The sequence below is a fragment of the Schistocerca nitens genome, chromosome 7 (assembly GCF_023898315.1).
Source record: "Schistocerca nitens isolate TAMUIC-IGC-003100 chromosome 7, iqSchNite1.1, whole genome shotgun sequence".
Taxonomy (NCBI): Eukaryota; Metazoa; Arthropoda; class Insecta; order Orthoptera; family Acrididae; genus Schistocerca; species Schistocerca nitens.
In genome coordinates, this window is record NC_064620.1 from 284,367,373 (window position 1) to 284,511,551 (window position 144,179).

Here is a 144,179-nt window from a genome sequence, read left to right on the forward strand (position 1 = left end):
CATCACATATCCATGCCCGAGGCAGGATTCAAACCTGCGACCCTAGCAGCAGTATGGTTCCGGACTGAATGGCCTAGAACCGCTCGGCCACAACGGATGGCGAACAGTACATAATGACCAACCATACACTGAAATTCAAGGCCTTCAGGATTTCCAGAAAATACGTTCTAAGAAGAAAAAAACAAAGGCGTACGACGAAGGAATTATCCGAACGGGGCGTAAATCGGTATATGTGATGTACATGTGCAGACAAACAAAAGAATACCATTTCAGAAAAATGTAATGATTCATTCAAGAGAAAGAGCTTCACAAATTGAGCAAGTCAGTAACGCGTTGGTCCACCTCTGGCCCTTATGTAAACAGTTATCCGGCTTGGCATTGATTGACAGAGTTGTTGGATGTCTTGAGGCATGCTGTGCCAATTATGTCTCGTTGGCGCATTAGATCATCAAAATCAGGAGATGTTTGGAGGATCCTGCCCATAATGCTCCTAATACGTCTCCACTGATCATTGGGGCTCAGTTCGAAGTGAGACTCATCGCTGAATAGAATTACACTTCAGTCAGTGAGGTTCCGGGCATGTCTGGAGACGCCCTGGACAGCGTGGGATACCAACCTGATTGTCGCCCGCCATAGGGCCCGATAAGCGGGAATGGTGATCTGGGGTGCCATTTCGTTTCATAGAAGGACCCTTTTGGTTGTCATAAGAGCACGCTTACAGCCCTGCGATACTTCGACGATATTCTACGCCCCGTTTCGTTATCCTTCATGACAAGCCATCCTGGGTTTACATTTCAGCAAGATAGCGCCCGCCCGCACACAGCGAGAGTTTTTACTGCCACGTCCCACTTTGGTCAGCAATATCGCCGGATCTCTCCCTAGCTGAGAACGTTTGGAGCGTTATGGGCAGCATCCTCCACCGACTTCCAGATTTTGACGATTTATCGGATCAATTGGATAGTATCTGACGCCATATCCCGTATGAGGACATAACAACAACTGTATGAATCTGTGCCAAGCCGAGTAACTGCTTGCATAAGGGGCAGAAGTGGACAACCGCGTTATTGACTTGCTCAGTTTTTCACGCCCGGGTTCCCGGGTTCGATTCCCGGCGGAGTCAGGGATTTTCTCTGCCTCGTGATGACTGGGTGTTGTGTGATGGCCTTAGGTTAGTTAGGTTTAAGTAGTTCTAAGTTCTAGAGGACTGATGACCATAGCTGTTAAGTCCCATAGTGCTCAGAGCCATTTGAACCATTTTGCTCAATATTTGAATCACTTCCTGTTGAACAAATCACTAATTTTTTTGAAAGTATCGTCATTTGTTTGTATGTACATGTACATCACATGCACCGATTGCCGTCCCATTCAGATAATTTCTTTGTGGTGCGTCGTTTCTTTTTATTTAAAGTGTATACCTGGGACTGAATAAAATCTACCCGGCCTTACGGCCACGTGACACATTTACACATTTACACAACACTTGGCTCGGCTGGAAGTCCTAGAAGATTCATTCAGTCATACCTCTGCAAGACGCACCAGCCGTACATAATGGCTATTGATTTAAAAAGAAAAATAATTGATAACTGAAATTCATCGTGAGTGAGATTTTCTCGGCAATGGAGCCTCGTCTAATGCGAGTACTTTCGAAAAGTAACCACCTAACGTGGTAGAAAGTCCGAAAAGATATTATTCAGTCATATCGCCGCGAGACCATTCAGTCGTATGTAACTGAAGCTCCTTTGAGAAGAAAACAGTAATTAATAACGCGCCTTCTCGCTCGAAAGACTTTTCCAAAAATCTTTTTCTAACTTTTACTACAATATTTTAACAGAATCAGGTCTTAAACTAAACATAAACGGGTTCTTATTTTGAGAGAAGCTTGTCTACATAGGCAATGAAGAAGATACGGAGAAATGCCGAAAAGTCTAAAAGGAGAGCAGGTTTTTGTGTAAGGTTTCGGAAAATGTTAACATTGGCAACATCCTATCTTTCCTGTCTTTCATTGTGAAAGTAAAAGTATAACGAACTGAAACAGGGGTCACTGAATTAAATTGCAGTTACAATTAAGTACTGAAAAACATATTGGAAGAACCATATGCCTCTATATAGTTCCTAAGTCCTCTAACTCAAAACGAAATTATTTCTTTGATGGCAAGAAAAGTCACATACAAAATCTACATCTACATCTACATCCATACTCCGCAAGCCACCTGACGGTGTGTGGCGGAGGGTACTTTGAGTACCTCTATCGGTTCTCCCTTCTATTCCAATCTCGTATTGTTCGTGGAAAGAAAGATTGTCGGTATGCATCTGTGTGGGTTCTAATCTCTCTCATTTTATCCTCATGGTCTCTTCGCGAGATATACGTAGGAGGGAGCAATATACTGCTTGACTCCTCGGTGAAGGTATGTTCTCGAAACTTCCTTTGTTTTCGGATTGCATTTTCTTAGGATTCTTCCAATGAATCTCAGTCTGGCATCTGCTTTACCGACGATTAATTTTATATGGTCACTCCATTTTATATCACTCCTAATACCTACTCCCAGATAATTTATGGAATTAACTGCTTCCAGTTGCTGGCCTGCTATATTGTAGCTAAATGATGAAGGATCTTTCTTTCTATGTATTCGCAGCATATTACACTTGTCTTCATTGAGATTCAATTGCCATTCCCTGCACCATACGTCAATTCGTTGCAGATCGTCCTGCAATTCAGTACAATTTTCCATTGTTACAACCTCTCGATATACAACAGTATCACCCGCAAAAAGCCTCAGTGAACTTCCGATGTTATCCACAAGGTCATTTATGTATATTGTGAATAGCAACGGTCCTACGGCACTCCCCTGCGGCACACCTGTAATCACTCTTACTTCGGAAGACTTCTCTCAATTGAGAATAACATGCTGCATTCTGTTATCTAGGAACTCTTCAGACCAATCACACAAGTAGTCTGATAGTCCATATGCTCTTACTTTGTTCATTAAACGAGTGTGGGGAACTGTATCAAACGCCGTGCAGAAGTCAAGATACGCGGCATCTACCTGGGAAGCCGTGTCTATGGCCCTCTGAGTCTCGTGGACGAATAGCGCGAGCTGGGTTTCACACGATCGTCTTTTTGGAAACCCATGCTGATTCCTACAGAGTAGACTTCTAGTCTCCAGAAAAGTCATTATACTCGAACATAATACGTGTTCCAAAATTCTACAAGTGATCGACGTAGAGATATAGGTCTATAGTTCTGCACATCTGTTCGACGTCCCTTCTTGAAAACAGGGTTGACCTGTGCCCTTTTCCAGTCCTTTGGAACTCTACACTCTTCTAGAGACAAAATAATAAAACATATTCAAAATTTTTTCGGTTTTGTTTTTCATGATTCGTGAATCATTTAACTTGTTTACCCTGGCCGAAGATCTACATCTACATCCACATACATACTCCGCAATCCACCATACGGTGCGTGGCGGAGGGTACCTCGTACCACAACTAGCATCTTCTCTCCCTGTTCCACTCCCAAACAGAACGAGGGAAAAATGACTGCCTATGTGCTTCTGTACGAGCCCTAATCTCTCTTATCTTATCTTTGTAGTCTCTCCGCGAAATGTAAGTTGCCGGCAGTAAAACTCTACTGCAGTCAGCCGCAAATGCTGGTTCTCTAAATTTCCTCAGTAGCGATTCACGAAAAGAACGCCTCCTTTCCTCTAGAGCCTCCCAGCCGAGTTCCTGAAGCATTTCGGTAACACTCGCGTGATAATCAAACCTACCAGTAACAAATCTAGCAGCCCGCCTCTGAATTGCTTCTATGTCCTCCCTCAATCCGACCTGATAGGGATCCCAAACGCTCGAGCAGTACTCAAGAATAGGTCGTATTAGTGTTTTATAAGCGGTCTCCTTTACAGATGAACCACATCTTCCCAAAATTCTACCAATGAAACGAAGACGACTATCCGCCTTCCCCACAACTGCCATTACATGCTTGTCCCACTTTATATCCCCCTGCAGTGTTACGCCCAAATATTTAATCGACGTGACTGTGTCAAGCGCTACAATACTAATGGAGAATTCAGACATTACATGATTCTTTTTCCTATTCATCTGCATTAATTTACATTTATCTACATTTAGAGTTAGCTGTCATTCTTTACATCAATCACAAATCCTGTCCAAATCATCTTGTATCGTCCTACAGTCACTCAACGACGACACCTTCCCGTACACCACAACATCATCAGCAAACAGCCGCACATTGCTATCCACCCTATCCAAAAGATCATTTATGTAGATAGAAAACAACAGCGGACCTACCAAACTTCCCTAGGGCACTCCAGATGATACCCTCACCTCCGATGAACACTCACCATCGAGGACAACGTACTGGGTTCTATTACTTAAGAAGTCTTCGAGCCACTCACATACTTGGGAACCAATCCCATATGCTCGTACCTTAGTTAGGAGTCTACAGTGGGGCAACGAGTCAAACGCTTTCCGGAAGTCAAGGAATATGGCACCTGTCTGATGCCCTTCATCCATGGTTCGCAAGATACCATGTGAAGAAAGGGCGAGTTGCGTTTCGCAGGAGCGATACTTTCTAAACCCGTGCTGATGCATGGACAGCAACTTCTCTCTCTCAAGGAAATTCATTATATTCTGTGAATATGTTCGAGAATCCTGCAACAAACCGATGTTAAGGATATTTGTCTGTAATTTTCAGGATCCGTCCTTCTACCCTTCTTATATACAGGCGTCACCTGCGCTTTTTTCCAGTCGCTCGGGACTTTACGTTGGGCAAGAGATTCGCGATAAATGCAAGCTAAGTAAGGAGCCAATGCTGTAGAGTACTCTCTGTAAAACCGAATTGGAATCCCATCAGGACCTGGCGATTTATTTATTTTCAACCTATTCAGCTGCTTCACAACCCCAGGGATGTCTATCACTATGTCCTCCACACGGGAATCTGTATGAGACTCAAACGGCAGTATGTTTGAATGATCCACCTGCGTGAAAGATTTCTCAAATGCTAAATTTAAAATTTCAGCTTTCGTTTTGCTGTCTTCCGTTGCCAGGCCAGACTGATCAGTGAGTGACTGGATGGAAGCCTTCGACCCGCTTACCGATTTTACGTAAGACCAGAATTTCCTTGGGTTTTCAGCAAGATCTTTCGGTAAGGTGGCAGTGGTTGAATGCTTCGCGCATCGCTCTTTTTACAGCAGCACGAATCTCTACTAACTTTTGCCTGTCCTCATTCTCCCGATTTTTCTTGTACCGCGAGTGCAGCTGCCTTTGCTTCCTGAGCATTCTCCGAATTGCGCTGTTATACCACGGTGGGTCTTTTCCGTCCGTAACCCACTTTTTCGGCAGATACTTGTCCAATGCGTGATTTACAATGTGTTTAAAATTTGCCCATAATTCTGCCACGTCCATCGTACCGTAAGTAAATGAAGTCGTTTCATTTACTAAGTGGGATGCTAATAATTGCTTATCTGCTCTTTCTAGTAAGAATACTCTCCTAGCCTTCTTGACTGACTTTTTAACTTTTAACCATAGTCGTAATGACAAAATCATGATCACTAATCCCTGTCTCAACACTGACACCGTCGATGAGGTCTGGTCTGTTCGTGGTTACCAGATCTAAAATATTTCCATTACGCGTTGGCTGTAGATTTAGCTGCTCAAGACAGTTTTGGGATAATGTGTTCATAAGTAATTCATACGATGGCTTGTCTGTACCACCTCTAATGAATCCATAGACATCCCAGTCTATACTAGGTAGGTTGAAGTCGCCTCCGACTAATGTAGCATGATCCGGGTACTTCTGCGATACAGAATGTAGACTCCCTCTGAATGATTCTAGAACTGTCACGGTGGAACCTGGTGGCCGGTAATACCACCCCACAATTAACTTTATTTCCCCTAGCCCTGTTAAACGTGTCCAGATAACTTCACAATCACACTCTACTTCGACCTCAGTAGACACAATATTTTTGTCAACTGCAATGAAGACACTACCCCCTACGTTGTCTAATCTGTCTTTCCGATACACGTTCCAACCCTCACTAAATATTTCAGAACTTCCTATCTCAGGGTTGAGCCAGGTCTCAGTCCCCAGAATAATTTGCATGCCAGATGCTTCCTGGAGGGCAGTAAATTCAGGAACTTTATTCCGAAAATTTACTGCTAATATCTTGATAGCTGAAGTGTCTTTACACTGAGCGCGTCCTGATTTCCCTGCCTGCACGTCGACGGGTGAGTGTTCATCAGGACATCTCACACTCCTGCCTAGCCTAAAAAACTCCCATGTGCACGCCACACGTACTCTGCTACCCGAGTAGGCGCTTCCTTTGTGTAGTGCACCCCTGACCTATCTAGGGGCGTCCTACAATTCCCCACCCAATAACGCAAGTCTAGAAATCTGCAGCCAAGACCGTCACAGAGTCGACGAAGCCTCTGGTTGAGACCCTTTACTCGGCTCCAAACCAAAGGACCCCGATCCACTCTGGGAACGATGCTGCAAATAGAGAGCTCTGCTTGCACCCCGCGTGCGAGAACAGCGATCTTCACCAAATCCGCCAGCCGCCTGTACGAACTGAGGATCGCCTCAGAACCCAAGCGACAGGCATCATTGGTGCCAACGTGAGCAACTACTTGCAGACGACTGCACCCCGTACGCTCTATAGCCGCAGGCAAGGCCGCCTCCACATCTTGGATGAGGCCCCCCGGCAGACAAACCGAGTGCACGTTGGATTTCTTTCCAGCCCTGTACGCTATTTGCCTAAGGGGCTCCATCAGCCGCCTAACGTTGGAGCCCCCAATAACCAGCAATCCTTTGCCCCGTGGTGTGCCTGCTCGGGCCCTGCTGAAGGAGCGGCCACCTGCCCACTGACAGAATGAATGGGTGAGGCCAGCCGGCCAGCCTCCACATCGGCCCTCTGCCTCGAGGTGAGGGTGGCCCCAACGCGCCGCGTACACTAGAAGGTGACTCGGCGGCTGAGTCAGCGGGGTGTCTCATGCGGGGTGTCTCAAGCGACGCGCCAGACCATCCGCCGTCGCTGCACCTCGAGGCAGCAGCCTGAAGGCGGCTGACCGTGGCCAACAGCACGCTCAGCTGCTCGCGAACCGCGACCAGTTCCTCCTGCGCCCGCACACAGCACGCACACACTCTATCCATCCTACTGATAATATCTAACGACTCCGCGAATTTATACTCTACGGCTATCAATAAGCAATATTACTCCTCTCAAATACGAGAATACGCAAGGACTTTATGTAATTAAATATGAAAGCGCACAAACACTCGGAAAGAAATTAAGAATCAAACTACAAAACAAATATGAAAGCTAAATATGCGACTCGCTACTGCACTGATACTTCACCAGCGGCTGCTCGAGGCTCACAAACCCCATTACGATTATGACGCTACTACAAGGTAATGAATCTGATTGAGTATGCGAAATATGTGACATAAATGGCTGTATCGTTTGATTGCATTAACCTAGAAGCTAGCGTTTATTATTCCGCCAAGGGACCATACACATTAACACGTGACATAAATTTAAACTTCATACGTCTACTCTTCATGAGAAAAAGAGGTCTTAACAGACAGACGGACAGACAGCCTGATAACAAATGACAACAAATATTTTTCGTGTGATATAATTACATACCAACAATTTTCAGATTTTAAATTTTGGTTTTAGTGCAAATTTCATGGTTCTAGGTCTACGGGAAATACCCTGTAGGTTTTGATGAGTGAGTTTGCGAGTCACGTAAATGACCGTATCTTCTGATTGCATTGACTTAGAAGCTTCCCCCTTTTACTTCGCCGAGAGACCGTAGGCCTTAAAATGTGACAAATTTCAGCTTTATACGTCTATCCGTTCCTGAGGCAGAAAGACAGGCAACAAAGTGAGCCTATAAGGGTTCCATTTTTACTGATAGAGGTACGGAAACCTAAAAAGCAAGTTTCAAAAGTAATTTTCATAACTATAAATACATGTGAGACAAGACGGTCAATGTCTTAATCTAAAAATATTTGCGATTACCTATGAAACGACGACTGTGCCGAGGAGTGACCTCTTATTCCGGAGCAAATCGACGGCCACGAATTCCTCTCTTCAGGGCTCCAAAAATATGGAAATTACACGGGGAGAGATCGGGACTCCACGGAGAAAACGCGAGGGCTTCCCAACGAAACTTCTGCACCACAGTCGAAACAACTTTGGCAACATATGTGTCCAGCTTATTTCTTGCTACCACTAAATAGTTGTTCTTTTGTGGTCTTCATTCCCAAGACTGGCTTGATGCAGTTCTCCACACTACTCTTTTCTGTACGGGCCTCTTCATCTCAGAACAACTTCTGCAACCTGCATCCATTTTAAACTTCATTTCTTCGTCTCCCTCTACAATTCTCTCCTCCTCCTCCTCCTCCTCCTCCTCCTCCTGTTCCCTCAAATACGAAATTTGTGATTACCAGCTGTCTCAGAATGTGTCCGACATTTTTACACTTTTCGTAACATTTGAGTTTTCGGCTCCAGTCCCATATATTTTTAATCCCGAAAGTAATTCTCAGCTAATCACCAAAACAAATCTTACTAGTTTACAAAAGTTAGTGTCTTGGTCACATGCTATTTTTTTAAAGTTGTTAACAGGTATCGACTTTGCAGCCAGCATCTGCCAAAAAATAAACAAAAACAAATCATTATGTTTATAAAACAAAGAAAACTGACATTAAATGTGTGAATAATGGTAAACAAGTCACCTACAAATTACAGCAGAATATGTCTGAGAATGCGTTCAAGTTGTTCAACAAGTTTACTTTCTTCCTATGTTTATTCAGCCGCTCCTCATTAGTTGCCATATCTATTCATCTAATCTTCAACATTCTTCTGTACTACGACATTTCTAAAACTTCTATTCTCTTCTTGCCTGATCTGCTTATCTTTTACGTTTCGCTTCTGTAAAAGCCTACGTTCCAAATGCCTTCAGAAAAGTCTTCCTGATGCTTAAACTTATATTCGATGTTAACAAATTTCCCTTCATCCGAAACGCTTTTTTGGCAGTTGTCAGTCTACATTTTACTTATATCCTCTCTGCTTCGGCCGTCAGCTGTTACTTTGCTGCTCTAGTAGCGAATCATCTGCTGTTCTTAGTGTCCCATTTCCTACTCAAATTCCCTCAGCATCGCTTGATTCAGTCAATTAAATTTCAAGATCCTTGTTTTGATCTTGCTGATGTTCATCTTACATCCTTCTTTCAAGACACTGTCCATTCTTTTTAGCTGCTCTTCGATTTACTTCTCTACAATGTCAGTGGAAAACTTCAAAGCTTTTACTTCTTCTGAATGAACTTCTGATCGAAATTTTTCTTTAGTTTCCTTTGCTGCTTGCTCAACGTACAGACTGAATAACAACGGGAATAGGCTACAACCCTTTATCACTCCCTTTTCAACCACTGCTTCCTTTTCATGACCCTCGACTCTGCCGTATGGTTTGTGTACCCTCATCTAAGCACACATCCTATCACCCTTCTTCTTGTCAGTGATTTCATATGTTCCTTTGGTCGTCTTTTCTGCTTAGAACCTCCTCATTCCTTACCTTGTCAGTCCATACAATTTTCAATTTTCTTCTGTAGCACCATATCTCGAACGCTTTGATTATCTTCTGTTACCGTTTTCCTACATTTCATGATTCACTAACATATAATGCTGTACTCCGAAAGTGCATTCTCGGGAATTTCTTCCCCAAATTAAGACCTATGTTTGATAGTAATATACATATTTATGCCAGGAACACCTTCTTTGCCTGTGCTAACCTGCTTTTAATGTCCTCCTTGATTATTCATCCGTCATGCGTTATTTTCCTTCAATGTATCAGAATTCCTTAACTTCATCTACTTCCGGATCACAAATTTTGGTTTTAGGCCCTCTCGCTATTCCCATTGCTGCTACTTCTCATTACTTTTGTCTTTCTTCTGTTTACTCTCAGTCCATATTTCTTACTCATTAAACTGTTCAGTCCATTCACTAGATTCTATAACTCTTCTTCACCTCCAGCGAATGTCACAAGCGAATCGTTTTAATGATATACTATCACCCAGAATTTTAATCCCACTCTTGAATCTTTCTTTGATTTCCGTTATTGTTTTTAGATTTGTAGGTTCAACAGCAGGGACGAAAAACTACATCCCTGTCTTACATCGTTTCTAATCCGAGCACTTCATTCTTGGTCTACCACCCTTTTGTTCCCTCTTGGTTTGTGTAGATATTACATATTACGCGTCTTTCTCTGTAGCCTACCTAAGCTTATCTCAGAATTTCAAAATCTTGTATCAGTTTACATTGTCGGTCGATTTTCCATGTCAACTAATCCTATGAATATGTCTTGACTTTTCATCACTCAAGCATCCACTATCAAGCGCAACATCAGTACTGCCTCTCTGCTGCCCTTATCTTTCCTAGAGCCAAACTGATTGTCATGTAACACCTCCTCAATTTTCTTTTCTATTCTTCTGTATATTATTCTTGTCAGCTACGTGGATGCATGTTAAACTGTGCGATAGTTCTCGCACTTATCTGTCCTTGCTATCCTTGAAACTGTGTGGATGATGTTTTTTCCGAGATTCTGATAGTATGTCACCTGTCTCATAGGTTCTACAAACTAACGTGAATAGTCGTCGGTTGCGACTTCTCCCAGCGATTTCAGAAATTCCGATGGGATGTTATCCATCCCTTCTACCTTCTTTGATTTCAAGTCTCCCAGAACGCTTTTAAATCATGACTGAAACTGGATCCCCTATCTCTTCTATATTAACTACAATTTCTCCTTCTATTACATCATCAAATGCTATAAACGCAGATTTGTCTTTCTTCAGCCTGTCTCCTAAGATAAGTACATCACTGTTTAAGATAATTCTCTTTTATTGTTAAGTATCAGCTACACAGTTTTCATTATATCACATGCTTCGGTCACTCAGGATCATCACAGATTTAAGTAGTTGTGTTCTTAGATCTTAAGTTGGTCCTGGATGATCTCAACATGTAATCTAATAACAATGTGCAACTGAGACGGAACAATAAATGGGAATTATCTTAAATATCAGAACAGCTGCTGTTACGGACTAGACGAATACACTGTTACAGAAGTCATGGGATACCTCCTAAAATCGCGTCGGACCTCCTTCTGACCGGCATAGTGCAGCAACTCGTCGTGGGATGGACTCAAAAAGTCGTTGGAGCTCCCCTGCAGAAATACTGACTCATGCTAAATCTATAGCCTTCTGTAACTGCGAAAGTGCTGCCAGTGCAGGATTTTGTACACAAACTAACCTCTCGATTATGTCTCATAAATGTCCGATGGGTTTTATGTCGGACGATCTGGGTGGCTAAATCGTTCGCTACAAATGACCAGAATGTTCTTCAAACCAATCGGGAACGATTGTGCCCACTTGACATACTGCACTCTCATCCAAAAAATGGATGGCTGGAAATGGTCTCCAAGTAGCTGAAGAAAACCATTTCCAGTCAAAGATCGGTTCACTTGAACCAGAGACCCAATCCGTTCCCACGTAAACACGGCCCACACCATTATGGAGACACGACCAGCTTGCACAATGGCTTGTCGACAACTGGAGCCCATGGCCTCATGTGGTCTGCCCCACACTCAGCGCATACCAACAGAGATCGACACTCATCTGACAATGCCACGATTTTCCAGTCGTCTAGGGTCCAACCGATACGGTCTCTGGCGCAGGAGAGGCCCTGCAGGCGATGTCGCGCTGTTAGCGAAGGCATTCGCGCCTGTCGTCCCCTGCCGTAGCCCATTAACGCCAAATTTCGTCGCATTGACTTACTTTCGTGGAACGTTCCACATTGATGTCTGCGATTATTTCACGTAGTGTTGCCCGTCTGTTATCACTGACAACTCTACGCAAACACCGCTGCCTTCGATCGTTAAGTGAAGGCCGTAGGCTGCTGCGTTGTCCGTGGTGAGAGGTAATGTCGGAAATTTGGTATTCTCGGCACACTCTTGACACTGAGAATCTCGGTATATTGGATTGGTTCAAAAATGGTTCAAATGGCTCTGAGCACTATGGGACTTACATCGGAGGTCATCAGTCCTCTAGAACTTAGAACTACTTAAACCGAACTAACCTAAGGACATAACACATATCCATTCTCGAGGCAGGATTCGAACCTGCGACGGTAGCAGTCGCGCGGTTCCGGACTGAAGCTCCTAGAAGCGCTAGGCCACCGCGGCCTGCGGAATACTGGATTCCGAAATGATTTCTGAAATGGAATGTTCGTGGCGTGTATCTCCAAGTACCATTCCGGCTTTAAAGGCTGTTCATTCCCATCGTGCGGCCGTAATCACTCCGAATTTTTTTCAAATGGAACACCGGAGTACAAATGACAGCTCCGGCAATGCAGTGCTCTCATACCTTGTGTGCGCCGTACTACCGCCATATGTATATACGCATATCAGTATCCCATGACTTTTTTTCACCTCAGTGTTCAGGGGATAGGCGAAATAATGTGGACTCCTGTACTCATTGGGAATGGTTTATTAATAAGCGGTTGGGCCCCCATTTGCCCGTAATACAGCTGCGATTCTTCTTGGAATGGAAAAAAATGGAAATGAAGTCCCATACTTCTTTACAGAGCGTAGGGGAACGATGCGGGAGACCCGCACCGCTTTACTAGGCAAGGTCCTAGTGGAGGTGGTTTGCCATTGCCTTCCTCCGACCGTGATGGGGACGAATGATGATGATGAAGACGACACAACAACACCCAGTCATCTCGAGGCAGGAAAAATCCCTGACCCCGCCGGGAATCGAACCCGGGACCCCGTGCTCCGGAAGCGAGAACGCTACCGCGAGACCATGGCATATAATTCCAGTGGAATGTTATGTTACTCTTTGCTCGGAATCTGTTCTAACTCATGTGCCCCGGAGGCTGCGCTCCAATACCGCCCACAAGGATTCGATAATGTTCAAGTCCGAGGACTGTGATGTACAGGGAAGACGCTGCAGTTTAGTTGCATGCTTCTAATACCACGATTGTACTGCCCTGGCTGTATGAATGGGTGCATTATCGTCCTGAAATATGGCATCATTGTTGGGGAACAACATTTGAATCATGGGGTGCACCTGATGGCCTAAAATGTTCACATAATCGCTGGCTGTAAAACGGCTTTTGAGAGTAATGACGTGACCAGAGTATACCATGGTAAGGCTGCCCACACCATCACACTTCCAACTCCTTGTTTAACCGTGGGAATCAAGCAATCATGACTGTAGGCTTCTCTCGGCGCTCTCCAGATGCCCGATGTCGGAAATAACGAAACCGTTGACTTGCCAGACCGTATGACTTGTTTCCACTGATCAGCCGTCCAGGATTTATGCTCCTGACACCATGTTTTACGCTTCTTTGCGTTGGTTGCCGTTACTGATGGTTTAAGTATAGCATCTCGACCACGAATATTCGCTTTATGGCGTTCTCAGCGGACAGTGTCGCTAGATACGGGGTCTCGAAGATGGCTATTCAGCTCTGCAGTCTGTTTAGCCGCCGTAGTTTTGTGTTGTTTTGACATAATTCTTGTTAGCGTACGACTATCTCTGTCATTTAGTTTTCATTTGCGCCCGCTATTACGTTTACACGATGATGTCTTTCCATGTTTTGTGTAGAGTATCACCACTGATGAAACAGCTACTCTTGGAACATTCAATAAGTTGGCTGTCTTGGTTACAGATGCTCCCGCTAATCGACCCCCACAATCTGCCCTCTTTAGGACTTCCATTGCACGTCGACCTCGGCCTCTGACTGCAAATACGAAGTGTGCACTGCTCTTAGACACCCTGCACCGGTGCCTAGTCCGTACTGAACACGTACAGTCCAGCGCGACACGTGTCTTACCTGCGTGTTTGACCGTCAAACACGTTGTTGTTGTGGTCTTCAATCATGAGGCTGGTTTGATGCAGCTCTCCATGTTACTCTATCCTGTGCAAGCTTCTTCATCTCCCAGTACTTACTGCAACCTACATCCTTTTGAATCTGCTTAGTGTATTCATCTCTCGGTCTCCCTCTACGATTTTTATCCTCCACCTACCCTCCAATGCTAAATTTGTGATCCCCTGATTCCTCAGAACATGTCCTACCAACCGGTCCCTTCTTCTTGTCAAGTTGTGCCACAAACTCCTCTTCTCCCCAATTCTATTCAATACCTCCTCATTAATTATGTGATCTACCCATCTAATCTTCAGCATTCTTCTGTAGCACCATATTTCGAAAGCTACTATTCTCTTCTTGTCCAAACTATTTATCGTCCATGTTTCACTTCCATGCATAACTACACTTCATACAAATACTTTCAGAAACGACTTCCTGACACTTAAATCTATACTCGATGTTAACAAATTTCTCTTCTTCAGAAACGCTTTCCTTGCCATTGCCAATCTGCATTTTATATCCTCTCTACTTCGATCATCATCAGTTATTTTGCTCCCCAAATAGCAAAACTTCTTTACTACTTTAAGTGTCTCATTTCCTAATCTAATTCCCTCTGCATCACGTGATTTAATTCGACTACATTCCATTATCCTCGTTTTGCTTTTGTTGATGTTCATCTTATACCCTCCTTTCAAGACACTGTCCATTCCGTTCAACTGCTCTTCCAAGTCCTTTGCTGTCTCTGACAGAATTACAATGTCATCGGCGAACCTCAAAGTTTTTACTTCTTCTCCGTGAATTTTAATACCTACTCCGAATTTTTGTTTTGTTTCCTTTACTGCTTGCTCAATATAAAGATTGAATAACATCGGGGAGGGGCTACAACCCTGTCTCACACCCTTCCCAACCACTGCTCCCCTTTCGTGCCGCTCGACTCTTATAACTGCCATCTGGCTTCCGTACAAATTGTAAATAGCTTTTCTCTAATTGCTACCACTGTTCACATTATTTTGCCTATCCCTGTAGGTCGGCTACAGTGAACATCGCCATTTGTTCGATCTGCGTCCAATTTTTGGAACTGCAGGGTGACGAAGAAGCCCTCTTGCCACCTCCTTGCTGTCCGCCGTCCACAGGTTCGCCGGCCGGGCTGACCTCGGCGCGCGTGTCTCCCCCGAGGTATCCGTCGCTGGGCCACTCAATAGCTAATGATGGTCCGCCACGTTAAACAGCTGCGCAGCGCGCGGCCGCCCGCGGCTGTGTGCGCGGCCGGGACGACCCCGTCAGTATGCAGATGAAGGCTCTAAGCAGGCCGGCCGGGCTGAGCTCAGAAGCTGATTGTGCCGCCACTTGACATTTGGCGCTGCCTGCCCAGACACGGCCGCCGAACAAAGCCCGCCCCTCGCCTCTCAAGTATTCATGCGCGCCGCCGGTGCGGCCTCATAATGGAATTTGAGAGGCGGGCCGGCCAACTATTAACGCCGCGCGCTGCCTCCCAATCACCGACCGCCACGTCACCGCACGTCACCTGCAGCGACAGCCAACAAGCTGGAGCATAATACCGGAGTAGGGATAGATGAGATACACAGGGTGTGTCAAAAAGAATCATCAGATTTGGGACGTCTATACTTCTGAAACTAAACACATATACAATGAATTATGTTTTTTGACGAACGGGAAACTTAAAAAGGTTTTTTTTTTCATACCTTTTCGTAGCGAGCATGTCTAGAGTTACAGCTTCCACAGCCGCTGTTATGCGATTTCTAAAAATGGCTCTGAGCACTATGCGACTTAAATTCTGAGGTCATCAGTCGCCTAGAACATAGAACTAATTAAACCTAACTAACCTAAGGCCATCACACACATCCATGCCCGAGGCAGGATTCGAACCTGCGACCGTAGCGGTGGCTCGGTTCCAGACTGTAGCGCCTAGAACCACACGGCCACTCCGGCCGGCTCCGATTTCTCAGTTCATTCATTTGTTGGTAACGGAGGCACATAAACAGAGTCTTTTGTAGACCCCTACAAGAAATAATCACATGCAGTCTGGTGAACTTGGAGGCCAGTAAAATAAGGCTGAATCATTTGGCCCTGTGCGACCGATCCATCGTTCAGTAATCCCTTGATTTAAAAATTCCCGAAATACCAGTGGCGGTGCCCCACCCGGTTGGTAAATGAAGTCGTTCGAATCTCAAATTGTGGGAAAAGAAAGTTCTCAAGCATATCGAGATATGTGCTTCCTGTAACAGTGTTCTCGGCAAAGAAAAATGGACCATACGCCTTTTCTCGAGAAACTGCACAAAATAAATTAAATTTCGGAGAGTCCCTCTCATGTTGCACAACTTCATGTGTTTGTTCCGTACTCCATATTCTCACATTTGACGGTTCACTTTTCCATTTAAATGGAATGTTACCTCGTCACTAAACACTAAGCGTCTAAGAAAACTGTCATCCTCCGTCTTGCCAAGAATGAAATTACAGAATTCCACACTTTGTAGTTTGTCACCTTCAAGAAGAGCTTGCAGTAGCTGAATTTTTATGGTTTGCTGTGTAAACGTCGACGCAACATACGCCAGATGAACATAGGGGGCATGTTGAGCTGTTGATCTGCTCGGGGAAGAGATTCCTGCAGACTCCTTGTGAAGCTACGGCGGATGCGTTCGATGTCTGTCAGACAATCGTGAACGGCCAGGCGAGTTGCCTTTACACAAACAACTTGTTTCTCGGAATTGTTCATGCTATCGTCTAATGCTTTGTGATGTAGGAGGATCCACACCGTAGCTAGTACGAAATTTTCGCTGAATAGTTACTACTGACCCGCACTGCTCTAAATGTAAAACACAAAACGCTTTCTGTTGTCCCGACACCATTTTTACTACAACTGAAGTGGGCGCACAGTGCTGCAACCTAAAAAAAAATGGTTCAAATGGCTCTGAGCACTATGCGACTTAACTTCCGAGGTCATCAGTCGCCTAGAACTTAGAACTAATTAAACCTAACTAACCTAAGGACATCACACACATCCATGCCCGAGGCAGGATTCGAACCTGCGACCGTAGCGATCGCTCGGTTCCAGACTGTAGCGCCTAGAACCGCACGATCACTTCGCTGCAACCTAGCGGGAACCATGTAAAACTAGAGAGTTTACTCTACCCAACAGTACGTTGCTCACGCACATATCTTAAAAAAAATAATATTTATGATTTTTTTTTAAATCGGATGTTTCTTTTCATACACCGTGTACTTTTCAAATAATAGATCCATAATGAGGAGATCAGCAAGGATGTAGAATATGTCATAAAAATAAGAATACATAATAAATATTAAAAATAAGAGACCTGCATTATACTCCCCAAGCCACCTAATGGTGTGCTCACGCACATATCGCAAAAAAATAATAGTTATGATTTTTTTTAAATCGGATGTTTCTTTTCATACACCGTGTACTGTGCAAATAATAGATCCATAATGAGGAGATCAGCAAGGATGTAGAATATGTCATAAAAATAAGAATACATAATAAATATTAAAAATAAGAGACCTGCATTATACTCCCCAAGCCACCTAATGGTGTGTGGCGGAAGGTGCTTTTTGTACCACTAACTGAGCCCTCCAACCCTGTTCCACTCGCGAATAACGCTTGGGAAGAATGATCATGGTTAAGCATCTTTTTTGTCTCTAATTTCTCGAATTTCCTTCTCATGCTCATTATGCAAGGTGTATGTGCGCGAGGGTTGGGGGTGGCGGGGGGGGGGGGGAGGGAGGAGGAGGAGTAATAAATTGTCCGATTCTTACTGGGGAAAGTACTCTCTCGAAATTTCAGTTGTATATCTCTCCGTGATGCACAGCGCCTCTCTTGTAACGTCTGCCAATGGAGTTTGTAGAGCATCTCCGTAACGCTCTCGTGCCGACTAAACGATCCCGTGACGAAACGTGCCGCATTTCGTTGTATCTTCTCTGTCTCTTCTATCAGTCCTACCTCGTAGGGATCTCAGACAGAAGAACAATACTCAAGAATTGGTCAAACAAGCGTCTTATAAGCTTCTTCCTCCAGGGACGAGTTACTTTTCCATAACACTCTTGTTGTGAATTTGGGTCCGACATCTGTTTTACCCACTATTTGTTTCATGCTGTCATCCCACTTAAGATCTCTCTGGACAGTTACCCTTAGATACACGAGGACACGAGGACGAGGACAGTAGCGGCTTTCTTTTCCTGTGTATGCGCAATATGTTACATTTATTTACGTTCAGGGTCAACTGTCAGAGCCTGCATCATTAATCAATTCTCTGGAGATTATTCTTCAAATCGTTACCATCTTCTTGCGTTGCTACTTCGTTATTGATAACCGCATCATCTACGAATAGCCTTAGAGGGCATCAGCCACTTTCTACTAGATTTATATACACTATGTGATCAAAAGTATCAGGACACTTGGCTGAAAATAACTTACAAGTTCGTGGCGCCCTCCATCGGTAATGCTGGAATTCGATACGTTGTTGGTCCATCCTTAGCCTTGATGACAGCTTCCACTCTCGCAGGGATACGTACAATCAGGTGCTGGAAGGTTTCTTGGGGAATGGCAGCTCATTCTCCACGGAGTGCTGCACTGAGGAGAGGTATCGATGTCGGTCGGTGAGGCCTGGCACGAAGACATACCAAAGGCGTTCTGTAGGGTTCAGGTCAGGAATTGCGCATGCCAGTCCATTACAGGGATGTTATTATCGTGTAACCACTCCGCCACAGGTCGTGCATTATAAACAGGTGCTCTATCGTGTTGAAAGATGCAGTCGCCATTCCCGAACTGCGCTTCAACAGTGGGAAGCAAGAAGGTGCTTAAAGCATCATTGTAGGTCTGTGCTGTGATAGTGCCACCGAAGACCACAAGGGGTGCAAGCCCCCTGCATGAAAGACACGACCACACCATAACACCACCGCCTCCGAATTTTACTGTTGGTGCTACACACGTTGGCAGACGACGTTCACCGGGCATTCGGATGAACCTCACGCTGCCATCGGATCACGACATTGTGTACCGTAGTTCGTTACACCACACAACGTTTTTCCACTGTTCAATCGTACAATGTTTAGGCTCCTAACACCAAGCGAGGCGTCGTTTGGCATTTACCGGCATTATGTGTGGCTTATGAGCAGCCGCTCAACCATGAAACCCAAGTTTTCTCACCTCCCGCCTAACTGGCATAGTACTTGCAGTGGATCCTGATGCAGTTTGGAATTCTTGTGTGGCGGTCTGGATAGATGTCTGCCTATTATACTTCACGATCCTCTTCAACAGACGAGGTCGGCCAGTACGCGTTTGTGGTGTACGTGTCCCTTCACGTTTCCACTTCACTATCACATCAGAAACAGTGGACCTAGGGATGTTTAGGAGTGTGGAAATCTCGCGTATAGACTTATGACGCAAGTGACACCCAATTACCTGAGCACGTTCGAAGTCCGTGAGTTCCGCGGAGCGCCCCATTCTGTTCTGCCACGATGTCTAATAACTACTGAGGTCGCTGACGTGGAGTACCTGGCAGTAGGTGGCAGCACAATGCACCTAATATGAAAAACGTATGTTTTTGGGGGTGTCCGGATACTTTTGATCATATAGCGTACATTGTAATCAGTAACAAGAGAAATGCTGATGTCCCTTCCACAGACCATAAGTGAATTTATCCTCATTGTTGTGAATAATTCAGATAATCTTAAAAGATTCTTCATTTAAGAGGTAGTTATAAATTAATCGTAAAACCTGTGAATGTACTCGGAGCGTTCAAACATGTAATGCAACACAGTTTTTTTTCTGAAAGCAGGTTTCTTTTTTTTTTTTTTTTTTTTTTTTTTTTATTCGGGGTTCCAATACAACATATTAGTCCCCACTCTTCCACTCTTCTAGCTGCAAAACCCTACCTCTCAGCACTATCTCCGTTTAGGGCAACGTCATTTCCCAACCTGCATGCCCGCATCTACATCTACATCTACATCCATACTCCGCAAGCCACCTGACGGTGTGGCGGAGGGTACCTTGAATACCTCTATCGGTTCTCCCTTCTATTCCAGTCTCGTATTGTTCGTGGAAAGAAAGATTGTCGGTATGCCTCTGCGTGGGCTCCATCTCTCTGATTTTATCCTCATAGTCTCTTCGCGAGATATAGGTAGAAGGGAGCAATATACTGCTTGACTCCTCGATCAAGGTATGTTCTCGAAACTTCAACAAAAGCCCGTACCGAGCTACCGAGCGTCTCTCTTGCAGAGTCTTCCACTGGAGTTTATCTATCATCTCCGTAACGCTTTCGCGATTACTAAATGATCCTGTAACGAAGCGCGCTGCTCTCCGTTGAATCTTCTCTATCTCTTCTATCAACCCTATCTGATACGGATCCCATACCGATGAGCAGTATTCAAGCAGTGGGCGAACAAGTGTACTGTAACCTACTTCCTTTGTTTTGGGACTGCATTTCCTTAGGATTCTTCCAATGAATCGCAGTCTGGCATCCGCTTTACCGACGGTTAATTTTATATGGTCACTCCATTTTAAATCACTCTTAATGCCTACTCCCAGATAATTTATGGAATTAATTGCTTCCAGTTGATGACCTGCTATATTGTAGCTAAATGATAAAGAATGGTACCACTCTACTGGTCAACGTCGGAGCCAACATCTTACTGCACCAAAACCTTACTGTCATCGCTACGCTGGTTTCCCTGGACTGCATCCTTCATTGTCCTACACGATGGAAGTCGATAGGCGTGAGATCCAGGCTGCAGGGTGGAAAAGGAAGAACAGCCCAAAAAGGTTTTATGAGCTCTTCTCGGGTGTGCCGTCTCGTGTGAGGCATTGAGTTGTCATAGAGAAGGGGAAGTTCGTTTGCATTTTTGTGGCGACAAACACTTTCTTCAGGTTGCTGTAGGTAGCACAGTACACTTCAAATTTAATCGTTGCACCATAAGGCAGGACTTCAGAATAACGCCTCCAAAATCCGAGAAGATCGTCTCCATGGCTTTACCAGCTGAGGTTCCGGCTTTGAACTTTTTCTTCGGGGGAGAGGTGGTGAGGTGGTAATAATAATAATAATAATAATAATAATAATAATAATAATAATAATACTCCATGGGTTGCCGCTTTGTTTGTGGTTCGAAGTGATGAACCCATGTTTCATCGTTTGTGACAATATTCGACAAAAAATTGTCACGATGAGCTTCGTTACACGCAAGCAATTCCGCACAGTTGCTCCTCCGTCGCTCTTTATGGTGTTCTGTTAGCGAGGAACCCAGCGTGCACACACCTCTGAGTATCCCAGCTGGTGGTGAGCGTATCAGCACTTCAGACAGAAATGTCCAGTTGAGCAGCGAGATGTTTGTGATCCGTTGGTCGTCTCAAATGAGCGCGTCCACACTTTCCTACATAGCAGTGTGCGGCCCGCCGTCATGTGGGAGATTGGATGGGTTAGCGCGACCTAGTTGCAATGAGGACAGGCGCCTCACCCAACGACTCACGGTGCTTTTGTTCACTGCCGGGTGTCAGTAGACGTTCTGAAAGCGTCTACGAATATCTGCGATGCTATGGTTTTCCACCAAGAGTAACTCAATGATAGCTCGCTACCTGGAATGTACCCCCGTTACAGACGCCGTTTTAAAGACTACGTCGGAACTTCAAAAAACGATAGGGGCTGAAGCGGAAATACTCCACGATATCCCGCAACAAGTTTAATACTTTTTCAACCGAAACTGGCGAGAAAAAAAAACAAATGTTGCATTACTTATTGAGGTGCATATGAAAACCCTTAGCAGCCGGCCGTTGTGGCCGAGCGGTTCTAGGCGCTTCAGTCCGGAACCGCGCTGCTGTTACGGTCGCAGGTTCGAATCCTGCCTCGGGCATTGATCTGTGTGATGTCCTTAGATTAGTTAGGTTTAAGTACATCTAAGTCTAGGGGACTTATGACTTCAGATGTCCAGGCCCGTAGTGCTTACAGGCATTTGAACCGTTTTTGAAAACCCTTAGCCTATTGTCACTATGCAAAACAGCATTATTTTTGTGTTGTGACGTGACTGTCGCATGTCACTGCGCGTTATTGCTTCATTTTATGACTGTGCTTGTTTTATTGGGCATACTGTACATGTGTGGCTGTGAGGAAGGCAGTGAGTTTTTCTCTCTAGGAAAGTGCGCACGCAATGTGGTTTCAGTTCCTCGTGGAGCTTCAGGGAATTACGTAGACTTCGTAGAAGTTGGGTTCCTGCTTTCTCTAGTACTTAGTTCGTAGAACTGGCGCCTGCCTTCATTCAGAACAGAGGACGTTGTGCTACTACTTCCGTCCACAGAGAATAATTGAGCACGATATTTTTACCTTTTCTGTACGTACATCAAAGTGTAGGATACAAAGGCGCTGGGCCAAAACAGTAAGAAAGCAGGTTACTTTCGCTCCAAAATTTTGGTTTGTCCAATCGAATGAGTGGATCCAACAAAAGAGAACATCGCACAAAAGCAAGAATAATGTGTGGGCAAGAATCATGTGTGGCGTTCCCCCACGGACATCATATAGGTACCTATTGAAGGAGTAGGCGTTTTAACTTCGCCATCAGGGTACCTATATTAACTAATGAAATGCGTCACAAGTAATCCATCGCAGTTTGAGAAGAAGACTGATGTCCGTACCCACAACACTAGAAGGAAAAGTGACCTCCACTGCCCATTATTATTATAGCTGTCATAGAATCTGAAAGAAATTAAATGTGCAGGAACAAAAATCTTTGATCATTTGACCAATATCGTGAAATGTCTGACAGGTATCAAAGAATTAAATCGTTTCTTCTGGACAACTCTTTCCATTCCATTGGCAAAGAAAGAACTTGTTTTTGGTACAGTTGCATGAGTAGCACTAAAATAATAATTTGTTCATTAATACTAACACTAGCCGGCAGCTGTGGCCGAGCTGTTCTGGGCGCTTCAGTCCGGAACCGCTCTGCTGCTACGGTCGCAAATTCGAATCCTGCCCCGGGATTGGAAGTGTGTGATGACCTTAGGTTACTTAGGTTTAAGTAGTTCTAAGTGTAGGGGACTCATGAGTGATGACCTCAGATGTTAAGTCCCATAGTGCTTAGAGCCATTTGAACCATTTTTTTGAACTAACACTAATCATATATTGATATCGTGTAAACTGACTCACTTGACATCATTTCGATAAAAGAATCGTTCAAATGGTCTATGGAATATGATACGAAGGTGAGGGGGGATGGGTTCGGGATGGTGAAGGCAAATGGAATTACTTTTGATCTACCGACCCTTTCAAAACCTTTAGATTGTGATAGCTTGGATACAGTGTGCCTTGAGTGAAAAGCCATTGGACGACAGGCTTACAAAACATTTATTAACATCATTTAAGGAACATAGATTTGTACTTACAAGGGAACCTCCCCATCGCACCCCCCTCAGATTTAGTTATAAGTTGGCACAGTGGATAGGCCTTGAAAAACTGAACACAGATCAATCGAGGAAACAGGAAGAAGTTGTGTGGAACTATGAAAAAATAAGCAAAATACACAAACTGAGTAGTCCATGCGCAACATAGGCAACAACAAGGAAAGAGCACGCTCAGGAGCGCCGTGGTCCCGTGGTTAGCATTTGCAGCTGCGGAACGAGAGGTCCTTGGTTCAAACTTCCCCTCGGATAAAAAGTTTAACTTTTTATTTTCAGTTTATGTGACAAACGGTTATATTTTCATCACTTTTTTGGGAGTGATTATCACATCCACAAGGAAACCTAAATCGGGCAAGGTAGAAGAATCTTTTTACCCATTCGCCAAGTATACAAGTTAGGTGGGTCGACAACATATTCCTGTCATGTGACGCACATGCCGTCACCAGTGTCGTATAGAATATATCAGACGTGTTTTCCTGTGGAGGAATCGGTTGGCCTATGACCTTGCGATCAAATGTTTTCGGTTCCCATTGGTGAGACACGTCCTTTCGTCTACTAATCGCACGGTTTTGCGGTGTGGTCGCAGAACACAGGCACTAAACTTATTACAGTGAACAGAGACGTCAATGAACGAACGGACAGATCATAACTTTGCGAAAATAAAGAAAGTAAGCTTTTCTCCCGAGGGAAGACTTGAAGCAATGACCTCTCATTCCGCAGCTGCTCACGCTAACCACGAGACCACGGCGCTCCTGAGCTCATATTATCCTTGATGTTGCGTATCTTGCACATGGACTACTCAGTTTGTATATTTTGCTTATTTTTTCATAGTTCCACACAACTTCTTCCTGTTTTCTGGATTGATCTGTGTTTAGTTTTTCAAGGCCTATGCACTGTGCCAACTTATAACTAAATCTGAGGGGGGTGCGATGGGGAGGTTCCCTTGTTAGAGCCTTCAACAGGATTACTTATATCGTGATTCCACATCGTGAACCGTCTTACCTAAGCAGATAAAAACAGTTAATATTACTGACTGGTAGCACTAAGCCACATATAATGTTCTTCACAAAACTGGCAAGATTTTCTTAATTACTTCGATGCACTGGCCACACATATTCAAAAAAAAGAAAACATGGTAGTAACAACACACAATGCCATCTTGAGTGAAGCCAATGGGTACAGCTTCAGACTTACGAAGTGGCCACCCGCTGTTTACCTTTAACCAAAGACAAAACGAACTTCCATTAGTGCACGCGACTAGATAACAAGTATGCACTATAGTGGTTGCACACCACACAGTAGCACTTTTAAAATGAATAATTTAACTGAGCAAAATCTGTGGACTACAAAACACGGGCACTAGCCTCTTCAGAAAAGCATAGGACATTTAAAGACAATTTTCTTACGGCAGACAAAATTTTTACGCCAAAATTGCATTTACACGAACACTAGTCCTTTGGAATTAACGACGTAAAATTTAAATCTGAAATTTAGTAACTTTTCCAAAATTACCTGGGAGCTAACCCTTTTAATATTACAAGACACATGACCAATACTGAACAAACACAAACTGCAACATACTTTTTCATACGGACTGTAAACGACTTACTAGAGATTAATAGGTCAATTTTCCTTAAGCGCTTTTTTGTACTTAAGTCAGATCATCAACTACACTGAGCAACACTACAACTGTCGTTTCCCTTAAAATTTAACACCTAAATTGACACTTTGAGTTTTTGTCATTAACGAGAACCAACTGTTTGTTCCTTTTAAAATTTGACGACTTACGTCTGAGCTTTACGTACTTACCATCAAAGAGAGTAACCCACAACTTTTCCTGGAAATGATGAAACAAGAATACTGATCACTCATAATACCTTGAGCCGACAGCTACCTTTCAGCACTTGGGAATCAATATTATACTACCGTTTCTGTCACCACAGAAACCGCCCGTCGGTAAACACAAGCCATCAGCTCATAACTATAAAGATACAGGACAAGTTAGACAAAATTTCCAGTTGGTTTGATGAGTGGCAGCTAGCTCTATAAGTGGAAAAACGTAAGTTAATGCGGATGAGTAGGGAGATGAAACCTGTAATGTTCGGATGCAGTATTACTGGTGTACTGCTTGACACAGTCATGTCGTTTAAATATCTGGGCGTGACGTTTCAAAGCGACATGAGGTGGAACGAGCACGTGAGAACTGTGTTAATGAAGGCGAATGGTCGATTTCAGTTTGACAGAATTTTAAGAGAGAGAGGTTCACCTGAAAGGATGCCGCATATAGTGTTGTGGATTGGCAGGAGCCAACCCACGGAGATTGGAGGAAGCCGAAAGGCACGCGTTTAAGCTCACGCAGGCTGGAGTGAGGTCTGGAACAGGACAAGGAATTTAGACTTCACAAAAAAGGTGGTACTTGGTGGAATACTTAACTTTAATCCATTAATGTTGAACGTAGCTCTGGTCTGCACATTATTTACAATATCAATAGCAACTGATAATGGCGCCTTGCTAGGTCGTAGCAAATGACGTAGCTGAAGGCTATGCTAACTATCGTCTCGGCAAATGAGAACGTATTTTGTCAGTGAACCATCGCTAGCAAAGTCGGTTGTACAACTGGGCGAGTGCTAGGAAGTCTCTCTAGACCTGCCGTGTGGCGGCGCTCGGTCTGCAATCACTGACAGTGGCGACACGCGGGTCCGACGTATACTAACGGACCGCGGCCGATTTAAAGGCTACCACCCAGCAAGTGTGGTGTCTGGCGGTGACATCACATTCCTCCCCCGCAAATCGGCGTATGGTGGTGTTATAAGGCTTCCGCCCGCCGTGGGGAGGACCCCATGTTGACGTATGCGACGAGGTGGGGAGCCTAACAACAGGCGAGGCTGTGCCACCCGCACCCTGCCATTCGGTCCGAGGGGAGCTAGGAAACGCCTGAAAACCTGCTCCAGGGTGCACGCCAACATGCGGTGTATGCGCCCATAGAGAGACACGAGGAGCCGAAGGGTCGACCTCCATCGGGCCGGGGCACCCGAAGGGGCGAAGACGCCATATGGTCCGGAGCGGGCAAGAGGTCCATGTCGGAGGACAACTGGTCACGGGAAGCGACCGGCGGCGCGTGACCCAGGGAGGCGCCCGGCGGTTGCAGCGAAGCGTCCACTGCGGGCGTCGCCGGCGGGAGAACAGGCGGCGGCGGCGGCACGTCGCCATGGGGCAAAATGGAAGGCAGCGTCGGTAACACCTGGGGCTGAGGCGAGCCAGTAGATGTGTCCCCAGGGCGCTGACCGGACGGCACCGTCGCTGAAAGCAGACTGCGAGCGGCAGATTCCATGCGACGACAGATGCGCAGCTGGTTGAGATGCTGGCGCACCTCATCAGAGGCCCCCAAAACCAGATACATAGCGCGGCCAAGGAAGCGAAGAATGCGCCCTTCGAGTCAACGCCGTGAACCTCGATAGTGACGATAGTAGACATCGTCGCCTGGAGCAAAAGTAGGCGTCTGCCGCTGCACAGGAACCTGATGCGGCGGATGTAGCAAAGACATCAAGGTTCGATGAGGATGACCGTGGAGCAACTCAGCCGGCAAGCGACCATCTCGGGGCTGAGAGCGATACGAGGACAAAAAGAGCAATAACGCGTCCTCCCGAGAATGCGACTCTTTTAACTTCAACATCTGTGACTTGAAAGTCCTGACCAATCGTTCAGCGGCACCGTTTGAGTGTGGCGAAAACGGCGCGGTTGTCAGATGTTGAATACCATTGGCCTTGCAGAATGACTGAAATTCTGCGGACCTGAATTGTGGGTCATTGTCGGAAACAACAGTCTGCGGAAGACCTTCAATACAAAAGATAGCAGATAACGCTTGGATGGTGGCAGATGACGTCGTGGAAGACACCCGGACAACGAAAGGAAAATTACTGAATGAATCCACCACAACCAACTATCGAGCATTCCAGAATGGACCAGCAAAAACGATGTGTAAGCGTTGCCAAGGGGAAGTGGCTGTTGGCCATGCAAAGAATTTCCGCGGTGGTGCGGATTGTTGTTCGGCACACGCCATGCAAGAAGAGCACGTAGTCGTAATCGCAGCATCGATTCCGAACCAAGTACAGTGCTGACGAGCAAGTTGTTTCGTTCTCACTATACCCCAATGTTCGTGGTGGAGAAGCTGTAGGCCGGCCGCGGTGGCCGTGCGGTTCTAGGCGCTGCAGTCCGGAACCGCGGGACTGCTACGGTCACAGGTTCGAATCCTGCCTCGGGCATGGATGTGTGTGATGTCCTTAGGTTAGTTAGGTTTAAGTAGTTCTAAGTTCTAGGGGACTGATGACCTAAGATGTTAAGTCCCATAGTGCTCAGAGCCATTTGAACCATTTTTTTGAGAAGCTGTAAGACAGAGGACTGTAACGAACGTGGAACCACGACCCTGGACTGATCATTATCAGAACGCAACAGCAAAACACCACGTCGTACAAAAAGTCTCTCCTTGTGAGCAAAAAATCGGCGAACCAACGGATCCTCGATCCGTAACTTTGACAAGGGCCATTGCGTGGCAACAAAACGCAGAACGGTAGCAAGGACAGGGTCGGCAGCTGTGGCTGTAGCTACACGACGAAAATCAATCGGAAACGATTCGACCACGTCATCGGTTTCCGCATCAATGAACATGCAAGCAAGTTCGGAGGAATCGAATGCTCTATCCTCAGCAACAGGCAAACGGGTCAACGCATCGGCGTTTCCGTGTTAGCAGTGGACCGATACAAGATATCGTAGCGGTACTGCGAGAGGAAAATAGACCAGCGAATGAATTTCTGCGCTGTACGTGGAGGTACAGGCTTGTTCGGATGAAAAAGCGATGTCAAAGGTTTGTGGACTGTGATGATGGTAAAGTGACGACCATACAAGAAATCATGAAACTTAGTAACACCAAATACGAGAGCCAGTGCTTCTTTCTCGATCTGTGAATACTTTCTTTGCGCAGACGAGAGCAATTTGGACGCTAAGGCAATAGGGCGATCGTGCGATCCATCTTTGTGCGCAAGCACAGCACCTATCCCATCCTCGTCGCCAAAATGTTGTGGATTGGCAGGAGCCAACCCACGGAGTTTGGAGGAAGCCGAAAGGCACGCGTTTAAGCTCACGCAGGCTGGCGTGAGGTCTGGAACAGGACAAGGAATTTAGACTTCACAAAAAAGGTGGTACTTGGTGGAATACTTAACTTTAATCCATTAATGTTGAACGTAGCTCTGGTCTGCTCATTATTTACAATATCTATAGCAACTGATAATAGCGCCTTGCTAGGTCGTAGCAAATGACGTAGCTGAAGGCTGTGCTAACTATCGTCTCGGCAAATGAGAACGTATTTTGTCAGTGAACCATCGCTAGCAAAGTCGGTTGTACAACTGGGCGAGTGCTAGGAAGTCTCCCTAGACCTGCCGTGTGGCGGCGCTCGGTCTGCAATCACTGATAGTGGCGACACGGGGGTCCGACGTATACTAACGGACCGCGGCCGATTTAAAGGCTACCACCTAGCAAGTGTGGTGTCTGGCGTTGACACCACATATAGGACGCTGGTGCGACCTATTCTTGAGTACTGCTCGAATGTTTGAGATCCGTAGCAAGTCGGACTGAAGGAGAAAATCGAAGCAATTCAGAGGCGGCCTACTAGATTTGTTAACGGTGGATTCGAACGACACGTTAGTGTCACGCAGATGCTTCGAGAACTCAAATGGGAATCCCTGGAGGGACGGCGACGTTCTTTTCGAGAAACACTATTGAGAAATCATACGATGTAGGCTTTCACGGTGGAGCGCTGCAGACTGCCAGTAAAAAGCCAGCTAAATGGTACCGCTATGTTGATGACACATTTGTAGTGTGGACTCATGGTGAGGAAGAGCTGGATGTCTTCTTCGTGCATCTGAACAGCATTAACCCGAAGATACAGTTTACGATGGAGAAAGAGAGCAACGGTCAACTCCATTTCCTGGATGTGTCGGTAATTAAACGGGTAGATGGGACGCTGGGCCACAAGGTGTATAGAAAGAACTCTCACACAGATCGATACTCCCACAAGGAATCAAACCATCATCCTAGGCACCTTGGTGGACAGAGCCAACAAAATCTACGAGCCGGCTTACTTGCAAGATGAATTAAATCACTTATGGTCAGCCGTCATGAAAAACGGATATACCAGCAGGGAAATTGATCGAGCCCTCCATCAAAGAAGAAAAGAAGCCAGAAGTCAAGAAAACAACGGTCACCTACTGGAAAAGTTTTCCTACCGTTCACTAATAAAGTCACGGACCGTATCAGTCACGGACCGTATCGGGAATGTTCTGGCCAGGTATGGGATCGAAACATCTTCAGACCCGCCAAGAAGATTATGGAATATTTAAGAACTGCAAAAGACGCCCGATACCCCCTAGCAACATCTGGGGTATACAAAATTCCATGCAGTTGTATATATATATATGAACAACGAAAAGAAGTGTAAACACCCGCTTAACCGAACATAAAAGAAACTGTCGCTTAGGACACATCAAAAAATCGGCCGTAGCTGAGCATGTTTTCCGAGATGGGAACCACGAAATTAAATTTAATGAAACAAGCGTTCTAGCACGAACATCCCATTATCATGCGCGCATGTATAGAGAAGCAATAGAGAATCACAAACACCTTAATAATTTTCATAGAAAAGAGGAAGTTTTAAAGTTGGACAAAATATGGATGCCGACGTTGCGCCAGCAGAATGACGATCGATTACTCTTAATCGAGAATGATGACGCCTTCCAAAGATAGTCATACCGTCGGCATCACGTGACGAATGGTGGTGCCCTCTATGCGCCCTACAAATGCGAGAGTAGCTGGAGCCTCAGTGGCAGTAGTCGGACGACCTCAGTAGATGTCTCCTGCAGATGGAGACGAAACTTTATGTCGAAATTTTATACATCGACCACGGCCTCTGAGACCGGAAGTTTCAACTGAAGACTATTGAGAAAATTTAGAGAACCGGCATTTGAAGTTGACTGCCAAATGATTCTACTGCCGCCAACATAAATTGCGGTGTGAGGACCACGAAGATAAGATGAGAGATATGGAGGCATACAGGCAGTCGTTTTTCCCTTGCTCTGTTTACGAGTGGAACAGGAAAAGAAATGGGAAGTAGTGGTACAGGGTACCCTCAGCCACGCACCGTACGGTGACTTGTGGAGTATCTCTGCAGAAGTAGATGCACAACGTTACGCAAGCACCACACCCAGGCCTCTTCGTTGCTTACACAGAAACCTTCCCGATTCTACAACAGATAACAAAAATAAACGTTATTCCACACTGGAGCGTGAAAGACAGCACCCGCCACACTTCTCAAGGCAATGAGCACACCAAATTTTCAACGCGCAGTTTATGTAGTGGATGAAGTAGAACACGGCAACAACTCAAACACTCGCGGTGCATTCCCAGTCAAACACAGGCACCTTAATGGTCGGCTTCCGCCGCACTCCGGGGCATCAAAACAACTGCGTAACACCGACTGCCGAGGCGCGGCCGTGTCCACCGCACGTGATTCCGTCACACCTCCTTACAGGGAACCTCTCCCGTTGGCGACCCGCAGCTCATTGTTCAAGTGCACAGGCACAAGGCTTTTACTATGCTCGGAACGAGTACGACCTCTCACTTTAGCTGCATCGACACAACTACACGGCGATTTGCAGGTCCAGTCGATACGAACGTATCAGAACCTAATCAACTAGCTAACTAACAACCATTGTGCTTGGCACGAAGAGCCTGACCAATCGTTGAGACACTGCTCTAGAGGAGTGAAAACCTCGTTTTCGCTATCGTATGTGTTGTACAGCAATAGTGATAAGTTCCTGCAGCGTTTTCAGTTTTTTTTCTTCCTAAAATATGCTAAATTATCATTTGCCACATTGGCAACAACATCTATATTGAGACTGATACTCTGCAAATCACATTTAAGTGTCTGGAAGAGGGTTCATCGAGCAACCTTTACAATGATTCTGTATTATTCCAATGTCGAAAAGCGCTCCCAAAAAACCATCACCTATATCTTTCCGTCCGAGCACTGACTTTATTGTGATAATCGTTTCTCCCTATGTATATCGGCGTCAACAAAATATTTTCGCATTCAGAGGAGCCAGTTGGTGATTGACATTTCGTGAGAAGATTCCGCCGCAACGAAAAACGCCTTTCTTTTAATGATGTTCACCTGAAATCCAGTATCGTGTCAGTGACATTCTCTCCCCTATTTCGCGATAGCATAAAACGTGCTGCTCTTCTTTGAATTTTCTTGATGTACTCCGTTAATGTTGTCTGGTAAAGATCCCACACGGTGCAGCAGTATTCTAAAAGAGGACGGACAAGCGTAGTGTAGGCAGTCTCCTTAGTAGATCTGTCACATTTTCTAAGTGTTCTGCAGACTTAGGTTTGCCTTCCCCAAAACATTTTCTGTGTACTCTTTCCAATTAAAGTTGTTCGTAAATGCAATTCCTAGGTATTTAGTTCAATTTACGGCCTCATTTATCGTGTAACCGAAGTTTAACGAATTTCTTTCAGCATTTATGTGGACGACCTCACACTTTTTGTTATTTAGGGTCAATAGCCAATTTTCGCAGCATATAGATATCTTTTCTAAATCATATCGCAATTTGTTTTGCTCTTATGATGACTTTACTAAACGATAAACGACAGCATCATCTGCAAACAACCTAAGACGGCTGCTGGGATTGTCTCTTAAATCGTTTATATAGATAAAGAACAGCAAAGGGCCTATAACACTTCACTGGCGAAAGCCAGAAATCACTTCTGTTTTTCTCGATGACTTTCCGTCAGTGAAGGTGACTGACGACCTCAGATGTTAAGTCTCATAGTGCTCAGAGCCATTTCCGTCAGTTACTGTGGACTGTGACCTCTCTGACAGGAAATCACGAATCCATTTGCGTAACTGAGACGACACTTAATAAACACGCAGTTTCACTGCAAGCCACGTGTGTGGCATAGTGTCAATAGCCTTCTGGGAACCTAGAAGTACGGAATCAGTTTGAGACTCCTTGTTAACAGCACTCAACACTTCGTGTGTCTAAAGAGCTAGTTGTGTTTCACAAGGAAGATGTTTTCTAAATCCTTGATGATTGTGTGTTAATGGACAACACAAGTTTTCCTTGATTAGACGACCCACAAATAATAAATGGAACGTATTGTATTCCAAAATTACTGACATCATTGTGGCCGGTTTTTCGCTGATGCACAGGGGCCAGACTCAATGCTCAGTTACTTAAAAATTCAGAGAAGCGAAAGAAGAGTGCACTCGCTTGTCTTGTACGATTATAGACGACTGTTTATTGTTCAGAGAGAGTGGTTTCGATTTCCCCTCGTGACGCTGTGTTGTTTCATGGTGCTACGGCTAACGAACTTTAAAACAGAGACCACAAATTTCAGTGTGAAGCTTCCATGTCTGGAGTACACATGACTTCTCACAGTAGCAGGTGAAGTGAAAAACTAGTTGTATTTCATCTCTTGCAGATGATAAGACTGTGTTTCCCTTTTTTCAAAACCAGTACTGTTAATGTTGAAAACATGAATTAAAGACTGATATTATTAGGTAAGAAATATACTGCATACATTGTTCGCTTTCTTGCTAATGCACTTTTAATAACATTTTTTGCAGTGAATGGAGTCCTATAAAATAATCTTTTCTTTGACCTGTAAATGTTTTCCAGTAGAATTATCCTGCGAAACGAATATAGGAGTATTTGAGAGGGACTTAAAATTTAGCATTGGTTTTTGAGGTCATTGAGATGTGCTTTCGTCCTCTTCTTCCTCCTCACTCTGCGCTTTCGGACGAGAAGGGTAGGCAGACGTTTCTCAGGTACAAGGTAATGCTTATGGTTGTAATTTCTATTACAAGATACACTGTGATTGACACGTTCAGATCAGAAACAATGAGCTGAACACTGATTCGTTCCTTATTATGCAAATGTTTGACCAATTACAACATTCATATAGTTTTTTCTGCGAAATAGGTCGTTTCGTTCAACCCTTTCACCCACTTTCAAAAATAAAAGAAAGTCTTAACTTGCACACCTTAACGTAGCTGTGAAGTAACCATAGAGCAGTCACAACTTTAGTATTGTTTAATACTTCAGTTTCCTTCCTATGAGACAATAATTCTGTGGGAAGTGTATCAATTACTAACAAACATTGCTCTGAGACATGCATGTTCAATGTAACTGTTATGGCAAATTAACGTTAATTCTGTAAATTCAAGCCACCATTCCAAGTAACAGCACCACTGTTGTAATTTCTGGTTGGTTTTCTGTCTTTATGAAAATTCGAGTTGCACCAACATCCTACACTGAAACCAATAGAATTACAAAAATGCTAGAAAACGGAAGCTCATATGGTATTGATGGAATTTCCGGCAGAACTCTGAAAACTTGTTCGAACTTAGTGAGAAATGTCGTCAGCGATATATGGAATACATCAGTGGCAGAAGGAATTTTCCCAGGCAGAGTAAAATATGCACTTGTTAAACCGCTTTATAAGATATCTGACAAGAAAGACTTAATTATCGTCCAGTTTCCTTACTAACACCATTTTCCAAAAGTGCTAAAAAGTAATGTGTTCAAGAGTACTGTCACATTTAAGTAGAAATAATTTACTTGGCATATCACAGTTTAGGGATTCAGATAGGTCGCTGCAACAAGATTGCTATTTATTCATTAAACTATCAAATATTACAAGCCTTAAATAAAAAAATGTCCCCAGCTGGTATTTTTTGTGATGTTTTCAAGGCGTTTGATTGTGTAGATGATGTTATTCTCTTAGAAAAACTTAAGGTTTATGGAGCTGATGGCTTTACGAACGTTTGGTTTGAATCATACTTAGCAAACAGAATGCAGAACGTTGTGCTGAACAATTCAGACAATGTAGGAAATGTACAAAATTTTATTGACTGTCGAGAAATCACAAAGGGAGTCCTACAGGTTTCAATTTTTGGTTCACTCCTATTCCTTACATATACACCTGCACCATCACAATACATATACTCGCTGATGAAACTCAGAGCAAATAGTCCATCAATTTTAAAAGAATAATGATGTCTAAAGCTACTCCACTAGAGGAAAAATTAAACTTTATTGTTTATGATTAAAGCTGCCAATGGCTCAGAAAAGAGTTCAGTATGTAGCAACAAATATTTTCGATCAGTTGCCGAATAACATAAGGAGTCTGACAGATATAAAAGGAAGTTTTAAATATAACCTTAAATCATTTCTCTTGGACGAATTTCTGTTTAAAATCTGGTAGTCAATATTAAAAAAATAAAAATAAAGTATTTGTTTTTAAGTTCAGTTGCACAGGTAGGACCAAAACATATGCTCTAAACTAGCTAGTTGAACATTATCTCGATAAATAATCATTCAAATGATATGTGGAACACGCAACTAACCAACCAACTAAGTAATCTACGTAGAAACCTGCCTTTATGGAAAGCAGCCATTAAACTAACTTGATGTTATAGAAACCTTTTTAGCTATTTACAGCTTGCCTCATTTATACATATGTCGAGTTGCCTTTATTGTAACCTGGCATCATACGATTGCCAGTTTGCTTTTCAGAAACCTTCCGTTATAGAAATCAGTCTTTCTTTAGAAATTTCCAGTCCGTGTTTATAGCAGCCTGAATTTTTAAAAGTCTGTATACCTGCAAATTCATGATATGCCTCTATACAGATCTCTAATATATGTACTAAAGTGTCGTTTTGTTAAATCCAGACTGTATTTATAGAACCTCCTTTCTATAGCAATCTGCTGAGGTGATTAATGCGTCTGGGAGAGTTTCTTTGATAACATACCGTGATACTGATAGAGAGGTAAACAATGTGAGATCTTAACTTTTCCCGGCAAATTGAATGTTCAATGTATCGTTGCTTGCGGAGGTTGGATAAACTTCGCAGAAGTAGAGTAAGGTTGAAATGTGCATTATCGTTTTTATTGAAGTGTGATTCCAACGTTTGCAAAGGTAGTGCATCATATCAATTCTCCTGCCGCCAATCGCATCAAGCAACGTGCTGGTTTAGCTCTTGTTCGTGAACGGATCCACTATACTCGCCGTCAATTAGATTTTGTTTCTAAGGAATTATTTCAGCTTCATTTAATGATGGTGTCTAATGTTTCTGAATTTTCTTGGGATTGGGTGGACGGTGCCTCTTGGTCGCAGTCTGACTAGGAATTTCAATCTGTAACTGCTCGTCATTCGGTGAAGTTTGAACGTTTCCTTGGCTCAGTGTCTAGTTATAATTTTAATTCTCAACGTTGTGTGATCAATCTCACGGAGAAATCGTTTCACGATGCAGCTTTTTCTGTGCTGGTGAAAGTTTTGATTTTCGCACCGACGCCTAAGAGTTTGTCAGTCGTTGATTTTATTAGTTCTATTGAACAGGCTCTTTATAAACTACCTTCCGAGCTGCGGAAGAGGTTAGGAGGGAAGCTTGTCGTGTGTTGACTGGGGCCCGTCCACCCAAGTGTAAAATTACAGCAGCTTAGGCGGCTGCTTTAAGTTCACTCAGAATGGACCCTGATATTGTTATTTTACATGCGGACAAGGGAAATGCCACGGTTTTGTTGAACAAGCACGATTACATTCAAAAGATGCAGTGTCTACTTTCTGACACGGCGTATCGCAAAATTGGTGCTGACCCTACTAAGAGTGTTGTGAGAAAGACTAATAGCCTCCTGAAGAAAAGTTCTTTGCACAGGAGACTATCAAGAGTCTTAATTCTTACTGAGATGTACCACCCAGATTATATGGCCTCCCTAAGGTCCATAAAGAGGCTGTCCCGTTGAGGCCTATTGTTTCTAATATTTGTGCTCCAACATATCGTGTAGCTAAACATCTAGCTAGTTTGTTGAGCCCACTAGTAGGTAGGTGTGAACACCACATTAAGAACTCTGCAGATTTCTGACGTCGATTGCAGGGATTGCGTTTGAAAGACTCTGATATTTTAGTCAGTTTTGATGTGGTTTATCTTTTCACTCGCGTTCCTCTCTCTGATTCGTTGCAGCTAATTAAGGTTAAGTTTCGTGTCGAGTTAACAAATTTGTTTCGACATGTGCTGACTTCTACTTACTTTTTATTCAATGGTCAGTGCTACGAACAGACTGATGGAGTTGCAATGGGTAGTCCGTTGTCACCTATTATGGCCAATTTGTTTATGGAGGACTTTGAGGAACGTGCATTGGAGTCAGCGACCTTGAAACCTGCGTGTTTTTCAGAAATGTAGAGGATACTGTCGTTGTTTGGCCTCATGGTAGTGAGAATTTAAACCGGTTTTGGAACACCTGAATTCAGTCCACCCGAATATGGTTCACTGTGGAGGTGGAAAAGAATGGATGCCTTCCCTTCCTTGATGTGTTGGTCAGAAGGGAGACTGATGGTACGTTGGGACATTCTGTTTATAGGAAGCCTACTCACACTGACTTGTATCTGCGAGCTGATAGTTGTCACCATCTAGCGTGAAGGAGTACTTCGTACCTTGGTTCACAGGGCCCACGTTATCTCAGACTCTGAAAGTTTGGCAGCTGAGCTGTCACATCTGGAAGTCACCTTTAGTCAGAATGGTTATAGTGAGAGGCAGATCAAACGTGAGTTGCGCTATCAGCCTTCTGTGCAACGGGTGAGTGACAATAGCAACGAAGTGGCACCTACGTCTACGGCCTTTTTGCCTTGCGCAGGAAGCATTTCCAACAGGATTGGCCGTATTTTGCGGAAATATGTTGTGAAATGTGTTTTTCGACCACCTTCGAAAGATTAAGGCACTGTTGGCGTTCGTAAAAGATGATCTTGGTTTGCGTAAGGCTGGTGTCTATCGTATTCCTTGCAGTTGCGGCATGTCATATATTGGTCAGACAATCAGGACTGTGGAAGACCGGTGTATTGAACGTAAGCGTCAGACGCGTACAACAGCCGAGCAAATCCGCTATATTGCAGAACATTGCCTTGACACCGGTCATCCTATGGAATACAACAACGCGCAGATTCTGGCTTGCACGTCCAGCTATTGTGATAGTCTCATTAAGCAAGCTGTTGAAATCAAATTATAAAGCAACCTTATAAACAGAGATGGTGGATTTTGTCTAAATGCTGCTTGGAATCCGGCTCTGTCTCTCATCAAAAAACAGAGGGACAGAATTAGGGCTACCTAATCGATATTTCTGATGTTGGCTATCTTTGGTTGTATGTTGACTTTGCGGTTACTTGTTCTGTGTGTGGTATCTTCCTTGTTTCTCCTCTGTGAACCGAGGTATTAAATTTCCTTGCACATTGCTTCCTCCTTGCAGTTGTGCCTTGAGAATGGCAGGATGTGCTCCTGCCGAAATATCGGCGGTGGTCGACGACGTCGCCCGGCAGCAAACCCATAAATTATTTGAACATTTGACATCTGCTAAACAATATTGGCTGATGGCTTGAGCACAACACATACTTGCCAGTCATTCAGAAACTGAAAGGAGGAATATATGTAGGAACAGAGAGGAAGACCATGATGAGAAGACTACGACTGACTGAAACTGAACGTATGATAGTATAGGACTAGCAGCAGTGTCGAAAAGAATTTCCTTTAGAAAATAACCGGGTAAATATTAAAGCGAAACTTTGCCGCAGAATGCCTACGGAGAGCCGTCGTCGTCACTTGTATGTCGTAATAAAATTTTCTGACTCATTTTTTCGTTAATCACGCCGTTTACTATGCCAAAAATTTCGAATGAACGGCTATCGGGCTGATTCTGGATAGGACTAACTTACTTTCACAGGCACCGTTACTCAACAGAAAGTTATCCCATTGTGGAAGGGGGGTGGGGGGAGTACCGGCGACAAGACTCTTAACATCGTCACGGAATGAAAATATGTACAGCAATTGCTAAAGCCGTAGTATCGTCTAGCTGCGATCAGCCACATAATGCTACAATCTGCAAAAGGAAGATGTAGTGGAAGCACATGAAACCGCGTCTGGTATATAAGAGACTTACATGATGAATAGAAAATCCATATTTCAGTTTACATAGGGGGATTGGAGGGGGGGGGGGGGCAAGTGCTACCTCTTGTCCCATACCCCTCAATATATGCACGTTGAAAGGAGTCTGCTTTGGCTCGAAACAGTTTTCGTGCTGCGTTTTAGTATTTGCTCTAGTAGCCACTTGTCAGCCTCAAACAGTTGCAGTCACTTAATTGTCTGGCACTGGAGATGGATGTTAACTTCAAGGTGTGTCTCAGAGGGTCGTGAGGGCTTTGACTGGAGCCGTCCATGGGAACGCTAGGTGGCGCAATTCGTTTTGGGAAGCCTCGTGGTCCACACACAAGGGATTCTTCCTTCCTGTTGCCGCAATGACTGGAGCACCGACGTGCCTTGTAGTTCAGGAGCTTTGTCTTGCGATAGTGAAATGAGCACTTTCATCCAACTGCGTTCTGAATGCTGGTGAGACTAACTGGCTTTCTACTCTTTCACCGAATTTCCGTGATTATAAATTACATGTTATTTCAGATCATGGTGAATTAGATTTCTGTCCACGATATATTCTGCAGTCGTACCTGCTTGTGAAATGTTAGATCTTTTTTCATTCCTCCACCCAAGGTTTCAAGTGACTTATCTCAGTACCCTTCCACTCGTAAGACAATATTTCAGGGATTAATAATAATTATAATAATTTATGAAAAAGCATATGGTCCCCCGAATTATACTTGTACGTGAACTACGTTATTTTGTACGTGAATATTGAGCATTATATTACGGAGTGTAGTTGAGATCTTACGAGTTTATTATCATCCTCCCTGGTCTTTGTTTAATGAATCTTTCGTTTTCCATGCCTTCACACGTGTTCATTCTTGAAATGTACCCCATCCATACTCCAGTGCTTTAAGTAGCGATTGGAAAAGGGATAATTTCTGATACCACAGATGCTCAGAGTCCTTCTGATTTTTAGGTAATGTAGGGCACAGATAGAAAAAAAATTGCATTTCACAAATTTTATCAATAAGGTACAGTTCACTGACATACAAAATTAGTAGATCCGTGGTGCCTATAGTGAGGGTTCTAATTCCCTCCCCTGTTTTTTATTCCTTTGTGCCTTGCAAACGCCCTGTTCGCTCCGAAACTTAAATAATGTCATATGTCATTGAAAGGTCTCTGTTGGATTCCTTTCATGTTAATTTCTTAAATCTGTTGTCATTTACGGCGCAAATTCCTCTTCTAAATTTACTGTGGCGTTTCTGACTATATGGGAGGAGACTGAGTAGTGGAACGTGTTACTTTTACACATAAACAAGAACGATCTGTCACACTAATACACTTTAAAACACAGTTTATATGTAATTCATGTCACACAGTCTCATACGGAACCTACATCCGCTTTCTTTTATATACTGTATATGATAAGATACTGTCATTCCCCTTCCCTTCTGTGTGAGAGGATGAATGAGCAAATGTATTTCTAGTTGCATGCCTGAGGGTAGCAGACAAGCCTGTCTGCTAGAGAACAGTAGGACCAACGTCGGAACAGCTAGCTACGCTTTCTAAAAGCAGAGAGGTTTCTATTCTTAGTGTGGTCCTGTCCGTCCCTTGTCATGTTGGTATAGGAAGCTGTCTCTCTGGCCACTTCCGTTTGCATTTGTGAGCCACCCTCAGGAAGGGACCACGGCAGTCGGTCCGCGGCGAGTGTCTGAAGTGGTAAGATCTCCGGCTAAGCGCGTGTCCGCTAAGTCCGTAGGACAATGGATTTCTTAAGTTCAGCCTAACTGAAAATTTAATCACCTTTATTTCAGGTTTAGCTCTAAAATATCTAATGTTATCTTAAATTGCAACGCAGTGTAATTCGCGTGTGAAGTAGTTCAGAATATCTTCCGGTAGTTGGTTTGTCACTACTTTGTGAGTAAAGTGGAACCACGTGTTGATCAGTAACTCTAACTAAGATCATCAATCTTAAATGCGAATGCTCGTGTGATTATAACGTCTCGTCTTGACAATATTTTTCATTATAGCAACTTTTCTTTATGTTCAACCCACGTGGGGTGTACTTTGTGAGACCAGTACCACGTGCTTATACAATTGTTTGACCCATCAGGTTAATAGTAAGATGATAGTAACCAGTTCGAGGTTTTTCTTTAGTAAATTGCGTTTCGATGTAATTTATTTTAATTATAAAAATTATTGTGGAGTTACACTCTTTGTGTAAACCAAGTTGACCATGTGAAGCATGTGGTGAAAGCATCAAAGTAACCCTCAGCTATTCTATTCGGAATGATTTCACAGAGAGTTAGTATGAGTTTAGTATACCAGTGTGTGGTAATTTCATGACGGACAGGATTGCGCTACGAACGTAACTTCTTTGGGTGAAAATTGAATCGGTTGGTTGTGGTTAATTTCCTCTTGCATATGTTTCAACGTTCTTCGTGTGTTATTTTATGAATGCAGTGTTGTATGCAGTCTCCCAATCTTGACTCCATATTTAATGTGTTCCGTAAGATTACAAACTCACATTTTCACAGTCCTAAATAAGGCACCAGCTGAGTTATGATTCAAGTTTAATATGCTGAAATTTCAATGATCAATGTTAAAATAAATTTCTAAATGTAAACTGATTTATTTCTTTTTATTTAAATTCTCTTTTATATAGATATATAGATATCACCGGTTGTCATATGACTATTAAAAGATTATAATTAATGTTAGTCTGGTTGAGAATTTGGTAAGCTAGACTGGATACTTGGTGAAACAGTTGCTCAGTAATGCAAGGTTAACTTCCTCATATAGCTCACAGGTTTTAACCCACTTTTATGGTATTGAATAGCAGCACCGCTTTCAGAGCAAATTAAAGCAACAACGTTACACATGGCGACCCTGTTCTGTGATTCCGCTAGACTCTGGAATCTCTGAAACGTTAGATTGCGAGCGTTCTATAATCTTAATTTTTTTTCCCCCTGCAGCGCTCAAACAACTTCCCCGTTGTTTCTGAGTAGACTTTCAAATTATTCACGGCGTTGTGTTGTTTGTCTTGTTGTTTTGTTTTCTATATTTGTGTGTTTTATATGTGTGTGTGTTTTTTTTCCTCGCTTGTAGATTGCACTGCTTCGATCAAAGATAAAAATTTGTTTTGCGTGTGAAAAAGTGCGTACTAGGTTGGGTACCTTTCGTGTAACTGTCGTAATTTTTGGGGGATATATTTATTGTGATTAGTGTGTTGCGTACCGGGTGAAAATGAACTAATGCAAACACGTAACCAAGCTAAAAGTAGGCGGCCCAACAACTTAAGCAATATGGACCAAGGGGATAATTTGATTTCGAATATTAACGCGTCGGTCGGTTCCGAAAATGCAATGGGGAATACTTCAGACGAAATGCAAAACAGGACGAACGGGCTTACACCAGAGCCAGAAATTAATTTGCCTCCTACTAACCAAATTGATTTGGCAGAACTCACGAAAGCCTTATTGCAACAAAATAAAGAAAACGCAGAGAAATCAGAAAAATCGTTCCGAGAACAAAAAGAATCATCTGAAAAATCGATCCGAGAGGTAGGCGAACAAATGACGCAGAAATCTCAAAAATCGATCTGTGAGCTAGGCGAACAAATGATGCAGAAATCTGAAAAATCGATCCGCGAGCTAGGCGAACAAATGACAGAGAAATCTGAAAAATCGATCCTTGAGCTAGGCGAACAAATGACGCAGAAATCTGAAAAATCGATCCGCGATCTAGGCCAACAAATAGACGAAAAACTAATCCAGCAGACAAATAAAGTCGACAAGTCGATGCAGAGAGTGTCCGATGATATCTCACAAAGAATAAACAATCTGGCAAGTGAAATAAAAAGTGATATTATGAAAGAATTTGGCCGTACATTTGAACAAATCGATGACCGTCTGCAGGCCTTAGAACAGGGCAAGCGGAGTCGCGATGCGGAATCTAAAGAGAGCGAAGAACAGCTACTTAGGAATTTTCTAGTGCTGAGAGAAGAATGCCAAAGAGAACACCAGCAGGTACTCTCGAGGGTCCAAGAGGCGGAAACGCATTGTCCCACGTCCGTTAGCAACACAGTAGTGGGCAACAGTCAAGCGATTCATGCACTGGAACAGCAGACTGGGCCGGAGGACAACAGACAAATACATGATAAGATTACGGCATTAGTGGACATCGTAGGCACGATGAAGGTGACGATGAGCGATAACAATACTACACCGGTAGCGGCCGCAGAGACCGAAGAAGTGCGTTCGCTTCTTAGATTTCAGAAGGGAACATTCGAAGTGAATAGACAGCACAAAGCTGTAACAGGCGAATTACAAGAACGCGTGGCGCATCTGGAAAACCGCATGGCGTGTGATTCCGAACTCGCCAATAGCACTAAAAATAGCCGTACGAACAGTGCAGAGAGGGACTCCGGCCACGAGGGAGATAATGACGACAGGGAAGAATGTATTTTAAGGGGCAGACATGAGAAAAATAGAAGTATTCAAGGGCCTCGCCGGGAGGAAATGCGGGGATTTGATTTCAAACATTTCCTTATGGTGAGAAAGTTTGAGATATTTCGAAATTCGCAAAAAGGAATACATCCACGAGCATGGCTCAAGCAATTTGAATTCTGTCTTCCCCCCGACTGGGCATGTTCACATAAGATAGAATATATGTGTGGCTATTTGGAAAGCGAACCGGCGATTCGCATGAGGTCGGCAGCGCGTCACTGCAACTCCACTCGGGAGTTTCGGCAAGCCTTTCTGTCCGCCTATTGGTCGGAAGCGGCACAAGATAGGGTCAAGCATGGCATAATTATGCTGCCAAATTTGAACCAGTCTGGTTTCGGCAGCCCAGCACGCCTATTCGACCACATGCTGCAGGCAAATCACTTTTTATACGACCCATACAGGCCTGCGGAACTAATTAGGATATGCATCACCAAATTGCCGATGCACTTGTGCCACGTCATTCTTGCGGGACGATGCAAAGAGGACGTGGACACGTTTAAGACACTTCTCCAAGAGTTGGAATATAATACAGCAGAATGCCCGCCTAATCAGGCACAAAGTTACTACGGGGCACGGTACTAATCAACGGCGTGACTGGTCGTCGCGACGCGAACGGAACAATAATCGGGACTGGCCGTATAGAAACTGGGGTAATAGTCGGGAACACAGGTGGACAGGATCGTGAACGCAACAGTTACGGCAACCAGAATCGATACTACGGTGAACACGGTGGGAATAGGACTGTAGGCGGAGCACCTCATGATGTTGAAATTCGGCCGGCTAACCCTAGACATAATCCAGCAAATGGAAATGAACAAAACCGGCAATGACAAATGATCAGTGCAGAAGGCGCCCAATCGGAACAATGGCAAATGAGTAGAAAGGACAGTGAGAAGTAGAGAGGATGGTGAGGAGAAAGAATTGATTAGTTTAAATTTGTGACGTATACAGTTTTGAATAATATGTTGGTAAAAATAATGATAAAGATGTTTCTATGTGATTGATTAAAGTGATGTTTTTAGTTTTTTCTCTTTCCTTGTGCAATTAGGATTTAGGTTGGTTCAAATGTGAAGATAAAAGGTTTCTTTGTGAACGAGTAAAATGCTGTTTATGGTTTTTTTGTGTAAATTGAAAAGAGTGGCTCCTGAGAGAAGCAAGTGTTGAATTAATGCAAAACTCAGAGGAATATCCGATCTGTGGGTATTATGGGTCTGGCAAAGCCAGGTTTCCAGCTGTTAGTAGCCTTGTTTCCGATTTTCTGCTTTCAGTGCTACTATCTATCTATTACTATTCTATATATGTCAGTATAAATGAGGATCTCTTACTATAGTATGCGTGCTGTATGAATATTTTAAGATAGGAGAACTCTGAGAATGGAAAGAGTAAGTTTGGAATTTTGAAAACAGGATGCGATAATACGATTGTTTAACCAATGGCTTCCCAATATGCGCTAATATGTTAATATTGATTATATATGTCTTTTTTGTTCTTTATAGCTGAGTATGTAAAGTGTTGTCTGTGGATTTCGTCAGTATATTGATTCCCTTCAAGGTGAAAGAAGAGTTGTGGTTTGTGTAATTTACGTGGCCCTGAAATAGTATTATGGCAGTCAAATGACGAGCAATTTTCCAGCAAATGGAGAATGGAACGGAAATATGGATCCTTTTTGTAGTCTTGACTGATGTTGAGCCAGAGCCTGATAAATTATTCTGCTTTAATACTTGTCCTAGAAAAGCGACGTTTATGTGTTTTGCTGATGCTGTAAGCATTACAGCTTACTGTTTTCGCTGGTGCGGGATGCACTGCAGCCTTTATGATTTGTACTGAGGAAATTTCCCTCTTGAAGGTAGAGGAAGATTAAATAATTTTGATTATGAGACCGAAGGAAAGCTTGGTTTAAGGTAATAAGGATGAAGCAAAACATTTGTCATTTAAACTACAGGAGGATTCTGATCTTTTGTGTCTGTTGTAAGTTCAATATGTTAAGATGAAACTGTTTTACAGAATAGAGGAGACCACAATTTTGCCATTCATGAGAAATGAATCCAGAATAACCACCATAGGCGAAATAACTGATTTGGAAGCGAAAGGTAACTTAAAGAAGGAACGAAATCTCAGCAAAATGGGTAATAAAATGTAGTATAACCTGTATGATGAAGATATTTTTACCGTTCTCAGAGTCATCTGCGTGATTAATTCTTGTGATAACGTAATTTTAGATGAAATTGTCTTACTGTTTTATGTATAAACATATGAGTATGATAGATGTATAATTGCGAGTCTCTTATCAGGTGTGTCAACTGGTATAAATGTTTTTGCGTGTAAATAACCATTGTTCTTTTTGCTATGTATGTTTAGGGAAAGTTTCTCCATATTTATCATGCGACAAGACATATGCCGTGAGCGTCAAGAAGAGGACGAATTAGAACAATGTTGTAGTGGTATAAACACTGTGTTGAAGTAGCGTTGAAGTAGCTTGTTGGATTAACGAGTAGAGGATTGAAGTAGAATTTTGAGTAATACATGTTTATGGGTAGTTAGTTTGTAGTATAGACAACAGATGTGCATGTGTGTGTGTGTAAATAACATGTGAACCCAATGCTGCCCTGACCTATACTTGGACAAGGCAGAATCCTATTCATTTTAGTGAATTAATAAGTAGCATTTAATTTATTAAAACGCAAGTGAAGCACATTAGTGATGTGGATTTAGATATTATATTGTCAGTTCATTTAATTTTTACTTTTTATATTGTCAAGTCATTTAACTTTTATTTTTTACATTGTCAAGTCATTTAACTTTTATTTTTATATTGTCGATTCATCTAACTTTTTTATTAAAAAAAATTAAGTCTCACTTTTGTTCTTAAAATTGTGAAAGAGAATACTAAGTGGTATTATGTATGACATTTTGTAATCACATAACTATGAAGAACAATTTCTGTGAATGCAGTTGAGAACGTGAAAGCGAACTGCCTAAACTCTTACGAGACAGCGGGTGCAGCTGGACTAGTTGTAAACAGGCGGGTTTCCCAGCAGGACACAGTGTCAACCGGGCCACTTCGGGAGCGCGGTCGACGACAAAAGAAGGGAACGGGACAAACACTTTCCCTTGCACCCGGAGCTAATGGCCGGCCGCACCAGTGCGACCCTTCGTGGAGGCGATGACCTGAGATGGCCGAGCGGTCAACCGTGCGGAAATCTATCTGCTTTTTTATTTAAGTGATTCTATCATGTTATGTAATGGCATCTTAGCTTGACACTAGTGTTCAAGTGTTATTAAGTCACCCTTTTTCTGTAATTGTTTCATTATATCTATTTTGAGGGAAGTCCTACATTGGAGTTTGAAGTTCTCAAGTTCGTCAGTTTGGAATTGTTTGTTAGAGTACTGAGTACTTTAGGTTTCTAACTGTATTTGCAGAGTTTTTTCTAGTGGCTCGTCCACAAATTTAAATTGCCAATTTTTTAAAAGGGGGAATGTCAATAAACAGTCTTAATTATAAATTGTGACTACCAACAATGATTCTATCCCGCTTCCTCTTTTATGGTATTTAAGATGTGGTGTGTAAGTGTGGTACAATTAAGGAAATCACGTATCACCCGTCGCACTGTGTGAAGGCATTGCTAAGTACACTTATAAATTTTTTTTGTGATTTTCTTTAGATTTCTTTTGTCTTTCTTTTGTTCATATGGGCATTTCTAATTGTGATTATGTAACATTCTACTGTGGTTTTTAAATGTAAAGATGTAATTGTGATTATTTCGTTTGCCAATGGATAAATGATTCTTGCTTTGTACCTGTGGTAAAGTTTCTAAAGGTCTCTTTTGGAATATTATTAATTGTGAAAAATGCAGTCAATAACATTTATAAAGGTTTATGTAATTTACAATAACGATATAACATCTATAGACAGGGGACAGCGATAGTGATATCGAGAGTTGAAAGGTTGTTGTGTAGTAGAGGGGATGGTGGATGGCGTGTCTGTGAAGCGTGCGCGGAAAAAATAGTACTGTGTTCCATGAAAAGCATACGTAATTGTATGGACAGTGATACCGAACTATCAGATTGTTAATTCTCTTTACCACTGCGGTATGTAATGCCATCGCCAGCGAACTTTAAGAGTGCCGCTAACATTACTTTGTTGTGGCCGACACGAACTGTGCCTTTATTCGAATGAACTTTGCTGGTATTGGTTTTGGGTGGTGGAACTGTTGTATGTCACATTCTATCAAGCCATTAAAGTGAAGACTAATTAACTGTGCAATATAAATAGCTTTCAGTGACGTTGTCGAAGTTTGAAATGCGAGAACAGAGTGGACATTGTTTACGGTGTGCTTCACATACATGAACAATTCTATGAGCTGTGTATTTGTGGCTAAGACTATATGAATGTGACGAACCGTATAATTATGGACGATAGCATCACGGACAGTGCATAAAGCGTAAAAACCAGCGATGTCTACGTCATGTACTTTGAAAGAGAGGACATATCAACAACGTTCGTATACTGGCGTCTTGCGATTTGTTAATCACCACGGGGTTAATGATACAGCTGTGCCGGAACTTTATTTGCGTTTCGCCGGAGAAGATTAACCAGCGGAACTGTCTGTATCCTGCTCTCATCATTGTAACCCGCCGACATCCTGCTGCCTAACGCAACGCTTCGTATGCAACAAAAAGTTAAGGGACTTCGCTGAACGCTATCTCCTGACCTAGAAACTTTCTTTCTCTATTAAATGTATAAGAATTACAGACCCTGTTTAATTAAATTCTTTGTTTAGTTTGTTTGCTTTCTGCTAACGAAAATAAAATTACAATTAGTGAATTAAAAGTTGCGTGGTAGTCATTGTTGAAACACCAGTAAATATAAACTACTTCCTCTCATTAGGACTAATTCCCCTTGCATGTCAAAATTATTGTAGTTATTTTATGTAGTTTTATGTATTGTTATGAGACTAGATATATGACAGTAACTAATAAGAGTATTTTGTCGCGAAATATGGCTTCGCGCGAAAATTACGGCGACTGCCATAATTGCTTGCGTTCTGACCAATAATGTAAAAGCTGCTATTCCCGTATTGGTGCTTTTCCTGACGTGAGCGGGAATTATAAATGTCAGCTGCCAAATCACGTAGTGACTCTTTACCCAGTAATAAAAGTTTTTTTGCTATTGTATTGCTACGAGTCGTAGTATTAAGAGACACTGGTTATACTCAAAAGTGGGAAGATGTATGGTGAAACCCCCCAGTGTTCATGCGATTGTTAACAGTATTGTGTGTGATTCACGAAATTTTGTCACTTTTTCTAATTCCTTTGAACTTTCAGAGAATATATACACAATTTTGTCGGTTCAGGTTAATTTCAGAGCAGTTTCTCGTGAATATTAGAGTTTTCAGTTCATAAACAAAGTGGGATCGTGACCAGTTGAGAAGTATAACAAAGAGTGTGGTTTTCCAACTAGAATTTTGGATGACTTCACAGTTCAGATTTTGGTAATTATTTTTCCTGTGGGTTGAGGTCATCACAACTGCAATGAAGTGAAGAATCACGTACGTATGAAACACTACAACAAACAATATACAACTTAAGGAATATGCGTCTTTTGTGTAATACAGGTACCGAAAGTAACCTGGTGAAATAAATTACTGCCACAAAACAGCTTTTGTAGAATAATAATTTACTCACATATTTACAATTCCTACCAGCTGCAGAGCACCAAACGTGCAAGACATTCTTAAATCAGCTCAGTCAGACTGCGGTTATTCACATCCGCGTCGGATATAATATAAACGAGATAAAACTTAGGGGAATAAGACCAGCGTCATAGTCTCTTATGAACTGCCAGGTTAGAGTAATTAAAGGCTGACAGGCTTTCAAAGTACACGTATAACGTCGCTGCATCCACGTGGCTCACATGTATAGATACGGAGTCGCAGACTTATTACTGGTTGCCGCTGTAACTTTGTCTTCCAACTGCAAAAAATAACTGAAAGATTGTAAGAAAAATATGTCGGATTATTACGAAATAAGAAGCCAAAATCCGTCAATCACATATCTAAATATAAGCTATGATTACAACAAGTTTATCATTATTCATATATTTTGGAACATACATTGTGTGCGAACATTATGAATTACCTCGAAGACAAAGGTCTACTGACACGCAGTCAACACAAATTTAGAAAACATCGTTCTTGTGAACCACAAGTAGCTCTTTACCCACAGGAAGTGTTGAGCGCTATTGACAAGGGATTTCAAATTGATATCCAGAAGGCCTTGTCACTGGGCCACACAAGCGGCTTGTAGTGAAATTACGTGCTAATGGAATGTCGTCTCAGTTATGTGACTGGATTCGTGATTTTCGATGAGAGAGGTCACAGTACGTAGTAATTGACGGAAAGTCATCGAGTTAAACAGAAGTCATTTCTGGCTTTCCCCAAGGTAGTGTTATAGGCCCTTTGTTGTTCCTTTTCTATATAAACGATTTAGGAGACAATCTGAGCAGCCGTCTTAGGTTGTTTGCAGATGATGCTGTCGTTTATCGACTAGTAAAGTCACCAGAAGATCAAAACAAATTGCAAAACGTTTTAGAAAAGATACCTGTATGGTGCAAAAATTGGCTATTGACCCTAAATAACGAAAAGTGTGAAGTTATCTACATGAGTGCTGAAAGGTATCTATTAAACTTCGGTTACACAATAGATCAGTCTAATCTAAAGGTCGTAATATGGAATTACAATTAGGAAAAATTTAAATTGCGAGGAACACAGCAAATGTAGTGAGGAAGATTAACCAAAGACTGTGTTTTAACAGAGCTACTAAAGAAACTGCCTATACTATACTTGTCCGTCCTCTTTTAGAATACTGCTGCGTAGTATGTGATCCTTACCAGATAGAATTGACGGATTACTTCGAGAAAATTCAAAGAAGGGCAGCACATTTTCTATCATAGTGATATAGGGAAGAGTGTGTCATTGAAATGATACAGGATTTCGGGTCGACATCATTAAAAGAAAGGCGTTTTTTGTTGCGGCGGAATCTTTTCACGAAATTGCAACCACCAACTTTCTTCTCCGAACGCGAAAATATGTTTTTTGTTGACGACCTACATAGGGAGAAACGATCATAATAATACTGTAAAATAAGGTAAATCAGAGCTTGGACGGAAAAATATAGGTATTCGTTACTTCCATGCGAGATTGGAATAATAGAGAATTATTGTGAAGGTGGTTCGATGAACCCTGTGCCAGGCATTTAATGTGATTTGCTGAGTACCCATGAAGATGTAAATGTAGACATATGGCATGTGATGATGTGTTTTTGGTTATATGCCCAAGCTGAATTAATTTTTTGTGAAAAATCAAACTTTTGTAATAGTTTGATGACGTTAGAAAACTGCAGTGTGAAATAGAGAGACTGATGCAGAAACCATGGGCTTTTAGAAAGAATAAGGAATGATTCTTGGTTTGCCTAGCTGTGTTTTCACATTTCTACTAACTTCAAATATTACAAACGCCGAATCGTTCGAAACTCAGAGACCTGTGTTTGCTATGTTCCATTTATTTTTCAGTCATGAATTTTTAATTTCTTTCCATCTAGTTTCGATCTTTTTTTCCCTACTTTTTCCCTTACAGTACTAAAACGCATTGCTGCAAGTTGTAGATGATGTCACTTCTTTAGATAAATACATATTTGTCATAGATCTTTTCCCTTGTGTTTATTAATAACTCTTGTATTCGTCTTTCAGCTGTCCACTATACTTTTGGTACACTTTCGTAGCACTACACTTCAGACACTCATTTATTTTTCCAACGACCCAGGCTGCTGTTATACACAGTGCTGTTTTCCACACGTACACTGTCACAAATATCTTCTATCCTATATTAATAGTTGATATCAGTGTATTTCCTTTATTCCAGAAAACAAGGCTTTCTTCGATAAGACAAACTCTTCTAATGTCATCCTAGCATCTGACCTATTAAGCAGTCATTCTTCCTAAGTATCGATTTAATTTCACTTCTATTGGGCTTTACCTTATTTAGTCCTAACCAAAATTTAGCAAACCAGCAAACCACAGACCTTCCTGCCATTGCATCTCTTAGTATTAACTTCGTTTAAATTTAATCCGATGTCTTTACTAAGTAGTTGCAATACTCGGATTAGGGAAGGATGGGGAAGGAAATCGACCGTGCCCTTTCGAAGGAACCATCCCGGCATTTGCCTGAAGTGATCTAGGGAAATCGCGGAAAACCTAAATCAGGATGGCCGGACGCAGGATTGAACCGTCGTCCTCCCGAATGCGAGTCCAGTGTGCTAACCACTGCGCCACCTCGCTCGGTGCAATTTCAGATTTCAAACCATACCTAAAGGGTCAGGAATACCTATAAACACAATCGTCTGAAGAAGTACGATGTGGGTAAAACATGTATTCCTTACACCAAGAAACGTTTGTTCTTATTGCATTAGATCTCCGATTTCTGAAGAAGAAGATATTAAAGAATGAGACAGGTAAGTAAGCATGGGAGAGGTACAATACAAGAGGAGGATGAAGAGTGTCAGGTCAAGGAAGTGGATTAGGCAATGTCAGAGAGACATAGAGGGCTGACCGAGAAGAAGAATGAGAAGAGAAATAGTTTTGGGAAGGAGAGGGAAAGGAGATGTGGGAGAGTCATAATAAAGGGAGGTGAATGGAGAAGGGAAAAGGGGCAGGAGGATCAGGATTGGAAGGAAAGCCAATTGCTGAATCTCTCAAGAGTGTGTATGGTGTGAAACTGTACATGCTATAGCCACGAAGTATAATCAATGTAAATTTGAAATGTATGCAACTAGTAGATAAAATTAGTTCCATGATAAGTATTTTTGTTGCGTGTGTGGTGTCACAAGGCTTAGGCCTATCCCACCCCTCATTAAATCGAGCAAGACCTATACGAATAATTGTAAGAACAGTTATTATTATTATGTTCCTTAAGTTTGTTTTTGGGTTTTCAGAAATACTGTGGGAAGAAAGTTTAATTATGTTGCAGATAACGTGGAAGACGTTGCCCAACGATCACCACGAAAGTTCGACGTAGCGGCAAGCGGGCAAGGAATAAAACGAATGCTGCAAACTACCGCGAGCCATGGAAGAGCCTGGGCCGCGAGGGCGTCGACCTTCCTAGGTCGTTGTTGGACAACGTCAAAGGAAGAGATATTCTGCTTTCTCTTTGTAAGCAGTTCGATCGAGTATTGAAAAGTTCATGTAAAACGTATGGGAGGGTGACACATTAGGTGGGACCCGATGCCTGTAATACTTCCACAGTTAGTAAAAAGCTGTTAAACGGCAAAACCAATAGTTCATCATTTATATAGATAAAAAGTAGTAAATATATAGGAAAGGAAGAGTTGCGGCGTCAGAACGAAAATGATACATCGCTCAGCAACGAAGAAGGACGTAAACACCAGGCGTTACGTGGTGAAAACAAATCCACTGATAAAATAGTAAGTCTGTAATTATGCATAAAGCCACGTAACACTGCACATGGCGACCGTGAATTAATATGAATTCTGCAATCAAGACGAGACGATAAACGTTATTGGAAACACAAGAAAACATCAGAGAATATAATTACTCTTTGACAAGGAAGAAGAGACAAACTAATGAAAATATAACCACTTTCTATTAACATATACGCCGACGATATTGAGAGTTAACGAAAACAAGAAAACCTCAATTACAACGATGATTACTCTTTGTCAAACAAGAAGAGATACAGTAATCACCATATAAATACTTTCTATCAACATTTATGTCGACGATATTGAAATATAGCAATAATTATTCTCTGTTAAACAAGAAGAGATAAAGAAGTGAAAATATAACTATTTTCTGTCAATATATACCACGAAGAATACAACGAGACATTAAATACGACGCAGCTGATTGCCATAATACAGCACGACGAAGCAGTCCGGCCGCACACCACGCCACATCAGTCCAGCCGCCCTACAGGTAGCAGTAGCGGCACATCGCATCGCGACGCACTCAGCGGACATCAACAACATTCAACAGCATTTCACCTGACCTATAGTACCAGATCGCTGCACATCACATCACGACTTCTTTAAAGGGGTGAGTTCCCAAATAAAACATTAACTACATCGATTTTCGAGTAGTAATTCAATATAAAACACCAGTGTGTTGCACATTACGTAAATTCGGTGATTTTACAGTGTTTATCCAGTGTGAGCATTAGTGTTTTATACATGACGTTAATTTATATCGAATTTGAAGAGTTTCTTCATAGGGAATTATTAGTGTTTTGTGTATATTAATTTTTCGTCGATCATTTCCAAAATGCCACCAAAACAAGATTCAAATGATATTAGTAAAATGTTTGTTCATCCATTTTTTGTAGAAATTGATCAAAAACAGGAACTCAATCGAAATTTAGCTGAACAAAGACAAGATTTAGGTAACAGATTTGATGAGCAAAACCAAGAACTTAATCGAAAATTATCTGATCAAAGACAGGAACTAAAAAAGGATATTGTACGTGACTTAGATAACAAATTTAACGTTTTAGAAAGAAAACTTTTTTACAGCAATAGATACACACAGAGAATATAGTCGTAAGCAATTTAGTGACATTACAGAACAGTTGCGTGATCTGAAGGGTGATGTAGCTACACAATCACAAGACTTGGAGCAACACATATAATCTTCTATTCAGGAAATACAACATATTTCTAAGGAAATCAAGGGTTTAAAATCGGAATTAATATATATGGAAATCAAACTTGGTTGTAAGTTTCAACAGTGGGACACTAAAAATCATGACAGGATCACAAAAAATTAGGACAGAAATATTTTCAGACTTGGCAAAGCCTATTAAACATATCAGAAAAGACATAGATACTTTTAAGGGAGTAATTGAAGATAAGGTACAGGCTATTTCATGTACAGCAGAACAGATACAAGAACAAGTAGCACAATTAAGATCAGGAATAAGTATTGATTCAAATTCACAATCTGATTTGAAGGAAGTTCTTAGAGAGGATTTTACAATGGAATTAAAATCTATGATATCAAGTACAGAGGAAATTAGTAAGAATGTACAGAACGGAGGTTTAAAATCTTCACAATCACAGGTTTAGCAACTTCATCAGCATATCACAGTTAATAAAGAGTACATAGTATTACAAAATACAAATAATTTAATAAAGCAATTTCCAACTTTTAAACCAGATAACAGGATGCATCCCATTGTGTTTTTGAAATCTTTTACAAACTCATTACCAACTAACTGGTCAGATCTACAGAAGATAGATTTTGCAATAGGTTATATGGAAGCCGAGCAAGAGATTGGGGAATAACTAACTTAGACAGGGAAGGAAGAGTTGCGGCGTCAGAACGAAAGTGATACATCGCTCAGCAACGAAGAAGGACGTAAACAGCGGGTGTTACGTGGTGAAAACAAATCAACTGATAAAATAGTAAGTCTGTAATTAAGCATAAAGCCACGTAACACTGCACGTAGGATGAAATAAGAATGATAAATTATAACTGATTTTTAATTTCTGCACTAGCAGTTGTATTGCAGTTTAGTATGAACAGAAATTAACAGATGATGTAATAGAAATTAATGTGAAAAATTAGGTTTGATGTGAACAATTCGGTTATTTTTTTGAGAAATTTTCTAATGGGTTTCATTGTTGTTTACTGAAAAGAAGAAAAGTCGGAAGTAAATCCACGAATGTAGCAGCAAAAAGCATCGAGACGTTCTTCACTGGAATGAGGTGTGTAAAAGCGAAAGAGCACCCACTATTATTTCCGGGAAACACAACCATGACGTAACCCCCTTAAATCAGCAGAAAGAGCTTTATAATTTCTGCTTCACAATGTTTTGAGAAGTAACCGCTGTATCGTTTGACAATATTTTTAGTGCGTACTCATATAGACGATCGAATGTCTCGGAAATGAAAACAAGGGTTTGTTTTCGCGTCGTCGTTTTCAAACGCTGAGATTATCTACCAAAAGAGACTAGCAGAATAACTGTTTGGTTACTGTCTGTGTTATTGTACTCAAAGCTACAAAAAGAGACTAGCAGAATAACTGTTTGGTTACTGTCTGTGTTGTTGTACTCAAAGCTGGGTTAAAGTGCAGAAAATACATTTGTCCCCGAGGTGTCAAACCCGCTGCACCCGTCATCTCTTCTACGATAAATAAATACGAGTGTTCTATTTTGACTAGATATTTGAGAATAATATTTCACTATTATTATATTATACTCTGCACTCGGAAACAGCACTGTGCCAATCTGCAGCACGGTCATTGCTGCGTCGTAGCTAAGAGCACCTGGAAATGTGTCCCTACAACTAAATCGACAGGTTCGGGTCTAAAGGCGCTCAGGATAAATTACGCAAATCTTTATTCAATCCACCATACTATCACAAAGGAAAAGGGTCATTACACGATATATACAAATTCATCTAACTAAGTGTAAATCTTTGGACAGTCCGATACCTGAGGAACAATTAGCCGAAATATTGTTATCTAGACTACCATTACAGGTTCAAAAAGAAGTATATTGCAAAGGTTGGGAAGATGTTTCACAATTATTATCTATTCTTGAGCATCTTGACACATTCACTAAACAACAGACAAATGTATTTCATAAATATAATAGTACACATCAGGGTAATATGATCTCAAGTACATTTACTAATAATAACAATCACACAACACCAAATAATGCTGGAAATACCATAAAAGGCACGTACAATAGTAAGGGCCAAGGCAAACAATAAGAATGGAATAGAAGCACAAATGATCAACCATCATACAATAAAGGTAAGCATCATGGACAAGTACAGGGAAACGACATTCGTTCTGGCCGGTGGGTCACGGGATAGAACGAAACGCAAGTTACATAGATAAATGTAAAGCGAAGTTTTGTAACAAATTTGAAGGACCTTACGAAATAACACAGATGCCATATCCAAAAGCAGTATATTTACGAGATGTACAAAACAACAGCTTGTATAATGTGGAACATATTAAACGATTTATACCACAAGTATAGCACAAAGTGGAGAAGTAAGGAAACCCCATGGTGGAACAACATATGTAAAGAGGCAGTACTTCGAAAGAACAAAGCCTTCAGAGAATGGTTCCAGACCCGAACAGAGGAAGCTAGGGTAAAATATAAGGAAAGCAAGAAAGCGGCACAGACCATAGTAAGGGCGGAGAAGAAGAAGTGGATGGAAAAATGGACAAGAATGTTAGAAGAGGACAGTGAAAGGAACAAAAAAGTACTTTACACCATGGTAAGAAATAAGAGGAATGACAGAAGCGAGTGCCTGAGGATCATGGATAATAATGGAAGAGTTGTGGAGGAAATGCATGAGCTCAAAAAGATTTGGAAGGAGTACTTTGAAGATCTGTTGAATGCCGCCAAGCGGGTAACTAACAGCGATGGAGAGCCTAAGGCAGCAGACGATTATAATAGTGGGGAAATTGATGATCTAACTTGGAATGAAGTGGAAGAAGCCATAAAGAGGATGAAAGGGGGCAAGGCACCGGGTTGGGACGAAGTAACAGTGGATATGATACGAGCAGCAGGAGAAGTAGGAACCCAGTGGCTATACAGAGTGCTGAGGGTGGTGTGGAAGGAGAACAGAATTCCTGAGAATTGGAAGAAAGGAATTATAGTCCCGATCTTCAAGAAAGGGGATAAAAGGAGATGTGAGAACTACAGAGGAATCACCCTGCTATGCCACTGTGGAAAAATCTATGAAAAGATCCTGGAGAAGAGAATAAGAAGCAGTATTGAAAGTAGACTGCAAGAGGAGCAGTACGGTTTCAGACCGGGAAGATCAACAACGGACCTCATATTTGCGGTAAGGCAACTGCAGGAAAGGCACTATGAGTACGGGAAGGATTTAATCATGGCCTTTTTAGATATTGAGAAGGCGTATGACAGTATCTGTAGGGACAAGCTCTGGGATGTGCTGAACGCAAAAGGGATAGATGAAGAGATAACACGAAAAGTCAGAAAAATGTATGAGGGAAGTGAGAGTTGTGTGAAAGTGGGGAGGGAAGTACTGCATGGTTCAAGCTGGAAAATAGGCTGCGACAGGGAAGTGCACTTTCGCCTTTATTGTTTATTATTGTTATGGATGAAATCCTACAGCAAGTATCAGATGCAATTGGAGATCATAAAATGAAAGCAGTGCTTTTTGCCGATGACCTGATTTTATGGGGAAATTGCGAGAAGGAGGTGCAAGAGCAGTTAGATGCATGGGAGGCAACGGCAGCACAATATGGAATGCATTTCTCTGCAAAGAAAAGTGAAATAATTGTCACAACAAGGAAGAAGAATAGGCCAAATGTGGGTATAACTTGTGGAGGGGAAAAACTACAAGTGGTAGAGAACTTCAAGTACCTGGGAAGCATGATTGAAAGTAAGGGGGGAAACGCAATGGAAATAAATGAAAGATGCAGAAAAGCAGGGCAGTTCTACAAATGCATTAGGGGGCTTATTTGGAGCAAGGAGGTGCCACAGAAATCCAAGGGAATTATATACCGAACCTACTTTGTCCCCATATTGGCATACGGAAGTGAGACATGGGTAATGCACAAAAGCAACAAAAGTAGAATACAGGCTAGTGAAATGAAGTTCCAGAGGAGCAGGTTGAGTGTAACAAGACGAGACAGATTGCGAAATGTGTATGTGAGGGAAAGACTAAAGGAGGAACCAGTACAGGACAGGATAGAAAAATCAAGACTGCAGTGGTATGGACACATGAAGAGAATGGATGAGGGAAGAATTCCAAAGAGGATGTTTGATCTGCAACTGGAGGGGAAGAGGCCCAGAGGAAGACCAAGAGATAGATGGATGAAGGGAGTGAAGGAATGTGTGACGAGAAGAGGAGAGAACTGGACGAAGGTGGAAGAGGGGGAATGGTGGAAAGACAGAACACGATGGAGAGGCTTGTGTTCCCGACAGACCCAGCCAGTGGCTGGAAACTGTCAAAGATGATGATGATGACCACAAGTATAGTGACAGAATTTTTTTATACTTTTGTAAGTCGTGTACTGACTAGGGGATGGGTTTTATTTCTTTTATTAGTATATTTTTATTATTTAGGAGATTAATGTTAATATATTTAAAAAACAGAACATGACAACACATTAGAGACTTGGACTTCAAGATATAGAGAGCTTAACGTTCGCTGCAATAATGTCCTGCTTTCTAGGGGAGAAATAGTGGGGGAGAAGTAAAGAACAAGGACATTATTACGTCAAATAATATTAGTAAGTGATAGAGAACAGGAACACGCAGATTTGTAAACGTATTAGCAAAGCACTGAGCATAAATTGAAATAAGGATGGTTACTGATATGAAGAAAAATTGTTTAAGTTCACTCAAAAGCGTAAAAATATTCAAGATTTACAGGTAGACAAAACATACCAAATTGTATTAGATATCAGGATGTAAGTGGGGGAAGTGAGAAGGATAGGATTCTACTCGACCAAAGAAAAAGGGGAGGTTCCCTAGTACTTAAGTGTTATGAGGACTTACATGACCATGAAGGCGGGATCCTTAAATGTTAGGGTTTATGGGGTTCTATTCAACTATTAGGTGAGGTTCTCTGAGTTAGGGCCATTCCTTTTTGGTATAATACGGTGGCAAGAAGGATATGGGATTATGCAATGTTGTAGTCTACCTTCAAATCAGATGAAGAATAAAAACTTAAGAGCGAGAAGGCTCTTTAGTGAGATATGATTTACGTACCTTATCCTCAAAACCTCTGTACATTCAAATATATCAAAAATAGATATAATTTAATATGTTGAAAATGCTTGGTGTTTGCCAGTCTGAATGAATTCGTATAGTTTGAAATTGATCTTACAATGCTGTTCCAAGTTTAGTGTGATTTACCAGAGGAAAACTAACTGTTATACAGAAATGTATGAGTTATTATGAACTCTCTGAAATGTTGTACAACTGTTTACAAACCCACTTGTATAAATTAGTTTTCTGTTAACCTAACAACATGAATCTATAAAATACATGAGAATATAATTTTATTATAATACAAATAGGAAAAACAAAGTAGTCATAAGAAAAAGGAGTATTTATTATATAATGAGTAAAACAGGACAGATACAAATGAACACAAAATATAAAATGGAATATTCTTCAAAGTTCTGTTTTTGAAGATAATCTTGACAATCATGAAGAACCATAAGGTTATTAATATATAAAGATACCTGGAAAATAAATGTAACTATTAGTGAGTTTTTAATGTGAATTTTCTATCCTGTTTTGTTTTAGTATTGACCTGATATGGTTACACACATTTGTATTACACAGTACAAACATTCACACACAGACACGCTACATACATACACAGACATTTATATAGTTAATATGGCGGTAGTTATTTAGATATACACTCCTGGAAATGGAAAAAAGAACACATTGACACCGGTGTGTCAGACCCACCATACCTGCTCCGGACACTGCGAGAGGGCTGTACAAGCAATGATCACACGCACGGCACAGCGGACACACCAGGAACCGCGGTGTTGGCCGTCGAATGGCGCTAGCTGCGCAGCATTTGTGCATCGCCGCCGTCAGTGTCAGCCAGTTTGCCGTGGCATACGGAGCTCCATCGCAGTCTTTAACACTGGTAGCACGCCGCGACAGCGTGGACGTGAACCGTATGTGCAGTTGACGGACTTTGAGCGAGGGCGTATAGTGGGCATGCGGGAGGCCGGGTGGACGTACCGCCGAATTGCTCAACACGTGGGGCGTGAGGTCTCCACAGTACATCGATGTTGTCGCCAGTGGTCGTCGGAAGGTGCACGTGCCCGTCGACCTGGGACCGGACCGCAGCGACGCACGGATGCACGCCAAGACCGTAGGATCCTACGCAGTGCCGTATGGGACCGCACCGCCACTTCCCAGCAAATTAGGGACACTGTTGCTCCTGGGGTATCGGCGAGGACCATTCGCAACCGTCTCCATGAAGCTGGGCTACGGTCCCGCACACCGTTAGGCCGTCTTCCGCTCACGCCCCAACATCGTGCAGCCCGCCTCCAGTGGTGTCGCGACAGGCGTGAATGGAGGGACGAATGGAGACGTGTCGTCTTCAGCGATGAGAGTCGCTTCTGCCTTGGTGCCAATGATGGTCGTATGCGTGTTTGGCGCCGTGCAGGTGAGCGCCACAATCAGGACTGCATACAACCGAGGCACACAGGGCCAACACCCGGCATCATGGTGTGGGGAGCGATCTCCTACACTGAATAGTGCACGGTACATCCAAACCGTCATCGAACCCATCGTTCTACCATTCCTAGACCGGCAAGGGAACTTGCTGTTCCAACAGGACAATGCACGTCCGCATGTATCCCGTGCCACCCAACGTGCTCTAGAAGGTGTAAGTCAACTACCCTGGCCAGCAAGATCTCCGGATCTGTCCCCCATTGAGCATGTTTGGGACTGGATGAAGCGTCGTCTCACGCGGTCTGCACGTCCAGCACGAACGCTGGTCCAACTGAGGCGCCAGGTGGAAATGGCATGGCAAGCCGTTCCACAGGACTACATCCAGCATCCCTACGATCGTCTCCATGGGAGAATAGCAGCCTGCATTGCTGCGAAAGGTGGATATACACTGTACTAGTGCCGACATTGTGCATGCTCTGTTGCCTGTGTCTATGTGCCTGTGGTTCTGTCAGTGTGATCATGTGACGTATCTGACCCCAGGAATGTGTCAATAAAGTTTCCCCTTCCTGGGACAATGAATTCACGGTGTTCTTATTTCAATTTCCAGGAGTGTATATGTATGTGAAAATTATTACTAAGCAAGTACCAAAAATTCAAGACATCGGTGTGGGTAGCTATCTGGGAAAAAAAAAAAAAAAAAAAAAGACGGAAATAAGACGGAAATGGGAGAACTGAGGCATAAAGTGGAGAAGATAACTGATTTCCTAAAAAACCAACTAGGGACATTAATACAAGAGCAAATAATGAAAACTCTAGAAAAGGAAAGCCACCTAGACGCAGAGAAAACCAAAACTGATGGAAACAACATACAAACTAAATACAACAACAAAGTTAAACCAGAGGGAACGACAATATACAGACCTCCTCTGCTCCAGCAACAAAATCAGCTACAAGTCCAAATCAATGCACATGAGCAACATAATAAAACCCGAAATCAGGTTAATGAACTAGAGGAACCGACTTGGAGTACTGTGGCAGGGAGGAGCTGGTACAGAAGAAACCAGAGTAATTATAAAACCATAATGGGTATCAAAAAAGACGAAGAAATGCAAGCCGCAGAAACAACAGCGTGGCTATACGTCGGTAACTTAAAGGGAACCACCACAACTGCTACAGTAGTGAAATACCTTAACAAGAACGGAATACTGGGACAACTAGAATGTGAAGAACTGCGCACACTGGGCGACAAAGAGCTTTCAAAGTAGGCATTCCGTTTGAAAAGCTACAAATCACACAAGAACCAGAATTCTGGCCAGAAAACATAAAAGTACGTCGATTTCGTTTCCCAAGACGATCAATGGAAGAGGGAGCAGACCTCAACTAAACTAAGAAGAAAACCAGAAGAGCAAGAAATAAAAGCAGTCTTGTGGAATACAGAGGGAGTAAAAAGTGGTCTTAACCTAACACCAACAGACATTCTGCGAAACTCGGATCTTGCAATTCTAACATTAACCTTCCTGATAACCAATATTACAAATTTACTGTCTCTGTCCAGATCATACGCTCTCAAAACTCCGCCATCTCACTCCCCACATCCACCACTGCTGGCGGCTCACCTCCAACTGCGCAACGCTACGCGCTGTTAACAGCCAACTGCCCAACACTACAATAGCAGACTCCAACAATGCAAACCAGCCACAGACTGCACACAGCACAGCCAGTGATTTTCATTCAGAGCGCTACGTGGCGGTGGCGTTACCAATATAAGAACCTAAACAGCCTACTTACAACTTGACTCTGTAGTAACCGCTTACGCGCCCAAAAATCAGAGTTACAAGTACGTCAAAGATCATAGTGACAAAAGAAAGACTACACATAAGAATAATATCACTGCAATATAAACATATCGATGTATCAAAGTATCTCTACATTAATGAAATTAAATTTGAATATTGTCACAGAAATATGTTTACTACTTTACAGAAACACAGTAGAATATTGCTGGTCTCGAGAGGTTGAGGTAAGGTGCCGTAATGGTTACGTAATTCAAGTACCATTACAACTTCTAAGAGTTCACTAAATGACGTTCCCTGGATAAGTCAGCCCTGGACGATGTTCTGTAACCGAGTGGGCGAGAGCTGCTCCTCTCTCTTCCGAGTAGGCTTCTGTCCGTTGTCGTCCCGTCATTGGCGTATTGTACTCTGCTGGCAACTGGCCGAGGAGAAGTCGATACCTTCATCCTCAGCGCCGCCCTTGGCGCTGGTGGAAATCGCGCAAGTGGCGAGTCTCTATGGCACTAGCATCTTTGCGCATGAGGTGGTTTTGCCCTGGCTGTGTCTTGCCCGAACGACTCAGCACTACAGAGGAATCACCCTGCTATGCCACTGTGGAAAAATCTATGAAAAGATCCTGGAGAAGAGAATAAGAAGCAGTATTGAAAGTAGACTGCAAGAGGAGCAGTACGGTTTCAGACCGGGAAGATCAACAACGGACCTCATATTTGCGGTAAGGCAACTGCAGGAAAGGCACTATGAGTACGGGAAGGATTTAATCATGGCCTTTTTAGATATTGAGAAGGCGTATGACAGTATCTGTAGGGACAAGCTCTGGGATGTGCTGAACGCAAAAGGGATAGATGAAGAGATAACACGAAAAGTCAGAAAAATGTATGAGGGAAGTGAGAGTTGTGTGAAAGTGGGGAGGGAACGTACTGCATGGTTCAAGCTGGAAAATAGGCTGCGACAGGGAAGTGCACTTTCGCCTTTATTGTTTATTATTGTTATGGATGAAATCCTACAGCAAGTATCAGATGCAATTGGAGATCATAAAATGAAAGCAGTGCTTTTTGCCGATGACTGTACGCGTTTACGCCATTGATTATGATGCAAGCTGTAAATTCCTATTTCCTTATCTGAAATTGTAGATTAGTGGATCCTGCGTGTGTATGTGTGTGTCTGTGTAGTCCTGACTCTAGTGAAAAAAAAGTAGTTGGTGGCCTGAACATAGATTCTTATAAAACTCGTCCATTCGAAAAGGATCAGCCCTAAAGTCCCGAATGTGTGAACAGAATTCGTTTACATGACGACACGGCCTACGAGCGCTGCAGATTGTGTCGACATTACCGGTCGCGTTAACGCGCTATGGGAGAGCCAGTTAGCGCAGCGCGTTTTGACGGACAGCGTGGCCGACGTGCGCGCAGCGGCGCGCCACCGCATTGCGAGTCCGCAGAAAACCCGTGCGCTCTGGTGGCACGCCTCGCATGTGACAGACGAGACGAGACGGAGGCCACGCGCGGCTGTTTGCAGAGAAAACAGGCGGCGCGCTGTTTGAACAGTTGGCGACGCGCCAGATTACCACCAGTTGTTTCGCCGGCGCTGTTTGTTTACGCTCGCAGATTGAATAACAACATTACTATCAAATCCGGCGCCGATTCCGATTTAGCTGTGGGCGGCCGGCCTGTGGCCTGTGGCTTCTGCTCGGGGCGGGCGGCGCGAGGACGCGGCGGTGGCGGCAGCGGCAGCAGCCGCGGTGACGGCTAGCTATGCGGCGAGCAAACACACCCCCAGCGGCTCGAGTGTTTGCCCGATGTCAGCCGCGACAGCCACCGACGCTAATCCCGGACGCCCACGGCGCGGCCGTGACAGCTCGAGTCGTCGTGGCTCCCGACCTTGCACCCACGCGTCTACGTGTACATCTGCACGAAATGATCGAAACTATCCAGACACCCGTTACTGGAAATTAAAACGGGGTTTGTCCATTCTTTGTATTTGTAGATCTGATATCATTAAATTTTCCTCGAGACATTCGAGTCTCATCTTTATCTACGATAATGAAGGAAGCTGAAGAAACGTTGTGCTAGGTCATGAACCCAGGTCTCTTTGGTTACGAGACAGGTAGGATGGATGGATGGATGGAGAGGGTTGTATGGGCGCACGACGGCAAGGTCTTCAGCGCCCGCTCAGTAACAGATTGAGACGGGTGTCAAGAAAATACTCAAAACAGTAAAATAAAGCAGAACGTAAAACACCTTGGAAAAATATGTGCGTACCCACACCGAAGCGTGGGCCGAAGCATGCCGCCAGCAGTAAAACATGGACAACACAGGAAGAAAGTGGTAGAGGGAGCTAAAACAATATAGCACATGGAAGTGGCTGGCTGACCGCAAGGATAAAAGAGAGGAGCCAGCCACTTTCCAATACACTAAAACCTCCAGCCTAAACGTTTAGGCCAGAGTCCAGACACATCACAAAACTTTAAATCCATAGACACACACATCTCATCATTAGCTAAAACACAGGGCAGATCCCCATCAACTTGTGCTTCTGCCCTTGCATCGCGGTACAAAATGCAGTGTGTTAAAATGTGTCGGACACAGATGGGCACACCACAACCATCACAAAACGGGCCATCCTCCCGCCGTAATAGAAAGCTATGTGTGAGAGGACAGTGCCCAATCCGAAGACTTCTTCCCTCCTGAGCAACCGGCACGAGGAACGCCACGGCCCAGTTGTTAACTTCACCAACCGCAGTTTATTGGCCGTCACCACCAGGTAGGACAGCCATTACATCACCACAGCACTACATCTAAGAGGGCTGCAGGGACTACCCTAGTCCAATGCTATCCCTAACACGAACTTCAGCTCACAGCTTCAGCAATGGGGTATATTATAGTGCTGTGATGGATTAATGGAAGCAAGGAGACCAGCCATGGCACAGATTCTACACTCCTGGAAATTGAAATAAGAACACCGTGAATTCATTGTCCCAGGAAGGGGAAACTTTATTGACACATTCCTGGGGTCAGATACATCACATGATCACACTGACAGAACCACAGGCACATAGACACAGGCAACAGAGCATGCACAATGTCGGCACTAGTACAGTGTATATCCACCTTTCGCAGCAATGCAGGCTGCTATTCTCCCATGGAGACGATCGTAGAGATGCTGGATGTAGTCCTGTGGAACGGCTTGCCATGCCATTTCCACCTGGCGCCTCAGTTGCACCAGCGTTCGTGCTGGACGTGCAGACCGCGTGAGACGACGCTTCATCCAGTCCCAAACATGCTCAATGGGGGACAGATCCGGAGATCTTGCTGGCCAGGGTAGTTGACGTACACCTTCTAGAGCACGTTGGGTGGCACGGGATACATGCGGACGTGCATTGTCCTGTTGGAACAGCAAGTTCCCTTGCCGGTCTAGGAATGGTAGAACGATGGGTTCGATGACGGTTTGGATGTACCGTGCACTATTCAGTGTCCCCTCGACGATCACCAGTGGTATACGGCCAGTGTAGGAGATCGCTCCCCACACCATGATGCCGGGTGTTGGCCCTGTGTGCCTCGGTCGTATGCAGTCCTGATTGTGGCGCTCACCTGCACGGCGCCAAACACGCATACGACCATCATTGGCACCAAGGCAGAAGCGACTCTCATCGCTGAAGACGACACGTCTCCATTCGTCCCTCCATTCACGCCTGTCGCGACACCACTGGAGGCGGGCTGCACGATGTTGGGGCGTGAGCGGAAGACGGCCTAACGGTGTGCGGGACCGTAGCCCAGCTTCATGGAGACGGTTGCGAATGGTCCTCGCCGATACCCCAGGAGCAACAGTGTTCCTAATTTGCTGGGAAGTGGCGGTGCGGTCCCCTACGGCACTGCGTAGGATCCTACGGTCTTGGCGTGCATCCGTGAGTCGCTGCGGTCCGGTCCCAGGTCGACGGGCACGTGCACCTTCCGCCGACCACTGGCGACAACATCGATGTACTGTGGAGACCTCACGCCCCACGTGTTGAGCAATTCGGCGGTACGTCCACCCGGCCTCCCGCATGCCCACTATACGCCCTCGCTCAAAGTCCGTCAACTGCACATACGGTTCACGTCCACGCTGTCGCGGCATGCTACCAGTGTTAAAGACTGCGATGGAGCTCCGTATGCCACGGCAAACTGACTGACACTGACGGCGGCGGTGCACAAATGCTGCGCAGCTAGCGCCATTCGACGGCCAACACCGCGGTTCCTGGTGTGTCCGCTGTGCCGCGCGTGTGATCATTGCTTGTACAGCCCTCTCGCAGTGTCCGGAGCAAGTATGGTGGGTCTGACACACCGGTGTCAATGTGTTCTTTTTTCCATTTCCAGGAGTGTAACTCATTTCTTCAGTTCCCATCATCTTTCGCATCTATGACATCTTGAACTCTGCTATGAACACCTGAGGAGTCCAAACATCTGTGAAGGAATGGCACCCCATTGTTCTTCAAGAGCCGAAACCAAAGGCAATGATGAAGAACGTTGGGGTCTGCAGCGAAGTCAACTTCCTAACTCACTCCAGAAATGTTCCATTGGGTTCGGGTCAGGGCTCTGCGCAGGACAATCCATATTAGGTACGTTATTATCCACAAACCATTCCCCCATATTTGCTGCTTTATGACAGTATGCATTGTAACTCCGATACAATAAATCACCCTCTCCGAACTGTTCACCTAATATAGGCAGTAGCCAATACTGTATATATCTTCATATCATTGTGAATTTTACAGCTGACAGTAAACAACATCGGTGCTCCTACATACAATCTTGCTTCCTTATTGAGACCATTAGTGGCCAAATGCTCGCATCATAAACGAAATCGGCCGATTTTGTCAACGAACTGGCGGCTCCCGTCTAAGCAGTTCGAAGTGTTTAGTCCACTTTGATCTAGTATCTCATTTTTACAAAGGTCCCTCTCGCAGAGCCTTTGACAGTAATTGATTATAAATTTGAAATGGGCATCCCTGCTTTGTTTCAATACGCTCTTTCCTTAGTCTATATCGTTGTTCTGGAGGAACAATGACATAACTCTCAAAATGTAAATTTTACAGGAGGTGCAGAAAACCAAACAGTATCGTTTCAAAACTTCATTAAACAACAGCAAAATTACTTATGGAACTGAAAATTAGCCTAATTGTGACACTAAGCATGCTCGACAAAATACAAAAATTATTTCTGCGAAATTGCACCGCATTCACTCCTTCGCAACCCTTTTAACAAGAAAGTCATTGTTCTTCTGACATTATTAACCAAAATAATAAATACGACCACAGAAGGTACGTGAGAAAGCTTAAATGTGGCTCTGAATCATTATTTTTTTGGTTATTCTTACAGAGTTTCATTGTTTGTTATCGCTTTTATTATTTGCGTCTTATGAATGATGTAAAATAATGCACAGAGCGAAAGGAAGAACTTCCACAAAAATGACGTAAAAAGCAGTGAATTAAATTTATGTGGAAAGAGAATCATAGAAATTCTTGTAAATTTTAGGAGTGACGTTATTGTTAACCAAGCTATTTAAATGTCGAATTTTTTTCTCAGTGGGGTTTCAGATCCAAATTATTTTCATCTACACTCCCTGTTTCCCTCGCCTACATTTCCACTTCCTACCTTTAAACTCAATTTGCCCCCACTCGGACTGTTTTTAGCTGTTATTAGACTGATAATCAATTGCAAGTCATACCCAGGAGCAGATATAGACTCAGATCACAACATATTAGTGATTAAGAGTTATCTGATGCCCCTTCCGTGGTTTTTACTAATTTTTTAGAATTTATTAAGGTACCTCAGCTGTTACAGAGTCTTATTTGGGTCAGAATTACAAATATGCCTTTGAATAATTTTTAACTTGTACCATTTTCTCAAAAAAAAAAAAAAAGTGGGACGCATACGTCCCACTGATCATTTCTGGAACTGATTTTCCTCACAATGAAGTTACTACAAATTAGTGTAAAATTTATGAACAAGGCTTATTTGTACCAGTATTTAACATTAATGTATTGGAAATTAAATGTAACTCATTTTTGCCAATATGCAAACATGTGGTATAATTTATTATTTCCAACAAAAAATACATTTTTCTACTTAGTGAATATTACTTACATTGCGTCAAATTTTGGAAAGCGAGGTGAAATACAAAGTGGCACATTACAGCATGAACAAACATATTTTTTTCGTTTTTCAGTGTATTTTGTGCTGCAAAACCTACACCGCCTCCTGGCCTTTTGCTCCTTGGGAATATGAGACCCGACATTCATAAGCCTTACTTCCTGTGGCATTGCAGTGACACCTCTTTTGCTAGAACAGAAAGCAGGTGAGGGGCCCTTCTTCATTCTTGATGAAAATCCATTTATCAACTGCCTTGCTAGTCTCATTCGAAATGACAGCTGGTTTGCGTTTCGTCTTGACAGTCGAAATAGTACATAAGAGTTGACGGTGGCTAAGTCAACAAAAAAATAAACTAGTCGGTGCCACCATTTTACTGATCGCCTGCCAACCATATACCTTTCCCGTAGCTGGTCGAAACGATCTACTCCACCCATAGTACTAATCAGGACATGAAATGCTGATTGTGGGTCCATATTTCAATTTTCTTTTGATGAATACAACATCTTTAGGATTATGTGCAGTGAAAAGGAGACAGACTGCTTTGCTGCCTTGCCACTTAACAGCAGCAACAGCAGATTTGACAGCAAATGTAAACTCTCCACGGTTTAGACTTGTTAATTTACTCGCCAAAAATGGAGTTAGGCCTTTTCTGTTTCCTCTGACGGTACCACAGCTATAAAGCTCCCGTTTTCTCAGTTCCTTCATTAGTCTAAATGTTGAAAAGAAATTATCAAAAACCAGAGTTCTATTGGAATTAAAAAATGGTTTACAGAATTCCAGCACTACTCTTTCACACATTTGGCAATCTTTGAATTCCCCTCTACTGGCAGCAGATTTACCTGTGTAGACATCAAAATTTGAAATAAAACCTGTGTTTGCACCAGCAAGGTACCAAATTTTGTAATCTCTTTTTACAGGTTTCATGGGCACGTACTGTTTCAGGCTTGTTCTTCCTTTGAATGCATCCATTGACTCATCAACTGCAAGTGAAGTAGAAGTGTGATATACTTCCAAACAGTTTTTGTTTAGGGCTGAGATAAGTGATCTGATTTTGTAAAACTTTTCACAACCAGGATCGTTTGTTGCTGGCTGATACAAATTATCATTGCAGCGGAGGTTCTCTACTATTTTTTATAGCGACCAAGTGTCATAACATTCGACACTGCATTTACATTTAGATATGGGTCTGAGCTCCAGTAACTGGCTGCTTCAGGTAATTGATGAATACCTATTAATATGATCATACCCAGAAAAGCTTTTAGTTCCTGAACTGTGAGTTCCCTTCACTGTGCACTATTCTTCTGTTTGGCATACAAATTTGTTTGAAAGCAGATCTGTTGCATCATCGAATCGACTAATAATTTTTTCAAAATACATAAGTTCATTGTCTGCCAAAGCAAAGTTTACTGTTGGTTTTGAGTCGAACACTGAGGGTAAATTTAGTTCATCAAAGTGAGTTACATCATTAGCCCAGTGAGAATCTGTAAATTCACCAGATTCATCATCTTGCTCAAACTTCACTCCACTTTCACTCACAACACTGCTGTTTTCATCTATCAACGAATCTAGTTGCACATCGTTGTTGACAATCTGTTCCATATAATTGTGAGTCCATGATTCTAATGGTGTGCTTGGAGTAGACAAATGATCATGAGATGAGAAAACCTCCTCTAGATCATCATAATCAGCTTCAATGTTCGATTCTTCTGGATTATCAGGCAGTGAAAATAAAAAATCCAGGATCTCGCTGTCTCGCAGCTTCTGTATAAAGTAACAATAACGTGTCTTAGTTCTAAACCACATACCGTACTTTTACTAGCACAAAATGTTACAGAAAAAAAGCTGTTTCTCTGAAATATTAAGTCCTACAACATCCTAACATAAAGGAACTATAGGGTCACACAATGGTTACTGGGGGACACATGTGTCCCACTAATTGTAGCTACGCTAAAAAAATATTTTAGAAGTAAAATACATTTTAGAAAATGTAGTTGTCATTTGTAAATATCTAAGAAATTGAAGATAGCAAAAATACGTACTTCGGACATTTTTAGTAGTCAGAACACGTCGAAAACTGTCTCGAAACACAAGAAATTGAAGTTTTGGCGCGGAAACTCACGCGACAACGCACTGCAACAGTAACAGCCTTCTATAGACTGAGAATTTCAGAGCCGCGATTTTTTTACGAGTTCAGAAGTGCTGCCAACAGATGGAAGAACTGCGCAGAAATAGGCAACTCGCTTCCCAGTGTTTTAAATAAGGCCCAAAATTAGGGGACAAATGTGTCCCAGCAACCACGGAGGGATTAGGAGACTACTGAGGAAGAATCAAACGCAAACAAGTGGGATACGGAGATATTAAGGAATCATGAAGAACACTTCTCTGAGACTATAGATACAGCGATAAGCAATAGCTCAGTTAGCAGTTCAGTTGAAGATGAATGGACATCTCTAAAAAGGGAAATCACAGAAGTTGCAAAGAAAAATATTGGTACAAAGAAGGTAGCTGTGAAGAAAGCACGGGTAACAGAAAAATATATCAGTTGATCGATGAAAGAAGGAAGTACGAAAACGTTCAGGGAAATTCAGGAATACAGAAATACAAGTCGATTAGGACTGAAATAAATAGGTTGTGCCCTCTGTAGGTTGTACCCTCTATAGCTCCCTCTAGTACCATGGCAGTTACTCCCTGATATCTTAGCACATAGCCTACCATTCTGTCCCTACTTCTTGTCAGTGCTTTCCACATATTCCTTTCCTCTCCCATTCTGTCCAGAACGTCCTCATTCCTTACGTTAACAATCCACCCAATTTTCAACATTCGTCCGTAGCACACATCCCAAATTGTTAGATTTTCTTCTGTTCCGGTTTTCCCACAGTCCATGTTTCACTACCATACAATACTATGCTACAAATGCACATTCTAAGAAATTTCTTCCTCAAATTGAAGCCTAGGTTTACTTCTAGTAGACTTCTTTGGGCCAGAAATGTACTTTCTCGCAGAGCTAATCTGCTTTTGATACCCTCCTTGCTCCGTCCGCCATGGGTTATTTTACCGCCTAGTTAACAGAACACCTCAACTTCATCTACTTCGTGACCATTAATCCTAATGTTCAGTTTCTCGCTGTTCTTATTTCTGCTTCTCATTACTTCCGATTTACTTCGATTTATTCTCAGTCCATATTCTGCACTCAGTAGCAAACCTTGTAATTCGCCAACATTTTACTCAGGATAGCAGTGTCTTCATCGAATCTTATCACTGATATCATTTCACCTTGAATTTTAATTCCTCTCTTGAACCTTTCTTTTATTTCATCATTGCCTCTTCGATGTATAGACTGAACAGTAGAGGTCAAAGACGACGTCCCTGTTTTACAACCTTTTGAATCCGAGCACTTCGTTCTTGATCGTCCACTCTTATTATTCCGTCTTCGCTCTTGTGCAGGTTGTAGATTTCCCGCCTCGCCCTATATCTTACCCCTATTTTTCTCAGAATTTCGAACAGCTTGCACCATCTGACATCGAACGATTTTTCCAGGTCGACACACCTATGAACGTGTCTAGATTTTTGTTTAGTCTTGCTTCCATTATTAACCGCAACGTCAGAATTGCCTCTCTGTTGCCTTTACCTTCCCTAAAGCCAAACCGATCGTCATCTAGGACATCCTCAATATTCTTTTCCATTCTTCTGTGTATTGTTCTTGTCAGCAATTTTCATGCATGAGGTGATAAGCTGATTGTGTGATAATTCTGGCACTTGTCAGCTCTTGCAGTCTTCGGAATTGTGTGGATGATATTTTTCCGAAAGTCAGATGGTATGTTGCCAGACTCAAACATTCTACATACCAGCGTGAATAGTCCTTTGTTGCCACTTTCCCCAGTGATGTTACAAATTCTGATGGAATGTTATCTATCCCTTCTGCCTTATTTGATGATAAGTCTTCCAATGCTCTTTTAATTTCAGATTCTAATACTGGATTTCTTACCTCTTCCCCATCGACTCCTGTTTCTTCTTCAGTCACATTAGACAAGTCCATCACCTCATTGAGACCTTTAATGTACTCTTTCCACCTACACGCTCTCACCTGTGCACTTAACAGTGGAATTCCCATTGCAAACTTAATGTTATCACCCTTGCTTTTAATGTTACTGTAGGTTGTTTTGACTTATTTACGCTGTGTCAGTCCTTCTGACAATCATTTCTTTTTCGATTTCTTCACCTTTTTTTTATGCAACCACTTCGCATTAGCTAAGACCAGACAAAGGAACCATCGACGAACTAAGCACTGCTGGAATACACCAACTCACATATAAGTGTCAGGCCAATACTTAGGACAAACAAGCAGAAATTTCCGAACAAGCTACACAGAATACATGAGAGCTCTAAACAGTGACAACACACATTCCACTTTCCCAGAACACCTAATTAAAAAAAAATCACAACCCCACTAATATCGAAAGTGCTCTTCACGTCCTGAAACACATAACGGTTTATAGCGAAAATTAACAGTGCTAGAAAATTATTACATACAAAAGGCTATAGTGGAAGGAAAAAATGTAATAAATGAAATCACCACAGTTTGCAACAACACACTGCTTACCACTATAAGAAAACTGACACAGGATACAAAACAGCAACACACACACACACACGCACACACACACACACACACACACACACACACACACACACACACACACACAACCCCCCCCCCCCCTTCCCCCAATTCACGCGTAGTGACATAAGGGACAGAAGTCGTCGGAACTCCAGTTACATTTTTCATAACTTTCTCGCAAAATGCGATACATTTCTTGCGACACACTCGGACAGCAAGACGGCGTAACGTTTTGGATCATGAACACGTGCGAAAGTCGGTTTTCTGCGTCTGTAGCTAGTTGCAAGCCGTCCAACGAACGTGAGTGCATGACAAACTACGTAACAACTTAGCACACCACAATTGTATCCACAGCACACTGGATTCCCAACTGTGTAACGCTGACATACATAAGTTCATGTTTTTGTATTTATTTACTAGCAGCCATTACGCAGTTGCAGATGACATGAGGTACGCCGAGAAAAACGTCAAGAAAAAGAATAAACGCAGAAAATATGCCGGAAACAGCGGTAACAATCGTAAAATCATGCTGTGACGTACGGTAAATAAGGTATTATGAAATTATTCCTAGAAAAAATATTTTGAACAATACAGTACAGATAGAATAACGTTTTATAAGTATGCTATTTCAGTATGTTTTAGAATCAAAGAACGCACTGATGATGACGATATTTGTCACTGAAACTAGTTTGGGGGAATAAATAAATGTTTTGCATCAAGGCGGACCCACAATCTCATACTGTTGTTACGGAAAACGACATATCGTTTGTTAAAACTTTTCGTATTATAACCTCTGTGCTGTGAAGGTAAGCCGTTTCGAAGCACCAGTGCATTTAAAATTTGTGAAAATAGGTGGCTTTTTGTTACGATTTCTTCCAACTGAATGTCAATTAACAACGTGTCAATGGTTAAAGCCCTCAGGATATCGTAAGATTAAACACATAGACATAAAGTGTTGAATGTAGTTTAGTGTATAGAGGCGTGTGGAACTTTCTAATTATTTTAACACGAGTGTGTTATGCAATATTCGTTGCTCTGAACAGATAAGAGCGCTCTTCATTCAGGCGCGGGGATATTTTACAATTCATTGTTCAATTGACTTGTATTTCATTATAAAAATTCTGCTACTGGATAGAAGCAGTGAATGATGAAATGATATTTATCGTACGTGGAAGACTATTGTAAATTTGTATTTCACTATTCTTAATAAAAGCTGATGTCTTTAGTGAAAAAACACGAACTTTTCTTTTTGCCTTATATCTTGTTCATTGACATCGAAGTTTACAAAAATGGTTCAAATGGCTCTGAGCACTATGGGACTTAACATCTATGGTCATCAGTCCCCTAGAACTTAGAACTACTTAAACCTAACTAACCTAAGGACAGCACACAACACCCAGCCATCACGAGGCAAAGAAAATCCCTGACCCCGCCGGGAATCGAACCCGGGAACCCGGGCGTGGGAAGCGAGAACGCTACCGCACGACCACGAGATGCGGGCCCGAAGTTTACATTTACGTATACTACGGACAGGACAACATGGCTAGCAAATATGTTTTTTAATAGACGAGCGTCGCTACTCTATGCGCGTCTATTTTCGTAAATAAACTGTGTGGCCTGCTCGTCAGATACAGCCGAGACTGCCACTGGAGCACGTTTCCGGGCGTGCACCAACCACAATGGTAGCCAAGTTTGGCCTGCTTCAAGATGAGAAGCACGTCCCACGTGAGGACGGCTTAGGCCTCAGTGCGAGCTCGACACTCTGCAATTTTCGTTATAATTAATTTAACATACAACCACTAATGCTAGGAACGTAATCCTCAGCAGCGCGTTTCCGGAGTCAAGCTTCTACCTTCTTGCTGTCTGTGTTAACCCTACATAAACAGGCACTTAAAAAGCACACAGCGTCATAAAATAAAAACAAATTAAATTATTCGGACAAAGTCCGTGTCTTACTTTAAAACCTGCAACACCGGATTCTCTGTTCGACTTAGCCATAATACCGCCAGTCCACAAAAGCGTTCCTATCAGGTAGCGGTAAAGGTAAGACCGTACTGACAAGGGAAGATCCCATCGCACCCCCGTCAGATTTAATGGTAAAATGGCCCAGTTGATAGCCCCTCAGAAAAAAAAATGGTTCAAATGGCTCTGAGCACTATGGGACAACATCTGAGGTCATCAGTCCCATAGACTTAGAAGTACTTAAACCTAAAGACATCACACACATCCATGCCCGAGGCAGGATTCGAACCTGCGACAGTAGCAGTAGCGCGGTTCCGGACTGAAGCGTCTAGAACCGTTCGGCCACAGGGCCGGCAATAGCCCCTCAGAAACTGAACACAAATCAGGCATGAAAACAGGAGGAAGGTGTACTGAACTGTGGAAAAGAAGCAAAATATAGAAACAATGAACCGTCCAAGCACAAAATGTGCAACATCGAGTGAATTGCAATAATCATGGCGTTGTGGTTGTGTGGACACGGCGTTGGACTGCAAAGCGGGAGATTCGTGTTGAAATCTCACAGGTGCCCTTTTTTTCACAAAATTGTGAACTTTACGTCAAGTGATTGTTGTGTTTGTTCTCCTTCTGTTGTCGTACAACACAATGGTTACAGAATATGATTCATATGGTAATAATATATTACCGGTGAATGTGACGATTAGTAGGAGCAGGCGAGATGCCGCATTGACCTCTCAAACGGGTGTAAATTAGGTTGCATCAAAGGAATTCAAAAGTCAAAACTTCCTAAACGGAATGTAACAGTCGTAAAATGTTGTACCTGTGTAGAACAAGTAGAAGGTACGTACGTCTGGAGTTCACCTCCTTACACTTCGATGCTGCAAACAGATGTTACACCACGACACGGACAAAAGTTTAAATACAGCGAACAGACTCGTCAGTGACCGGGCGGACAGCTCATAATTTCGTGAAAAAAAAAAAAAAAAAACATGGGCACGAGGGAGAGTTGAACACGGATCTCCGCCTTTGTAGGCCAACACCGTGACGACATAACCACGACGCTGGGGTTATTCAAATTTCCTCGATCTCATCTATATCATACTCCGCAAGCCACCTAATGCTGTGTGGCGGAGGTACTTTCGGTACCACTATCTGATTTCTCCAACCCTGTTCTACTCGCGAGTAGTTCGGGGTAAGAATGATTGTCGTTGAGCCTCTGTATTGGCTCTAATTTCTCGTATTTTCTCCTCATGGTCAATACGTCACATGTATGTGGGGGAAGTAATATGTTTTCTGATTCCTCCTAAAAAGTTCTCTCCCGAAATTTCAATAGTAAATCTGTCCGTGATGCACAACGTCTCTCTTGTAACGTCTGCCAGTGAAGTTTGCTTAGCATCTCCGTAACGCTCTCTCGCTAGCTAAACGATCCCGTGGCGAAACGCGCCGCTCTTCGTTGGATCTTCTCTATCTCCTCTATCAGTCCTACCTGGTAGGGATCCTAGATAGATGAACAATACTCAAGAATCGGGCGAACAAGCGCCTTATAAGCCACTTCTTTCGTGAATGACTTACAGTTCCAGAATGAGATTTTCACTCTGCAGCGGAGTGTGCGCCGATATGAAACTTCCTGGCAGATTAAAACTGTTTGCCGGACCGAGACTCGAACTTCGGACATTTGCCTTTCGTGGGTAAGTGCTCTACCAACTGAGCTACCTAAGCACGACTCACCCCCCGTCCCCATATATTTACTTCTGCCAGTACCTCGTCTCCTACCCTCCAAACTTTGCAGAAGTTCTCCTGCGAAATTTGCAGAACTAGCACTCCTGAAAGAAAAGATATTGCGGAGACAAGGCTTAGACACAGCCTGGGTGATGTTTTCAGAATGAGATTTTCACTCTGCAGCGGAGTGTGCGCTGATATGAAACTTCCTGGCAGATTAAAACTGTGTGCCGGACCGAGACTTACAGTTTCTTAAGATCCTTCCGGTGAATCTGAGTGTTGTTTCCTTTCCCACTATCTCTTTAACATGGCCATTCCACTTAAGGTCGCTGTGGAAGGTTACGTCTAGATATTTTACGGCAGGCGCTGTCTCCAGCTGTTTATCATCAATAGTGTAGCTTAATTTCTTTTCCTATGAGTGCGCAATATGTTACATTTATTTCCGATCAGAATCAACTGCCAGAGTGTGCACCATTCATCAATTCTCTGAATGTCGTTCTACAAATTCTTACTATCTTATGGCGTTGCTACTTTGGTATAAACAACTGTATCATCTGCGAATAGCCTTAAAGAGCATCCGACGTTTTCTACTAGATCATTTATATATATTGTGAACAGCAACGGTCCTATCACAATTCCCTGTGGTAATCCGGATATTACCTTTACATCTGCCGATTTTGTTCCGTTAAGAGCGACGTGTTGAGTTCTATCTGCAAGAAAGTCTTGAATCCAATCGCAGGTCTGCTCCGATACTCCGTAAGATCGTATTTTTTTCATTAAACGACAATGCGGGAAATGTCTAATGTCTTACTGAAACCAAGGAAAACGGCATCAGCCTGAGCGCCGTTGTCCATTGCGCTGTGGGTCTCATGGAGGAACAGTGCGAGCTGTTTCACTGGATCTCTGTTTGCGGAACCCATGTTGTTTTTTTATAGAGGAGCTGTTCATTTTTCAAGAACGTCATAACTCTTGAGCATAAAACATGTTCCATAATTCTACAACAGATTGACATCAACGATATAGGTCTATAAATGTGTGAATCTGTCTTACTGCCTTGCTGAAAAACGAGAATGACCTGCGCTCTTTTCCAGTCGTTAGGTACCTTTCGTTGCTCAAGCGACGATAAATTACTGATAGAAAGGGAGCAAGTTCTTTCGCATAATCTTTATAGAATGTTATAGGTATCTTATCTGGTCCTTAAACCTTTCCACTACTAAGCGAGTGTAGCTGCTTTTCAGTTCCGGGATAGGTTATCTCAATATCTGCCATTTCGACGTTCGCACGACGATTGAAAGGAGGGACGGTGTTACGATCTTCCGTCGTGAAACAACTTTGGAAGACCAAATTCAATATTTCGGCCTTCTCTCTATTATCTTCCGTTTCGGTGCCGGCGTGGTCGCTGAGAGAATGAATAGATGATCTTGCCCCACTTACTGATTTTACAAACGACCAAAATCTCTAAGGTTTTTACTTAGGTCGGTTGACAACGTCTTACTTTAGAAATCGTTGAACGCTTCTCTCATTGCTCTCCTTACTCTCATTTTCGCTTCGTTCAGCTTTGTTTGTCGGCTATGTTTTTACTTTTCTTGAATCTGAGAAAAAGTACTCTTTGTTTGCGTAGCGCTTCTCTAACACGGCTATTAAACCATGGTGGATCTTTCCCATCCCTTATAACCTTATTCCCGACATACTTGTCTAGGGCATATTGAACAACGCATTTGAATTTTTTCCATTTGTTGTCCACCTCTTTGTCCTCATCACCGAATATTTGATGCTGACTGCTGAGATATTCTGAAATTTATATCCTGTCACCCTTGCTGAGCAAATATATCTTCCTACTTTTCTTAACATTCCTTGTAGGGCCCGTTGTCATAGATGCTGCCACAGCCTTATGATCGCTGATACCTTCCTCTATGTTAACTGATTCGGTAATTTCAGGTCCGTTTGTTGCCAGGATGTCTAAGATGTAACCCTCACGAGTTGGTTCTCTAACTATCTGCCCAAGCTAATTTTCGGACAAGACACCCAGAACAATGCCACATGATTCCCTGTCTCTGGCACCAGTTTTGATGCCATAACGTGGCAAGTTGAAGTCACCCCCTATTACAACGGCATGATCAGTATTATCTTGGGCTTGGACTGTTAACTGTTCCGATTTTGCTCCTTTTTCCACAATTTTGTACGTCTTTTTTCCTGTTTTTATGCTTGATCTGTGTCCAGTTGTTGACGGGCTGTTCACTGGGCCATCTTATCACTAAACCCGGAGGGAGGGTGGGGGGGAGGGTAGGAGGGTCACAATCTGGAGTTTCCCTTGTGAGTGGAACTACACTGCAGCATAGCCGTGCAGCACGGTGCGACTCTATTTATCGCATTTGAACTGCAGCAGCACAACAATACTTTGCAAGTTTTGTACCTAAGTAGTTCGGAAACCTCGAAGCAAAATGGACGAAAGTGACATCGATATGACAATAATGTCTTTGTTGTGTGAGGCAGAAGACTATAAATATACGTGTGCCAGCGTTGGTGATCTGGTAAAGAATAGCGATGCGAGGCTCTTTTCACGGTCAGATTTAGCAACAAAACTGGAAACAAATACCTTGAATATACGAGGCCCAAAAGAATTACTGGGCACGAGGGTTCGACTGCCTCACGTGATCCTCGGAGACGAAGCTTTTCCATTATTAACCTATTTGGTGAGACCTTATCCTCGATCACAGTTTGATGACCAATCGAAAAAAGTAGACGGTTACAGACATAACAGAGTCGGAAGAGTTACAGAAAACGCTTTTGTTAAATTGTGCCAAAAATTTAGGATTTACTGACGCAAGATCTGTTTCAGTCTGGAACATATAGAGAGCATGATTCTTGTCACTTTTGTCTTGCACTACGTTCTCAGACTCAGTACAGTGCTGTTTGACAATGAAGAGACTGAAGAGATACAGTATCGACACCCTCTTCATATCGGAGGCAATTTTGAGAATAATGCTATCCAGGTATGGGATTATTTCAGTTCCCCGCGAGTGGTTTGGTCTGGCAAAAGAACATGACAAACAGGGGATGTCGTCAAAGATAAAATAAGTAGTAAAAATTTAATAGTAAGCACGTAGTCATCTATCTAAATAAAAATGTAAATATCCGTTTGTTCAATATCGTTAATCTACGAAAATTCTTGACCCATTGCTTTGAAAGTTTCACACACCGCTGAATTGTAATTTAGGCGTGTTTTTAGGTACCTAATTCTTTAATATATTTATATTTTTGATACGTATGATATATAAATATATATGCAACATGTAAAGGGAAAATATTGTTACAAAAACCCTCGAAATGTATCTTTCTAATATACTTCAAATTTTTACGCATTATTTTAATAAATGTTTAGACATTTTGCAAAATAACAATAAACAAGGCTGAGGGTCAGAGAGAGGCGGGAAGATGAGATGGACAGAGGGGAGGGAGGAATGCACAGAAGGAGGAGGTGGACAGAGAGAGGGTTGGTTGGTGATTTGGGGGAAGAGACCAAGCAGCGAGGTCATCGGCCCCATCGAATTAGGGAAGGATGGGGAAGGAAGTAGGCCGTGTCCCTTCGAAGGAACCATCCCGGCATTCGCCTGAGGCGATTTTAGGGAAATCACCGAAAAATCAGGATGTCCGGATGTGGGTTTGAACCGAATGCGAGTCCAGCGCCACCTGCACAAAAAGAGGGGGCAGAAAGAGAAGGAGAGAGAAGGGGGGGGAGAGAAGATGGACAGGGAAAGGTTGAGGGAGAGACGGGAGACGGGCCAAAAGAGAGGGAGAGATAGGGGGCAGGAGGAGACAGAACAGGAGAGGGGAAACTGGACAGAGAGAGCGGGAGGAGATGACGAAGAGAGAGGAGGAGGAGGAGATGGACAGAGAAAGAATGAGGGGAAAATGGACAGAGACAAGGTAGAAAAGGAGAACAGGTGTATATACAGTTCCCATAATATTAAAAACGTGTGCTTTCTCTTTTCTTTCTTTTCCATTTAAGCATACTGAGCCACAAAAAAGAGTGACTAGTAAAAAACGTGATAGTAAAAAACGAAGGCCTAATTTAAAGTTTCACAAAATAAACAAATTGTTATTTGTAGGTAATCATATGTTATGTTTATTCCAATTTCTTTCGCAATTTCTTTTCAAATTTTGCTTCTTCTGGTCCTATATATACAGGGTGTTTCCTTAAGAGCGTGCAAAAATTTAACAAGACATAGAGTTTGCTCCACTGGACAATTTGAGATAGAGAACCTAGGTTCGGAGAAGCCAGTTTAATAAGGTAATAGGAATACAAGCACATAACTGTGTACCTGTTTATTTACATTAGTTGCACTTAACTGAAAATACCATCATTCACACAATGAACGTACAATTTTTACTGTATCTTACAAAATGTGCTGAAACGACGGCTGTCAACCTCAATGCAAGCATGACATAGGTCAACAAGATTCTGACACACCCTGCAAATATCCACGGTGTGGTTCAAATCGGATCACTGACAGTTGCTATCCTGGCAACTAATTCCATCTCCAAATCCACTTTCCCCCTCTCCCTCTACCACGCACACTTTATATATCCCCGTAGGAAATAATCAAGGGGATTCAGGTTAGATGACCTCGCAGGCCATGGAATAGGACCTCCCCTTCCAATCCAGCGACCACGAAATACTGTACCGGGACTGCTTCATTGTATTGTACTATATGTCTGAATAACACTGAGTAATGAATGGGTCTGCCGTTGATTCATAGCACGTCATAGGACAATGTAAATACGATACAACAGAGCCACTTATGGACAAGTAAAGTAAAAACAAAACCTGCATCATGACTGCCTAGTAATCAGACTCGTCCTCTTTATTTCCTTGCAGGGAATAAAGATTGTACATGTAAATAAACAGCACAGTACATGTAAACCTGTACGCATGTTAGCTGTAAATAAGCTGGAAAACAGTAATTCTAGACAAAGCGGTGTACAAGTTTACTTCCATGTCTCCTTAGCCGGCCGCGGTGGTCTAGCGGTTCTGGCGCTGCAGTCCGGAACCGCGGGACTGCTACGGTCGCAGGTTCGAATCCTGCCTCGGGCATGGGTGTGTGTGATGTCCTTAGGTTCGTTAGGTTTAAGTAGTTCTAAGTTCTAGGGGACTTATGACCTAAGATGTTGAGTCCCATAGTGCTCAGAGCCCATTTGTCTCCTTAAACTGGCTTCTCCGACTCCAGATTCCCTATCTCAGATTGTTCAGTGGAGTATCCTCTATGTCCTGTTAAATTTTTGCACGCTGCTACGGGAACACTGTGTATGTTGTACATTTTGACGGTCATATAACTCAAAGCCACTTATACATGCAATTAACTTTTCCTCGTATAACCCCGTTTTGGTAAACAAACTTTCTTTTCGCACTTCAAAGAGGTACTGTCTGAATGGCATGCCGCGCGGGATTAGCCGTGCAGTCTAGGTTGCTGCAGTCATGGACTGTGCGGCTGGTCCCGGCGGAGGTTCGAGTCCTCCGTCGGGCATGGGTGTGTGTGTTTGTCCTTAGGATAATTTAGGTTAAGTAGTGTGTAAGCTTAGGGACTGATGACCTTAGCAGTTAAGTCCCTTAAGATTTCACACACTTTTTTTTTGAATGACATGCAGTGCCACGAGACTTGCTGTACCGCACTAACAACAACGCCACTACGCGACGCCGCGTCACAGTCGGCCAGTTGGTGAAATCTGCCTCGCAGTGCTGCACCGCCAGTTCCTCTGTCCCATAGATTTCATATAAATATATTTGCTCGCGTCGTGACGCGCCACTCTGTTGCGGTGCAATTCTGGTCGGTGCGGTTTTACCGTAACATCAGTTACGTCAGTTACAAGTACCACCACCTGCCATCACGTGCATCCGCTAGTTCAGTAAACACGCGCGCGGCTCCGAACATACTGCACTCAGCAAACATGCGCTCAGTCGCATTCCAGAGATGTTACAAGAGACCCGAAGAGATAACATATCACTGGTTATCTAGCCAAACTGCTCACATATACAAATGTTAACACTATGCCGTCCGGCAACACCACAGTGGTGTCGTGAGCATAGTATCAAAAATGGCTCTGAGCACTATGGGACTTAACAAAAAAATGGCTCTGAGCACTATGGGACTCAACTGCTGAGGTCATTAGTCCCCTAGAACTTAGAACTAGTTAAACCTAACTAACCTAAGGACATCACAAACATACATGCCCGAGGCAGGATTCGAACCTGCGACCGTAGCGGTCTTGCGGTTCCAGACTGCAGCGCCTTTAACCGCACGGCCACTTCGGCCGGCTGGGACTTAACATCTATGGTCATCAGTCCCCTAGAACTTAGAACTACTTAAACCTAACTAACCTAAGGACAGCATACAACACCCAGTCATCACGAGGCAGAGAAAGTCCCTGACCCCACTGGGAATCGAACCCGGGAACCCGGGCGTGGGAAACGAGAACGCTACCGCACGAGCACGAGCTGCGGACTGTGCATAGTATCGCTCAGTGGCCGGCGACTGCACTTTAGTATCTTTTGCATTGTGTTGGTGTTTTGTTTAGGTAACAATAAGTTACACACGTCAACAAGTTTTTTGTTTTTATAAGTACTTGTGCCCTTTCATCGCTGCGTACGAAAGAGACAATAGGATTATTTACGATGAATACGCGGACGTCTTGTCTGACGTTCCGGACAACTTGGCCCATTGGGAAGAAGACACTGGATACCAAAAAATGAAAGTGAAGCAGAATCGAAGGAAAATAGTGAAACACGTCCAAGGAGAATTCGGCGAACGCTGCAGTTGCCAACTGATTTGGTTGAATCAGACGAAGAAGACAATCACAGTGGTCAGACTTTGATTTACCGAGGATCGATATTGCCAAAAGATACACAGAGCGTCGAGGATATCATATAATTATATATTGGGAACGATCTATTTTAATATATTAGCAGCGAAACCAACAAGTGCTACGGTTAAATTTGCAATAGAAGGAAACTGGATTAAAAAAATGCCAAATTTGTCATCCTTACAGAACCCGAACTTGAAAATGGTTTGGGCTTTCTATCCTTACGGGGAATTGTAAAAAAAAACTAAGAATCGATGATTATTGGTCAACGAATCCGTTGATAGACACACCGATATTTCGCAAAACGACGTCCCGAAACCGATTCAGACAAATATTATCACTTTTACATTTTTCCGACAACAACAATAAATCGGATCATGCCGATCGGCTTGTCAAAGTGCAATCCGTAATTGATTATTTCTCCAAAAAGTTTAAAGAAACGTTTAATCTAAGTCAAAACATCTAAATTGATGGAGGAATGATACCGTGGCGTGGACGGTTAAATTTTAAAGTTTACAATCCGTCGAAAATTACGAAATACGGCATACTCATTCGGATGCTGTGTGATTCGAGTGCGGGATACATTTCCTCATTCAAGATATATTCCGGCTCTGGACAGCCCTTAGCAAACACAGTGACGGAACTATTGACACCTTCTCATAGAAAGTGGCATCACCTCTGCATGGATAACTATTATAACATTGTAGAACTTGCAGAGATGCTACTTGAAAAGAATATTCGAGTTTGTGGAACGATACTGCAAAATAGAGGATTTCCGGAAAATTAATGCCTGCAAAAGTCAATGCTTTTGAACCCTGTCATCAACGGAAAGGTGACAAGCGGCCGGCGACAAGCCAAGTAATCGGAATTAGCGCTGCCGGCTCCAAGCGAATCAATTTGTACGAGACGTGCGGACGGCAAAGTGTTAAAAAAGAACTAAAACACCATTGAAGAAAGCATTACACTGACACCCGTTTGTGCATTAAGTAGGAGTAGGCCTGCATTATCTGGTCTATCTCGGTGAACTGCTGTTTCAAGTTCTTCAGGTATGTCGAGCCGTTTTTACAGTTAGACGAGTACTTTACATCCGAGTAAATTTATTTGTTTTTATTTTATGACTTTGTGTGCTTTTTAAGTGCAATTTGATTTAGGGGTAAAACAGACAGCCAGATGATAGGAGCTTGACTCCCGAAAGGCGTTGCTGAGTTTTACGTTACTTACGTTAGTCGTTGTACGCCTATGCTGAATTGATTATAACAATTATCCTCGCAACTGTTACCTCCGGTCCTTAAGATGAATAGCATTTGAACTCCCAAATTTTACCTCCGCAGTCTTCTGGAGAGATATGCGTTGCAGACAGTAATATATTGGCTGACACTTCTAGGAACCGACGCACTCGGAGTTTTAACAGCGACACTTTGGCGCTTACTGAATGAAGCTGTGCCAAAACACAAGAAAATTACTCAGGGAGGGGAAAGACGATTTCCTTGTGGCTGGGGCGGATTTTTCTGTACGCGTTTTAACGCAGAGCTCAGTACACTGCCGGGGCGGAGCTGTCACTTATCGCCCCCTATTGGACATAGCAGGCGTCGCTGCTCGCTCGATGCTGCTCTTTAGTTCGTGAAGTTTCAGATGACTACAGTCGATTGCGGTAACTTTTTACCAGTCAGAGTATCTTTGTAACATCTACAACTTTTGTTTCATATGGCTGCTGCTCCATTTAATTGCATTATTTTGTACCACAAGTAACAGTTTTATTACCTCTGTGGTTTCTAGTTAGCATTTCAGTTATCTTTCCACCCTCATAAAAGTGTTAGGCTTCTGATTATCCTTTTAATTGCATTGGCTGTGAAGAGAGCGTCTGGCGACAGTGGTTGAAGTTGAACAATGGTAGGTGGACATAAATATCTTCATGCTTGAAAATAAAACGTACAATACTAAATTAACACATTTGTTTTTACTTCTTTTGAACATCTCATTTCTTTCTGGTATGATCTAAGTTTACCCAGAATGATTTACATACGGAAAATACTGTTTTTTAAGACTAGTGTGCAGTTACCCTAAATGACAATGTAACTTTCTACCAGCATTAAAATTTAAATTGTACTCTGATAGGGCACACTCAGTGTACATTTTCACTTTCCCAAACATTCAATAAGCCGGCCGAAGTGGCCGTGCGGTTAAAGGCGCTGCAGTCTGGAACCGCAAGACCGCTACGGTCGCAGGTTCGAATCCTGCCTCGGGCATGGATGTTTGTGATGTCCTTAGGTTAGTTAGGTTTAGCTAGTTCTAAGTTCTAGGGGACTAATGACCTCAGCAGTTGAGTCCCATAGTGCTCAGAGCCATTTGAACCATTTTGAACCAAACATTCAATAACTATAGATGTAAAATGGTACACTGTCTTTTGTGATGTGTAACTTGTATCCAATGTTTTCAAAAACTGGAAAGAAATTGTAAGAGGTCCACGACTAAGGAATTTTTTGCTAGCGCACTCGAGCAGATGTAATTTCGATGGATTGCTCACACACTGCCTGCGATATGTAAGCTATAAGAGAATCTCAGACCAGAGAGCAGTGTTGTATGCAGTAGGAACTGTGTGGCAATAGGAGTAAGTAGTAGCTAGCAGTCTAGTGTATCGAGTTGGCTGGGCCAGTCGTGGGGAGCGACGGCGGTGCCTGAGCGTTGTAGTATAAGGTAAAAGCAATACCATGTAAAAGAAATAAATTATACAACCACAGTGGTCTACTATGAAATGGAAATGTTACCATCAGAATGAAAGAAATAAAATGCAATACCTTGTCATGAAGAGTAAATGGATCAGAATTAACAAGCATTAACAAGAATATACTATACACACTGTATAACAGCAGTCTTAACTAATTATTTTTTTTTTTCAGAATACGAGGCGATTATTGCAGGCTGTCAGACAGAACTACACATGTTAATTTTAGTGATGGAATATGCTAGAAGTAAGAAACTCTATAATATATGAAATAATTAATGATAATGAATAGTTGTATGAAATAAATGGTAATATGAATAATGAATAATGAAGTGTCTATTTTTTGCAGATGATATTAAATGATGATGAATAGTTGTATGAAGAATATGGTAATATGAATAATGAAGTTTTTTCTTTGCAGATGGTAATGATGAAGCTTATATATTTTCTGTTAGTTAAGAAATGCTATGTAGTTATTTAAGTATTTGTTGCAGTTCCTTTTGACAGTATGCCTTATGCCGCATAGTATAATGACGAATGTTTTGGGAAAGACAGCTAGAGTACATACATACTGAGTACAGGTTTCATTACCTACCATTACCATTTTAAGTTTACTACTTTTCAGCATAATATACATTTTTTCTTTCAGGTCAATAATCCATTTTGTATTTTTTCCAGGAGAAGCTTTTCATGATATTAATATGCTACATGCAGTTAGTTCAAAAATGTTCAAATGTGTGTGAAATCTTATGGGACTTAACTGCTAAGGTCATCAGTCCCTAAGCTTACACACTACGTAACCTAAATTATCCTAAGGAGAAACACACACATGCCCGAGGGAGGACTCGAACCTCCGCCGGGACCAGCCGCACAGTCCATGACTGCAGCGCCGGAGACCGCTCGGCTAATCCCACGCGGCAGCAGATAGTTATTAAACCTGTTCTAGTATTTGCATTTTTTTACCCAGTTGTATCTGTCGTTCATGAATGTGATCACATATACTCTACTTGTTTCATAACCTTGCTACAGCTGACTCATGACTCATGACGTTATTAATCCTTATTTCCAGCAATAAGTCAAAAGCAAATATTTTCAAGCCCCAGCAATTGACTATCGATCCCAATGCAATGCATTGCTAGCACACAAGAAAAAAAAAATTATTACCAGTCCCAACTATTACCAGTATACAACTAAATAATGCTACCAGTCTAAGATATATTTCTAGTCCTAAATATAATGCAAATTTTTCTGATGTATTGATTCCATTATGTCTATGTATTATTGGACTACAGGCCTTGAGTAATAGAATGTCTTACATTTTAAATATGTCTTATGTCAGTTGCATGATATCATATACAAACACTAGCAGCTTGATGCTACACGCAATAACTATTGTTTTGAATGATGACTTCTGAGTAATACTGAATGATGTTTTATAATACTGCATAAATGCTATGTCAATAATTACTGTAATAAGATGACTTATGAATGATGTTATGTAATACTTCATACATACTACATAAATGCTTTGTAAATAGCCAACGAATGCCAATAATTACTGTAATCAGATGACTTATGAATAATGTTGTGTAATACTGCATACATACTACATAAATGTTTAGTAACTAGCAAATGAGTGCCAATAATTATTCAAATCGGTTGATACACTAGCGTAATTCTGAATGATGACTAGCATAAGACTTAACGTCTTTCACCTTCTGACCAAATTACCGGCAATTACTGCAATATCCGTATGTCCTGCCCATCCTCATGATCATGGAGCACTATATTTGGTTTGTGCACTAATTCTACATTGATTTAAGACTATGGATTCTACCAGAATGTGATGTTGACATCAAGCTGTCCACCACTCTGACCGTAGGAGATGTAATTATGGTCCTGCTGTTTGGTGTACCTAATGTACTACCAAAATGATAACATACAATATTGATACAACATTTCAGTGTCTTAGCTACACTGATAAATACATCAGGGAAGAGAACTTCAGATTGTCTCACTTGGTGTTGTGCTTCTGTAGAAAGATATGGACTTTCAGTGCAGCTACATGCAACCTACTGTGCTACAATCATGATGCTATCCTTCCCAAGAGACTTATACAGTGTGTATGCACTTTATTTCATCTCTTAATATGATCAGTTCTCCTAACTATGCTAAAGACTTCTACAGTGCGTGTGCACTTTATTTCACTCCTTGATATGTTTAATTCTTGTAAAAATGCTGAAGACTTTTACAGTGCATGTGCACTTCATTTCATTTGTTAATATGATCAGTTCTCCTGAAAATGTTAAAGACTTATACAGTGCGTGTGCACTTTATGTCATTTGTTAATATATTTTGTACTCATTGCGTATATACTTTGTCATTTCTTAATATGTTCTGCACTCAGTGCATGTGCATTCTATTTCATTTCTTAATATGTTCTGTACTTATGTTATTTATCTATAGTGTTATATATATGTATATACTCTGTGACTGTAGACTTGGTAAACTAATTACATTATAGAAAAATTTGTTGCTCATGGCAAGTCCAATTGACTCACCATCTCTGCCAAATTTTTGCCCCCCAAGTGGTGGGTTATGTAAGAGGTCCATGACTAAGGAATTTTTTGCTAGCGCACTCGAGCAGATGTGATTTCGATGGATCGCTCACGCGCTGCCTGCGATATGTAAGCTATAAGAGAATCTCAGACCAGAGAGCAGTGTTGTATGCAGTAGGAACTGTGTGGCAGTAGGAGTAAGTAGTAGCCAGCAGTCTGGTGTATCGCGTTGGCTGAGCCGGTCGTGGGAAGCGATGGCGGTGCCTGAGCGTTGTACTATAAGGTAAAAGCAGCCTCGCGCATATGTACTATTGTTATATCAAGTCCCATGTAAGTGTTTTTTTTAAATCTCTTAATAATAATCTTTCTTATAAAAATTAACTTTTGACAATCATTCATCTCAATTTAAGGAATTTACTAATTTCTCCAATCCATGGTCATCCCGATTATTGTAAAGAAAAATCAGTTGTTTCTTTTTATACATGACAAATCTATCGGCCAGCATTGCACTGGGCTGTGCCAGAAAAATTTCTTATAGGAGCAGATATATACGCGTTATTCGGCGACCTTATTGAGGTAAGAATTTTCAATTTATTCAGAATGATCTTTCAGGGCCATGACGCAGCACTGCTGACGTCCAAAATTTACCAGTTACCAGTTAAATTATTGGAAGGTTATAAGTGAGCCACAGTTTTATTGAGAGATTAGTCACATTGTATTATTGGTAGGTTACGGAATAATAAACTGTTGGGAGGTTACGCAGAATGTGAATGATATAAACATATTTTTTACTGTTGGGAGGTATTTTTAACTGTGTTACGGTGAATGTGAATGAATGCCATAATTATATATTTTTTATCGTGGAGAGGGTACAAAATAGTACAAAGTTACCCCAACTGACTGTAACATTATGCAACAGTCGCTATGTTTAATGCTCAGAATTCTTTCGGGTTGAGGCTTATCCATGGGAAACTGTAATGTTAAACTAGATGATGAATTGTCTACGTCCTGGATATAAAAGAAAGTTGTGCCGCATAGTAGGACCAATGAAAAAATACTTAACGATTAACGTTATTTGATAAATGCATAATCTTATGTACTTATTTTCCGAATCTTTGAAACAGAGGATGTCACGCGTAAAGCTGAAATACTAAACACCTTTTTCCAAAGCTGTTTCACAGAGGAAGACCGCACTGCAGTTCCTTCTCTAAATCCTCGCACGAACGAAAAAATTGCTGACATCGAAATAAGTGTCCAAGGAATAGAAAAGTAACTGAAATCACTCAACAGAGGAAAGTCCACTGGACCTGAAGGGATACCAATTCGATTCTACACAGAGTACGCGAAAGAACTTACCCCCCTTCTAACAGCCCTGTAGCACAAGTCTCTAGAGGAACGGAAGGTTCCAAATGATTGGAAAAGAGCACAGGTAGTCCCAGTCTTCAAGAAGGGTCGTCGAGCAGATGCGCAAAACTATAGACCCTATGTCTCTGACATAGATCTGTTGTAGAATTTTAGAACATGTTTTTTGCTCTTGTATCATGTCATTTCTGGAAACCCAGAATCTACTCTGTAGGAGTCAACATAGATTCCGGAAACAGCGATCGTGTGAGACCCAACTCGCTTTATTTGTTCATGAGACCCAGAAAATATTAGATACAGGCTCCCAGGCAGATGCCATTTTCCTTGGCTTCCGGAAGGGGTTCGATACAGTTCCGCACTGTCGCTTGATAAAGTAAGAGCCTACGGAATACCAGACCAGCTGTGTGGCTGGATTGGAGAGTTTTTAGCAAACAGAACACAGCATGTTGTTCTCAATGGAGAGACGTCTACAGACGTTAAAGTAACCTCTGGTGTGCCACAGGGGAGTGTTATGGGACCGTTGCTTTTCACAATATATATAAATGACCTAGCAGATAGTGTCGGAAGTTCCATGCGGCTTTTCGCGGATGATGCTGTAGTATGCAGAGAAGTTGCAGCATTAGAAAATTGCAGCGAAATGCAGGAAGATCTGCAGCCGATAGGCACATGGTGCAGGGAGTGGCAACTGACCCTTAACATAGACAAATGTAATGTTTTGCGAATACATAGAAGGAAGGATCATTTATTGTATGATTATATGATAGCGGAACAAACACTGGTAGCAGTTACTTCTGTAAAATATCTGAGGGCAGACTGCAAGAGAGGCGCTCTGCATCGCGGTGTATCTTGCTGTCCAGGTTTCGAGAGGGTGCATTTCTGGTTGAGGTACCGAATATATTGCTTCCCCCTACTTATATCTCCCGAGGAGGTCACGAATGTAAAATTAGAGAGATTAGATCGCGCACGGAGGCTTTCCGGCAGTCGTTCTTCCCGCGAACCATACGCGACTGGAACAGGAAAGGGAGGTAATGACAGTGGCATGTAAAGTGCCCTCCGCCACACACCGTTGGGTGGCTTGCGGAGTATAAATGTAGATGTAGATCTTATCTCTCATTTTCAACACGGTGTTAGGCTCGCTGTTTCAAGTGTCAATGTGTCAGCCACTGATCGCTAAGAAACAGATGTAAACCAGAGGCGACAGCGAAGAGCCTACGTCCCGTGTAATCGCACGATCGAGCAAGGGAATAAGCTATCACACCACAGTAAAATCACGTTTATAATGTAGTTGGGAAGAGACTCTATCAACTTTTTAAACCTCCCCATTGACATTAATAAGCACCAGCATTTATTTAAGATATACGGAAAAGTTTCCTCAGGAGACACAGTTATACTAGCAAATTTCCAGCATCCCATAACACACAAACATGCTGCACCACCTACAATCTATACCAGAAACCAAACCGGATTTTGAAAATGAATTGAAAATAATTAAAGAAATAGCACATAGCAATGGTTATAGTCCTACGCTAATTGACGAATATTCAGCGAAGAGAAGAGAGACAGGACAACAGCGCTCCTTTATGCCCATCAGACAGCACAAAACCACACTGATAACACATGGCCTTCAACTACATATGGATAGGACTTCACAGATTCTTACCAGGAAACCAAAATCCAACAAATATCCTCCAGCTTTTTACTGTAAGAATTCTGATGCCTACCTTCTCGTTAACAGTAAAGATAAGATTCCACCTTTAGAATACAGTGGAATCTATATAATTTCGTGCAATCTGTGTGGCAAATTATATGTGGGTCAGTCAGGTATTGTAACAGCTAGTTACTCATAAACGCCAATCAAAGGATCATTACCCGGTTCTTAGTGACCAGACACAGTTCCGCGACTCACCCTTATTAAAGTAGCAGCCAGTTATTATTTCTCTCACCATTAGCTAATAAGATTGTTAAAACTGTCCAATACCCGCATTCTATAGACTTCTTTCTCCCCTCCCTTTATTAGGTGTGTTCGTCACATTCACCAGTTTGTCCATATGACATGGTGGCCTGTAGAACATTTTTGGCTTATACATTCACAGAGTTTTCATTCCGGAATATTCTTTAACATAAGCTTTATTTGTTCAGATTCTCTTTTCGGAATTACACGATGCTTGTGTTTTGCATCGATATAGTCATAAAATACACATACCTTTGTACAGCTGTGAACTCTCATTAGAGTTGTGTGAACTATTTGTTTAGAATTAAATTATCGGACGATGGCTAAGAAGCCGAAAGCTGGTTCATAACGAACCAATAAATATTATTGTGGAACATTAATACTTTGTATTCAAGTTATTAATATATCTATGTTCCTCCAAGAACTGAAGGAATACTTCATAAATATTATCACCGATTCTGTTCGACCTGGTGCTAGGTGAGACGGCAGTAGTGACACGTGAACAAGAAACGGGTACTAACGACGTAGAATTTGAATACGGTACAAAGCGTAACATCACAGAAGGCTATCTAACGTTTCTCGATAATATGAAATCGTTAAAACAGAATGTAGCTCCAGGGCCTGATGGAATCCCTTCAAATTATATACTGAATCTGCGGCTGAGCTAGCCCGTCATCCAACTATAATGTATCGTATCGCTCGAACAAAAAAGGGTGCCCAGTGCTTAGAAAAAGGCACAGGTCACACCCATCTACAATGAAGGTAGTAGAAGTGATCCACAAAATACCGACAAATATCCTTGACATCGATTTATTGTAGAATCTTGGTTTAGAATCTGAGTTCAATCACATTGGGGTACCTTGAACAGAATGACCTTCTCAGCGCCAACCAGCATGGATTTAGAAAACATCAATCATATGAAACCCAACTCGCACTTTTCTCACAGGACATACTGAAAGCTTTGCTTCAAGGCAACCAGGTAGATGCAGTATTTCTTGATTTCCGGAAAGCATTTGACTCAGTACCGCACGTATGCTTATTGTCAAAAGTACCATCATATGGGTTATCAAGTGAAATTTGAGACTGGGTTGAGGAATTTTTGGTAGGGAGGACACAGCATGTTATCTTGGATGGAGAGTCATCGTCAGAAGTAACTTCGGGTGTGCTCCAGGGAAGTGTATTGGGACCCTTGCTGTTCATATTGTATATTAATGACCTTGCAGACAATATTAATAGTGAGACTGGGATTTTTGCAGGTGACACAGTTATCTGTAATGAGGTACTATATGAAAGAACTTGCATAAGTATTCAGATCTTGATAAGATTTCAAAGTGGTGCAGATATTGACAACTTGTTCTAAATGTTCAGAAATTTTTCACTTCACAAAACGAAAAAAACATAGTATTGTAAGACTGTAATATCAATGAGTCACTGTTGGAAACGGCCAACTTTTACACTTTGTAGGGATATGAAGTGGAATGATCAGATAAAGCAGATGGTAGACTTCGGTTTTTTGGTTGTTGTTGTTGTCTTCAGTCCTGAGACTGGTTTGATGCAGCTCTCCATGCTACTCTATCCTGTGCAAGCTTCTTCATCTCCCAGTACTTACTGCAACCTACATCCTTCTGAATCTGCTTAGTGTATTCATCTCTTGGTCTCCCTCTACGATTTTTACCCTCCACGCTGCCCTCCAATGCTAAATTTGTGATCCCATGATGCCTCAAAACATGTCCTACCAACCGATCCCTTCTTCTAGTCAAGTTGTGCCACAAACTTCTCTTCTCCCCAATTCTATTCAATACCTCAAATGGTTCAAATGGCTCTGAGCACTATGGGACTTAACATCTGTGGTCATCAGTCCCCTAGGACTTAGAACTACTTAAACCTAACTAACCTAAGGACATCACACACATCCATGCCCGAGGCAGGAGTCGAACCTGCGACCGTAGCAGTCGCGCGGTTCCGGACTGCGTGCCTAGAACCGCTAGACCACCTTGCCGGCCTTCAATACCTCCTCATTAGTTATGTGATCTACCCATCTAATCTTCAGCATTCTTCTGTAGCAACACATTTCGAAAGCTTCTTTTCTCTTCCTGTCCAAACTATTTATCGTCCATGTATCACTTCTATACATGGCTACACTCCATACAAATATTTTCAGAAACGACTTCCTGACACTTAAATCTATACTCGATGTTAACAAATTTCTCTTCTTCAGAAACGCTTTCCTTCTCATTGCCAGTCTACATTTTATATGCTCTCTACTTCGACCATCATCAGTTATTTTGCTCCCCAAATAGCAAAACTCCTTTACTACTTTAAGTGTCTCATTTCCTAATCTAATTCCCTCAGCATCACCCGATTTAATTTGACTACATTCCATTATCCTCGTTTTGCTTTTGTTGATGTTCATCTTATATCCTCCTTTCAAGACACTGTCCATTCCGTTCAACTGCTCTTCCAAGTCCTTTGCTGTCTCTGACAGAATTACAATGTCATCGGCGAACCTGAATGTTTTTATTTCTTCTCCATGGACTTTAATACCTACTCCGAATTTTTCTTTTGTTTCCTTCACTGCTTGCTCAATATACAGATTGAATAACATCGGGGAGAGGCTACAACCCTGTCTCACGCCCTTCCCAACCGCTGCTTCCCTTTCATGCCCCTCGACTCCTATAACTGCCATGTGGTTTCTGTACAAATTGTAAATAGCCTTTCGCTCCCTGTATTTTACCCCTGCCACCTTCAGAATTTGAAAGAGAGTATTCCAGTCAACACCGTCAAAACTTTCTGTAAGTCTACAAATGCTAGAAATGTAGGTTTGCCTTTCCTTAATCTATTTTCTAAGATAAGTCGTAGGGTCAGTATTGCCTCACGTGTTCCAACATTTCTACGGAATCCAAACTGATCTTCGCTACCAGTTTTTCCATTCGTCTGTAGAGAATACGCGTTAGTATTTTGCAGCAGTGGCTTATTAAACTGATAGTTCGGTAATTATCACATCTGTCAACACCTGCTTTCTTTGGGATTGGAATTATTATATTCTTCTTGAAGTCTGAGGGTATTTCGCCTGTCTCGTACATCTTGCTCACCAGATGGTAGAGTTTTGTCAGGACTGGCTCTCCCAAGACCGTCAGTAGATCCAATGGAATGTTGTCTACTCCCGGGGCCTTGTTTTGACTCAGGTCTTTCAGTGCTCTGTCAAACTCTTCACGCAGTATCGTATGTCCCATTTCATCTTCTTCTACATCCTCTTCCATTTCCATAATATTGTCCTCAAGTACATCGCCCTTGTATAGACCCTCTATATACTCCTTCCACCTTTCTGCTTTCCCTTCTTTGCTTAGAACTGGGTTTCCACCTGAGTTCTTGATATTCATACAAGTGGCTCTCTTTTTTCCAAAGCTCTCTTTAATTTTCCTGTAGGCAGTATCTATCTTACCCCTAGTGAGATAAGCCTCTACATCCTTACATTTGTCCTCTAGCCATCCCTGCTTAGCCATTTTACACTTCCTGTCGATCTCATTTTTAAGACGTCTGTATTGCCTTCTGCCTGCTTCATTTACTGCGTTTTTATATTTTCTCCTTTCATCAATTAAATTCAATATTTCTTCTGTTACCCAAGGATTTCTACTAGCCCAGGTCTTTTTACCTACTTGATCCTCTGCTGCCTTCACTACTTCATCCCTCAGAGCTACCCATTCTTCTTCTACTGTATTTCTTTCCCCCATTCCTGTCAATTCTTCCCTTATGCTCTCCCTGAAACTCTGTACAACCTCTGGTTTAGTCAGTTTATCCTGGTCCCATCTCCTTAAATTCCCACCTTTTTGCAATTTCTTCAGTTTTAATCTACAGTTCATAACCAATAGATTGTGGTCAGAGTCCACATCTGCCCCTGGAAATGTCTTAAATTTAAAACCTGGTTCCTAAATCTCTGTCTCACCATTATATAATCTATCTGATACCTTCTAGTATCTCCAGGATTCTTCCACGTATACAACCTTCTTTTATGATTCTTGAACCAAGTGTTAGCTATAATTAAGTTATGCTCTGTGCAGCATTCTACCAGACGGCTTCCTCTTTCATTTCTCTCCCCCAATCCATATTCACCCACTATGTTTCCTTCTCTCCCTTTTCCTTCTCTCGAATTCCAGTCACCAATGACTATTAAATTTTCGTCTCCCTTGACTACCTGAATAATTTCTTTTGTGGTTTTTTGGTAGACCCTGTAAAATCACAAGACAATTTTACGGGTGTGACTCCTGATAAAGTGAAACCCAGCTCCTGCAGAACGGAAAAATAAAAGGAAGGACGCCCAAAGAAGCTCTTCAGCGCGACCCGGAAACAGAGCTGAAATGGTTCAAATGGCTCTGAGCACTATGCGACTTAACTTCTGAGGTCATCAGTCGCCTAGAACTTAGAACTAATTAAACCTAACTAACATAAGGACATTACACACATCCATGCCCGAGGCAGGATTCGAACCTGCGACCGTAGCGGTCGCTCGGCTCCAGACTGTAGCGCCTAGAACCGCACGGCCACCCCGGACGGCCGGAAACAGAGTGTTGTTTTCTTAGGGATTCCTTTCCCATGACTGAACTCGAAGCTGGCATCTCCGATTTGAAGATGCATAAGGCTGCAGGTGTCGATGACCTTAGAGTTGAGCAGATAAGGAACTTTGGCTGTAAAACGATAGAGTGGCTACTAAACCTAATGAACATATGTGTCGCCAAGCTACACATCCCAAAAATGTGGCGGAAATCTCGAGTGATTGCAACACTTAAGCCTGGGAAGGAACCAAAGGATCCAAAACATTTTCGACCTTTCTTCATTTTATGCCACACCTGAAAGGTATTAGAACGGCTAGTACTTTACCGAATCAGTGCCGCCCTCGAAGCTAAGTTCATCCCACAACAAGCAGGCTTTCGTGCTGCAAAGAATGCTGCAGTCAGATATTGAATCTAACCCAACAAATCGAGGACGGCTTTGAGCGTGGTGAGATTACTGGAGTCTTTATTGTTGATCTGACAGCTGCATATGACACTGTGAATCATAGGATACTGTTAAAGAAAGTGTATGACCTTACTAAGGACTATCAACTAACATCCTTTATTAGCACCTTCCTTCAGAACAGAAGATTCCAGGTTTTACTACAGGGTAAGAGGAGCAGATGGCGAACGCAGAAGAACGGTCTACCCCAAGGCAGTGTTCTAGCTCCAGCACTGTACAATAATATCTACACAAATGATCAGCCAATACCAGCAAGTACTAGGCTCTTCATCTATGCCGATGACACAGCAGTAGCTGTTCAGGGGCCAGCCTTTAAAGAAGTAGAGGGAAAACAGTCTCTAGCAATGCATGAACTCTCCAAGTACTATGATACCAACCACCTGAAGCCCAATCCCAGTAAAACTCAAGTGAGCGCCTTTTCCACTTACGAAACAGGGAAGCGCACCAAAAGCTGGACATCACATGGCGAGGAGAGCAACTGAAACATTGCCCAACACCAGTCTACTCAGGTGTCACACTGGACAGGGCCTTAACGTACAGGCAACAATGTCTAGACGGGAAGCAGAAAGTCATTGCTCGCAATGGGATAACTTAAGAAGCTGATTAGCAGCATCTGGGGTGCCAACCCACACCTCCTACGGACTTCTGTACTTGTGCTCTGTGTATCAGCGGCTGAGTATGCTGCTCCTGCGTGGATCACTTCAGCTCATGCTAAGCAAATCGATATTGCGGTCAATGATACTGCAAGGATCATCTCAGGATGCCTGAAGCCAACACCAGTGCACAAATTGTATCAGATTGTTGGAATAGCCCCACCCAATATCCGGATGAGAACAAAGCAGGAGAATGACCGCCGACATACCTTGTATGGTCATCAGGCAACAAGATCCCGCCTTTAATCCCGCAAGAGTTTCCTTGCTAGGACTGCGCCACTGGAGGGAGCACGAGAGGCAATTCCTCTTGCAACATGGAAGAGCTCACTGCCCGTAGATGTACCACCAAAAGAATAACTAGCTCCTAGCGCAAACCTACAATACCCTGTATGGAGGTCCCTCAACCGCCTAAGAGTGGGCGTCCCACGATGCAAGACCAACCTGAAGAAATGGGGAATCCTTCCAGCGAGCGCAGACACCTCTTGCGACTGCGGGGCTGAAGATCATCCAAGCCACCTACTTGTATTCCCCCTCCTGGACAAGCAATGCACAATACGAGATGTTTATGAAGAAAATGACAAAGCTATCGCAGCTGCTATTTTTGGGATGTCCTGACCGGACACGGAAATGAATGATTGGTAGAATACTGAGGAAGTGCAGTCAGTCTACAAAGGAGATTGCTTACAAATCACTCCTGCGACCGGTTCTAAAATATTGTTGAAGTGTGTGGGACCCGTACGAAATAGGACTAACAGGGGATATTGGATGGATACCGAGAAGGGTATCGTCAATGGTAACGAGTTTGTTTAATCCGTGGGAGAGTGCACAGAGATACTGAAGAAACAGAACTGGAAGACGCTTGAAGTTAGATGTAAACTATCCTGAGAAAGTCTATTAACAAAGTTTGAAGAACTGGCTTTAAATAATTACTCTAGGAATCTTATCTTCACATTGGAATCATGAAGATAAGATTACAATGATTACTGCACGCAGCGAGGCATGTAAACAGTCATCCTTCCCGCGCTCCATACGTGAATGGTACAGGAGGAAACCCTAATAACTAAGGCTTACCTTCTGGCGTGCAGCTCATGATGGTTTGCAGAGTATAGATGTAGATGTAGATGTCTGAATTCGACGTTATACACTGCCGGAAAAAAAGCTGCAACACCTTCAAGGAAAAGCCATTTGACTGACAAGTGATGCGACATGTAGTAGCCCAATGGCATCCTGCAGTAGTCTGTCCCAAGCTCCTTGCACCTGGTGCAATGTTTCTTGCAGGCTCTGGAGAAAGAAGTTCCCACTTCATAACGTCCTATGCGTGTTCAATCGGTGAGTGGCTTAATGAACTTGCTGTCCAGGGCAGTTACTGTACAGCACGAAGAGCACGGTGAGTCGCAGCAACCGTATATGGACGTGCATTGTCTTGCTGGAAAGACATCACCTTCCTGTCGAAGAAATGGCAGTGGCACGCGGCTAACAATCTATGTGATGTAAGGGGCACTGGTTACTTTGCCCTGCAAGAACACCAAATGTGACCACGAGAAGTAACTGGTGACCCTGCACACAACGAAGCTTGGGTTGGGACCTGTGTGTCGTGAGCGAATGCACTCCCGAATAGGCCACGGCTCAAAAGGCTGTACAGGTCCATCTCTCGCATACACCCAGAACCTAATCTAATTGAAGAAAACAGAGCGCCATTCCCCTCTCCAACCGCCACCAGAGTAGCTGTGTTTGGCGGTGACGTGGGGACAGTGGTAGCTTGGTCACAGGCACGCATGACCTTGGTCTTGCTTACTCGTCACTGAATTTTAAAATGTGTCTTGCGGGATACGTACAAAATTTTTGAGACCCAAACAGGATCGATTATTAACTATTCAATATTTCTTCGTAGAAGGTTTGTTTCACAGCGATAAAGTAAGCAGAACTTGTTTCATATGCACTAAATACATCTTCTCACATTATTAAAGTGTACGTAGGTGATACCTTTTTTAATTTAATGATGGAAATTATACCCTCATATGATTAAATCCAGCGCGTAACTAAAGAAACGATCTACAAATTTCGAAGTAGTATAAAAAACTGTTCAAAAATTAATTTTTTGGTAGTTAATCAATAATATTCTATTAGGATAAGAATGAAAGGTAAAATCCTAAAACAGCGAAGTAATCAGAACAATTTGGAAAAACCAGTTGGATACTAATACAAGCAACCCGAAGGTCTCATTGACTAATGTTCCTGAAAGAAGAGAAGTAATCAACAAATTTTAGAAATGCTTATTTAGTTTTGGTATCATGCATAACGCTCTGTAAAGTCGTGAAGTTCATTTTTAATCATCTTAATGAATGCATTTCATCACTTTCGTTTATCTATTTTTGACATTAGTGGTTAATGAAGTTGAACAAATTTGTGTTAAACCTACATTGCTTCTATTGTTTGCGTCAAGTGTAAACCATTCCCATCACTCACCGTGACGTACAAAATAATTATCTCAAGCCAAATCCTAGCTTACCAACAGAACAGACTCTATGCAGCCCCATTCCTAACATTAACAGCTGTGTAAATATTGCAACCACGAGTGACAATTACGTAATGTTACTTGTGGTAAGAGTACTAACGGAAACGGCAAGACTTTGATTGTGGCTGAACTACAGCAACTGTACATTCGAAATAACAGACAACCAGTCGCAAAATGCAGGTTTATAAAACCTTGACCATGGTTTCGATGGTTTTAAAACCGTCTTCTTCAGAAGGGCGTGAAATCACATTGTTTACATGCCATTCACTTAAATCCACTTCATCTTCTTACGGTTTTAAAACCGCCGAAACTATGGTCAAGGTTTAATAAACCTATGTTTTGTAACTGGTTCGCTGTTATTTCGAATGCACTGAAAGACAACGGCCCTTTGCATTCATGAAGAATTTCTCTCAAAGTTTCGGAGTTGGATTTGGCGTAAGAGGTCTATCACGAAATGAAGTTGAAAATATGAGTATCACTCTTGAAATTTAAGCCTCATAAATTACCAAAACTGAAAATTGTATGGTTCTGCCGGCCGGGGTGGCCGAGCGGTTCTAGGCGCTACAGTCTGGAACCGCGCGACCGCTACGGTCGCAGGTTCGAATCCTGCCTCGGACATGGATGTGTGTGATGTCCTTCGGTTAGTTAGGTTTAAATAGTTTTCAGTTCTAGGTGACTGATGACCTCAGATGTTAAGTCCCATAGTGCTCACAGCCATTTTTTTGTATGGTTCTGTTTGTGAGTAAAGCACGGCACACACGTGCTCGTGTGTGTATGTGCCGTTACTGTACTCGAAAAAGTTAAACAGAAACGAAACACAGTCCGTTGCGAGTGAATGTCGCTGCCGCACTATAAGCAACGCAACGCACCGCTGTATATATCCGAGCAAAGAAATGCAAATATGCAAAATTCCTGACTATATCAACCAGCTATTTTCAGAAGTGACATGTTCTGCATTGGAAATAACGTTCTATGGCAAGCGCAACAGCCAACGGCTACGACGCGCACTGCATATACGCCCTCAGCGAAAGGGCATCGAATTGTGTAACCGAGTGAGATAGACGACATGAATACTTGTGACAGATATGAAGTCAGTTCCACGTTTGAATATCAGGCGTTCACTTTTCTATCACCTATGAAACCGTTGACGATGTAGGAGCTGGGAACACTGGCTGAAAGACGTAGCAAGATTCATTACGGAAGACTAAAACTGTTATGTATTGTTTAGGTTTCATTTCATCAGCAACGTAAAAGAACAAAAAGAATTGGTTTTCTTGTAACTTTACTGTACCCAGCAGTTTTGAACACGCCATTCGGCATGTACCGATAACGTTTACCATTTGGAATCTCCAGTGCCCCCGCTATTTTGCAACTCTATTTAGAACAGCTGAAGCGTGACGTTCCGGCTAGTTGCAGTTATTATCTGGACGACGTAACTGTAGCAGGTGCTAATACAAATAAACATTTACAGAATCTTCACATAATGTTTACGACATTGCAAGACGCGCACCTGAAATGCAATCTTAAGAACATCTACAGCTACAGCTGTACATCGCAAGTCACCTGACGATGTATGGCGGAGGATACTTTGAGCACCACTGTCACTTCCACCTTTTCCCGTTCCAGGCGTGAGTGGTTCGCGGGAAGAAAGATTGCCGGGAAGCCTCTGTGTGGACTCTAATTCTGTCTTCATTGTCTTTCCGCGAGATATATGTAGGACGAAGTAACATATTTACTGAACGTACTACAATGCCCTCTGTGGCGTTGAAGCGAGAAGGAAGCGACTCTACCTTACTTCTCTGGTTTCTGTATCACTAATCTGGTGTCTTGCTGCTTCGGTAGCACCTCGTCGCACAATAGTAGAGCTCAGGCGCCAGGTTCACTGTAGGTCTGTGATCCTGCTGAAATGGAGTTGTTTCTGGATGCCAGTTGTTAAATATCAACAATGTTTTGTACTATACTCGTTTTAATAAAGATTAGTTTTGAAACACATGTCATAGAATTTCCAATATGGCGGCTCTTGGTTACGCCGTTATAATCAACGCTTTACAACACATTAACACATTTCTAAATTTCCGTAATCGTGATACACACTGCCGACTACACGTGGCGTTCATTGATAACTAACCTTCACTTTACCTCATGTTTGACAGTAGAATATTTACTCGCGACCGTTCTTTTGGAGCTGCCCCCGGTTACTCGACTGTGCGTTTTGAGTGGCGCCTCGCTACTAACTAACCCTGTCTTCCCGAAGGACAAGAGAGACCCCACCTTTCTCCCTTAGCCAATAAGGACACTTCTCTCGTCTCCATATACAGGGTGAGTCACCTAACATTTCCGCTGGATATATTTCGTAAACCACATCAAATACTGACGAATCGATTCCACAGACCGAACGTGAGGAGAGGGGCTAGTGTAATTGGTTAGTACAAACCATAAAAAAATGCACGGGAGTATGTTTTTTTAACACAAAGCTATGTTTTTTTTAAATGGAACCCCGTTACTTTTGTTAGCACATCTGAACATATAAACAAATACGTAATCAGTGCCGTTTGTTGCATTGTAAAATGTTAATTACATCCGGAGATATTGTAACCTAAAGTTGACGCTTGAGTACCACTCCTCCGCTGTTGGATCGTGTGTATCGGAGAGCACCGAATTACGTAGGGATCCGAAGGGAACGGTGATGGACCTTAGGTACAGAAGAGACTGGAACAGCACATTACGTCCACATGCTAACACCTTTTTATTGGTCTTTTTCACTGGCGCACTAGTACATTACCATGAGGGTGAGGTACACGTACACACGTGGTTTCCGTCTTCAATTACGGAGTGGAATAGAGTGTGTCCCGACATGTCAGGCCAATAGATGTTCAATGTGGTGGCCATCATTTGCTGCAGACAATTGCAATCTCTGACGTAATGAATGTTGTACACGCCGCAGTACATCTGGTGTAATGTCGCCGCAGGCTGCCGCAATACGTTGTTTCATGTCCTCTGGGGTTGTAGGCACATCACGGTACACATTCTCCTTTAACATACCCCACAGAAAAAAGTCCAGAGGTGTAAAATCAGGAGAACGGGCTGGCCAATTTATGGGTCCTCCACGTCCTATGAAACGCCCGTCGAACATCCTGTCAAGGGTCAGCCTAGTGTTAATTGCGGAATGTGCAGGTGCACCATCATGCTGATACCACATATGCCGACGCGTTTCCAGTGGGACACACTCTATTCCACTTCGTAATTGAAAACGGAAACCACGTGTGTACGTTTACCTCACCATTCATGGTAATGTACATGTGCGTCAGTGAAAAAGACCAATAAAAAGGTGTTAGCATGTGGACGTAATGTGCTGTTCCAGTCTCTTCTGTACCTAAGGTCCATCACCGTTCCCTTTGGATCCCTACGTAATTCGGTGCTCTCCGATACACACGATCGAACAGCGGAGGAGTGGTACTCAAGCGTCAACTTAGGTTACAATATCTCCGGATGTAATTAACATTTTACAATGCAACAAATAGCACTGATTACGTATTTGTTTGTATGTTCAGATGTGCTAACAAAAGTAACGGGGTTCCATTTAAAAAAAAACGTAGGTTTGTGTTAAAAAACATACTTCCGTGCATTTTTTTATGGTTTGTATTAACCAATTACACTAGCCCCTCCCCTCACGTTCGGTCTGTGGAATCGATTCGACAGTATTTGATGTGGTTTACAAAACATATCCAGCGGTAACGTTAGGTGAGTCACCCTGTGTATAGGGTCGTCCATTGATCGTGACCGGGCCAAATATCTCACGAAATAAGCGTCAAACGAAAAAACTACAAAGAACGAAACTTGTCTGTCTAGCTTGAAGGGGGAAACCAGATAGCGCTACGGTTGGCACGCTAGATGGCGCTGCCATAGGTCAAACGGATATCACCTGCGTTTTTTAAATAGGAACCCCCATTTTTTATTATGTATTCGTGTAGTACGTAAAGAAATATGAATTTTTTAGTTGGACCACTTTTTTCGCTTTGTGACAGAAGGCGCTGTAATAGTCACAAACATATGGCTCACAATTTTAGACGAACAGTTGGTAACAGACAGGTTTTTAAAATTAAAATACAGGCCGTAGGTACGTTTGAACATTTTATTTCGGTTGTTCCAATGTGATACATGTACCTTTGTGAACTTATCATTTCTGAGAAAGCATGCTGTTACAGCTTGATTACCTGTAAATGCCACATTAATAAATAAATGCTCAAAATGATGTCCGTCAACCACAATGCATTTGGCAATACGTGTAACGACATTCCTCTCAACAGAGAGTAGTTCGCCTTCCGTAATGTTGTCAGGCACTGTCGGTGGATCACGATAGCAAATATCCTTCAACTTTCCCCACAGAAAGAAATCCGGGGACGTCAGATCCGGTGAACGTGCGGGCCATGGTATGGTGCTTCGACGACCAATCCAAATGTCGTGAAATATGCTATTCAATACCGCTTCAACCGCACGCGGCCTATGTGCCGGACATCCATCATGTAGGAAGTACATCGCCATTGTGTCATGCAGTGTAATATCTTGTAGTAACATCGGTAAAACATTACGTAGCAAATCAGCATACATTGCACAATTTTGATTGCCATCTATAAAATGGGGGCCAATTGTCCTTCCTCCCATAATGCCGCACCATACATTAATCTGCCAAGGTCGCTGATGTTCCACTTGTCGCAGCCATCGTGGATTTTCCGTTGCCCAATAGTGCATATTATGCCGGTTTACGTTACCGCTGTTGGTGAACGACGTTTCGTTGCTAAATAGAACGCGTGCAAAAAATCTGTCATAGTCCCTTAATTTCTCTTGTGCCCAGTGGCAGAACTATACACGACGTTCAAAGTCGTCGCCATGCAATTACTGGTGCAATCGATGTTCATGTAGCATTCTCAACACCGACGTTTTTGAGATTCCAGATTCTCGGGCATTTTGTCTGCTACTGATGTGCGGATTAGCCGTGACAGCAGCTAAAACCCCTACTTGGGCATCATCATTTCTTGCAGGTCGTGGTTGACGTTTCCCATGTGGCTGAACACTTCCTGTTTCCTTAAAAAATGTTTCAAATGGCTCTGAGCACTATGGTCAGCAGTCCCCTAGAACTTAGAACTACTTAAACCTAACTAACCTAAGGACATCACACAACACCCAGTCATCACGAGGCAGAGAAAATCCCTGACCCCGCCGGGAATCGAACCCGGGAACCCGGGCGTGGGAAGCGAGAACGCTACTGCACGACCACGAGCTGCGGACTGTTTCCTTAAATAACGTAACTGCATGGTTAGCTCCATGAGACATCAGAAAGAGAAGGCCGTTATTTGGCTGTAAGGGCACAACGGCACCGCGTTACTACTGCACAGCAACTGTCATCGGACCTCACAGCATCCACAGGACGTGTTGTATCGAGACAAACTGTATACAGAAGGCTTCGGCAGAGCGGAGTTTAACAGTCGGAGACTTGCTGTGTGGGTACCTCTGACGCTTCTTCACGGAATGAAACGTTTAGAGCGGAGTCGTCAACGTGCCATCCGGACGGTCGAAAGGTGGTCCACTGTTCATCTCACGGATGAGCCCCGATTCGATCTGGATAGTGATTCTCGACGGATTCGTCTCTGGAGGAAACGTGGAATACGATTTCGGGACCCATACGTTTTGGAAAGAAACCGATATCGAGAAGGATTCGTAAATGTATGCGCAGGGATTATACTGACCACTCGAACAGCTCTTCATGAAATTGTACTGGTGAGTCGATAAGGTTTAACTGCTGTGAGGTATCGTGACGAGAACTAGGGATCTCATGTGCGGTTGTTGCGAGCTGCTGTGAGCCCAGACTTTGTATTGATGGGCCTCATAGAGCGCGGGTTGTTTGTGTTTCCTTGGAAACGGAAGATATGCACGCACGGCGTGACCTACTCGCTCTTCCGATTTTAATCTAATAGAGCATGTTCAAAATGGTTCAAATGGCTCTGAGCACTATGGGACTTAACTTCTGAGGTCATCAGTCCCCTAGAACTTAGAACTACTTAAACCTAACTAACCAAAGGACATCACACACATCCATGCCCGAGGCAGGATTCGAACCTGCGACAGTAGCGGTCGCGCGGTTCCAGACTGTAGCGCCTAGAACCGCTCGGCCATCCCGGCCGGCAATAGAGCATGTCTGGGATCCACTGCAGAGATGGGTTTCATCACGTCAGCATCCACCAACTACTCCACAAGACTTGCGAGCAGCTCTGCAGGAAGAATGGGCATTATTGTCTCGATATGAGATTGATGACGTTACATAACTCACTACATGTCCCGTAGTTGTCAGGCCTGTGTTGCTGCCAGAATTGATCACACCCCATACTAAGCACATTAGTCAGTTATCGGAATTTGTGTGCAAATCAGTTAAGTTGGAAGAAACGAAGAACATTTTTGTCTACCATCACGCATGTTGTAGCTGTTTTACGTTCAGTATTCTTTACATTGTTTCTACTTTACTATCACCTGTTTACACTGTTTTATGGCAAAATAAAATCAACCTTGCAATAATTCCGTTTGCTGCTTTAATTCTGGACGCCAGTGTATTTTCTAACTTTGGAATTTCTCTGTATGCAACAGCAAGATCCGCGAAAAGTCTTATGGAACTTCCGCCGTTGTATTCTACGTCATTTATATGTATTGTGAAAAGTGGTGGAGCTGTAGCACTCTCTTAGTGCTGAAGCCTTAGTTCTGAAGCCTTCTCACCGCTGAGAATGACAAGCTGTGTTCTGTTTCTTTATTTATTTTTATTTTATTTATTTATTTATTTATAGTTCTGTGGGACCCAATTAAGGAGAAGTCTCCATGGTCATGGGACGAGTCAATACATGAAATTTTAACACAATATTAGAAACAGATAAAATGAAATGTAAAAAAACATATTCAGGTGACGAGTCGTAAGTTTAAATAAAGAAAATCAACAATGTAACACTGGAATTTGCTTAATTTTTTAGCTCTTCCAGGAGCTCCTCGACAGAATAGAAGGAGTGAGCCATGAGGAAACTTTTCAGTTTAGACTTAAAAGAGTTTGGGCTACTGCTAAGATTTTTGAGTTCTTGTGGTAGCTTATTGAAAATGGATGCAGCAGAATACTGCAGTCCTTTCTGCACAAGAGTCAAGGAAGTGCATTCCACATGCAGATTGGATTTCTGCCTAGTATTAACTGAGTGAAAGCTGCTAACTCTTGGGAATAGGCTAATATTGCTAACAACAATCGACATTAAAGAAAATATATACTGTGAGGGCAATGTCAGAATTCCCAGACTATTGAATAGGGATCGACAAGAGGTTCTTGAACTTACACCACATGTAGCTCGAACAGTCCGTTTTTGAGCCAAAAATACCCTCTTTGAATCAGAATTACCCCAAAAAATAATACCATACGACATAAGCGTATGAAAATATGCGAAGTAGACTACTTTTCGTGTCACTTATTTCAGATACTGTTCTAATGGTAAATAAAGCAGCATTTAGTTTCTGAACAAGATCCTAGACATGGGCTTTCCACAACAGCTTACTATCTATCCGAACGCCTAGGAACTTGAACTGTTCCGTCTCGCTTATAATATGCCCATTCTGTCTGATCAAAATATCGGTTCTTGTTGAATTGTGAGTTAGAAACTGTAAAAACTGAGTCTTACTGTGATTTAGCATCAAATTATTTTCCACAAGCCACGAACTTATTTCATGAACTACATTATTTGATACTGTTTCAATATTACACACAAGATCCTTCACTACCAAGCTGGTGTCATCAGCAAACAGGAATATTTTTGAATCACCTAGATACTAGAAGGCATATCATTTATATAAATAAGAAACAGCAGTGGCCCCAGCACCGACCCTTGGGGAACGCCCCACTTAGCAGTGCCCCATTGGGACTGAACATCACTACCACTCTCAATATTGCGGAGAATTACCTTCTGCTTTTTGTTCTTAAAGTAAGAGGCGAAGCAATTGTAAGCTACTCCCCTTACTCCATAAAGGTCCAGCTTCTGCAGTAATATTTTGTGGTCAACACAAATGCCTTCGTTAAATCAAAGAAAACACCTAGCGTTCGCAACCTTTTATTTAATCCGTCCAAAACCTCACAGAGAAAAGAGAATATAGCATTTTCAGTTGTTAAACCATTTCTAAAACCAAACTCAACATCTGACAGCAAATTATGTGAATTTAAATGCTCCAGTAACCTTGTATATACAACCTTCTCGATAACTTTAGCAAACACCGATGGCATAGAAATAGGTCTAAAATTGTCAACATTATCAATGTCTCCCTTTTTATAAAGTGGCTTCACTACCGAGTACTTTAATCGGTCAGGAAACCGACCACTCCTAAAGGAAAAGTTACAGATATGGCTAAGTACTGGGCTAACATACATAGAACAATACTTCAGTATTCTGCTAGATACCCCGTCATATCCATGAGAGTTCTTGGTCTTTAGTGATTTAATTATTAACTCAATCTCCCTCTTGTCAGTATCATGGAGGAGCATTTCAGGTAACAGTCTCGGAACACTTTTTTTTTAAGAGCGCTATATGATTCCCTGTTGGGACTAGGTTTCTATTTAGTTCACCTGCTATATTCAGAAAGTGATTATTAAATAGTGTACATACATGCGACTTATCAGTAACACGGACATTCCCACTACGCACTGATTCTATGTCCTCGACCTGTCTCTGCAGACCAGCCACTTCCTTTACGACTGACCATGTGGTTTTAATTTTATCCTGAGACTTAGCTATTCTATCTGCATACCACATTTTTTGCCTTCCTAATAACATTTTTAAGCACCTTACAATACTGTTTGTAATGGGCTGCTGCATTTAGATTTTGACTGTTTCTAACGTTTTGATATAATTGCCACTTTGTTCCACAAGATATTCTTATCCCTCTAGTCTGCCACCCAGGCTGCCTGTTTGTGCTAGTACCCTGTTTTGAACTTTCTAACGGAAAGCAACTTTCAAATAGCACGAGAAAAGTCTTGAGAAAAGCATTATATTTATCGTCTACTGTGTCAGCGCTATAAACATCTTGTCACTCTTGTTCCTTGATAAGGTTTACAAAGGTCTCTACAGCAACTGGATCAGCTTTCCTAAACAGCTGATGACTATATTTAACACGTGTTGCAGCACAAAAATCTTTTAGAGTTAAAATTTGTGCATCATGATCTGAAAGGCCATTCACCTTTTTGCTAACAGAATGCCCTTCTAGTAATGACGAATGAACAAAAATGTTGTCTATGGTTGTTCTACTGTTCCCTTGCACTCTCGTTGGAAATAATACGGTTTGCATAAGATTATATGAATTAAGGAGGTCTACCAGCATCCTCTTCCTTGCACAATCACTTATACAATTAATATTGAAGTCACCACATATAACTAACTTTTTGTATTTCCTATAAGTGAACCAAGAACCTCCTCTAGCTTTAGCAAAAATGTTGTGAAATCGGAGTCTGGGGATCTATAAATAACAACAGTTAGAAGTTTAGCTCCATTAAATTTAACCACACCTGCACAACATTCAAACACCTTTTCAGTGCAATACTTTGAAACATCAATTGACTCAAATGGGATGCCGTTTTTCACATACATGGCTACTCCCCCACACCGCAAAGAGCTCCTCGAAAAGCTGCCAGCCAACCTATATCTTGGTAAAGGAAGCCTCTGAATTATCTCCTTATTTAAGAAGTGTTCAGATATACCAATAATTTCAGAGTCAACATCTATAAGCAGTTCACTAACTTTATCTCTAATACCTTGTATATTTTGATGAAATATACTAATTCCCTCATTACTCGGATACCTAAGCTATGTCAAAAGTGGTTCCTTTGTTAGAGAGACTTCCCTTAAGCAGGAATACCTATCAACTGACCTCAGTCTAAAAAAGGTGCAGCTCTAACACCCACTACAGCAGGAATTTTCCCATGAGTGATCCCACCAACCCCACCTATGCTGTCACCTATAAGCTTTGCCAACCTCCCCTTCCCATACCTGTTGAGGTGCAGGCCATGTCTAGTGAAACCCGTCCTGCTGATAGACTCCACCGACAACACTGAAATGTGACCCATGCTTTCTGTCATCAGCGCACCCCCAAGTCTCATGTTATTACGCCTGACGGCTGTATTAAGATGAGGCCGATCGTGACGCTGAAACAGTTCCACGAAAGCACATTCGTGTTGCCAGTCTGAGTGGCTATCTTTTCAAGGTCACCATCTATTTCATACTCCCCAGCCCTATCAATACTACTACCAGCCCCACCCACAATCACTACCTGATCCTCTTTAGTAAAATCCCTACATAATCCCCCCCCCCCCATGTTAACAGTCACCTGAGCCAATCCTGCATTAGGCTTCACAATGCTGGTGACCTGGTACTCACTCCCCAGCACTTCTTGCAACTGCTAGCCTACACCTCTGCCATGAGAACTACCTAACAGCAGAACCTTCTTCTTCCTCTTCGACTTTGCAACTGTTCTAGCCACCGTAATTACTGAGGTCTGCTGCATACTTCCTACATCTACAGCTACTAGAGATTCCTCTCCACTAGACTCTGACAGTTGGTCATATCTATTGTAAACACCAATAGTAAAACTATCTGAAAATCTTCTTCTCCTAGCAGATCTCTTGCCAACAGCCAGCTCCCATTCCCCAACCCCCCTCTCCCTCCTCATCCTATCTAGATCCTCCTGTGCGTTTTTCAACTGCACCTGAAGGGCACAGATCTTACGCTCCTGCTCCTCTATCAACTTACTCTTGCTACATAACCTGCAGTTCCAGGAGAGGATCTCACCAGAATGCCCACTGGCTCCCTCACTGCATTCCCCCCAGTGAAAATACTTCGAACAAGTCTCACACCACAATCCACTACTCACGAACCTACGGCAAAGCCCACACTTTTCACTCATGGTAAAATTTTACTTTTTCTAAGTTCTGCTACTACAATAAGAAGATGTTAAAAATCTGACTACAATAATCACAAACTTACTCTACAAGGGAAGTAACTACTATTATTAAGAGTATTAATAAACAACAAATGTGAATACAGAAAGAGAATCAAACGTCTAATGACAGAGTAACGAAGCTGAAAACAGTTCCCAAAAGGTTCTTCTGAAATTATTTCACCATAAAACACAAAAAACACCGGTTGAAGACTACTAAAGTTCCTAAATAAACCACTATACACAAACAATTAATTAGTACTTAGCTTTCGATGCGCCGCTACAGCTGCAACTGGTCAGCGCGGAATGTAAACACAGGTAAGAGGTTACGTTGCTCGATACGAAACACTCACAAATATCAGGTCACAACACAAGAAAGGCAGAGGTGAATGAAGAAACCACTAATAAGTCACTTATATAGTAAATATTATCACAAAAACCGTTAAATATGTATCTGAAACCTAAAATATATAAAAACTTAGAGAGCGATCTCACATAAAGTCACTCGCTTATGACGTCACACCAAAGGTTTTCCTAGAAAAAAAAAAACCCAACAGGCTACCCTCTACATTCTCACTTATCTCCTGTCCTAAATCTATTAGCACATTATCAATATCCTGCACAGGCACTTTAGATAAGAGCACATCATCCTCATCGTAAATATAAGCATGAATTTCTTCTGCTTCTTCACCTGACAATTCAGTATTTTGTAGCTCCTCCCTATCGTTACACTGCTGCGCCTTCTCTTTCTCTTCCCACTTAGAAAGCGTCTCTAACACGGTATCTATCAAATACTGTGAGTGATCTAATATTTCTGTTGTATCCTTAGATGCTACCGACACTTCATCCACCTGTTCAGTTTGAGTATTCTGATTTGTCTTACCAATTCCCGTAACTACTGGCTTAGGAAAAGTAACCGCCTGGTGAGCGCCAGTGTCCTCGTAGACGGGAACTAGTTTTCCTGCCTCGGCCTACCACTGTTTCCTTTATTTTCATTATAGTTAATTGGCATAGCATTGCTTTCCGTACTGTGGTTTACATGCATAATTTTGTTTGGCCCAAAATTATTATCCTTTGGATGCCATTGTTGGTTCTGATAATTAGTTCTCCAATTCCTACCTCTCTTAGGATGATGAACACCTACTGTTCTGATGTTTACATTGCCATTTTGCTCGTTCCTAAAATTACTACTATTGTTATTAGCATTTCTGTTATTACGTGCTTGCTCCTCATTGGCAGTAACACGTTCTACACGTTCCAAATATTCAGTGAAACGATCCAGATTGTCTCTAGGGGCAGATATACTTCTAGTTTGCCAATACCATGGCAGTTTGGCTTCAAGACCTAGTATAATCATTTCTGGTTTTAGCTTTTCCGCCAAATGTGACAAACGTGAAATCCATGACCTAGCAAACTCTTTAATTGATTCCTTGCCTGCATTGAAGCGTTTTCCACTCCAAAATTCTCTCAACACTTCATTTTGCTTATTGCTAGACCAATATTCATTAATAAAAGCTGTTTTAAACTCCGCTAATGTTTTACACTTCAACATAACATCAGCTGACCAACGCATGGCGTCACCTGCTAAATGGCTTCTAATAAATGAGATTTTCTCTCGTTCAGACCAAGTTGGTGGAATCACATCTTCAAAATCGTTCCAGAAATCTAGCGGGTGGATATTTTTATCTGGATCGAACCGCAAGAACTGCCGACACCCGATAAAAGCGGCGTTTGCAGCTATAACTTGTTGTACACTACCATTACCAGAAGTTACTGAAGCTACTTTACTCTCAATGTTAGCAATGTTAGTACTAATATTTTCTACTTTCATTTCAACATTATCTACTCTTTGTACAATATGAGTAGTATCAGTTTTGATTGCATCTACGTCTGCTTGACATATGTTTACTTTTATATTAACATCTTTAAACCTATCTGAGCACAGTTCAGACTCCGCCTCGATCTTTTCTGTTAACTTGTGCTCCAGCTTCGCATCTTCCATTTGGAAGTCTTTGCGAACCTCAGCAACTTTGGATTTTACTGTTTTATACATTTCAGAAAACTGTTGAGCAACCTTTTTCTTAATATCCTCATGATTGTAGTCAATTTTATAATTCAAACTGTCTAGATCCTCTTTCAACTTATTGCAACTAGCCTTGAAGGAATTTTCTAATTCAGCTTTATTGGATTCTAATTTATTGTCCATTGCTTCAAACCGTTTATTAAAATTGGTTTGGCTGGCCACAATTCTGTTATTTACCTCAATTATATCAGATTTTAAGTCAGCTGTCATACTAGCATTACTGGCAGCTATTGCTTGTAATCTAACATTTAAATCAACAGCCCCAGCATCTTTGGGTTGCTCACTAGCTGGCTTTTTATCACACTCAGGTGACGAAAAACTAGCTCCAATACCAGAATCATCAAAACTAAATGAAACTTCTGATTGATCAGTCATATCTAACTTCTCCTGTTTAAACTCTACCACCTCTGCTGACTGATTCATTTTTAATTCAACAGAGAAACTATCATCCAATAAATTAACAATTTCTGCTTTCTGCTTTACTACAGGGGTCTCTATTATTGAATCATTGCCCCTTCCCACACTACTGTCAGGAGACAATACTTCATAATACACTTTAACATTACTACTTTCATGCATATTTACACTTGAACCGTTGTCTGGATTTACATTTCCCTCAACAGACATAGGTTCTGGTATAAGTTTAACCTCAGTTTCTTTTGGCGGTTCCATCGCCGACAGTCTTTTAGTGCAGGTTAGTAAAATTTTTAACAGCTTTTCACTTAACTTAGTTCCTTCTGCACGACGTATGGCGTTGCCGGCGTGTCGTACCAGGATTACTGATGCGACGTGGCACGTTGAACTGCAGACGGCACTCCGACGGCTGTTGTGTGTTTGCATAGCCCGCAATTGCAGGCGCGGTTCCGGATGCTCCGGCGGACGACTGCGGTGAGGTGAAACTGGCTTCTCGCGATGCCAGCAGCACCGCTAGACTCAGTGCCAGCTCCGTCAATCCAGATGCGTTGTTAATCCAATTGCGTCGTCCACATGCATACGTAACACTTTCACTGTTCTATTACTCAGCTGCGTGTCGCATTCCACTCGCGAATCTGAATAGTTAAAATCACTTTCACTTAGTTGACTTCCCGGCCGATGCACCATATGTGGGGCGGCGTGTATTAGGAAATTAGGATTGCTGTTGCATAAATGTTTGAATGTTGAATCAGTTCCTATTATTTAGAATATTATTTATGCTGTCTTTCGCCGTTCTCAACACTTGCTCTCTAATTACACTTTAGCAACCAGAAAGTGATTAGCAAAACGTGAAGCCTGTAATTAGAATTCCTAGTGCCCACTTCATCTGAGAATACAAATTATAGCTGCAGCTATTAGCTCTGAGGAAATTAGGAGATTGTCCGGGATTTATAATCAAAAACGATTTTCCAAAATAGTTGAGTATATTCTCAAAGTCACTGATGAAAAACAAAGTATCCATATAACCTAACTAACAGAGCAGTTCAGAGTCTAATGCGCTGATGCAACTATAAATGTCCGAATTAAATGTTAAAATGAATGCTCGCCATAATTTTATGATTAGTTTCATCAAACGCCACGCTAATTAATAGGTAGAATGTCTGTCCCGCGACGGCATGTGAAAATACGACAATACGCAAACTGAAGCTAGATAATGAAAATCATCCCAGAATTAACACTTCACTTGAAAATGATTTCCTGGTTACGCGCATCTCGAGTAACTGAATACGGCATCCGAGGCTGTTTGTAGCAGTGATACAGACGCGACGCGACTCCCGATACAGATGGCGTGTTATTCAGCGTCTGGAGAGAACTGGGGCCTTGCTTCCTCGCGCAGCGTTCTTATATATAAAGCCGCGGCGCGGACGGCTAAGGGAACGCCTGATCAAATCGGCTCTCCCGACTAGCCGCTGGGCTACTAATGCACCACTTTAAGTTACCTAATAAATCATAGCTTCTCTTGCTGATGGCCGAAGAGGCTCTCCCGACTAGCCGCTGGGCTAGTAATGCACCACTTTAAGTTACCTAATAAATCATAGCTTCTCTTGCTGATGGCCGAAGAAGCTCTTAATTTAAATGAGCATTCAGCACGCAGGTAAGTATTGATAATAAAATTTTGACGTGGCTAAGTTAAATATTTTGGGCGAGAGAATTAATTTAATTACACTGCACGCAGTAGATGAACTCTGAACTGGCCCTTTGGAGATACGCTATCGCTATAATTTTATAGGTATTAAAATGAAACTTTTCACATCTTCATAGTTATAGTGGATCTCCAACCTATTTAAATCTAAACATCCTAGCCTTATTTATTAGCCTACTTAATCTATCTTGCTTCCTTAAGTTTTGAGACGAAAACCAGAAAATCATGAATTTCCACTAAAATCTTAATTTGTGAAATCCAAAGTACTGTTTTTATTAAATCATTATGAAAGATGAATCTAAATATAAATTTTGAAGTCTCTAGCTCTTTTCTGTTGCGCCAATGATTTTTACAGAAAAACGTCCAAATTTCGAAAATGGCTTAAGTTATCGAACTGATATTCAACACACATTAATTTAGTATTACGCCTGACATGCTAGAAATGTTTCAGGTTATTTGTTTGATTTTTAAAGTATTGCGCAACATTTATGACGTCAGAGCTAGTTACAGCAGACTGGCTGGCACACAATGGAAAGACTGATGTGAATTTACTACAGCGTGAGTAGGCTGCTTCTCTACACTACGCTTGAATTTCTCTAAGGCTATAGATACAGCAATAAGGAATAGCTCAGTAGGTAGTACAGTTGAAGAGGAATGGGCATCTCTAAAAAGGGTCACCACAGAACTCGGAAAAAAACATAGGTACATAGAAGGAAACTACGAAGAAACCATGGGTAAGGGAAAGATATACTTCAGTTGATCGATGAAGGGAGGAAGTACAAAATTGTTACGGGAAACTCAGAAATACAAGTCGCTGAGGACTGAAATGAATAGGAAGTGCAGGGTGGCTAAAACAAAATGGTTACATGAAAAACGTGAAGAAACAGAAAAATAAATGATTGTCGGAAGGGCAGATTCAACAGACAGGAAAGTCAAAACAACCTTCGGTGACATTAAAAGCAAGGGTGATAACATTAAGAGCGCAACGGAAATTCCATTGTTAAATGCAGAGGAGAGAGCGGAAAGGTGGAGAGAATACACTGAAAGCCTCTATGAGGGCGAAGATTTGCCTGATGTGATAGAAGAAGAAACAGGAGTCTATTTAAAAGAGGTAGGGGATCCGGTATTAGAACCAGAATTTAAGAGAGTTTTGGAGGACGTATGACCAAAATAGGCAGAAGGTATAGATAACATCTCTAAAATCATTGGGAGAAGTGGCAACAAATCACTATTCACGTTGGTGTGCAGAATGAGTGAGTCTGGTGACATACCATCTGACTTTCGGAAAAATATCGTCCACACAATTCCGAAGACGGCAAGAGCTGACAAGTGCGAGAATTATCGCACAATCAGCTTAACAGCTCATGCGTCCAAGTTTCTGGCAAGAATAATAACCAGAAGAATGGAAAAGAAAACTGAAGATGTGCTAGACGACGATCAGTTTGGCTTTAGAAAAGGTAAAGGCACCAGAGAGACAACTCTGACATTGCGGTTGATAATGGAAGCAAGACTAAAGAAAAATCACGACACTTTCTTAGGATTTGTCGATCTGGAAAAAGCAATCGACAATGTAAAATGGTGCAAAATGTTCCAAATTCTGAGGAAAATAGGGTAAGCCATAGGGAGAGAGGCAAGAGGGAATAATAAGAGTGGACTACCATGAACGAAGTGCTCAGATTAAAAAGGGTGTAAGACAGAGGATGCCGTCTTTCGCCCTTAATGTTCAATTTGCACATCGAGTAAGCCATGATGGAAATAAAAGAAAGGTTCAGGAGTGGAATTAAAATTCAAGGTGAAAGGATGTCAATGAAAGGATTCCGTGATGACATTGCTATTCTGAGTGAAAGTGAAGAATTACACAATCTGCTGAATGAAAGAAACAATCTAATGAGTACAGAATATGGAGTGAGAGTAAATCCAAGGAAGACGAAGGTAACGAGATGTAGTAGAAATGAAAAAAACGAGAAACTGAACATTAGGACAGATGGTCACAAAATAGATGAAGTTAAGGAAGTGGAATTAAAGTTTAAGGTGAAAGGATATCAATGATACGATTCGCTTATGACATTGCTATCCTGAGTGAAAGTGAAGAAGAATTAAATGATATGCTGAATGGAATGAAAGACGAAGGTAATGAGAAGTGGAAGAAATGAGAACAGCGAGAAGCTTAACATCAGGGTTAATGGTCACGAAGTGGACGAAGTTAAGCAATTATGCTACCTAGACAGCTAAATAACCAATGACGGACGAAGGAAGGAGGAGATCAAAAGCAGTCTAGCAATGGCAAACAGGGAATTACTGGCCAAGACAACTCTACTAGTATCAAACATACGCCTTAATTTTAGGAAGAAATTTCTGAGAATATACGTTTGGAGTACAGCATTGCATGGTAGTGAAACATGGACTGCGGGAAAACCGGAACAGAAGAGAATCGAAGTATTTGAGATGTGGTGCTACAGACGAATGTTGAGCTCATAAGGTAAGGAATGACGAGGTTCTGCGCAGAATCGGAGAGGAAAGGAATATGTGGAAAACACTGACAATGAGAAGGGACGGGGTGATAGGACACCTGTTAAGACATCAGGGAATGACTTCTGTTGACTTGTAAATAATAGATTTCAGCTGTCGGTTGTCTTTTTTAAATTTTATTGGGAGATCTAGATTTCAGGTGGAAACTAGCCGTTCTCATTGCACTATCAATGCATTATTAGTGATAGTGCATTGAGAATGGCTAGTTTCAAGCTGAAATCTAGAGTTGCCAATAAAATTTAAAAAGGACGACCGATAGCTGAAATCGATTATTTACAAGTCACGGTCACTGCGTGCAACAGCCTTCTGAATGGAAGGTAACCTGATGAATCGGGGGGGGGGGGGGGGTTGTTTGGGGGAAGAGACCAAACTGCGAGGTCATCGGTATCATAGGATTAGGGAAGGATGGGAAAGGAAGTCGGCCGCGCCCTTTCAAAGGAACCATCCCGGCATTTGCGTGGATTGAATTAGGGAGATCACTGGGAACCTAAATGAGGATGACCGGACACGGGATTGAACCGTCGTCCTCCCTGGTGAATGGTACTGGAGGGAGCTGTTGAGGGCAAAAACTGTAGAGGAAGGCAGAGATTGGAATATACCCAACAAATAATTGAGGACGTAGGTTGCAAGTGCTATACGGAGATTAAGAGGTTGTAACAGGAGAGGAATTCAGGGCGGGCCGCATCAAACCAGTCAGAAGACGACGCAAAGCAAAAGTACCACAGTACCTACAGGTATATAGGGTGTTGGGAGGAGTCACGCAGAGCTACAACGCGGCAGGAAACCTCCGAACCCACTCCACCTTATCCATCCACAGCAGCAAGAGCGAAAGTCAGCAGTTTGGTGAGTCCACGCAGGTGCCACGGTGTGGGTACGAACTTCTGGCAGATGGCCACGATAGGGGCAAGCAACAATTACCGGAGTTAGGGGTGGCGTCTTTATGACATAGCGATAGATTGCCGTCAGTGGCGGTACCATCAGAACCTGCTGCAACCCATATTGCCGCTGCCAGTTGCTTTCACGTCGTACCATCAGTGACCCGGTCTCGGATGGCTTGACTAAACGGGAACAAATATAAAATGTTTTTAACGCGATGTAACATACAGCTATATTCACACAGTCTTCTGTTTAATGGAAGTTACATGACATATTTCATTACAAAAGCAGTAATACATATACAAACCAGAGACGGCTTTCGGTGATTCCCCACATCCTCCCCACCATGGTCTACCTCAGAGGTATGACCAATTGGATAGGCCACAAGAAGTGTTTTCCATCGGCAGTGACAAGGATAGATTTGCATGGGATTCCATTTCTCCCTTTCTTCCGCTACTGCAATCTTGCCGTCTTCCATATGTGCCACGGCAGAACTTCCTCACCGATCTTCCGTCTGGTCATTTAACTCACTAGAAATTACGCAAGGACACGAGATACTCCTTGCTCCAGCGCTTCCAGAAATATTCTTCTGTTTTCTGACGACTGGTGGCTCGGTTCGAGCTGGCAAGGTCTTGAGTACTGTCCTCCAGGAGGAGGTGAGTTGGAGAGAGCACTGCGTCTTCGTTTTGAAAGATCACGGTCAGTAGTACTCCCTCGTCCTTACTGGAACGTCCAAGTATTTTCAGAGAGATATTTTGGTTGAGCTGACCATTCTCTCTTAGCCCTCGCCGCCAAACTTCACGCGGTGCTATAAACTTTCGAGTTATGCCTTGTTGAGCGTGGAATTGGTCGGATTTATGAGCAAAATGGCTGTCCACAATTCAATTATCTCTTTGTTGGTTGCGTGGAATCTTTGGGATTTTCGCTGTAGATTGTGTGTGGGATGCCACGTCTGCCAATGAATATTTGTACTGCCAACAAAAATCTACCCATTTGTTGAATGACACCGCTCGCTACTTTACAAGGTAGACGGCGATGAATAACCTTTTTTTTTCTGTTGTGACGGGGGTGTAGTATCCAGAAAGCGGAGCAAAGTTCTGAAAGCACAACTCTAGTTCAAGATGATATAAACCGATCTGAGCATGTAGAGTTAAAAGTTTCGTGAAGTGATGGTTTCCGCCCAGGATACGTGGATGTCGTTCTCCACTGGTTAGTTTGCCATAATGTAGACGATCGCCTAGACACAACAAGCTATGGCCGTTGATTCTTGAGATGAAGCCAGTGAGATAGCAATAATTAAATAAGCTGTCAGTTTACCTTGTTCCCCTAATTGGCGATGTTAAATCTCACCGGACGTTCTGGTTTGTCCCGACGGCAGTCGGCATGAGGCTACATCACGTCTACCTGGGGTTTCAGTACTGAATTGATAGGAAAAAGAGACGACAAAGGGAAACCACAGACCAAGAAAAAACATACAGATGTGGTAAAAGTTGTCTATATTGTGTCAGGAGAACACATTAAATGAGGGGTTGTATATATTGTCTCAGGAGAGCATATTAATTGAGAGATAGCCTATTACAAGCGAATAACGGTTACTGCACACAACGTAAGCTAAGAAACTGGCGGGAACTTGTCTTGCTGCAGGGCAATACACAATAACAATCAAACAGCAAACAAATTACGGACATTGTGATGCATGGTCGAACCCCCGAATTAAGAGAGAGTGAGTCGAAAGATACTTGAAATAATAATAGTCACAAGAATTGAGGAGACCAGCCCAGGTAGAGACGATCTAGAGTGCTATCTCGAAACGTGATACGATCACGGCGCCTACTGTTCGGTGCACGCGCTATTGCAACGCGTCGCGATGCTTACCGATCATCACGCGAAAACTGATTACTGACCATACTATAGCGAGTCGAACTAACAATGGCCGCTACCGATGCAAGCAGCATAATGGGGCCATCTCACTCTCTGACGATGGTCACGAACCTGCTCCAACTGGGAACTGACTTCAACTAGGCCCGCCGATGGCGTCTGTTGTCACTACTACAGCGGCATGTATCACTAAGCGAAAAAAGCGCTACAACTAAAACATTCATATTTCTTTACGTACTACACGAATATGTAATAAAAAGGGGGTTCCTATTTTAAAAAACGTAGTTGACATCCGTTTAACCTATGGAAGCGCCATCTAGCGGGTCAACCATACCGCCATCTGGTTTCCCCCTTCAAGCTAGACAAGTTTAGTTCTTTGTAGGTTTTTCGTTTGACGCCTATTTCGTGAGATATTTGGCACGGTCACGATCAATGGACCACCCTGTATATATATATATATATATATATATATATATATATATATATATATATATATATATATATACAGGGTGATTCAAAAATGCATGTAAATATTTTAAGGGTGTATTTGTGAGGTAAATATAAGACAAAAATGTTCTATAAATGTTTTTCCATAAACGTTTAATTCCAGAGTTATCGTTAAATACGAAGGTCATGTCCGTATCAAAACGACGGCAGTGCAAGCAGCAGGATGCCATATTCTGGTACGTAATTCACATACGTATCTCCCAACAGTTGATTCGAAACTGCATGAATAGTGTTTGTTTTTGTTTGCACGTGATGTTTACTCCTACTGTACGGAAGATGGCGCTGATGTTGTTGGTAACGGAAAAGTACGTCCTGTCGTTCATTCATCGTCGGAAGGCTAAAGGTTTCGTGCACATGATGTACTCAAACAGTGAGTATGCTGATATGCACCTTGTGTATGGTGCAGCAGATGGAAATGCACTTGCAGCAAGACGAAGGTACAGTGAGCTGTTTCCAGGAAGACGGTTACCAAGTCATCAGACGTTTGTATCTGTGGACAGACGTATGCGGGAGTATGGCATTCGTCCTGGGCCACATTCAGGTCGACCACTTGAGCATGCAGTGAACGTCGAGGAACATGTTTTGGACCTGGTAGACCAAGATCCATCTATCAGTACGAGACAAATTAGTGCAGCTGTACGACGTCCACAATCTACTGTATGGCGGCTGCTTCGGAGACAACAGTTGCATCCATTTCACCTGCAAAAAGTGCACGAATTGACACCTGAAGACTATCCTCGCCGTCAGCAATTCTGCCAGTGGTTACAAGAGCGTCATTTGAATGATCCAATGTTCATTCGGCGGATATTATTCACAGATGAGGCCATGTTTACTCGTGCGGGTGTAATCAATTCGCATAATATGCACCAGTGGGCTGTCGAGAATCCTGGCGCGTGAATTGTGCGTGGATATCAACATCAATTCTCCATAAACATTTGGTGTGGTATTGTGGGGAATTACTTACTCGGACCTCATGTTCTGCCTCCAAGGCTGAATGGGCACGCGTACTGCGAATTTTTGGAGGGAGAATTGCCTGGATTGTTACAGGATGTCCCTCTTGCAACACGAGCCACCATGTGGTTTATGCACGATGGTGCTCCCGCCCATTACAGCCGCAACGTAAGGGCGTACCTCAATTCTGCGTATCCACATCGATGGATAGGTCGCGGAGGACCAATTGCTTGGCCAGCCAGATCACCTGACCTGAACCCTTTAGACTTTTATTTATGGGGCCGACTAAAGACATTGGTGTATTCTTCTGCAGTACCGAACAGAGAAGTGCTACAACAAAGAATTGAAGGTGGTTGTGAAATTATTCGTGGAGAGTTGAACGGACTGTGTAATGTGCAGAGATCATTGATGCGACGAGCACGGGTCTGTCTGCAAGTTCAGGGACAGCATTTTGAACATGCATTGCATTAATATTTGTGCAAATACAGTACAGTACAGTACAGTCTGTAAAATGCTTCAATTTTCCTTAGTTATTGTGCATTGCTGTAGTTCAATCAACAGGACCTAAATTAATACAGTGTTCGCGAGGAATTGTTTCAGTTTGTTACGTCACGTTTATTTATCAGTTTGCGTTGTTAGTCCAAATGCACTGTAAGTAAACTGTGAACTCTGGGAATTAAATACCTTACGTTGTATTGAATGTATTATCCTGTTTTGTTCATAACTCTGTAATAAGCCAAGTATGGAAAAAATTGTATAGAACATTTTTGTCTTATATTTACCTCACAAATACACCCTTGAAATATTTACATGCATTTTTGAATCACCCTGTATATATATATATATATATATATATATATATATATATATAATTTTCTTTTTTAAAATTATATGACTCTGTGGCACGCCGAAAGTTGCGATGATGGTGGCAGGTTATACTCGGGTAGGGGATCCAGTATTAGAATCAGAATCTAAAAGAACTTTGGAAGATGTAAGGCAGAAGGGATAAATAATATTCCATCAGAATATCTGAAATAATTGGGGGAAGCGTCAAAAAACTACTATTCTCGTTGCTATACTATCTGACTTTCAGATGAAACATCACCCTCACAGTTCCGTAGGCTGCAAGAGTGGACAAGTGCTAGAATTATCGCACACTCAGCTTAACAGGTTCATGCATCCAAGTTACTGACAACATTGGTGTACACAAGAACGGAAAAGAAAACTGAGGAAGCATTAAATGACGATAGATAGGCTTTAGGAAAGGTGACGGCGCCAATGAGGAAATTCTGACGTTGCGGTTGACAATGGAAGCAAGACTAAAGAAAAATGAACACAAGTTCATAGGATTTGTCGGCCTAGAAAAACCGCTCGACAGTGTCAAATGGTGCAAGATGTTCGGAATTCTCACACAATTAGAGATAAGTTATAGGGGAAGACTGGTAATATACAGTATGTACCAGACCTAAGAGGCAACAATGAAAGTGGAAGTCCAAGAACGACGTGTTCGGGTTAAAAAGGGCGTAAGAGGGGGATGTAGTCTTTCAACATTACTGTTACATCTATACATCGGAGAAGCAATGGCGGAAATAAAAGAAAGGTTCAAAAGTGGAATTAAAATTCAAGGTGAGAGGATATCAATGATAAGATTCGCTGATGACTTTGCTACCCTCAGTGAAAGTGAAGAAGAATTACAGGATTTACTAAATGGAATGAAGAGTCTAATGAGCGCAGAATATCGATTGAGAGTAAATCGGAGAAAGACGAAAAGTAGCAGAAATGAGAACAGCGGGAAACTTAATATCAGGATTGCTGATCACAAAGTAGATGAACTTTAAGAAATTCTACTACCTAGGCTGTAAAATAAGCCATGACGGACGGAGCAAAAAAGACATAAAAGGCAGTGGCAAAATGAGCATTCTTGGCCAAGAGCAGTCTACTAGTATCAAACATAGGCTTTAATTTGAGGAAGAAACTTCTGGGAATGTGCGTTTGGAGCACAGCATTGTATGGTAGTGAAACATGCGACTGTGGGAGAACCTAAGCATTTGAGATGTGATGCTACACAAGGTTGTTGAAAAGTAGGTGGGCTGATAAGGTAAGGAAAGAGGAGGTTCTCCGGAAAACAGGCGAGGAAAGTAATACACGGAAAACACCGACAAGAAGAAGGAACAGGATGGGACCACATCTGTTACGATATTACGGAGTGACTTTCATGGTATTAGAGGAAAGCGTAGAGAGTTCAAAACGTAGAGGAAAACAGAGACAGGAATACCTCCAGCGAATACTTGAGGACGTAGATTGCAACTGCTAGTCTGAGATGAAGTCGTTGGCACAGGAGAGGAATTCTTGGCGAGTCGCACCAAACCACAAAACACAAAAAAATAAAAAAACGTTCATGACGTTTTCGAGGCATACTGAATGTTCTATGAGGTTTCGGGATTGCAGCCGGATCGTGTTGACTTCTTGCCACAATATTTCGGCTGGAAATTGTCCTGCCATCTTCAGTTGAGTGTCCGCTACACTCACCTGATGATGGTTGGACGGTTTACAGCCGAAACATTTTGGCAAGGTCTGCCAGCTATTCCGAAACCTCATAGAATAAAGAAGAGAGAGTCAGATGTATGATCGCCGCCCCCCACACTCCCCTCCTGAACGGAACCACAGACCCGCGCCTGTTGCAGTTCCCTGCGAAAGACTATTTTTGGTCTGTCATGTTTCCACACATGCTCGTGATCATAATTCTCCATGTAAACGATGAAGGTGTTAGTCGATTGTCTTTACAAACAATCCTGTTGTCAGAACATCCGCAACTGAGCTTTATAGCAGAGGTTGAAAATACCGCTTCAGTTGAAAGTTACTTTATTTTCACACGACTGGTTTCGGACTGTTATAAGCCCACCCTCAGGTGTCGTAGCTGTGCTGTGGTCCCCGAGCGCCGCGTGTGCCAGGCAAGGTGTGCTGCCTATGGGCGCAGAACAAGGAGTACTGCCTATGAGCGCAGAACTTGCCTGGTACACACGGCGCTCGGGGACCACAGCTACGACACCTGAGGATGGGCTTATGACAGTCCGAAACCGGTCGTGTGAAAATAAAGTAATTTACTACCGAAGCGGTATTTTCAACCTCTGCGATTGTCTTTAGTTCCAATGCAGCTGAGTGGAGAGTTTCGAGGCGCATTTCATTGTACATGACCATGATGCGTGTACAGACTGGAGCGCCAGGGGCAAACACTTGCTGGGCAGAGGGTGTTGCGGCCACAGAGGCGGTATGTCCGGTATGCTAGCAGCGCTGGAGTTGTCGAAGTTTGCCTGAGGTTGGCGACCTCGTCTGGAGAAGTTGGCTGGCGGTTAACTCCTGGCAGGTGGCGGCCCGCTACCTGCAGCCGGAACTTGCCGGCAGCTTGCTCCAACTAAGACGCATTACACGTTAATACCTCGCCCATTTAATATCACAGTACCTCACGCAGATTACGGGCTTCAGATGTTAGTACCTTGGGAGGGGTAATTCGTAACCTAAAAGCAGAGAACCTCAACTCAGTGTAACTGCTAGCAGAGGGGAACTCACAAAGTCTTCTCGATTAATAGAATAGTCAAGATCGTAACAATTATTAATTGGATATTGGTAACCTTCGTCCGTTATGCTGATCATCTTCAACTCTAACGCACCACATCGTTGCAGCCGTATTTTCACGCGACGGTTCCGTGCTTCGCCGCATACCGGGTGGTTATAATTAAACTTTCCCTATTTAACACATTATAACACGGAAAGTAATTACCGTACAAGTACCAAACTTGGTAGTATTAATGTCCAAATTATGGGGTGCATGATTTCCATGCGTCGCACGGCCACCGTCCAGTTGTAACTATGGTCACCAGGTGCCGTGATCAGTCATTATGACTCATAGTCTCACAAACCTGACCTGTCGCAATGCTTTTGTTGACGTGTCAACATGAGCTTGGACAAAAGGATTAGGGAATTACTGGTGAAGCTTTATTATCAAAACAGCAGTAATGCTGCAGCTGCACTTCGAGAATATCGCCGGCTGAGAGGATAACGGAAGGCTCCTCTTTCTCCACCTGGTCTGTGGAGCATGATGAAGAAGTTCGAATCAACTGGAGAACCGGCCGTCGCCCGGGAAAGGGGCCGACGACCGGTTGCACCACAGGTGGTTGATGACATCGCTGTTGCTATGGCAGACAACGCTGCGCGCAATTCCCGATCATCAGGCTGTGCGCGTCCTGTGTCACGACTGTTGAACATCCCGCGGTCCACTGTGGGGAAGGTGCTTTCAGCCATTCTCAAATGCTATCCGTAAAAGATCCATATCGTAGAGCAGCTTGCACCACATCGCACACAAATACGTGTTGACTTTGCTCTCCACTTTCTCTCAAGGTTAGAAGTTGACGAGGACTGGCCCTGGACCATCCTACGAACAGACGAAGCTAATTTTTCTCTGACGGGTGAGGTGAACGTACAGAATTTCCGAGTATAGGGATCTTCAGCTCCAGTCACTGTGCATGAAGTTCCTCTGTATGGCGAACGTAGCTTGATGGCTACTGTCATCATTTTCCATTACTTTTTGAACAGGTTGCCGCTCAAGGACCAAATAACTGCAGAGTGACTGGCCAGCGTTACTGCCATATGTTTCGCCAGCGTGCCATACCCGTCTACAAGAGAGAGACGCAATGAATTCAACACTTTTTATGCAACATGTGGCCCCACTGCACATCGCTCATGAAGTTTACCTGCTTCTCCGAAACACATTTGGAAACAATCGAATCATAAGTCGATAGTTTCCAAATCCTTGGCCGATAAGATCAGCTGATCTCACTCCCTGTGATTTCTCATTGTGAAGCTACTTGAAGGACAGGGTTTACCAGGGGAATATTCACATTTGTGTTGATCTTAAGCGCAGCACATCAAGAGAGGTAGCCAGCATACGTACGGACTTGGTTCGTGCTGCTGTGCAGAATGCAATCCTGCGCTTTCAGACTGATGGGCGCCATATTGGGCCTCTTTCGTAGCAGTAATGGTAACGGTACGTAATGGTATGATGTAGCGTAGCAGCACATTAAAAGTGTTTCAGTTGAACTGCTTGTGCATTATTTCTCTTCCCCATATCTTTGACGAATGGAAAAACTGGTAGAAGCCGACATCGGGGAAGATCAGTTTGAATTCCGTAGAAATGTTGGAACACGAGAGGCAATACTGACTCTACAACTTATCTTAGAAGAAAGATTAAGGAAAGGCAAACCTACGTTTCTAGCATTTATAGACTTAGAGAAAGCTTTTGACAATGTTGACTGGAATACTCTCTTTCAAATTCTAAAGCTGGCAGGGGTAAAATACAGAGAGCGAAAGGCTATTTACAATTTGTACAGAAACCAGATGGCAGTTATAAGAGTCGAGGGACATGAAAGGGAAGCAGTGGTTGGGAAGGGAGTGAGACAGGGTTGTAGCCTCTCCCAGATGCTATTCAATCTGTATATTGAGCAAGCAGTAAAGGAAACAAAAGAAAAACTTTGAGGTTCGCCGATGACATTGTAATTCTGCCAGAGACAGCAAAGGACTTGGAAGAGCAGTTGAACGGAATGGACAGTGTCTTGAAAGGAGGGTATAAGATGAACATCAACAAAAGCAAAACGAGAATAATGGAATGTGATGCTGAGGGAATTAGATTAGGAAATGAGACACTTAAAGTAGTAAAGGAGTTTTGCTATTTGGGGAGCAAAATAACTGATGATGGTCGAAGTAGAGAGGATATAAAATGTAGACTGGCAATGGCAAGGAAAGCGTTTCTGAAGAAGAGAAATTTGTTAACATCGAGTGTAGATTTAAGTGTCAGGAAGTCATTTCTGAATGTATTTGTATGGAGTGTAGCCATGTATGGAAGTGAAACATGAACGATAAATAGTTTGGACAAGAAGAGAATAGAAGCTTTTGAAATGTGGTGCTACAGAAGAATGCTGAAGATTAGATGGGTAGATGACATAACTAATGAGGAGGTATTGAATGGGATTGGGGAGAAGAGGAATGTGTGGCATAACTTGACCAGAAGTAGGGACCGGTTGGCAGGACATGTTCTGAGGCATCAAGGGTTCACCAATTTAGTACTGGAAGGCAGCGTGGAGGGTAAAAATCGTAGAGGGAGCCCAAGAGATGAATACACTAAGCAGATTCAGGAGGATGTAGGCTGCAGTTGGTACTGGGACATGAAGAAGCTTGCATAGGATAGAGTAGCATGGAGAGCTGCATGAAACCAGTCTCAGGATTGAAGACCACAACAACACAATATGTTTGACATTAATACTACCGAGTTTGGTACTCGTACGGCAATTAGTTTCTGTGTTATAATGTGTTAAACACGGAAAGTTTAATTATGACGCACGGTATGTTGCATTAAACCTGAAGACTGCCAGTATAAGGGACGAAAGCGGTTATCATTCTTAAATAAATTATTATTGCGATCTTGACTGTTTATCTGAATTGATAATTTATAAAACACTCTAAGAAAAAAAGCGACGTACCAAGAAGAAATAATCCAAATAGGACGGAAATCTGTAAATGTGATGTATGATGTACATGTACAGACAAACAAGTGATTATAATTTCAGAAAAAACATGGATGATTTATTCAAGAGAAAGAGCTTCATAAACTGAGCAAAAATGGTTCAAATGGCTCTAAGCACTATGGGACTTAACATCTGAGGTCATAAATCCCCTAGACTTAGAACTACTTAAACCCAACTAACTTAAGGACATCACCCCCTTCCATGCCCCAGTCAGGATAAACTGAGCAAATCAATAACGCTTTGGTCCACTTCGGGCCCTTACGCAAGCAGTTATTCGGCTTTCCATTGATTGATAGAGTTGTTGGATTTTCTCCTGAGGGATACCGTGCCAAGTCCTGTCCAATTAGAACGTTAGATCACCAAAATCCCGTGCTGGTTGGAGAGACCTGACCATAATGCTCCAAACATTCTCAAGTGGTGAGAGATCTGGCGACTCTACAGACCAATGTAGGGTTTGGTAAGCGCGAAGACGAGTCAGGTTGATATCGCATCCGTGTCCAGGGGGTCTCCAGACACATCTTCAGCCTCTAATCTCATTGACTGCAGTAGGATTGTCTTCAGTGATGAGCGACCTGTTTCAGCCGCTTAATCAGTTACATCTTAATACAGCTGTTAGGAGTATTTACATGGGACTACAGAAAGCACTAATGACGAAGGGTGTAGCTCACGTTGTAGCGGTGCCAGTCGAGTCTACCGATAGGTCGGGTTTCACTAGGGACGGCCTGCGCCTCTGTATGTATGAGAAGTGGATGTTGGCCAAACTTACAGGTGATGTGTAGTGGGGAGGGGGGAGGAGGGGGGAGTGTTCGTGGCGCCACTCACGGGAAAATTCCAGTAGTAAGTAGTGTTAAAGCTGTACCTTTTTTTAGACTGAGGTCGGTTGATAGGTATCCCTGATTAAGAGAAGCCTTTTTAAGAATGGAACTAACTTCAGAAAATGTCAAGTATCTGAGTAATGAAAGAATTAGCATATTTAATTAACATATAAGCGATAGTAGAGAAAAAGTTTGTGAACAGGTTGTAGAGGTTGGTTGACATTGTTGGTATATCAGGACGCCACTTAAACAATGTAACAATTAAGAAGTTTGCTGGGATACAGATCAGCTAGCTATCCTTGAAGGAGCTCTTGGCGCAGTGGAAGGTGGGCGTGTACGTGAAAAATCTTATTCCATTGAAGTCTATTGACGTATCAAAGCACTGTACTGAGCATATTGCTGACTGTTGTGAATTTTGTGAAATTAAACTTTTAGTTACAGTTATGTATAGATCCCCTAACTCTAATTTCAGGACACTTGTCTTCAACCTATAGAGAATTCTTGGTTCGCTTTACAGAAAGTACCAAAAATTAGTTTTATGTGGTGACTTCAAAAGTAATTTCATGAGTGATTGTGCACGGAAGAGAATGTTGAAAGATCTCTTAAATTCATAGCATCTGGTAAGACCGTGTTCTTTCCAACCAGAGCGCAAGGAAACAGCAGTACTACCACAGACATTATTTTCATTCATTCTTTAATGGTATAGGGGCATTTCGTTAATAAAAGGTAAATTGCCTTTCACACGATGATGGATAAATCTCAGCACTGAAGGAATTTGTGGATACTCACATGTTAAATATAATCACAAATTATTTAAAATGTTAATCCAGCGGCAACAGAGACATTTTTAAACCTCATTAAAGAACAAGAGCGACAGGATGTTTACAGAATTTTTTTGTTGTTGTTATGAATTTGGCCAGCTATGGACCGCATACAACTTAAGACTTATGGTGTTTCTTTTTCTTCCGTTCTTCCCAGTACTTCTTCATTTTCTCGCCAACTGCTCGTCTCTGCTCATCTGTCCACACTCTCTTGGGTCGAGGTTTTGGCGCATCTTCTTCATAGTTTGCGTTTTCTATAAGTAGCCTAAAGTTATTCCTGTCACGTATTATTTCTTCTGTAACACCTATTTTGTTGGCGTCTTTCTTTACTGCTTCTATCCATCCTACAGTGTTTTTCAGCTTACTAACGTAATTAAAAATTTTCTTTGTAATACGTGTTTCTTCCATTCTTTTTAAATGTCCATAATAGACGATAAACATACTGTTTCCCGCACCACATTTCTCATTATCTTTCGAAGTTGATTTCCATTTAACAAGGTACGAGCGCTCAGGCTTCCTGAATGGCTATCTGATGGGGGGTAATGACATCATATAGAACAAAGAGGGAACTACACCAAAACGTTAGAAATAGCCACGGTCGAGCTGTAATACCCAATTGCAAACAGTAATGGTATGATGCTTAAAAATATTAGGAAGGCAAAAAAACATGTAGTATACAAACAGAATAGCTAATTGAAACCGTGTGGTCAGTTGTGGAGGAAGTGTATGGCCAACAGCAAGATGACAATGTGTAGCTAATACGTGGTAAAAATGTTCTTGTTACTGATAAATCAGACATATATTCAATATTTAAGAGTCACTTTCTGAATGTAGTAGGCGAATTAACGAATAAGTTAGTTTCTACAGGGAATTATATAACTCTCTTAGAAAATGTCTTTCCAAGACTTCTGTCTGAAATACATCTCCGTCGAAATGACAAGGGGTAGACCAGGGCCGGCCAAACGCTGCACAGTGTGCAGACGTGCGGAAGTGCTGCACATGTGCGCACGTGTGCGACAGCGAGCGACAGCGACATTTGTTATTAAACATGTGTCCTAAATGCACGGCAGCGGCTCCACTTCCCTGTGGTACAAGCAAAAGCGCAACATATCCAGTCTCGTTTACCCCTGGTGACCGTAACCTTAACAGAGAAGTACTGAGAAATGGCAAGTACTGTGAAAAAGCAAAGGACGGGAGATATGTTCTCAGTCGTTTGAAAATGACTGGGAACTGCAATTCTTTTTTGTTGCCGTTGGTGAAAACTCAAAGTGTTTGCTGTGCCGCCGAATAATAGGCGTCCAGTGTAAGTTTTCAATTGAAAGACATTACAATACATATCACATAGACGAGTGTAGTGTACTCAACAGTGAATAGCGGCAAGCAAAACTAAATGTCCTTCAGAAAATGAATGAGACACATCAACTCGATTTTACTGTACGTCAAAGTAACTGATACTTCTTGAACTGTTTGTTTCTTGTGTTACATTTAAGTCTGTTCTACTGTACGCTGAACAATGTACTGTTTTCAATTTTCCAGAGTGACAACCACACTAGATCTTCACTGCGAGCAAGTTTTAAAATCGCATTAAGAATTGCACAATCTGGGAAACCCTTTTTCGAAGGGGAGTTTGTGAAAAGGTGTCTGATTGATGCTGCAGAACTTGTGTGTCCCACGAACGTTAGCAGGTTTCAAGAAATCAATCCAAACAAACAGTGACAAGACGTATCAGTGCTATGGCCGGCGATCTGCACAGGCAGCTAATAAATAAAGCTAAATACTTTGTTGCTTTCTCCGTTGCGCTCGATGAAGCAACAGATCTTACAGATACAGCCCAGGTTGTTATATACATACGAGGTGTCGATGACGCAGCCGGCCGCGGTGGCCGTGCGGTTCTAGGCGCTCTAGTCCGGAGCCGCGCTGCTGCTACGGTCGCAGGTTCGAATCCTGCCTCGGGCATGGGTGTGTGTGATGTCCTTAGGTTAGTTAGGTTTAAGTAGTTCTAAGTTCTAGGGGACTAATGACCACAGCAGTTGAGTCCCATAGTGCTCAGAGCCATTTGAACCATTTTTTTCGATGACGCACTTTGTGTAACAGAGGAGCGACATCTGTGCGTAGAAACATGCACTACCTGTACGCTGACGGCTGCGGCGTGTACGCTGTGACCCGGAAGTTGCACATGTGCAAGAGCACCGCACGCGTGCAGAATTTCTGGCAGGCCCTGGGGTAGACTGAGTCAATAATTAAATCTCTGAAGACAAAGGGCTAACATGGATATGACGAGTATCTAGCAGGATACTCAAGCACTGCGTTCCGTGTGTTAACTCAGTATTTTGTCACTTTTGTAATTGGTCCTTGAGGAACGGTCAGTTAGCTGAACGATTACAGTACTCAGTGTTCCTATGCCATGGTGCTTGCAAAAGTTATTGAGAAAGCTATACATTTAAGTGAGGAGGTATTGAATAGGATTGGGGAGAAGAGAAGTTTATGGCACAACTTGACTAGAAGAAGGGATCGGTTGGTAGGGCATGTCCTGAGGCATCAAGGGATCACAAATTTAGCATTGGAGGGCAGCGTGGAGGGTAAAAATCGTAGAGGAAGACCAAGAGATGAATACACTAAGCAGATTCAGAAGGATGTAGGTTGCAGTAGGTACTGGGAGGTGAAGGAGCTTGCACAGGATAGATTGGCATGGAGAACTGCATCAAACCAGTCTCAGGACTGAAGACCACAACAACAACAACAACAACATACATTTAAGGGTAACTGATCATTTCAGTTCTCGTAATTTGATGTCAAACATACAATTTGATTTTATAAGTGGCTTAACAACTGTAAATGCTATGTTATCTCCGCTCTGTGAAGCACTGGACGTATTAAACAAAAAGTTGCGAAAACAGCACGTTTTCCTTGATTTAATTCCTAGTGGTTGTCGTTTTCCAGTAGTCCTAAGGTTCAAATAGTTCAAATGGCTCTGAGCACTATGGGACTTAACATCTGAGGTCATCAGTCCCCTAGAACTTAGAACTACTTAAACCTAACTAACCTAAGGACATCACACACATCCATGCCCGAGGCAGGATTCGAACCTGCGACCGTAGCGGTCGCCCGGTTACAGACTAAAGGGCCTAGAACCGCGCGGCCACAACGACCGGCGGAGTCCTGAGGGTTGGCATACTTTTCTGTACGTCTCGCACAGCTAACCGTCAACAATCTTGAGATCTGTGATCTTGTTTTTCCCTTTATTTCGTGTATCAATATCCGGAGATGGAAACGTTCAGGAATTTTTGGACGTACATTGTATATTCTGCCTAAAGCGGCGGTTTGCAAGATTCTGGACGATGTTTTACTGGATTTACTTGTTTTGTCTTAGAAAGATTTTGCTTGTTGTGCTCCACATACAATAAGTAGGAACATCGACATATAGTAATGTTTTCGCGAATGGATCCGTTTGACGCAGTTGATAAACAGCTGTTAATGTTGTGTTCTGAGGTAATTCGCTTGCAGTTTTTCTGAAGGTGTCTTTCGTGAAGTAAACTCTGGCCATTCATCAAATGAACTGCTAGATGTTGCGCAGTTGGTTCGAGTTCGTGTGCGGGAAAACAGAAAATACGCCACGCTGCTTTATTACTTTTGATGCACCTTCAAATTTGGTACGTGAGGATCTCGTCGTTTCTCTTTTGTTGTTCGCTGTCTTTGACTATTTGAAATACTACCATCTCACTGCCTTTGTTCACATACTTACATATTTGGCGTAGTTCACTGAATTGCAGTATTCTACGGCTATGTATGCTTGGAACATTTTGGTGAGTAGTGTGTTATATAATACTGTCCATTGATTCGTCGCTGCCTCGTATTCATATTTTTGCTGTGAAGCCGCCGTTTACGGATGATCGTCTTCTATGTTTGGGATAACCATCAACTCTGGTTTGTGTGTCGTCCACGTATGGTTTTGGGTGTTTTTTGTACATTTTCCATCACTCACACACGGCGAATTGAGGTTTAAAACCCCGCAAGGTCCGTGAATCATGTTTTTCACTACTGTGTCGTACAGTCCCGGATCTTTTTGTGGACTGGGAAAGTCTGCTTGGATGAATTTGTCGACATCCATGGTATGAATTCTGTCGTGTAGCCATAAGAGATTGTGTGAGTGAGGCAGCCCTCGTTTTTGGCATTCGATTGGATACATTCAACATCTAACGGTTCCAGAGATGTGGTATTTTGTGATGACTTCATAAATCTCATTTGTTTTTGTCGGTAAACCTGGTCTATTACGTTATTATTCTTTGATTTCTGGCCACGACGAGTTGCACGCGAATGTTATGAAGAGGTCAGGTGTCCATATTTTCTTATGTAGCTCATGGCATCTTGAGTGTATTCGCGCATGTGTCTCGGACTTCCTATGTATTATGAAGGTAAGATTACCATTATTCGAACGTCATCAATGTTTCCATTATTGATGATTGCGTCTCGAAGGTGGATGTACTCTTCCGTGAGTAGTTTATTCTGATTCGGTCTTAACACAAAGCATCCGTTCCGCTTATATTTTTGCATACATATACACAAGGTATCGTTGTAACAAAAGGCGAGTGTTGAGAATGTGATTGTATGTTTAATTGTCTCTGATCATTAAGTGGTAGGCACAGAATTCCTTGGAAGTGATGTGTTTGTTTATTTTTACGCCTGTTTCGGGTTGGATTTGTTTCGCATTAAAATGACACCCGTCCTCTCCGGCAGAAATATTAAAGGACAATGGAGGGTAGCCTAAGAACGGTGTATCTCCGCAGTGCGTTGAAGTCCTTCTCTTCGTTGTAAAATTACGTCACGGCTTGCGTTCTGATTGTCCACAGTTACGATGGCGACTTCGTCTCCCTGATATGCATTGAATCGACGTTCGTGTTCTCCATTTGGTCTTTTGTCAGCTCAAATTATAACTTTAGTCAATAGAAATCATTCGATCTAGTGCTGTTTTGAATATGTGAACCAGCTGACTGGATTCGTGTAAGATCCTCCATACATCTCGAATTACATCCCGCCTCAGTCCACTGATATTTGTACATCGTTGATCAGTTTCCGTTTCTTCATCTCCGATGAAATACACTTGCAGGAATTTAGGGTCTTCGTTGGGTAGTGATAGTAATGACCTAATGTTGTGATAGATTTGTCATTGGATGGAAAAAACATAATCGACTTTGTTAGTGCTGATCGAAGTAAAACCGAAAAAAGTCAGTTGGAAGCAGGCGTTGTACGCTTTTATATTTTGAAAAAAGTGTTTTGATTCTGGAGTTTCTCCGGTCATGTAATGTAAAAATTCCTGCGGAAGTGATTGTAATGGTGGTAATCGAATTTTTCTATTCATGAAGCACCATCCTGGTGTTTCTCTACTGAATTTTTCGGCGTTGTAAAATTGGCAGATGTTATACGTTTTTTTTCCATTACGACGTGTTTGTGTTTTGTAAGAGGTATGCGCTGCCTGTGATATGCAAGGTATAAGAGAATCGCTGACCAGAGAGCAGTGTTGACTGAGTAGGAACTGTAGGAACTGTGTAGCTGTAGCAGTAAGTTGTTGCTAGTCGCTAGTCCGAGGTTGTCTGCGCTTGTCTGCAGTCTGCTCTGGTCGGAAGTCCGGAGCCTGAGTATTATTGTATAAGGTAAAAAGCAGCCTCGCGCATATCTAGTAATGTATCTGAACTGTCATCCAAATGTTTTAAAAATGTCCTAATAACAATTTTTGTAATATAAAGTAATTTTTTTTAAAAGAGCATTCATTTCAAAAAATCAGTTGCTTTCTTTCACAAATCACAAATGATAGGGAGCTGTGCTGGAAAAATGTTAAGTAAGAGCAGATATATTCGCCGTTTTTATTGAGGTAAGAATTTTTGCTTTTTTATTCAGAATCATCTTACAGGGCCATGACGCAGCATTGCTATCGTCCTAAAATTTACCAGGTTACTGAATTAATTTTTTTTTATTATGAGGTTTAAGAATTTTTCTGTTTCGTGCTTACATTAAATGAGAAAAGAATTTTGTAGGTACAATAAATGTGAATGCATTTCTGTACGGAGATTATAAATGGGAACCAATTTTGTTCCGAGGTTACACTAAATTAGAATCACATTCATTGTTCATATTTAAATTCATTTAATTATTTCGTGTGGGGAGGTTACAGTTTATTATTTTCCGAAATCATATGCAGGATTGTAAGGCGTACCCAGGTGCTAGGAACAGTAGTGAAGCAATTAGATCTGTGGCACAAGAATTAAAAAATACACATGCAGCTACAACTAAATTATTAGAGGCGAAAGTAGTGCAGTCGCTAAACAATGCTCTGAAAACGCAACACAGTTACGCGACGAGTTTAAATTAATGTCAGCAGAACTTTCACGCACACTGGATGCAAAAGTAGGCGCGAAATTTGACCAACAGAACAGCCAGATTGACGAACGTTTTAATCACCACCTACAAAACAGTGAAACGCGTTACCGAAAATTTATACAGGAACAGAATAAAGTAAAGCGACAGGTCATGGAAACAATTACTGCACAGAGACAGGAAGATAAGCGTAAATTGTTTGCGAAAGCAAAAACATACGTAGACAACAATATTGCTACAGTATCAGACGAAATTAATACTATCAAATAGTTGAACACCGAATTGCATGATGAAATGTCCGATCTTAAAGCAAAAACAGACACACACACAGTAGACTTTCAGACAGTGACTGACAGACTTGAACAATTAGAACTAATTCAGGATCCCGATGCCATCAAAGCAGACGTTAAAAAGTTGAACAAAACTACACGTAAAATACAAGAACAAATTAATGCTTGCGATACTAAAAACGATGATCAGGTAAAAGCACTGACTGAAAAATATGATGAATTGGCCAGTCGTATTGACGTTATCGAAACTAATAATGACACCAAATCGGACGATACTTCACCAGTTTCGTTTAATCAAACACCTGAATTCCAAAATTTACAGCAGACGATCAGTGAGTTAGATTCGTCCAATAATACATTACGTAGAAAATTGTCAACTTTACAGCAAGAAGTGACAGAGATGAAAAATATTTCAGTCACTAACACGTCACAGCATACGCCACTTTGCGAACATTTGTCAGACTCACACAGCCAGTATAATTTAGGTAATTTACAGAGAGTACGTGAGTTAGATTCCGAACAGTCACAGACAAATAGATTCTCATTCAATCCTGAACCTTTTCACACATTCAGAGACGATAACGTTGATTATAAGCAATTTTTATCCGTAATAAAATCTAAGGTATTTATAAATGACAGAACACAAATACATCGTTTGGACTGGATACGACAATTTGCTTTTGTATTTTCAACAGCATTGCCTGTGATGCAGAAACTAGAACTGGCCTGGATACAACAATTTACTTTTGAATTTTCACCGGCATTGCCTGTAACGCAGAAGCTAAAATTTATTTGCAGCGCGTAATTAACCTCAGGGGATTCATTACGCTTCAATGAATATGTGCCGTAGCGTGCACAGGGCCCCGAGCCATAGTAGTGCTATTTCATCTTTAGTTTTCTGCACTGCTGCCTTCTCTTCTACTATCCTTTATATCTATCAACACAGCTCTTCAACTATCGATCTATCTAGGATTTAGAAATGAGTAAAGAAAACCCGATACGACAAATTTTACCGAAAGTGACAATTTTCATTAGACACTCCAGAACTATCACCGTAACTTTAATAACAGACAAAATTTTAATTATCAGTAACGTCAAAATTATCATCAACAGGAACCACATTTTGGTAACAATAGACGCTTTTCACCGCAACAGCATCAAAGCCAGCCGGTTAGCATATCTAACCAACAATGTAATGTACAAGGTCAACCAAGCTTTAATGTTTCGCCGCCTACACGTATAGCGTCAGCTCCAACAAATAGTAACGCACAGCAACAAGGAAGTCAGTACGTACAGAAAACACACTATTTCAGCTCATATCGCAACACACCGTATAGAAATGACTATTATCACAGACGTAAAAGTAATGAGCACAATTTTCAGCATACGTTTAATAACAGTCGGTCTTATCAGCAGCAAAATCATCCGCAACAACAAATTATCATGAATGAACCAGACAGTAGATATCATCCCGAACGTAATACGTCAGGAAGAAATAACAGAACAGTTCAAATAGTCGAAATGCCACAGCATTCTGCCGCAAATGATAGCACGTCAGATAGAATTTGACTAGATACAGTACAGGTTGCATCTTCCAGCAACGCAAGCAATACTTTTGACATGCAGAAATTTGTTCACGAAAATGTTATTACTTTTGACGACATCCGATACACACTTCTGCATTAAAAGACAGAATCACAACGTACATAGACGACATTCTTATTGCAGAAGCTAACTGGTCTCAACACAATCTGATTCTTGAACAACTGTTACGAACCTTTCGTGCACAAGGAGTCACAGTTCATCTCAGTAAATCGCACTTTGGCAAAACTTCTATAAAATTTCTTGGACATGTAATTTCAGCAGAAGGCATTGCGCCTGACCCGGAAAAACTTCAAGCTTTACGTGACATTACTGTTCCTACGACGAAGAAACAACTACGCAGTTTTTTGGGTTTAATTAACTTTTTTCGTTAATTTATTCATTACTCTGCTTTAGACACCCCTAGATTATGTCAATTGACAGGTAAAAACACTATTTGGTCCTGGGATAGGCAAGCACATTCTGAGTTTGTGATCCTGAAACAAGCTTTGTTGAATGCACCACTTTTATCACATCCAGATCTCACTAGAAATTTTTCCATTGCCACCGACAGTTCTAACACCGCTTTAGGCGTACACATTTTTCAGGAAATTGAAGAAGATGGCACTACAGTAATTAAAAACATCGTCTTTGCGAGTCGCATTCTGTCACCTGCTCAACGCAATTATTCTGTTACAGAACTTGAAACATTATGTGTTGTATGGGCATTTACGAGATTTCGGCATTTTCTTTATGGAAGACACACTACCGTTTACACAGATCATAGAGCTATACAGTTTTTACTTTCCGCAAAATTTACACACGACAGATTAAGCAGATGGAAACTTTATTTACAGGAATTTAATTTTACAGTTGTTCACATTCCCGGTACACAAAATATTGTAGCAGACGCACTTTCTCGTTCTCTCAGCAACAATCAGCAAGACGTAGCAACCAACTTCTGCAAAGCAAATTTCAGCGTCATGTATATTCAACAAGTTGCATTTGAAAATTTCATTTCGTCGTCATTACGAGACATAGCACAAGAGCAGAGTAAAGACAACGTATGGAAAGAAATTAAACACCTTTGGCAAGATAGGAATAATGTTACCATTAGAAACCATTACACTGTACGCAATAATATTCTGTTTCGCCGCTCTCACCCTGACAGCAACAATTGGATATTATGTATTCCTGACGAGCTTGTTAACAAATTAATTTGGTATACTCATTTAAGTTACGCATATTATGGAGCCAGAAAATGTTTTCTAATACTGAGACAGAACTGTTATTTTGCCAACATGGAGAAACGTATTCGACGAGTTTTAACGTCATGTAAAATCTGCCAGAAAGCTAAGTTAGATACGACTTCACATATTCCTCCGTTACATCCCATTGTACCTGTTAAATTGAGACACATGGCTGCTGTGGACAATTTTGGTCCGATTCCCAGAACTAGTAGAGGTTTTTGCTACATCTTTGTCGCTGTTGAACTCACTTCAAAATTTGTTACCTTCACTCCGTTACGCAAAGCTACTGCTAAAACTGTTTCGAAAGCATTTGTAAAACATTTTCTATTTCATGCAGGGCATGTGTTGAAAGTAATTTCCGACAATGGATCACAGTTTCGATCTGCTATATGGACACGTATGTTACGAGCTAGAAACACATCTCCGATCTATATATCCAGATACCATGCTTCTTCGAACCCTTGTGAACGACTAATGAAAGAAATTGGTAAACTATGTAGAATATACTGCCATAAAAAACATATTGATTGGGGCACACACGTACTCTCATTCCAGGATGTAATTAATTCCATACCAAATGAATCTACTATGCTATCTCCGACTGTTATACTGAAAAATGTTGAACCACCTAACAAAATTAAAGAATTAGTAACCTTTCCTACATCTCGTCGACTACGACACCATGAAATAATTGACATTGCGCTGAAGAACATCAAACGTGCCGCAGAGCGCCGGAGAAGACAGCAAAAACAGGTTTGTACACGCCGTGACTTTCACATTGGACAGAAGATATTAGTACGCACACATTATTTATCTAACAGAAGAAAGAGCAGATGTAGTAAATTTGAGCTTCTATACGCAGGTCCATATCGGATTCGCAGCATTCCTCACTCCAATGTAGTACACGTCGAAACTCTGAGAACCAGAAAAAGTAAAGGCAATCACCATATCTCCAATATTAAACCTTTTATTGAATGAATATACTTTATGACTTATCACACTGTAATGTCATTTTCTGATTTTTATATAACCAATGATGCAATTATATTTATGTGACTACTTACTGATTATTATCATATTTTTTCTTGGCAAGTGCCCGGTAAGGTAAGGTTAGCAGGTCGCTTTTCTTGTCGTTACACATCAGACCGTGCACATTTTTCATTTTTCGTGTATATATGATTGTTTTCCTGTTTTGTTTGTATGCACTATGAAATGTTTAAGATGTAACAAACACCAGTTGACTTTGACATTTTGCCTTATGATATATCAACATCGTGACTATTTTACATTTTTTTTTTTGCTACTACATTATGATATTCTGTGTACATTTTTGCACCTGAACACTGTCTATGTTTTTGACATAATATGTTTTCTGTCATGCTATGCTGTATGCACAATTATATCACTAGAAACAAATTTTTATTTAATGGGTATATGATTTAAATGCAAGACATTAATCATTGTTCATCATTTTCAGAAAGCAATAACGTGTAAAAGAAATAAATTAAACAAACCACAGTGAATTACTATGAAATGGGAATTTCACCTTCGGAATGAACGAAAGAAGATGCAATACCTCGTCACGAAGAGTAAATGGATCAGAATTAACAAACATTAACATGAATATACTATACACATCGTATGATAACAGTCTTAACTAATTATTTTTCTTTCAGAATACGAGGCGATTGATGCAGGCTGTCAGGCAGAACTACACATCTTAGTTGTAGTGATGAAATATGCCAGAAATAAGAAACTCTATACTATGAATAGTTGTATGAAGTAAATGGTAATTTGAATAATGAATAATGAAGTGTCTTTTTTTCAGATGATAATGAATGATGATGAATAGTGATGAAGAATATGGTACTATGAATGATGAAGTTTTTCTTTGCAGGTGATGATAGTAATGAAGTTATGCTAATATGAATAATGAAGTTTTTCTTTGCAGGTGATGAATTTTATATGGCCACTTAACGCACCACTTTTAAGTTTTTCTTTGCAGATGAGAATAATGATGAAGTTTATATATTTACTGTTAGTTAAGAAATGCTATGTAGTTATTTAAGTATTTGCTGCAGTTCGTTTTGACAGTATGTCTTATGTCGCGTGGTATAATGACTGAATGTTTTGGAAAGGACAGCTATAGTACATACATGTTGAGTACACGTTTCATTACATGTTAATTCGAAGTTTACTACTTTTCAGCATAATATGCGTTTCTTCTTCCAGCTTAATAGTCCATTTTGTATTTTTTCCAGGAGAAGCTATTCATGAAATTAATTTGCTATAAGCAGTTGGTCATTAAACCTGTTCTAGTACTTGCATTTTTTACCCATTTGTGTGTGTCACTCATGAATGTGATCACATATACTCTACTTGTTTCATAACCTTGCTACAGCTGACTCATGACGAATGACATTACCTATCCTCATTTGCAGCAATAAGTCAAGAGCAAATAGTTATGCCCCAGCAATTAATTATCGATCCCAACGCAATGCATTGCTAGCACAAAAACAAAAAGTATTACCAGTGCCAAATAATGCTACCAGTTTAAGAGAGTTCTGAGTAATACTGAATGATGTTTTCTAATCACAGACCTTGAGTAATAGTTACAGTGTGTTACATTTTAAATATGATGAGTTCTGAGTAATAGTGAATGATATTTTGTAATAATGCATACATGCTATGCCAATAATTTCTGTAAATAATATTTTTGTTATACTCTATAAATGCTATGCTAATAATTAACTCTCATTTTGAATGATGACTTCTGATGGTTTGTAACTGGCCAATGAGTGCCAATAATTATTTTAAATATGTTGTATGTCACTTGAATGATGAAAAATGTTTTGTAATATTCAATACTTGCTATATGTTTAGTAACTGGCCAATGAATGCCACTGTTTCTTATTTTAACTTTGTATTATGTCACTTACATGCTATATATATGAATACTAGTAGCTTGATGCTACACTCATTAGCTCCTGTTTTGAAGGATGACTTCTGATGGTTTGTAACTGGCCAATGAGTGCCAATGATTACTATAACTAGCTGATTTATGTAAATAGTATGCCATTAATTAACTCTTGTTTTGAATGATCACTTTTGAATAATGCATAAAAATGGTTTGTAACTGACCAATGAGTGCCAATGTACACTATAATCAGATGACTTATGAACATTATTCTCTAATACTTCATACATAGTACAGAAATGTTCAGTAACTAGGCGATGAGTGCCACCAATTACTCAAATCAGTTGATAGACTAGTGTAATTCTCAATGATGACTGGCATACGACTGAATGTCCTTCACCTTCTGACCTAATTACCATAAATTACTGCAATATCCGTTTGTCCTGTCTATCCTCATGATCATGGAGCACTATATTTGGGTTTTGCACTAATTCTACGTTGGTGTACCTTGCAAGAACGTGGTGTTGACACGACATGCTGTCCATCACCTTGAACAATGGAGATGTTATTATGGTTCCACTGTTTGGTGTACCTAATTTACTACCAACATGATAACATTGAATATTAATACGATATTTCAGTGTCTTGGCTACACTGATAAATACTTCAGGAAGAGAACTTCAGATTGTCTCACTTGGTGTTGTGCTTCTGTAAAAAGATATGGACTTTCAGTGCAGCTACGTGCAACCTACTGTGCTACAACCATGATGCAATCCTTCCCTTTCCTATCCGAGTTCTGGTAAAATGGTAAAAAAAAAAAAATACTACAGTGCGTGTGCACTTTATGTCATTTGTTAATATGCTTTGTACTGATTGCGTATACATTTTGTAATTGCTTGATATGTTCTGTACTCAGTGCATGTTTACTATATTTCATTTCATGTTCTGCACTTATATATATGTATATATTCTGTGATTGTAAACTTAGTTAATTAAGAAAAATTTGTTGATCATGACAAGTCCAATTGACTCACCATCGCTGCCGAATTTTTGCCCCCCCAGTGGAGGGTTATGTAAGAGGTATGCGCTACCTGCGATATGCAAGGTATAAGAGAATCGCTGACCAGAGAGCAGTGTTGACTGAGTAGGAACTGTGTAGCTGTAGCAGTAAGTTGTTGCTAGTCGCTAGTCTGAGGTTGTCTGCGCTTGTCTGCAGTCTGCTCTGGTCGGGAGTCCGGAGCCTGAGTATTATTGTATAAGGTAAAAAGCAGCCTCGCGCATATCTATTAATGTATCTGAACTGTCATCCAAATGTTTTAAAAATGTCCTAATAACAATTTTTGTAATAAAAAAGTAATTTTTTTTAAAAAAGCATTCATTTCAAAAAATCAGTTGCTTCCTTTCACAAATCATAAATGTATAGGGCCAGCATTGCACGGAGCTGTGCCGGAAAAATGTTAAGTAAGAGCAGATATATTCGCCGTTTTTATTGAGGTAAGAATTTTTGCTTTTTTATTCAGAATCATCTCACAGGGCCATGACGCAGCACTGCTGTCGTCCTAAAATTTACCAGGTTACTGAATTTATTTTTTTTATTATGAGATTTAAGAATTTTTCTGTTTCGTGCTTACATTAAATGAGAAAAGAATTTTGTGGGTACATTAAATGTGAATGCATTTCTGTACGGAGATTATAAATGGG